Raw genomic sequence first — 116,816 nt, forward strand, 5'->3', positions numbered from 1 at the left:
CTTCCTATACACCGTTGCCATACAGAGACAATGAGTTGAATAAACATGTATCCAACTTTTGGAAATTCAAATCTTCATAGTTCAACGAGACGCCAAAACTTCTACGATCATCAAAACTCCTACAATCACCATTGAAACTAGAGACAGAAAATCTGTATATGAATAGAGCATGAGGGTATCGAATTCCCGAAAATATTATTAAACTCCCAAATCTAAATTAGGAGAAAATAACTCAGAGATCCAAAACTAAATTAGGAGAGTTCAAACTCTCAAATCCGCAACTAGACTGAGGGAAGAGATGTGACGTCCCAGAACGTCACGCGTAACACGTACCAATTAATATTATTAATAAATTGGCCAGCGAAAGTCAAAGTCTGAACAAGTTTTGTCAAAATACTTTTGCTTCTTATTAACAACACTTGTGAGAATTACAAGTCCAGACAATACATCATAAAATCACAAAGAACAAACATCTGGGTAGGTCGAGGTTGCCTATCTTCATGCTACAATTTACTCCAAAGATGGCCCGTACAAAAGTAGACTTTACAACGAGTCGTAGATGTCGTCGCCTTCATATCAACCAAAATCCCGCATCAACCCATATAGTAGATATATATCTAGTACAAACTATATGCGCCCTCGGGACAAGCATATCAATGTACTGGCATTCATGGTATTTAGGGAAAAACCAGCAAGCATTGGTAGCAGATTGTCCATTCCTACATGTCTGAAAAATAATGGGATGAGCCGAGGCCCAGTAAATGAAGTCTCTAGTTTTAAGTTAGGAAAATCAGCTTACCACTTCACTTGGCATAAACACACACGCATGCATAGCAAACGATATGCATAGAACTTGCATGCAAGTTTTACCTTTTCCGTTTGGATGTGCCGCAAATTCTGAGTAATGCAACATATCATAATATTTACACTCAAACGCAAGCATGATGTAAAACATTTATGCTCATACGATTAGGTTCATTACTTCATTCTCCCGAACACTCCCGGGGCATCCCGACCAACGGGGCATCTCAACTCCGAGGCATCCCGACACACACCCGGGACATCCTGACTCCCGAGGCATCCCGACTCCCGAGGCATCCCGAAACACTCCTCGGGGCATCCCGACCTACGGGGCATCCCGACACGCGGGGCATCGTCACACACCACTAAATGGGCTACGGGATTATTATTATTCTCATGCAAGTCATGACCACCAAGTATTTACATGCAAAAGTCCGCTTTGGCCCGTCCCATACTAAGCCATCACAGTTTTGTCCTTTAAAGAAATGAAATGCATCATTTGAGCAAATAAGTACGAAGCAATACGGGTTCAAACTCAAAAGGTTAAAGTCTACTCAAATTTAGAAAATACTCATATCCAAATTTTGAGATAAAACTTCCTTGATTAAGAAAATACTGATTCTGGACAGGCGAGCTAGGAAATCAAACTCAAAAAGCAAGTTCAGACTTAGAAGCGGGTTCAAACTTAGAAGTGAGTTCAGACTCATAAGCGGGTTCAAACTCAGAAGCGAATTCAGACTCAGAAGTGGGTTCAGGCTCAGAAGCACATTCAGATTCAGAAGCAAGTTCAGACTCACAAGCAAGTTCAGACTCACAAGGCTAAAGTCTGAAGGTAAAGTATGAAAGTAAAGTCTGAAGGTAAAGTTTGAACGGAAAAGTCTGAGCAGTAAAGTCTAGGCGGTAAACTCTGAAGTAAAATCTGAGCGGTAAAGTATGAAGGTAAAGTCTGAGCGTAAGGTCTGAAGGTAAAGTCTGAACAGTTTAAAAAATATACAGAACCAGATTTTTGACAGTAAAGTTTGAGCAGTTTCAAAGGTACACAGAACCAGATTTTGACAATAAAGTCTAAGCAGTTTCAAAGATATACAGAACCATCATTCATACTCACATAATATACTCCACTTTCAATAAAACGATTTTCTACCCTTTTTAAACATACATAAACCAATAAGAAGAATTCAACGATTACCACAAGGATAACACTTACACGTTCAAGTTTAATCATTCCACTTGTAGATTTTCACTATAATTTTAAAGAAACAAAAATCACATCCATTTGAACATGCACAGAACTAGCAAAACAGATTCAACCATCATCACAACCTCACTATTGCACATCAAAATAACCTTTCTCAAGTAACCAAGTTAAAAGTACCAAATAGATTTACTTAGCTTAAACCTAGAGTTTTCACTTCTCTTGTGCAGAATCTGAACACCCCAAAGGTTAAAACTCTTTCACAGATTTTTGGATCGGTGGTGGTGAGATTAGAAAATGAAGGAGAGAGTGTCGGTTTGGGTGAAATTGTCTTCGGTAATTACCCAGACGAAGATGAAAATTGAGAAGTATACGAAGGGGTGGGTAAATTCATTGTATTCACACGTGGCACCTTATCTCTTCATCATGGCCAGGTGGAAGAAATCAGTAGCTTAATCGTAGGAGTATTGGCCAAGGAAAATGATTACCCAAGGCTTAGGTGTCTAGCTCAAGGGGACAAATGGCATTCGGTCAACTTCTCCTTCAATAGCCAAGTGAGAGAAGAAGAGTCCAGAAAAGATATTTTGAGAGAATATCTCCTCCCTTTCCTTAACGGCAAATAGAATAAAAGACTAACACTACTTAACCAAAATTAACCAATAATAATAATACCCACTAAATTCCCAAAACAACGGTAAATTAATTAATACCGTACTACGATTATCGCACACAACAACGTTTAAGATTTTAATTACGACGAGCTCAGGGCGATTACGTTTCCGAATCCGCGCTTCGCGATTTACAATCCAACAACGATTTTTACGCGTCCGCACGAATATTAACTTAAATAATACTTAGCTTTATAATCTAAATATCATCTTCGAACATAGAAAATTCTCAACGTCAATTACTTATTGTTACGAAATTTCCGAATGTCACAAGAGAGGTCTGAGATCTAGATCGGGAGAAAAAAAAAAGATTAAGAAAACTCAAACAAAATCAACAAGAAGGGGAGGGGAGGGTGAGATAGCATGACTGAAGCTTGAAGAAGACATGGAGAGAGAATGGAGAATTAACTATCATAGTTATCCTTATCAAATTCTCAAACTGGTGTAGCATTGCCAACCAAATCACTCCCACTTGGCACACTTTATTTTGCAGAAAGTATTTTTTTTCATTTTTCGGTGTTTGAATCACTTAAAAAAATAAGTCAACAAAAAACTTATGTTTAAACTCGGGAAATGATTTTCTTTTGGCTTATTTGTTTTGCGGAATGAATGATTTGAAAAATATTTTCCTAAAAATAATTATTTATGTCGCTTGAAATAATTAGTTAATGAAAAATGTTTACATTATCAAAATAATTTATGTCTAAATATTTTCGCAAACGATGAATCTATTTTCGTTTGTTTATTTTTATAAGCGATACGAGCGATCATTTTTAGGAAAATATTTTCCGAATCAATCCTTTTTCGTGAAAATAAACTGAGTAAAAAATAGAAAATCAATTTCCAATATATGATTCGATATCGACGTTTGGATCAAAAACTCTGTATTTGGGCAATGGAACCCCAACACTTGTTCCCAGGCCCTTGGCATCGAACCCGAGTCCAAAGGCGGGGGTTGTGTTCACCGGGGTCCATCAAGGCCATGCTCAGGTCTAAAGAGGGCGGGCCCATGCTCGCGCCCGGAAGCCGAGGATCTGGGCTCGGGACCTTGGCGTCCGTGCTTTGTTCTCCGATTGTCTATGCACAATTCAATGGCATTTGAACAGTGTATGTTTGTTTAGGAAAATCAAATTTTATTTTATTTATCAGACGACGAAAAAGATTTCCCAATTCGTTTCCAGGTTTTAGCCAATTATCGAAAAAAATTGTCATTTTCTTATAAAACGACTTCAAGAATTATCGCATTTCCTGCAATACAGATTGATCTTTTGTTTGTTTCACGAAAAATATATGATTTGAAAAATATTTTCCAAAAAATGATTATTTGTACCACTTACAAAAATAAGTGAACGAAATATATTTTTTATTGTTTACGATAATATTTAAACATAAATTGTTATCGATAGTGAAAATATTTTTTCTTAACCAGTTATTTCAATCGATATAAGCTATTATTTTTGAGAAAATATTTTTCAAAACCATCTATTTTTCGCGAAACAGAATGGGCCTAAATTCGACTTAAGTTATATTCGAGGCACGAGTGCGAGCTAGAGAAAGTTTTCGCCATCTCTAATTATCTGTAGACGATGGAACTAAGAATATCGTAATTGAATTTGGGATCCGATCTCGAATAACGAGATTTCTCGGTACGAGCATTGGACTCAAAACTATTTATGTTGAGGCTCTTGTCGACTCCGAAGGGCATTTTAGTTCTAGCAAAGCGGATCTCGAGCCGGGTGAACTTGAATTAGAAAATTTGTGCACGTTCACATGTTTGGACTAGAAAAATTATATGTTCCAAAACTCGATTGCACTAGTATAAGGACCAAAAGTAATTGATGATTTTTAGTAAATTTTGTCACAACTTCTTCTCTAAGTTGCGGGAAGTTGGCATGGAAAATAAAATAAGTGTAGCACCGGTTGTGGACACGGAGGACACATGGGCATCTTCTCCCGACGACACCCGAAACGACGAGTCGTAAAAGTCAAGACGCTTCCTCGACGGTCGTGAACACCGCACGGGGGTGGTCGCCTCCTCCTCCTCCTCATGGACGCGCCCTTCGCCGCCCGGCGCCCGCCGCCGTCGGCTTGCACCGCCGCTCCGGAGCCCAGCTGCGTCGTGTTCAGGCTCCTCTGCCCGGCGCCGAGGGCCGGCGGTGTCGCTTCGGGCTCGCGCGACCTCGCCGGCGCGAGAGTCCGCGTCCTCGAGGAGCCTCCTCCGGCTTCCTCGCGCGACGATCGAGTGGTTCTCATATCCTCCGCCGAGTGCGCCACCGCCGGTTCGAACCTGACCGAACCGAGAGGCGGAAGCAATCCGGTTCGGGATTCTGAATGGAGCGGAGGTTTCAGCGCGAGCGCGAATGCGGGCGAGCGCGAGGAGCTGTCCCCAGCTCAGCGGGCTTTGGTTAGGGTTTTCGAGAAGATAGTTTCGGTGGAACGGAACAGGGTGGATGACGGCGCATCGAGTGATCCGAGCCACAATTCGAGCCCTCGCGAGAGTGGAAGCGGCAGGGGTTTCGTGGCGTGTAGGATGTTGGCGCGGAGTGATCAGGTGGATCGCCAAGTTCTTGAGAGAATCGAGAGCATTAGGCACGAGAGTGGGGCTTCCGTCACTGTATTGCCCTTGGATCATCATTCCTTTGCCTCTTCCAGAGACGAATTGATAGAGGTGCTGCTTTTGCTGGCTTGCATGATTGCATTTTACACTTTGATTGTGCTGCTTGCAAGTTCTCAGAGCTCCTTATGCTTATATATCATCTTAATTAGCTGAACTCTTTGCTGTCGTAAGTTATATGTTGCGGACATTTGGTTGATAATGAATTTGCGTTCTAACACATTTGGTAGGTTTTAGGATTGATGGGGTGCGGATGGGGAGTACAGAAAAAGGTGCTCGATTTTGCTCTTACTGTGTAGTTTCAGAGCTGCTTATGCTCACATTCCATCTAAATTTGTAGAACCCTTTGCTGTTGTTGTAAGTCGAATGTCGCGGACATTTGGGTGATAATGAATTTGCATTCTAACACATTTGGTAGGTTTTAGGATTGATGGGGTGCAGATGAGGAGTAAAGAAAAAGGTGCTCGATTTTTCTTTTACAACGTAGTAGTGACTGGAAATGTGCCTGAGGGTTAGGGATAGATGTTTTAGGAAGCGAAAACAAACACCATTTTATAAGTTGAATCTTCTTAAACGCGTCAATTTTGTTGGCTCCCGTAGCTTTGTGTAAAATTGAATGAGTTAGGCGTAATAAGGATTCTGAATTTAAAACCTTGGTAGTTAATAAACTGGCAGTTTTGTTGCTTATATTTGTATTTGCATAATGTGCAGAAAGGTAGTTGAGAAAGGAGTGTCTCAAGTTTTGATTTTGTTACTCTATGATTCGAAATATGGGCAATTCTGGACAAGTATTGGTAATTAACCTTTTCTATGGCTTGGAGATAATGACAAAGTTGTGTTAGCAACAGAAGATGAAAATGCAGCACAAGTTTAATATTCTTCGGTGATATCTTTTCTTGGATCAGCTGTAAAGTTAGGAGCTTTAAATAAAGCACTGGAAATATGTGATATGGATGTGGGAAAATTATGTGAATGTCACTTGGAAGTAATGGGAATGGTCACTTAATCTCGCATTTCTTGTTGGTTAAATAACGAAACTTCATTTTTTCCTGTTTTTATCTCTCAAATTAGTGAGTGCTTCCTTGTGTTTTCTCCCCTTACCGGTCTCAAAATTAACTACTTTGAAAAAAACTTGCATTGGCATTGATACGGATTATATTTTACAGCTAGAGAAAATAATGAGAGAAGAAATGCCATCAAAGATGAACATTAGCATGAAAATTGGAGCATTCCACATTGAAGCATTTTGGTAAGTTTGTTGAAGGGAATCATGGCAAATTAAGTATGTTATGAAAAAAGTCGAGTATTGAGTTGGGTGACCCTTAATAAAGTATACTACATTAACGGCATTAGCCTGAGATGTGGCAGTAGATTATATATATACAATACAAGTAAAAAGGTCTTTTCCTCTTATGGTATGCAGCTGAGCTGCGACCGACTTTTCTCTGCTCTCCGTTTCTCTCGTATAATGTGTGGCTTCTCATCAAATAGTCCTTATATGGTAATTACTGTGTGCGAGCATCTTAATTATGATAATCTGATACAGATTACAGGAAATTTCTCAGCCGTGAAGAGAGCACTCCTATCTGTTTCAAGTTGTTTTCTGGAAAACCCTAGGGCTGATTCAGCCAACTCGGGTGCCGCAGCCGCTAAAGCTTCCGGAGGTTTGCCTTCTTCAACTTCTTCTCATATGGATCCTTTTCCTAAAGAGGGTCATCCATCTGGACGACATGCCTCTGATCATCTATCCATGGGTTACCCTCCCTTTTCCGGGCCTGAGATCATCGGAGCCAACCGTAGGATGGTGGTGGAAGAGGAGGTCATATTTAAGTTGCTATGCCAGCGAGAAAAAGTTGGCAGTGTGATTGGTAAAGGTGGCTCTGTAGTTCGTGCCATGCAAAATGAGACTGGCGCATTTATCAAAGTAGCTGATGGTTCGCCAGATTCAGATGAGAAAGTCATCATAATTTCCGCACGAGAGGCATGTTCATCCTATTCTATAGTTGAAATTTGTTTGCTGTATTTTCCTTTTGAGCCCTTTTTCTTGGATTTTTTTTTTCGGTCATAATTGGTTAGATGTTCTACAGCAACAACTATCACCCCTTATTCAACTAAGTGGAGTCTGCAGATTCTTAGATGCTTTATGATCTAAAATATTTCTCTCATGAATGCTCTCGAATGAGTGTGCATCTATAGCATATCTTCCTTATGAGAAACATATGTGGTGATATAAGGAACGAACGATATGTGGTTAAATAATTGCGTGAATCTTGTGGAGCCGTGGTTTTCGAGAACTATATAAGATGGTCAAATTTATTAACTGATTGTTTTGCTTTGGGTGAAACTATATTGGTGATTGGTGAGGACTTCATCTGGTATGCCAGTGTAAAACCCGCAATTGCAGGCAGTCCTAGATTCGAAACTCTTTTTCTGCAATATATTTGCATCTCTCTGGATTTTAGAGAGGAAGGATTGTGACCAAGTCGGCTGCATCTTTTTTATTCCAAGTCTGTCAAAAGCTTACCTCTTCTTTCTCACCCTTCATTTCAGAACTCAGAGCAAATACGTTCTGCTGCACAGGATGCTGTCATGCGTGTGCATCACAGAATTACTGAGATTGGATTTGAACCTGGAGTTGCAGTTATTGCTAGGCTTCTCGTGCCTTCACAGCAGATAGGTTTCTTGGTGGGTAAAGGAGGCTTTTTTATCAATGAATTGAAGAGGGCTACTGGTGCCGGTATACGAGTTTTTGTGAAAGAACATTCTCCAAAGTTTGATTCGCACTATCACGAGGTTGTGCAGGTAATGTGTGATTCTTGACTTCAGCAGTCTGCTAGTCTTGTTTCCCCTTTATCGCGCAAATGTTAAAGTGTCGTGCTCTTGAATCTAATCCATAGTGTAAATCTGCCTGATTTTGCTAGGTAAGATCATCGACTTTCCATCCATTGGTTGATATTCTGGAGGAGTTGTTCATAGGTATCGAATTAATGCGGCTTATGATGTTGAAAGCTGGGTGGTTTTTGGCAGGTTGTGGGAAACTTGCATTCTGTACAAGATGCTCTGTTTCATATAACTGGCAGAATTCATGAGACCATATTCCCAATGAAATCCCCGCGTTCAAACTTTGTTGCCCCACCACACTTGCCTCCGTTCAACGAAATGCCACCCCCATTTTCCAGGCCGAGGCATAACCCACAGTCTCCAGGCCGTTACCCACATTCTCCAGGCCGTTATCCACACCCTCATGGAATGGACCGTCCTATCCCTCCCCCACCACCCTTTGATTTGCAGCCTCCATTTCCGCATGGATTGGACCGGAGCATTCCGCATCCTTATGGGGGTGACAGACCAGCTTATGGTCCTCCATTTGATAGACCACCTTCACCAAGAATGTGGAATCCACAAGTATGTTATTTGCACCTTTTGAAAAAGCCTATGTGCCCCCGATAAACTTGCAAATGAACAAGATTTATGCATCAAATCTTACATCTGGAATTCATTTCTGTTGGTTGGAGTTATTTTAGGGTTTCAGTGGCAGTCATCCTAGGGGAATGCCTGATTTTGGTTCCGGTAGGGCTCCAGGAAGTTGGCCATTTGGAAGGTAATACTCTTTTTCTTTGTTGCTTACTCAAATACCAACTGCACGTGTCTGGCTGGTACGTTGAACTAGATGGTGAATGAATTAAAGTAATGCAGAAACAACAAAAAGTAGAATACTGTAGTCAAATCTGCAGGGACTTAAATCCCATATTTTTTGAACTTGACTGCAGTTATGGGGCACATGTCTTGGACACTTGATGTTCCTGTGTGATGTTTGGATCACTGTGTCCAGAAAGTTCTCCCTGTTTATGTTTTAGTCTGATCCTCCCGGCTTTCTGTTAATGAATCTGTACAATCAGTGGAAACCCAGGCCCCATGTTGACGAGCACATCGGTTGAGATTGTGATCCCGCAGAATTTGTTAGGGCATGTACATGGAGAGGATGATAGCAATCTGAATCAGATCAGACAGGTAAGCAGATGTTTAAGTCATGGGAATAAGATTAAATTTATTGCAGTCTCATTGACCCTGGGTGATCACAGATTTCAGGCGCGATGGTGGACATTCACGATCAAAAGCATGGGGCTTCTGAAGGCGTTGTAGTGGTGTCTGGAACAGCTGACCAAGTCCGAGCTGCTCAGAGCCTAGTCCATGCTTTCATTTTATGTGGACAGACATCCTGACTCCGTTCAGGTCGAGTTTGGCAGAAGCCAAGGATACATGTTAAATGTCTATGAAATGGACCAGTTGCGAACCTCAAGCAAATTGTAGATACTGTTTAGTTTGGGATTGTTGTCATTGATAGGGTGTTTACTGTTCTTGACGGAGAGGGCTAGTCTGTTTCTCCCTGTAGTTTATCCGAAAACCATAACATAAAAGATTCGGAAGAGGTGCCTTTGTTTGTCGATGTAAATGAAGGGCGGGACGTTTGGTTGTCGAGATCATATTCTGTCTGGTAACCGGCTCCATACTCTTGAGTGTAAACCTTTTTCTCTTCCCCTGCTCTGTGCTTCGTTCCATTTCACTGGCGTGGCGAAACTAAGCGAAGTAAAAGTGCTTAGGAGATCTGAGGTTCGGCATGGGATTGGTCGAAGCGGACAATCATATCGAGCGCTCACACGCCTAAGACACTGACTTCCAAGTCCACACTATTCTCAAGTCCCAGCCGTTCGCTGAGAATTGGATGCGGCAGTGGTTGGATCGCCGTACCGTACGAGGCAAGGAGAATCGGCCCAACCACAACGTGTTTGACGACTAAGGGTCAGAAAGATAATGGTGGACCTTGACTTGGACCTTTTCTTTGCAGAAATTTCATTGCCAAAGTCGTCGTTCTCTTCAGAAAATTATAATCGGTACTTCAAAAAAATAGAAACTCCCTTTAAACGATCATTGCGCTTCGACATTTTCCGGAAAATATGTAATAAATGCCTAAAAAATTCTAGCTTGCTAAATTTATAGCTGCATTAAAAAAAATGCAAGATACAATCGACGGCAAAAGTCGAGAATGATTTTCATTTTCTTTTATTGCTTCTCTCGGCCGTCCCTCCTGCAAATTAAAAAACAAATGGAGCCGGGATTAATTTTCATTTCACAAAAAATAATAAAACGGGAAAGGCAAATTCGTGATTAATGACGTTGCACTGGAACGGGGACCCTCTTCGTTGAGAAGTCTTCCTTCTTCCCTAAACAATCCCAGCCCGACATGTCTCAAGTTGCAACAGGCAGACATGAAAATTAGATAATCAAGAACAGATGATAGTTAATAAGTTTAATAATTATGATTACCATCCGGTGTCTGGCCATTGGTCCAAAGTCATTTTTTTATTCTCTTCTTCTTCTTCTTCTGCTTCTCTCTCTACGACCGCGTCCAAGCTATCCTCCCTCCTAGATCTGGACGCGGACAAAATTTCCGTGTTCTTTCTCGCTCTGGGTTTCGCTTGTTTTCTCCGTCCCCATTGACATCGTTTACCTCCGAATCTAAGCAGAGATCTGTCTAATCTGTGATCATGATCACCATATACTGAAGCGATCACACGCTTTCCTTTCCTTTCCTTTCTTTTTTGTTTCTTTTGTTATTCTTTTTCCCTCTCTCGGATTCTTGGTCTTCGAATTTCTTGTTTCGCGACGCAAATATCCTTCCTTTGCTGGAAATCGCGACGACCCAGAAGCTCTTTCCTCTGGTTTGGCCTTAAAGCTCGTCGCTTTTTGCTTGCCGATGGTTGCTGATACCGGGTCGTGAATCTTCGGAGGTTGTCGAGGGGGGAGTGTGCTTGTGGAGTTCGAGATCTGGTCGGCGATTGAATGGCTAGGACCAGATCGTCGTCGACGTCGTGGTCGAGCGGGTGGAGGTACTGCAACCCCTCGTATTACTTGAAGAGGCCCAAGAGGCTGGCTTTGCTCTTCATTGCCTTTGTTTGCATCTCTTTGGTGGTGTGGGATCGCCAGACTCTTGTCAGTGAACACGAGGTACTTACGACTTGGCTCCTCAATTACTGTCTCTTTGGCTGAATTGTGGAAAAGTCCGACTGCTTCAAGTGCTTAGGCTCATGCTTTCGGTTTCGGCATGGTGCTACATACAATTAACTGCCAGATCTTTCAAATGGGTTTTTGTTCCTTTTACTGGATACTCTTGTTAATCTTGTTAGGGAATTGCGGAAATATTAGGGTTCGAAATTGAGGTTATATTTAGGGTGTTAGATTTCGTGCTTAATGAGGAAAAAATGAGTGAGGTTTGCCTTTGATCAGTGGAGCAGCTGATGATGGACCCATGGGCTAGTAATTACTGTGGTAGACGAAACGGGAACAGATGTCTAAGCTCCTACAAAATGGGAGATGTCCCTGAAGCTTTATTTGAACAAACCAAGGCAATCAATTGTAGTGTGGTGGTTTTGTATCCATTCCTCTATGCAGTCACTGGCAAGTGTTCCTTGATGACCATTGGGTAGGTGGTCTGGGCATGATTGAATATCTCCGGGCAATCGTGCTGACAGATAATTAATAAGAACAGCATGAGAATGACTATATCGCTATTAACGTTTGCAATCTCATGCTAATTGTATTTTCTATCCTTAAAATTCACTAGCCTTCTTTTACGTAAGGCATTTGAAGTAGGAATTAACTACTTCTGTATATGATCTTATGGCCAGTGATTATGCTGGCTGGTGCTTTGTACTCTAAAGGTACAGATGTCCACCATGGCTGGATGGGTGGGTAGACTCAAGTTAGTGTTATTTGCCAAATGGAGAAAGTTACTTTAAGGCATAATTTCTGTAGAGCTAGCTGTTAACACAGGATGAGCTCGCCATGCTTCTAAAGTTTTCAGGTTTCTATTGCAGATAATGGGAGTCAGCAAATTGACAAGTGCCTCCTTCAAGAAAGGCTTATTATGGTCTATATCGCCTAAATACCATTAAAACGGAGAGATTAGTACTAATAAAAGAAAAGCTTGGAGAGATGCCTAGTCGCTTATTACATGATTCACATCCAATATTGCCTCTGTTACATTTAAGTAGATTAGATGACTTTTACTTTACACCTATTGCCTTTCGACTGGAAAGATTGATTGTTCTTTTTTTCCTCTGGGACCTCCATAGCACTTCACAGTGTGATGCATCAGTAATTGAACCTTCATTCTTTTTGAGATGGCTGATAACAAACGATACAATGGAGAACTGTGCCTGAAATTGAACATCGTGTATATCTGCTGATTCCTCTCAATGAAATTTGCAACATCATGTCCTGCTGTGGCTTGAAGCTCATTTTAGAATATTATTGTAGAATGACAGTAATTCTGCTTTGCAGGTAGAAATTTCAAAGTTAGATGAAGAAGTAAAAGAGTTGCGAAATCTGGTAAGATTTTTAACTGCTAAGGTCTCTTATTGTTGGCCCACTTTGGATCCCATTTTTCTAGTCTTTTTCTTGTCTTTACCATTATAGTTATTCTGTTAACTTTGCGGCATGATATACACGCAGTTTGTGGTCATAGTTCTGCAGGTTTTCTATATTGAAATCTTTAAACTTGTCATCCGTTATTTAATGGAGCTTGTGAGTTGGAGAGAAACACTTTTAATTATACCTGATGTTCTCTCTCCTTCTCTATTTAAATCTTCCACCCTTTAATATGCCCCCAAACCTCAAAAAAGAAAAAGAAAAAAAAGACGAAGCTACAGCTGAATCTCCCGGGACATTGCACTTTGCTCTCTGGCCCATTCTTGAATATTGAAAGGACATTACTTTGTGAAATATTTAGGGTAGGGTATGGGTTGCTTGACTTCTAGTTTCTGTATTCAGGTGGAAGAGTATAAATCTAAACATGGAGATGTGTTTGAGAGACGCAAAGATGGTGATTCGTCCAAGAAATCAGCGCTTCCAGTTGAGCCTATTGACGATGAACGAAGGGAGAAAGTGAAAGAGGCTATGCTCCACGCATGGAACTCATATGAGAAATATGCGTGGGGTGACGATGAGCTTCAGGTGTGCAGTGTGTTATGATGGTCAAAAAGAGAATAGATGAATGAGCTGAGTAGATTTTTCCTTTTAATAGTGGCCAACTTTCTATGGAGCAGCAAGTTGCTCTATGTTTCATGAAACATTTGTTGTTGCCTATGCATATTTTTTGGTTATATATTTGCCAGGAATTACTTGTCCACACCCTTTGCCTTGTTGTCTTTTTCTTGGATACTTAGTTTCATTCTTTTTGCTTTTCTTCTTTTGCAGCCACAGACAAGGCAAGGAGTGAACAGTTTTGGTGGCCTTGGCGCAACTCTTGTAGATTCCCTTGATACACTGTATATTATGGGACTGAAAGAGGAGTTTCAAAGGGCAAGACAGTAAGTTTTAACTTCAATCTAGTGCCTTCTGACGGTTACCTTCTATCATGGAGTGCAGTGCACGTGTCCATTTCAAAGTTTATAATTCATGGAAGGAATCCTGCCCTTAAATAGGAAAGATAGCTAATGATTTAGTAGGTGTATTGTGTTTTGGTGATTATCTGTGAATGTTGAGCTAATGACGGGTGTTTGATGCTTCTTTTTTCTTTTTATCAGATTTGTGATTCAACCTTTACATGTCTTTGTTGAAGTTTAATTTTAGTTGCCGCTTGTTGCAGGTGGGTTGCAAATACGTTGGATTTTAACAAGGATTATGAGGCTAGTGTTTTTGAGACAACCATAAGGTTACTTTAGAAGGTTTCTTTTGTGTTCATTTGAGTCAACTTGATTTAATAACCAAAATGCATTTTATTTGTTGGAAGCAAATGGCATATTGATACTGCTTCTGCTTATACATTGCTCCTTTAGGGTTGTAGGCGGACTTCTGAGTGCTTATGACCTTTCAGAGGATAAAGTTTTTCTAGAGAAGGCTAGAGATATTGCTGATAGGCTTCTGCCTGCATGGAATACACCCTCTGGGATTCCATACAATGTTATCAACTTGGCACGTGGGAATGCACATAACCCTGGATGGACTGGGGTAAGCTTATATTTTGTTTTTTCCATTGAATTTGTAGAAGTTTTCAAGTCTTTTCTAAGTACCTTCTATTTGGCCTTTTCTTGTTCCATGAGTTAATGTTTCGAAGAAGAAAAGGATCCCTCATTGCGTAGATACGCATTTCACCTAATCAAATTGTTTGGAACCATAATGTTTTAGCATGCTTTAAAACCAATCATTGTCTGATGAAGTGTTTTGATCTGTGCCTTCCACTGCTTAATTTCTCTGGTTTTGTTCATATTTTTTCTGGTGAAAGTTAATAATCCTCGCTTTTTTAGTCAATTGAGGTGCGATTAATTTTGAGCCTCAGTTTGTTTACTGAAGTTACTAGGTAGGCCCTCCACCAGTTTACCTCCATTGGATGCATCATTATAGTTGGCTTGATTCGCAACCTATGTTTGTTGTGTCCTTTGGAAGTTTAATTATCAAGATATCCATACCTGGGAAGTTGATCTGATTGGTTTGCATTCTGTATGCTTTTAGGGAAACAGTATCCTGGCTGATTCTGGCACAGAACAGGTGGAGTTCATTGCTCTTTCTCAGAGAACAGGAGATCCAAAGTATCAACAGAAGGTATATGCATGATATTTGTAAGACATGTGTTGGTGATAAGTGAAGTACTTCCACATTATGTGCTCATTTAAGATTACAAAGAGCCAGGTGTGTGTGTGTGTGTGTGTATGCTGGCCAGTAGATGGCTTATTATTTCTTCTAAAGCTTCTACCTGTGCTCATCATAAGGATCTTCAAGGATGAAGAAGAGTTTCTTTTTCGAACATCTTATACAGAAACTTCTATTGGCTGATTTACTTACTTGGGATCTGGACTTCCTTCAGAATGGTTTAGTTGGTGTTGTCCATGGTTACTTAAAAGTCTAAAATGGGAAAGATAGAGCATATCTTTCGTTCTTTCCTTTTTTCAGGTTAAACTATAGTTACTTTTCAAATAGATAATGTGTTGATGCATCAGGCGGAGAATGTCATATCTGCTCTTAACCGAAGCTTTCCAGATGATGGTTTGCTGCCCATATACATTAATCCTGAAAGTGGAACATCTTCTTATTCAGCAATAACCTTTGGTGCCATGGGGGATAGGTACTAACATTATGCAATGATTATGATCTCATGTTACCATTTCTTTTCACAAACATGATCCTGTACAATCAACTTCAAGCTTCTACTGAACCTCATTCGGAGAATACTATGTTTTGGCACTGACAATTTGAAAGAGGCATTGTGGTAGCCTAGTGCGAGTCAATGACTTGGTTGAAATTCTTTCTGCAGCTTTTATGAATATTTGCTCAAAGTTTGGGTACAAGGGAATAAAACTGCAGCTGTAAGGCCTTATAGGTGAGAACTTTTAGTTGCTTCATATAGTTTGGTGTATATTTTCATGCTCGCTTATAACCGCAAGGTATTAGTTGGCTTGTATCTTTTACAGTTTTTAATTACTTCACCAAATTTGCTTGCGAAGTTTTACTTTTTCTCACCTGAATGCTTAAAATTGTATGCACCACCTGGTTGGTAAAGAGGAGGAATTCAGTTTTCTATATGTCGACCCTGCTTTGTGAGTAATTTTATCTTAATTTTATTGAGAACTAATCACCTATGTGATAAGATGTTCCTTGAGTATCATCTGACCCTCACCTTTAACTTTTCTCGGTAGATTTCACAATAACAGTGGCGATATAATCGTTTGCCATCCTTATGTTATGTCAACGGTTTTGAGGATTCCTAATTGCCAACTTGACAAGATGTTGCTTGAGCATTATTTACCCTCACCTTTAATTTTTAGCAGTAGATGTTATAGTGACCATGGTGACATAATTTTTTGTCATCCTTTAACAAATGTAACCTTTAACTGCATAAAATCTGTTTTTTATTAAAAAAAATTTTAAAAAATCTGTTTTTAAATCTCTGCAGAAGGTTTTCCTGAAAATTGCGGACTAAATGTGTTGGTAAGCTGTGGAATAGTGGGCACTAGTCATTAAGAGTTGGTTTTTTAGTGGTTTACATGTATCAGAAGTGGCTTACTATTGCCATAGTCTAGAGCACTTAAAATGGTACTTTTGTCTGAGGATAAAAACTTTCAGACTTGCTCACTGCAGAAGTTTCGGTCTCTACTGTTTGATTGTGGGTCAAAAGCCAAGATGTTTGTTTTCTGATTTGGCTAAAAAAGTACTTTACCAATAGCTTGTTTCCTTGTGCTCTACTTGTTTCCTTTTTTGTTTATATTTCAAACATGATTTTTTTTTTTGCCCTGATTGAAGTCCGAGTTGAATTGTATAGCAAGTTTAACAACACATTGACAATTATAATTGCTTTGGCTATTTCTCTCATCAACTCTGTTGGAAAACTGGAAAGCAGGGAAATGTGGGAAAGATCAATGAAAGGTCTTTTGAGCTTGGTTCGGAAAACAACACCATCATCGTTTACCTACATCTGTGAGAAGAACGGGCACTCTTTAACTGACAAGGTGATATATGGTTCTCATCCCTGCAGTGCTGCATCGATTTATGTCCATGTATCTTTGTTGTGGATGATTATTATATTGATCAGTATACTATGACATGCTCAAGATTATTTTCTTTGTTTTCTAAATGGATGCAGATGGATGAACTAGCATGCTTTGCTCCAGGTATGCTGGCTTTAGGATCATTTGGATATGGCCCAGAGGAGTCGCAGAAGTTTCTGTCACTTGCAGAAGAGGTAGCGGCATAAGACTAATTATGTAGATGCGAATATAACAATTCTTTTGTAGACATCTTCCTGGTTAATGTTGCAATTTTTTTTTTTTTTGCAAACTATGTATACATTCATAAATACTCCAGATATCTTGAGGCTTTAGGCCTAGAGCACTAACTGTTACAGAACTAACAGATGAGCCATAGTATAGGATTCTTGTATCAGTGACGAAACTATATGAATCTTATCATCTGCAACCAGGTTTTATGGTGGTACGAAACGCTTTAGGGTCTGTTTATGGAAGGGAAATCAAAGACTTTGCTTTTGTATGGGACACAAATGAAACTCAATGCATTCACTTAGATCATCCACATCCATGCTTGCGTTGCTTTATGGAGTCTGATTAATGCCCTTTTATGCAGCTTGCGTGGACGTGCTATAACTTCTATCAGTCCACTCCAACAAAATTAGCGGGCGAAAACTACTTCTTTCATACTGGGCAGGTAGCTGGCCTTTTTGTGAAATTACTGCTTTCCTAGGATATTCTGGAGCTTTCTTTAACATATGTTGTGACTTACAGGACATGAGTGTGGGTACATCGTGGAACATACTCAGGCCAGAGACAGTTGAGTCGCTCTTTTACCTCTGGCGCTTGACTGGTAACAAGACCTACAAGGAATGGGGTTGGAATATATTCCAAGCCTTCGAAAAGAACTCTCGCATAGAATCAGGATACGTGGGGCTCAAAGATGTAAGGGTTTTCTTAATCAATGATCATCTTTCGTTTTTCTAATGCCCTATTTTCAGATTTCTTTTTTCGGCTAAACTTTTTGATTTGTTCACCCTTCACCTCCAAGACGCCGTGTTCATAGATCACTCACTGTTGTCATCTAATGTCTGTGTTTACCAGGTTAACAGTGGAGTCAAAGACAACAAGATGCAAACCTTCTTTCTTGCGGAGACGCTTAAATATCTCTACCTCCTATTCTCCCCCTCTTCGGTCATCTCCTTGGACGAATGGGTGTTCAACACGGAAGCGCACCCCATTAGAATCGTACCAAGGAATGATGCGATGAATCTTGCGAAACCGGGCGAGCAACAGAAGCCGACTATTAGGTTGCGCAACAGGAAGGCGGGCCGATCACGAGCAGGAGACCACTAAATTACATGTCCCAGGCAGGTAGACCGGTCGAGTCTGCCGGTTTCTAATTTTTGGTTGCCCTATGGTTTGGGGGTCCCAATTAGAAGAAGAGAACATTCGATGCGGTAGTGATGAGTCAAACAGCCTCACGGCGGCGAGGATAGCATAATGTATAGGGTATAGGCTATTTCCAGAGTCATTGTTATTGAGGGACAGGGTATCTCCCTAATTGCTATACGAGTCTTTGTTTTCTTTGGTGAGAGACTCATTTGTAGCTCTGGATGTGATCCGTAAACTCCCTTTCCCTAGCTCATCAGACGGTGAATTTCCTTTCTATACTTACTTTTGACAGATTAGATGTTGTGCTGGCGGTTTGGTCGTTCTCGCGATAAAAATCGCGTCCAGCTGTTGATCTTTCGAGTTAAGACCTCGATCTAAAGGTTATCGAAACGAAAATTTGGGGTCCTTTGGTCCGATCAAAGGCAGAACATTCATATCGGACCGGTTTATCATGAAAATTACCCCCACTTTTTCCTTTTTCTCTCAGTGTCTCTGCCTTAGAACAAGCAAAATTTCCTTATATTCATCCTTGTGACATGGCCATTTGAGTTAAGATCACCCTTCTCCTTTCGTTTTCATTTCATCGTTTTTTCAATGATTGGATGATGCCAAGGAGGAGAAGAGGAAGAAGACACTGAAGATTTCCCTTTTCCCTGCCCTTTTTTGGGGACTGCACCAAGTCGATGGGGGTCAGATTTGGATCTCAACCAAACCTTGGGGCAGAGTTTTGCTTTACCGAAAAACTTGGTGACGATAGGAAATTATTTTTCTAACGAAAATCATTTTCAAGAAAAATGATTAGTTTATATTTGTCAGGCTGATTTAGAGAAAGCGATTTCTTTTCTATTAAAAAGAAGAAGTCGTTTTTTTCCCTTGATCTAAGTTTGTTGCTTTCAGTTTAGAGAAAACGATTTCTCATATCGATTAATTTTGGGATAATGAAATAGATGGTTTCTGAATTTTGATCTAATGTGTAATGTAGTTTCTAAATTTTCATTAATTTAATATGATCAATGAACTTTCGCTTAATGTGCAATATGGTCCATGACAACTTTACTAAACAAATGGTCCCTGAAATTTGACTCAATTGAAAATTTAGAGATTGCGTTGCGCATTAGGCCAAAGTTTAACAACCATTTGTGTCGTTTTCCCATCAATTTTCCGCCTGCCAAACATCAAAAAGTTGGAAAATTAAGGGGGCGAAAATGCCTTTTTTCCATATGAATTAGGCCACAAAATATTATGCAAGCGAGGAAGGAAAAGAATATGCTTTTTTTTGAGTATTTTTTCTCTCTCTCTTCCCTCCTCCCTCCGGGCATGGAGTGGCGCTTCAGGTTGCAGAGAGCAGCGAGAAGGAAGTGAAATCTGCGGCGGCGGCGACGGACGGACGGACGGACGGACGGACCGCGGAGTCTTCTCCGATGAGAACGCCGTTCGGGCTCCTCCTCCTCTCCCGCCTGCGCCTGCGCCACCCCCGCTGCTCCCCTCACCTCTCCCTCTCCCTCCTCGCCGGCGGCGGCGGCGGCGGCGGTGTCGGCCGCCGGAGCTCCGACGACGACGCCTCCCGCATCCCGTCGCCCCCGGGCTCCTTCCCGAGCCCCGATCACTCGTCGGCGCGATCTTCGCTCCCTCTATTCGATCACGGTCTTGGCTCTCGCCCCTCCGGGCGCTTGGGCTTGACCGGTTCGCTCGCGCAGTGCGGTGGCCGCCATCATTATCATCACCTCCACCAGTGCTGGACTTACCGCAGTATGTCCGCTCAACTAGTATAATCTTTGTTATGTTCTTTCTTTTCTGAGTTTTGATCCTGGCTTACTTTACGACGTTGCTCAAATCTGTAGACTTTTTCACGAGAGCCAAGCAAAAGCATTTGAAGCCGATAAGTATTAGCGACGAACACAGGTACCGTACCGCGGTCTCTTCCATCACCGTCCCTCGTTGCCTTATTGTGCGATTGGGTTGGTTTGGTGCTGCATTGCGCGATTTGCCGGTTGTAACAATGGTTAGGTTGGGTGAGTTGGTGCCTGGGCCTAGTATGAACCCTACATAGGGAGAAAGAGAAAGCTATAGTCATAGTGCAGTGTAGTGGTAGTGGTTTAGGGAATAGCAACTTTTTATCTTTTGGAATGATAGAGGATGTGGCATCTCAAGTACATGCTGAATCTGTTTCTAGTGCTTGTTTGGGTTTAACAGGCCGTTAAATCATCTTTGATTGTTCCAGTTGCAGTTCTTTCATGGGATCTGTTATTTTAGGTTGCCGTTACTCTTGAATTAGAGAATTCGATGAATTGAGTTGAAAGATTGACACGTGAGACATGCTTATAGAGGGACTACAAAAAAGAAGCTTTTAATGAAGTCCTTCTAGCTGCAGCATATAAGTGTAACTCGAGTGCTTGGTGTTCGGTTATCCTTGTTCAAATTTAAGAACTTTTGCGATCCTTTGTCTTGTGGGAGAATCCACGGAAGTGATTTTTACAATCATTGGCTTGTCCGAAAAGGAGTTTTGTTGAAAGATGTTTCACTTGCAAAGAGGCAGCAGAATCTTTTGTTAATAAGTTATCCAAATAGAAAGAACTTTTCTGGCACGTCCTTATTTATCTTTCTTAAGATAGGCCCTTTTGCTTTTTAGTCATTTCGTTGCCATGATTAACTTGGTCTCTGCCAGTTCTGTGGCCAAAATACGATTGACTCCGTACCATATATTTTTGTGTGGGAGACGGGAAAAGTCATCATTGTTGATTGTTAGTCCCTTTTGCCGTATGTGGGAAACAAGAAAATGCTGAAACCTTTTATGATTTTGTGATATATGATTCACTTGCTTTTAATGGATCCCATTTCACGATTGAGCATTCCTCTCATTTTGCTGATTCCTGTTCTTACTTCAAATTTTTAAGTAAATGGGTCGGTTCTCCCTGTTGCTTCTCCTGGATACTTCTTATTACTGATTAAGCTTAAGCATACTGGGAATTCCATTGCCTAATGAAATGCAGCACAAATATTACAGCCGTTTGATTGTGATGATCCTTGTGTGTAGATTTGTTATTATCTATTGATGCCTGAGTTACTAAGAGATTAATTGTAGGCATAGTTCTCTTGCCTAGTAACACTTGTTTTCTCTCTGCCCGGCCTAATTTTTTAATCAGTCAACGAGCAGTGACAACTGCATTATGGTGTAACTTCCTTGTCTTCTCACTGAAGTTTGGAGTCTGGTTAGCAACCTCAAGTCATGTTATGATGGCTGAAGTTGTTCATTCAGTTGCAGATTTTGCCAATCAGGTATCTTGTGACACTATTATCTGCAAAGATCTATTATTAATTACTTTTATCATGCAGTTTACACTTGTCTGAATGAACGTTGAGCACAGAGAAGCTAATGCTTGCTAATGTTGTAGGTGCTGCTTGCTTATGGTCTTTCTAGCTCAAGGCGCGCACCCGATGCTTTGCATCCGTGAGTATTTACGTAATAAGTACCTTCACTGTATAGAAGTATTTTTTTCATCCTTCTCTAATATAGTAACTATTGTATTATGAGTTCACCGTGACTTGGGATTTGCATCTGTGCCTTTGCTATGAAAAGATCTTCCTTTGTATTTCCTTGGCTGGTTTTACTAGCTCAAGGTGCGCACCCGATGCTTTGCATCCGTGAGTATTCACGTAATAAGTCCCTTCACTGAATAAAGTATTTTTTGCATCCTTCTCTGATATGGTAACTATTGTAGTATGAGTTCACTGGGACTTGGGATTTGCACCTGTGCCTTTTCTATGAAAAGATCTTCCTTTGTATTTCCTTGGCTGTTACTTGGAAGAATTGTTTTTATATTTCTAATTTTGCTAACTATTGTAGTATGAGTTCACTGTGACTTGGGATTTGCATCTGTGCCTTTTCTATGAAAAGATCTTCCTTTGTATTTCCTTGTCTGTTACTTGGAAGAAATGTTTTTACATTTCTAATTTTGTTAGTTGGGCTATAAGTCCAGCAGGAACCAAATTTGATATTCCTTTGACATGATGTAGTGATTAAGTGGGGGCATAGTTTCGATAGAAATTAGAAAAGGATTGTTAGAGTAGTAAAGTTTTAGTTCTATGTAAGTTATGAACTTATCAAACTTGCTGAGAGCTTGACCCATATGCAGAGATTCATTCTTCTTCTGAGTATTCACTATGTTCTCTCATTTTCTGCAGTTACGGGTATTCCAAAGAAAGATTTGTTTGGGCTCTGATATCTGCTGTTGGCATTTTTTGTCTTGGTTCTGGTGCTACGATTGTTAATGGAATTCAAAACTTGTGGGTTGCACACGTAATCTTCTTTTTTTTCTTATCCTTTACCATTATTCTCAAGTTTTAGCCAGTTCATAAAATGGGCAAAGTTGTTCTTGATATACAAGTTCATTGTCTTCTTTAGCCTCCGGAAAATATCCAATATGCAGCTTTAGTGATCGGAGGCTCATTCATGATTGAAGGTATTACGACTTACCGTTTGTTTTGGGCTGCTACTCATAATGAAATCATTAGTTCTTCATGGATCAAATGCTGTTTATCAATGTCAACCATTTAAATAATCAAACAGTTGCTGTTATATAGGCGCTTCTCTCATTGTTGCCGTACAAGCTGTCAAGAAAGGTGCAGCTGCAGAGGGCATGAAGGTGAGGGATTATATCTGGCGTGGTCATGATCCCACATCTGTGGCAGTTATGACAGAGGTAATAACTGCTCTTCTGCTGCCGTTCTTTTGCTAGAGAAAGAATATGAGGAATGGAGACATTCAAAATGCTTAGCAGGATAGGTTGATAGACGGATTAAGGAAAAAGGAAAAAAGAAGAAGCGACTGATGTGTTAATGTAGCAAAGGATGTAAATGCCAAAAGATTGTATCTAGGGTATTAAATGCCAAAGATGTTTTTGGATCCATGCATCATGCCTGGCATTGTCGCATATTTCAAATGTGGAGATTGTAGTGCTGCTGACAAAGGAAGGTGTCCTTATGCTTTCTTCTTGTGCTTCTAGTTTATTTGGGGTACTCCATGCGAACTTAACCTCATTTTAGAAGATACGCAATGATTGTTGACCTTCTGTTCTCTAGTTATTCGTTTAGATGATAAAAGATACTTGTCATTTGTCAATGACCGATCTTTTCCTTAATAACTGTCAGTTCATTATACTTAGTCGTCCGGGTTGTTCTTGAGCTCTCTTTGGTCAAATAGTTCATTATACTTAACTCTGATTTTGTTGTATTTCCACTCACTGGGGAAAGCTATTTTGTTGTGTTTGAGAGAGAGCTCAATCTCTGAAGTGGGATTTAATGATCAAGAAGCATTTGTTAATAAGTGGTTTTGGAGTATCTAGTATATTAAGCAGAAATACTATGCTTTAATTACTACAATATAAGTGGCCGTCCTTGCCCCCCATTAGGTTACTGGAGAAGTGATATTTAAAACGTTTAACTGTTCTTTTGGTGTGAATCACATTAAAACTTGATATAGTTCATTTCATTTATGATGGACAATTGTAACACTAAATTAAGGTGCGAGTGATGTTATTGTCATTGCTTTGTGTAGCATGGCATCTGCACTTAATGTGGAAGTAATTTGAGGCTTCTTGCTGTAATCTTATTCCTCTGAAGGCCATAAAATTAATTTTTTTACGCGTTTCATCGACAAGACATTTTTACCGTATTGTTAATGAATTACTGGTTTCTTCTATATACATAGGCAATAGGCATCAAGACTTACTGGTATTAGGGATTAGATTTACTGGCAGTAGCTAAGTGAAATTCACATTAGTGAGTGCATATCTCACCACTGCGAAGGACTAACTTTGTGGACACTCTTCGGGTCAATGGGAAGAAAAAATCTTCATGTATAATAGAATAAGTTCCACTGATTGAAGTCAAATTGCTCTAAAATTGGTCGTATGGCTTCAATTTGATCCGCATCTGAAGCTTTATTTGGTTTTTGAGTCCTAGCATCTAGTGTATGATGAATTCCTTAGGAGTATGGTTAACTGCTACCTTTGGAATAGCCATAGCTGTAGGTTAATGCTCGTGTTGCTATATTGTTTGATGAATTTATTAATAACTGTAGTATATCTTCATAAAGCCTACAGTTTGTTCTTTTACTTTCTCCATTAATGTTTTTTAATATACAGGATGGAGCTGCAGTAACAGGACTTCTCATCGCTGGTGCATCATTGGTTGCTGTAAACACCACAGGGAATCCAATCTATGATCCCATCGGATCTATTATAGTTGGCAATCTACTTGGGATGGTACATTGCATCCATCCAATTTTCCGTGCTTAACTGTATCTAATTTGTAGTGAATGGAAGTGCAATTAGTACTTTACAACTATGTGAATTATGTCAAACGATGAACAGTCCATGCTGATAAAGAGGAGAAAAAGTACTGTCGTGCAATCATATTTTCGAGTAAAGAAGTCTATTGTGAATTTAAACTGCATAGAGATTTCTTTTTCATGCTTGGAATCCCCAGTTTCTCTCTGTTGCTGGTAGTAGTCTCAAAATTTGGTTGAAGAGGAGGTGACAAGGTTAAACTTTCTAACTCTTTCATTATATTGGCAGGTGGCAATATTTCTCATCCAGAGAAATCGACATGCCCTAATTGGTAGAGCAATGGACCAACATGATATGGAAAAGGTTCTTCGATTTTTGAAAAATGACCCGGTATAACTATGCTGAAGAGTTGTGATTTCAAACCTTACTTATAGTTGTTTTGCACATTAATAAGGAAGTACCTCACCTAGCACCACTGTTGGATCATTTTGTTTTTACAATTTAAAGCTCTTGTTGTAGGCTGTTGATGCTCTGTATGATTGCAAAAGTGAGGTGATTGGACCTGGGTTCTTCAGATTTAAGGCAGAAATAGGTGACCATTCTGCTGTTTTTCTCTCACTTTATACTCAAATTAAGATTTCTTAAACATTGGAGAAGATGGCCTATTATTGTTTTATCTTTTCGTTTGGAGTTTCACCTATGCATTTTCATTTGCATATTCAATAATGCATTATGGCTTTTACAAAGTCGTTTACTCTTTAATGGATTTTTACTTTTTTGTATTAATTATGCGATGAGCATCATAGTACCTCCTCTTTAGTTTTTATTTCCTTCACAGCTAAGTAAAAAGTTTCTTGTTCTTTTTTCTTTGCTGACGAGGTTCAACTTTTTCTGGGGTTTTAGTGAGATTGACCTTCTGTGTGCATATTTGGTATAACTTCGTAGCTTATCCCACAGTTTCTGACGAAGTTCTTATCAATAGCTGTAGACTAGACTAGTGGACTGAATGGTGCCTGCATAATTCATGATTACTGGTTGTTGTTGGGGTCGTCTGCTTGTTTATGTGTTTTCTTTAAGGTTAATTATGTTCGTCCTACCAATATATGCAAGGAAAAATGATTTGTATGATGGATACACACACCATTGTCTTGATCTAGTGGCTAGTTCCGGACTCAGTGCTGAGGGCCTGAGACATGTTCGCTTAGTTTTTAGATGTTTCAACCCAATGTACTATTTGCAGTGTTTCATTGCGTAGCAAGAATCTGGGTAAGGATGGGACGTTAACATTAACCGAGTTCTTATCAATGAATCTAGGATATCCCTGCAGCAATTTCTTTCCCACTGTTTGCATAGATAAGAGTTGCTAGTCATTAGGATTTGTCCAAATTGACGTGCATAATTACATTTGTCTCGTCAGGTGAACTTTTTCTTGAAATATCTTCTTGAAGTCATACTTCTACTTGTGTAAGTCATTGTTGGTGGATTTAAAGACAAGGCTTTGTGTTTCCTTTAATGTATATATGATGCTCTGTACCCTTGAGCCCTTGAGAATCAAAAGAAGTCGATGACATGTTGGGACCTAAGTGAAAGTGTTGGTTCATGAACTTTGGGCTCTTGTACTTGTGTTATTTGAGTTTGCTTTCTGCCACAGATTTTAACGGGGTAGTGGTGGTACAAAATTATCTGGAGAGGACCGGGCGTGAGGAGTGGGCAAGACAGGTACATGAATTTCATTTTTTTTTCTGGCCACTTGTTATCTATCGTATCAATTATTTGTCTAAACACGATATGTGCTTAATCTGTCGAGTTTTTCTTTTTTGAGAGTTTCGAACTATTTCACTGCAAATTCTGATAATTTTTACACATCTGCAAGCTTATCTTACATGAAGCCTGAACACTTGGCTACATTTTTGCCTGATTTATCTGCTACCATCATGTTGTTCATACCATCTTTAATGGCCCATGGATACTTCCTTCAAGCTTGTTTTCCCCTCTTATTCTGGAGTTATTTTCTTGGGAATTCAAAAAGGAATCGAGCAGTGAGCAATTTAGGTGGGTGAGAGATAGAGTTACCCTGTGACTGATTGTATGATAGCAGCAGGGGTTTGAGGCTGTGATGGGCTAATTAAAGCAATTAAATTTCCTGTGCACAGCCGCAGATACTCAGTTTTGCCCCAATTTGTTTGGTCCTTAATTGGAGCGCTCTCTCTCTCTCTCTCTCTCTCACGTATGTTCCTGGCTTTGATGCATAACTTACTGAGAATTTTTCGTGCACAGTTCCGTGAGACTGCAAAACAGAAGGGTGATAGCGCACTGCTTGAGGTCATGTCACGCTACGGTATGTCTTGGGGAAAATGACTTTTCTCTGAATGTCACTGGTAATGTTTCTGAGATATTATGATTTACCATGTGATGAGCTACTTCTGGTCTTGACGTGCAGGTGAGGAAGTGGTTACAGCTCTGGGGAGTGAAGTAGATAGGTTAGAAAAGGAAATACAAGAGCTTGTTCCGGGTATTCGGCATGTCGATATTGAAGCCCACAACCCAATCGACCAATCTCCATGATCATTCATGTGCATTTAAAGCAGATCTGACCATTTTTCCCCGTGAATGTGGCTCAATTTTTGTCCACAGGAAAGATCGATTTTGGGGCTTAATGCAGGCTCGAGTATTTTTGGCTGGGACTTGTAGGCTCCAGTTTGATCGCAAGGGGTCGACATCTTTCAAAGCACAGGAAGCCTTATTGTATTATAGTCCATGATTATTGATGTATAGTAGGAAGAGTGATTGGATAGGAGAAACGAAATCATTAATAAGATCTCTCTCTCTCTCTCTCTCTCTCTCTCTCTCTCTCTCTCTCGTCTCTCTCTACCGGCTCGTTTGTTACTGAAACTTCTCTTAGCCACTCCGACTTTGGCGAATGTCTTGTTCTATTTGCAGCTGAGGACCTCTTATAATCTCAGCAGTTGTAACTTTAACTCGACCAGTTGGATGAACCGAGCCTTATGTTACTGCCGTCTGAGAGCACAATCTTGTAAGAAAAATAGAAGTAGGATCCATGTACTTGAGCATATGCTAGCTTTTGAACGGCGGATACATCTAAAGTTTGGTAATTTGAGATAACACCGACTTTTTACCCAAGATGGCATGATCCCATCGTCAAAATGAAGGCATGACTGTCGCAAGCGGTTAACGGAGAGGTCGCAAAGACAGCTAGACTCCTTCGTTGGGGTTTGCTTGCGATCAGAATCTGTCGATCAGCCGGAGATCAAACATGTCTACGAGGCAAGTGTATATTACCCTTCGCTGCTGAGAGATGTGAAAGTTACTGGTTTCTGCGATCGGTTGCTTCCCTTCATCTACATAATCAATGAAGACAGCTATTTCTGCTCGAGAAGACACGCAAAGTTAGCAGAATTCTTGAGTGGGACCTCACACGTTGTGCTAAAAGAAAATTGACTTGGTCAAAATTGCAAAGTTAAGTTAACGTCCCTAAATCTGCTCCGTCTAAAATTCCCAGTGGGAACGAAGGAACCTTCCAAGAGCATCAGCCGGGTGTATCACGGAACTTTCATCAATTTTGCACTCCATTTGCTCCTTCAATACCAGCTCGTCTGCTATATATATATGTACACATATTGAAGATCCGGCATCGATCGTACCGGAAGGATGGGGGCGACGCAAGTATTCGACGCGAAAGAGACGGTGATGAAGAGCGAGGGAGCCGGGTCTCTCTGCTGTTACTGCGGAGGCCCCGTGATGGTGGCCACCTGCGCTGTCGAACTCCGGTTCTGTTTCATTCCCATTTCTCACAAAGTCAAGACCAAGTTCTACTGCATCATCTGCTCCACCCGCTTCGTTCCTGCTTGATGCCATCCATGGCTTCCTTCTCCTAGATTCTTTATTCTTACAGTCCCGAAGGAAAGATATTGGAAGTGTGTTTGCAGCTTCGAAGTTGATTGTTGTGTGCCCGAAGATGATACGATTGTCTTTTTTTATTAAATGAGTGGATAATAAATAATTAAAGTCCTCACAGGATTTGAAAAGGTGAGCATATTTCAGCAATTTCCAGTTCGTCTCTCGTTACACCTATGTAGGTTGCGTTCAGTCATACTTTGCCAAAGCCCTTTGGGCTCAAACACCCTCGGACAAAATGCAAATCGCGTTTGACAAATTTTTTGAATTGCTTCTCAGAGGTGCGATTGCATTTTCAAAGCTCTCTAAAATCCCAAGATAGATCCGTAAAAGCTTAGGGCTTCAAAAATTTCCGAAATGCTAATATAAATTTTTCTTTCAATTTTGCCCTCACTGAACTTTCAAAATTTCGTAAATGCCCTTATCTCACTCGACGTCTCTGGCGGCCCAGGTGTGATCGCCGGCGAACCTCGCTTGTGGTTGCGGACCCCGGGGAAAATTACAAAACACCTCTTATACCTACGGATACTAATTTAGTCCCAAACCTTTCATCGAACTTGATCAATTTAGTTTTAAACATTTTGACAATTTGTCAATATAGTTATTTCAGCCAATTTGAGCCGGAAATCAACAAAGTAGTCACCGATCGTACTACATAGTACAGCTAGCATTAGCATAAATTATTTTTTGAAACATTTTAATGACTTTTTTGATTTTTTTTTCTTTTTTTCTTCATAGTGGCCGACGAGGGTCGTGGCCCTCACTTAGCCCCTCACTGGCACAATGAAAAGGAAAGAAAATAACAAAGAATTAATTAAAAATTTTAATTTTTCTTTAAAAATTTGCAAAAATTATCTATGTTAGCTCAGCTTTGCCACGTAGGACGATGACATCCATGTCTATAATTTTTGGCTAAAATTGACTAAAAGAATTATATTTACAAATCGTCAAAAGATTTTAAATTAAATTAATTAAATTAAAATATTTAAAACTGAATCGAAATCTATAATTAAGACTTTCTTTTTTTGGCAATTATCCCACGACTCTAGCAGCCATCGCCTAAGGACGCATGATCTAGCTCAAGCAAGAGCCACCTGTGCTAAGATCTAGCTTGCCATTAGCTTGAACCTTTCATCGGCATCCGACGAAGGTTTGAGGGGATTTTCTAAAATTAGCAAAAGCACTTTTGTCGGTTACAAATAACGTTAAAACCAAAATTGCTTCACATTACACTTCTAAATCACACTTTAACAAACATTCACTTCGAAAAAACTCTTTTAACTAAAAAGTTAAATTACATTTTTCCAAATATTTTCCCCAAAAGCTTAAACCAAATGCGGCCAATCTGTGACTCGAGTAGAATGCACACTGTTTTCTCATCTCAAACGCTTTCAAGGCAACTTCTCAGCGATGACAATTAATACTAAAAAATGCAACCTCAATTTCAACACAGGTGTCCACCGAATCTTGGTTTGGTTGGCTAAATATAGGAACTTTGATTGTAAACAATTGAATAAAGGCAAACACCATCACAAAGATAAGACTTCAGAGCAAAACCTTATCCTGCTTGAAAATGAACCAAGACTAAAAGTCTTTCTGCAAAATGCAAAGCCTCAAAATAGCAAAACTACCAGAACTGCTGCGACAAGCTTAATTCATCCTCCTGATGAGCTCATTGATGTAATTCTCACGGTTTCCAGCATCTCCTCCTTCGACATAGTGGTTCCTCTTCTTCTTCATGCCCCCCAGTGGTGCCTTGAGCTTAAATGGCCACAGGAAGTTATTAGCTTCCCTGAAATGAGGTCCGACGGTCATGATCTCATGGATGAGGTCTTCCATGCAGATGATGCCATACTTGCCCAAAGCCTGTACATAAATCAACTCACGTTACTCACACATTTTAACAAGAGAAACTTCAAAGAGCAAGAGGACAAGCATGAATTGAATCACAGATATAACCAAGAAGTAAATGAAACCTGCTCAATGACTGAATTCTCGGTCAAAGCAATTCTTTGCTTGTTCAACTTTCCAAACCCCCTCTTGTAAATCAGTTCTCTCACACTCTTCAAGTTGGGGTACCTAACAGGCATGCATCAAACAGATCAGTAGAGATGCATCACAAAAACATGAGGCCATAGAGGTAACAAAATCAATGAGAGCATACCCAAAAGTCACGTAAGGCTCAACCCTGTGCAGCATATTCACAGTCGCTTTGTTCACTTTGAGGAAGACCCCATTAAAGATCTGCTCCAACAGAAGCACGATTGGAAAAATGCAGGTATAAATAATTAATAAGCAAGGCCAACTCAAAAGAAGCGTGCAATGTTATTAATTCCTTGCTGATGACACTAACATCACCCATAGAAATTGACTCCATCATTACTACCATAACAAAACACAAGCCCATCCAAAGCATGATAATACTCGTGATGATGATTGGATCTTGCGGTCAATTCTGAATTAAGTAAACCTGTTCCTTTTTCTGAGCATAGGGATCAGCATACAACAGCCGACTTTTAATAAATATACATATTGAGCAATTTCATAGTGACATGTAAGGTGAAACCTTTTACACAAGTTACAATCAACACAAAATACTCCTCCATAATAGCTTCATGGTCACCACTTGCACACACAAACTAAAATCTCTTACCTGTCTCAAACGCAACAGCTGCAAGATCTTCCTTGTTTTCGGGTGCATAGCATTGATACTGAAAGTAACAAAGATCACAAATCAGAAAAAGAGAAGATTGGTCATAATGTTATTTGCCAACTAGCAATAACTTACCCACGGATCCGGATGATGAACAGAAGCTTAGCTTCTGGGTCAACATAGAAGCCTCCTTTCAATTTTGCCTCGCGCTTCAAGCAAATCAGCTCCTTCTCCTGTTAAAATCAGTAGAGAAAAGGCAATGCCATCAGAATAAACTAAGATGAATATTAATAAACTGGTAACACCATAGCGGGGATCATCGAGAAGAGTAATCATAAGTACCTGCTCCGCGTACTCCTTTGAATATTGCTTCGCTCTGACGTAAATCAACTTGCGGTTCTCGGCATTCTTCTTTTTGGTAGCCTCAACCTCTTGCTTTTTCGCCAAAGCCCACTCCTCACTTCTCTTCCTTTTCTTCAACACCGACTCCGGAACCACCGCCTTGACTTCGGCCATTTCTTTCTACAGCATAACCAGCGTAAAGGATCAAAACAGTGCTTCCAAAATAGCACCATACAACTCTCCAGCATGAAAACGGAATCGAAAGATTCATGTCATTGATCTACAGGCACATACGCACAGGCAGACGTATCTCACGCACATCTTAACCACACAACCCATCAAGGCACTTGCACATGTAATTCCCCTTCCATTTCCAACCTATCATCAGTCTAAAGATCATGGGCAAAAAAACAGACACTTTCCGGAGAAACGCTACGTACAAAGTAAAACCCTGAAGTTTTGAACAAATGAAGCTTCAAGTCTGAGTCCGGCAACGACCAACCCCAACACCAAAAGAACAAACACTTGTCTCACGCCTGAACTCCACCATACACGACTCGCGGAAAGAAAACTATTGAACCCAAGAAAATTGCAGGCCAAAGAAACCAACTTGACACCAAACCCAGATCAAGATTAGCTCAAATGAGCTCAATACTCGCATCTAATCAGTAACGAGACAGAACACACGAGCTAATGCAAGTCACCACTGCACCCAGTACTTTTGTAGCAACGGATCAAGAGAAATGAGATCGACCCAGACAAAAAGATACTCAGAACAAGGTTACGCTACCCAAAACGGGAGCCGGGTTCAGGCTTACCGTCGTCTCTCTGGCGGTCTCGGGAGGTCGCGTACTGAGCGGCGCCGAAGAGGGGGTACTTTCTTCTACGCATAGAGGGAGGAGGGAGATTGAAAGCTAGGGTTTTGTAGCGCTTTGAAAAAGCTCGGGGCCTGGGAAATCGACGGTCCCGATTGCTCCGTACACCGAATGGAGAATCCTCGCCGTCGAGTGCATGGGGCTGGTTAAGTTTCTTGGGCCTTGACGTTGATGATTGGAATTGTACTAAGATTCGCAGGCCCACGATTGGAAATATTCTCTTTTTATTTTTTGTCGTGCCCAAGGAGGCCCATGGCCTTGAGATTCAATTTATTCGTTATCTAGAAATAGAACATAAAATTTTGGATCTGAGCATGTCCTTATAAGGCACTGTTTGGACCTCTTGCGGACCCCAATATTACTGGACGTCAAACACCGAGGGGGTCAGAGGCAGCTCCCACGCCTCGAGAAAGATAGCGGATGGGGTATTTCCCCCCATAAGACTTGGACCAGAATAGGTCCTTAAAAGGGTATATCTCGATTTCATCCGAATCTTAAGATCACTCGGGATACTAAACATTTGGAGAGCATTCCCATTTTCTCGGGAAGATAAAGATACGGGAAAAATTGGGGGGTGCGTTGCTATCACTGCAAAGCCAATGGATAGGCTGCGGAGGCCATTATAGGAGTGCAAGCTCTCTTTATTTGGTAAGGTAACTCTTAACCAACACCAAGGATTCAAAGTAAGAGTAAAATACCGAAAAAATGAAACATTAAAATTATCTAGAAAATTGAAAAGAAAAATAACAAATCACCAATACCCATTATGTGTCTTAATTTTTATTTTGATCTTACCATGATTGATCATCTGCCTAGTTGTCTATGTATACTTATCACTATTATTATTACTACAATATATTTTGAAATTCGCTGCTTACTATATAATTGGAAAAGAGGATGAAAACACCATAAGTGTCATAATTTTCGTATGTCGCTCGTTCCAGTGTAAAAACTTTTTGAGTGTTCACTTGAGTGCCGGTTTGATAAAAAAATCTATCACTTTAGTGTCACCGACGATTCAAATGATTGAAAATCCGACGTGGCGTTCTTTTAGAACAATCAAGCAAAGAGTGAAATTTAAAATGTAAACATTAAAAATATTGAAGAAGACACGTAACCTTGCCTCTTTGCAGAGCGTGGGAATCGAAATCCATATCTAAAACTAAACATCTCCACCTTTAACTTCCCGAGCAGGTGGGGAATCGAACTCATCACCCTCTCCTTCCCAAGTAAGAAGGGTGGTCATTGGGGCAAACCCCAATGGTTATATAAATATATTTCAAAATGTCGTATTAAGCTAGGCTGCATCGCTCCTTTACTATTCCCACCTCCATTCATTATAATTCATTATGCTAAACTCACGCTTCAAACAAGCTTTCTTTTTTTCCTAGTGACGATGATTTCGAATATCTTAATTTTACTTATTTAACTTAAAATCGATTAGCATGCCCGACTGTTTGAAACCCGCTCGACTAATCTTGTTTAATGGAGAAAAGTGTAAAAAAAATTCATAAACCTTTTGTATTGGTGCCAATTTAGTCCTAAACCTTTTTTTGGTGCCAATTTAGACCTAAATCTTTTGCATTGGTACCAATTTAGTCCTTAACCTTTTTGCATTGGTGCCAATTTAGTCCTTAACCTTTTTGCATTAGTGCCAATTCAGTCCTTTGAAACGCGAATCGCTATTACCCGGAAGGACTGAATTGGCACCAATACAAAAGGTTTAGGACTGAATTGGCACAAATGCAAAAGGATTAGGACCGAATTGGCACAAATGCAAAAATTTTAGGACTGAATTGGCACAAATGCAAAAGATTTAGGACTGAATTGGTACCAATGCAAAAAGTTTAGGACTTTTTTGATATTTTTCCGCATTTAATGACATCGAGTAAAATCCCAAGTGTTGCTTCGATTAAAGAAGATATGATTTGAATGTGAGATTTATTGCGTCCTAATTGATTGGTGGATCATTTAATCGAGTAATTGGACTTGAGTATCGTATCAGGTAATCAGATATGTTCTTGGCACTTTTCCTCTCATTGTAATATTGTGAAGCCGATCACCATCATCAATCGACGCAAACCAAACACCGATGGCCACCGAAGCTCCGCCGTGTACCCGTCCGTCGGTATCGGTCGATGCAAACCGGTCCATGACTTGTGCCTTGGTAGCCCGCAACCCTTTAGGTTGCTTTTCATCGCCGTGATCCGCCCCTCAGGCGAGTCGCGGTATGACGGACTCTCGGGACCTCCGAAACCGCGACGGAAACTGCCGCCTGGGTCCGCTCACGCGTCGGGTCTGTGAAGATCCGCCTGCTGCCCGTCCGCCCGACCGACCCAGTTCGCGCGCTCCCGAACCCGTACCGATTGGCACTAGCTCCATCGGTGCGAGAAAATATTGGGCCAATTTAACACTCCACGTAGGATTTACAGTAAACCACCCACAAATTGACACGTGGCAATCCGGGGGAGGGGGGCCCACATGTCAGGGAAAAAACTTGTCTCTCTCCTCTCTCTCTCACGCGCTCTGCTCTCCATCTCTCTCTAACACCTTCGCTCATTCCCGATGCACGACTAGCTATGCTCTTTCTAGTCGCCATCGCCTCCCTCCGATCCATCTCCGGCGACAACTTCCCGAGATATTCAACCTCCGGGGACTCCGGGATCGTGGCCAACGCGCCGGACTTGTGGTACCCAACGTAAAACCCGTCGTCCTCGCCGACGACGCGCGAGTACAGACCGCCGACGCCGCCGAACGCCAAGGGGTAGAGCTCGTCTTCGGCTTGAAGACCGAGCGCAGCAGCTTCTGGATCGACCACGAGATTCGGGGGAGCGCTTCTTCGCCGTCGTCGAGGTCGCCGGTTGCGGCCGCGGAGGAAGAGGTGGGGGAAGGCGCGGCGGCCGGGGAGGTGAGGCATGGATAGGGTGCGGGCGGAGATGGCGGGGTCAAGCTTGAAGAACTTGAGCTCGAAGGAGAGATGAATTGAAGAAGGCTCGTCAGAACATGAGCGAAGGTGTGTTAGAGAGAGAGAGACGAGTTTCTTCCCTGACACGTGGACCCCCCGATTGCCACGTGTCAAATTGTGGGTAGTTTACAGTAAATCCTAGGTGGAGTGTTAAGCTCGCCCCAATATTTTCTCCGCCCGTGCCGTGCTGTCAAACTCGAAACGTCCCCGTCCCGTCCGTGGTTATTTTCTCTTGATTGATAGTTTGATAACGTGGGTATCATCATGCAAAAGCCAGCTTCCATGTCCCGTGTCACTATCTGCTACGTCAACGCAGGGTTCACGTTTCTCGCCACATCAGCAGATAACACAGCCTCTCTCGCCTGATTGACCGGACCGGACCGAACTGAACCGAATCGAGAAACGGCCCGTTGTTAGAAGTTTGCTCCCGTCATTGCGGTATCGAGTGCGAATTTTCCTCATATCCCGGGCATAATAATATTCCGAATTAATGCAACAGGCCGATCTGCATGAGCGGGCATCCTTAGGATCGTCCCGACGAGCATAGACTACCAATCGATGGAAAGCCGACCTCGACATCACCTAACCACCGAATCATTGGTTCCGGTGGGCTACCAAACTCCTAGCGTGCGCTTAGTCACGGCGCAATTCTTTTTTCCCGCGCGAAACTTCAGAGAAGCTTCTGCTTTGATCATTTCCACAGATAATGGTTTGTTTTTTCCTCCCTGATCATCTTCTTCATCGCCTGCGACGACAAGTTCTGAACTGTCTCTCACTCATAACATATTTTTACTTCTCTCTCCTAGCTGTTTTCATGCCGGATGTTGCGGAGTCTCCCCTCGTTCTCCGGTCTCTCTCTCTCTCTCTCTCTCGGTCTCTGCTTATGGTTTTGACCCGTGAGTAACAAGACAGAACGCCCAGCAGATAAAAGTTCGTTCGTGCAGACCCTCTTTATGTTTTACACAGACATCTTCTTCTGGAGAAAGAGAAACTGAAAAAATGCCCGACATTCTCGCCCGTACCATCAAACACTAACGGCTTTCGCCTTCATTCTCGCACGCACTATCATTAGCTTCCAACCAACGTACCCGCGCATTGCTCCATTGTTTTTCTGCTGCTCCTCCTCCTCCCTTTTCTTTTTTGTGGGTTGTCTTGCCGTTGCGGGGTGGCACCGGAGACAGCTTAGCTCGAAACGGGGGGCTGTTTCTCATAACGGTCGTGCCATCTCTTGCAGGGTGACGCCGGCGGGTGGCTGTTGTCGACGTATATAATATAAATAGGTCTTGCTGATCTCGTCCTTCACTTTTTTTTGTGTCTATCTGTACCGTCGTCGTTCTTTTCAAGATGTCGGGCCGTGAAAACGACGTGGAAGCCGGTCCAAAGTTGCCCGGGGAAGGGGAGGAGGAGGACAATGTGGACCAGTCGGATCCTTTCGATGTTGCGGACACGAAGAACGCGTCTCTTGAGACTCTAAGGAGATGGAGGGTATTACCACATTCATTGATTCCCTTAATCTTCCCTCTGTTTTTTTACCTCCTTATGCAGTTTCTTTTTCTGCAATTTATGTAAAGCCGTACTTTTATCCATAATGCGAATGGCATCGTGCGAGAACACATCGTGTGTGGGTTCCGTCTCATCGAAAGTGTCCACTTAGGTAGGATTCGGGTATGAGTATCCGCATCTACGTCCGCTCCAGAAGTCAATAATGAATGTGTTCGCTGCGCAGTATATATACCAAGATCCGTTGGACCCATGTGAGGTTCACTTGATCCTAAGGACTCTTGGCGTGTTGCACCACGCAAGGCCGTGTCTTAGCGACCAAATCACTAAATGGTGCATTGTTTGCATTCGAATACGGCAACCGGGAAAAAGCAAAAGGAAGTATTGAGGCACGTGAAGCAATGAAATAGTAGTTGATGTCACTGGAGAAAAGCATTCAGCATCTTAATTTGGTGGAGGTGCTTCCCCATTGAGATCATAATTTTCATATGCATTCTATATACCTTCATATATATTCTTTGATATGTGATAAAAAAATGAGGTTGACATAGAGGGAAAGTCAAGAACTGACCAAGTAACTAACTAGCGTCATACTGCGAGTAAAACTATGATCATGAAATAAAGCTGGCATGAAAGAAAGAATCTGAAATTCACCAATAAACAAACCGCATTAGATTGTAAGTAAAAGTATATTAACTTAATACAGTTGTTTTCAATTTATGTCACTTCATTTGATGTCCTCCATGTCTGGTTCGTGCTTCTCTGACCTCAATGCTTTTCCTCAGGAAAAGTTTGTCGCTCTGTTTATTGCAGTGTCCTGTCCAGAGTTTCCAGTTCTAGCTTATTCTTTTAAACCGTTAGGATTTGATAAAGTCTAGCGGCGCCTTATGTGAGCTTAAGGGTGCTTTCTACTTTCACAGCAAGCAGCTCTTGTCCTCAACGCGACTCGGCGATTCCGTTATACCTTGGACTTAAAAAAGCACGAGGGAAAAATTCAAAGGCTGCGCATGATCAGGGCCCATTCACAAGTGATACGAGTAATTTTCTTCCTTAATCATGTTGGTAGTAAAGTAATTAGGAGATTTTTTCTCTCTAATCTGCTAATTAATTTTATTAGGCAGCTTTGCTTTTCAGATTGGCTGGAGAGCGGCAGATTGGTAAGTGATTTATTGGAATTAATCCATTGAAAAATAAAATTCCTATGCATGAGATTGTTGAAGTTGCACACTTGTCTCCTTTTATCCACAAAAAAGTAAAAACTGCTAGACAGCAAATATGCATAATCCAAAGAACAAATTGATGGCATTGCCACTCGACCAAGTGAAGGACTCTGATCTATTTACACATATGGTGCTTTGCATTCTGTTTATTATAGTCTGTCTGTCCTTATGTCCCTGACTTAATCAGTGTTAGGTAAAAGAGTGGCTCCTCCGAGTTTAACTGGCGATTATGCTGTTGGTCTGGAGCAGCTATCTTCCATGAATAGGGACCATAATACGACTGGTCTTCAGCAATTTGGCGGGGCAAGTTCATCGTTGATATTTATTTTTGTTTGTTTCTATGGTGTGAGTAATTTTGTTATCTGATATCATGCTCTCAGACTGCATGCTTCCTCCTTTAGGTTAAAGGCCTATCAGATTTGCTGAAAACCAATTTGGAGAAAGGGATTGCTGGTGATGATGCTGATTTATCAACGAGGAGGAATGCCTTTGGATCCAACACATATCCTCGGAAAAAAGGACGAACTTTTCTGGTACAACTATTTTTGTTTTTTCTTGAGTTTCTAAAATCAGGCATTTTCTTCGAGGATCTTGTCATGACGATAGTATCAGACTGAGTTGACGTCCCTTGTAGACATTCCTTTGGGAGGCGTGGCAGGACTTGACCCTTATTATATTGATAATAGCTGCAGCGGTGTCACTGGGCCTGGGAATAAAGACTGAGGTGAGCTTTGGCTTAGTTTCCTAATACTATATTGATTTTGTCCAACAGCCAAAGTATTTATCTAGAGAAGCTTTATTCTTCAGATGGACATCCCACCAATAGATAATTTCTACAACTAGGCACAAGTCATAATGATCTCTTTCTTGCTTGCTAACATGTTTGATGGGAGTTTAAAAGCTGTTTGAGTTTCTCTTTACTCTTATTTGGTTCTTCCTTGATTATTTCTCTCAATAAAGTTTCATGCCTCATCAAATCCTGAGCAGTTCCATCCTTTCATATTTCTGCAGGGGATAAAAGAAGGATGGTATGATGGGGGAAGCATAGCTTTGGCTGTTCTTCTTGTCATAATGGTAACAGGTATATTATCTGATCATAAGCCTTTACTTTTCATGGTGAAACTAAATGTCATTCCTTACCCATCTTAATGACCTTCTGATTACTTATCATCAGCCGTCAGCGATTACCGCCAGTCTCTGCAGTTTCAAAACTTGAATGAGGAAAAACAGAATATCCAAATCGGGGTATAACGCTTAAATGATTCGTAATTCGATTATGTTGCTACTTAGTTTCTTCCAAACGAATCACTGAGGATGAGATCTCTGCAGGTGATGAGAAATGGAAGGATGGTAACAGTTTCGATATTTGATATTGTTGTGGGTGATGTCATACCACTCAGAATAGGTGATCAGGTGAGCCAGGTTAATAGGGTTTGTTATTTGTTAATTTGACAGGTGATGACTGTGTAAACTAATAGTTCTACTGCTCCCAATACCAGGTTCCTGCTGATGGAGTATTAATAAGCGGACATTCTCTTGCAATTGATGAATCTAGCATGACAGGAGAAAGCAAGATTGTGTGTTTTCAGATACTTTGGTCGATTTACTTGAATTTGTTGTCGATTTTTTCTCAAGCATGACATCCATGCAGGTTCACAAGGATAAAAAATCACCTTTCCTAATGTCTGGTTGCAAAGTCGCTGATGGCGTTGGCACTATGCTGGTAATATGATCATTTGCTCTTTTACGTTCTGTACTGCAACTGCCCAAAAAAGGTTAAATTCATTTACAATATCAAGTAAGTAAGATAACAATTTTTTGTTTGGTCGGAGTAAGACAACAAATTTCAAAGGGCAAAAGAATGCGTAATAGCAGGACAAGTGCCTATAGTGGCTGCGCCTTTCTCCTCTGACAGAAAAAATTGTGCCTATGGTATTTCCATCCGAAGGGGAGATACAGTTTCTGTCCTTCTATTGTCCTTTTTGATGTGAGGACTAGATCTTGATTTTTTTTTTATCGGAAAATGAATTTGTTTTAACTGAAAAGGACAACTTTTGATCCAAGTTCTTAGTTGATTTAAAGCAGGATATTACTCCACGATAATAGGTTGGGCAATGACACGATTATTTGAACACTTTAACATCCTTTCTCTCTTCTCCTGTGAGAAAAGTTCCTACATTTTTTGAGTTCTAACTTCTTTCAATCATTGCTTACCTTCAGGTGACTGGTGTTGGAATCAACACGGAGTGGGGATTGCTGATGGCAAGTATAGGAGACGATACTGGTGAAGAGACTCCTCTGCAGGTTTAACATCAAATATCCTGATTTGACTTTTCTCAGAATCGTCACCATCCCCTCACATTTTTCTTAAATATTCCTGAACAGGTACGCTTAAACGGGGTGGCCACATTCATAGGCATTGTTGGTCTTGCTGTAGCCGCTGCTGTGCTCACTGTCCTCCTGGTCAGGCAAGTTTTTCCTGCGTGTAGTTAATCCTGTACCGTCATTCGGGTTAGAGCAATCTTACATCCTCATTCTGTTTATTTTTTGTAGGTACTTTACTGGACATACTACAAATTCTGATGGAACAGTCCAGTTTGTGAAGGGCAAGACCAAAGTTGATGATATCTTAGATGGAGTTGTTAAAATTGTGACGATTGCAGTAAGTTAAGCTCCTCTTTGCCGTCTAATCTCTTCAAACCAGGCAGTTGACTGACTAAGAAGTGTACTTAGGTCACCATCGTGGTTGTTGCAGTGCCTGAAGGGCTTCCTTTGGCTGTTACGTTGACGTAAGTGCCACTACTTTATATTGCTGTAACAGTATGATAATCACACATCCAACTTGACTCTCATTTCCTTTTCCCCCCCCATTGTGGCACAGTCTAGCTTACTCGATGCGGAAAATGATGGCGGATAAAGCCTTGGCAAGTCTCATTAGCTTCTTTCCTCTACTTCTTAGATGTAGTAACAACCCATGTTTTATAATACCCTTTAGCAACACAACCGCAGGTTCGGAGGCTTTCAGCCTGTGAAACTATGGGTTCTGCCACAACAATTTGCAGTGACAAGACTGGAACATTAACGTTGAATCAGGTTATTAACCCTTAAATCCCTGTTAGCATTTTCCAAGTATCTCTTTTTGCTGACTTCTGGGACAATTCATTGGAACGTTTTAGCTGTAGTATTGGTTTTCTGATCGATAATATTGAAATTACAGATGACTGTGGTCGAAGCTTATGTTGGGCGAAAGAAGATGGATCCACCAGATGATGCCTCCCAATTGAATCACCTGATTTCTTCTTTGCTTATTGAGGGCATTGCACATAATACCCAGGGCAATGTCTATGTGCCAAAGGTATTACTCTCTTCCAGCCTCCAGCTAACTTTGAGAAATGAAAATGATGAGGGATCCTCAGTGATAATTTCTACTCAGTTTAAGTGCTTGGCATTGTGTGTAATCAATTAGTTTGAGAGGAAGGAATGTATTTCACAGTCAAATTGCATTTGGAAAGCTGGTATTTGGTGAGTTCTTTCCTGTCCATAGAAAACATGTTTAGAAGAAAATTCCGTAAGTCCAAAAAAACTTATTCCGTTACCACTGTTCTTGAAAGGTGCTCATGGTTCTTGGTTCATTTAGTGTAAATTAAATCAAATGGACAATCATTTTGTTTGGCTCTTCACTTGTAGGATGTTGGAGATGTTGAAGTTACTGGATCTCCTACTGAGAAGGCTATTCTTTCATGGGCTGTTAAGGTACTGGTTTTGGTAATAATCTGACAAGAAATCTCAGACAGATGAATTTGGAACTTCTTCAGAACATCTTTGTCTCTCTGGCAGCTGGGGATGAAGTTTGGAGCCATAAGAGCAGAGTCAACAGAACTCCATGTTTTACCATTCAACTCAGAGAAAAAGCGAGGAGGAGTTGCTTTACAAACGGTAGCTATTTTTTTCTATAAATTCCTGTGTCTGTTACTCTACAAGTAATATGCTGGGAACTCCTTACCATACATACTGAAGCTCCCTTCTTCCATTTTTTTGGTCACAGATCAGTTCTGATGTACATATACATTGGAAGGGCGCAGCAGAAATTGTCTTGGCCTCGTGCACGAAGTTTTTTGACTCAGATGGTCACTTGCAATCAATCGATGAAGAAAAGGTTGGAGCTATTCCTCTTGTGGTAGCTGAAATTTCTTTTGGTCGTGGCAGAAAAGTAGGGAATGGAAGCCTAGAGAACTACTTGCAGAAGCTTTTTTGATTATTACTCCGGAAGAGCTGCTGTAAAAATAGCATGGTCTCCTATCCACCAATATACAAAAAGAAATGGGAAATGGGTAAACTTAAGTTATTTAAGCAGACTATCTGCATAATTTTGCTTGGCTATCTAATAGTCTTTGTTTTCCCTTTCTGTGAAGGCCCTAAGTTTCATGTTGGTTTCACTATACTTAAGAGATAGAAGGGACTCTCTGCGCATGTATTGGTGTCATTAATGTAGGTTATTTCATGCAATGCGACTTTGCCACTGTTTATTCAACTTCAAGAATTCAAACAGTGGCAGATCAAATTTATTAGATTGTTATTTGCATTTGACTTCTGAGTAAGCTGATTATACATAATTAAAGATGCATATCCTACTTGTGGTCCTCTGATTCAGTGAGTTCGGTCATGCAGTAACCTAGTTAATTATTACAATTTACTTTCTAGTGGTTAATCTTGTAATTCTTCACCACTTCTTCCAGGTCTCTTCTGAGATCATTCAGAGTAGAAATAATTACCTGGCTTTGTTCCATAATGGGTCGATGTTAATTTCTCTATGATGAAATTTCCTTGAAGGAGCTGTGAGAATAGCTTAGTGCTTGGAAATTTGGATGCCACCTTAATCTTTGAGCTTTCATTGTAGGACTTCTTTAAGCTTGCTATCGATGACATGGCTGCTAGAAGTCTCCGCTGTGTTGCGATCGCGTACAGACCTTTTGATTCAGATAAAGTTCCAGGTGATAATGCAAGTCTGGACAATTGGGTGCTGCCTGACGATGATCTTGTTTTGCTTGCTGTTGTTGGCATCAAGGTATACGAATCAGTTCTTAAGTTTCCTTATCATGGACGAATTCATTTTATGTCATACTGTTCTGGAAAAATTTTTCCACCATAACTTGCACTACTTATGGAGTCCTGGAAGTGTCTTATCAAAGAAATAGCAACAATGTGTGTTCTCAATGTTCCTCAAGTGAAAAAACGAAGCTGCTTCTTTGGAGCAGAAATTAGTTTACAATAAGCACAAGAGTGTTGTGCACTTATAGAGGTATAAAAGTTTATACAGAGGTTACTTGTAAGTCGTAAATACCATTTTTACTTGTATGTTGTAAATTTTGTGCACCGTAATTATTCTCTTTGCTATTCTTTATCAGTTCAAAAACTTTCCTGGAAAGATCTCAGAAGTTTCCCCTTACCTACCTTATTAATTGTCAGAAGCAATTTTGCTTTGCAATTTGCTTTTGGTCTGGTTTTATCGGGAAATTTGGCATGAATTAAATGATCAATCTAACAAAGCTCGCCATTTAAGCATTTTATAACCGTTGTTTGAAACTTGGAGTCCCCACATATTCACCTTTTTTCTTGGATTCTGTATTACATTTTATTACGTCTTTCATTTACCAGTGGAGAAACTAACTACACTTTACTGTACAAGTCAATTTTTGTATGCTATATATTCTGTTTTTTGTAATGCAACAAATGTAATATCGGCATTGTGCTCAGGAAAAATTGAGTTCTTCATACTTCCTTATAAGCGCCTTTTATCAGCTAACAAGTCCATACATCTGCAGGATCCTTGTCGTCCAGGTGTGAAAGATGCTGTCAGAATATGCACAGAAGCAGGGGTTAAGGTAAGTCATTTTGGTACTGTTTGAGTGTCATATCTTGACTGATTTAACACTTACCGGATACCAGAAAAGATGACATCAGGCGAAGAATAGGGGAATATAGAAAGACCTCTTAGGAGCCGGAGGGTCAAAATGAGAGACATCATTGGTTATTAGTGGAACTCAGATAAAGTATCAATTAATCTTGGATATACATTTAAAATTTAAACATCTAAGGGAACCATCCAATCTATTTGAAAAGCATATACTAAGGCAGACGATTGGAGAATGATGTGGGATGTCTGTATTTGTTGTCTCTACTCTCTAGGATGAAATAACTAATAGGAGAGGTATGTGTGATTTGGTCTGACAGGTGCGAATGGTCACTGGAGATAATATCCAAACAGCAAAAGCAATAGCTCTGGAATGTGGGATACTTAGTTCAAATGAAGATGCCACAGAGCCTAACATTATCGAAGGAAGGGTATTCCGTGCATTGTCTGACAAAGAAAGAGAACAGATAGCAAAGAGAATAACGGTATGATGTAGAATATCGAACTTCACATGTACATCCAGAAGTAGACAAACAAATTAAACATGATATGGCTTACAGGTGATGGGAAGGTCTTCACCCAATGACAAGCTACTACTTGTGCAAGCCTTACGCAAAGGTGGGGAAGTCGTTGCTGTGACGGGGGACGGAACGAATGATGCTCCTGCACTTCATGAGGTTGACACTGATTTATATGTGCATGTCTATTTGTTTACTTATGCATGTCAATGTGAAACTTAGATGTCCATATGCTTTTGCTCCTAATGACATATCATCAAACCAATAGATGAAAATGCCCATCGTTATAGTCCAATTCGAACTTGTTTTATATGAAGGAGTCATCTTCCTGTTGCAATAGGCAAAGTGAAGCTCATCTATGTTGAGAAAAGCACGAGACTTTGCTCTGGACCCTAATTTTTACCCTCCCTTGGGTTGAACATTAAAAGCAACTTTTCATTTAATTTATATTCTGCCAGAAAGTCCTTATTCTTATAGATGTTCCTTAAGCAAATCAATAAGGTGCATCCAAATGTCTTGGAATGAAGTTAGATAAAGAAGATAAGTACGTAGGATGCTCATCTAGCGCCCAAGATGTCGAAGGTACTTCTCAAATAAGCCCAGATTATTCACTTCAATCACAATATGGCATATGCACGAGATGGCATATATAAGATGGACAGCATTGGGAAAAGAGTAGGACATGCATGTCAAACACAACCAGTGTTATCTTAATCACTGAGATACTATCCGCAGTTGGAACCTGCTTTTATGGTTATAGTGTTGTGTGATATTATGCTTTAAATTTCCACGTTCCTACCTATTCACATCAGTATGAATATTTGATAATTTAGGCAGATATTGGTCTTGCTATGGGCATCCAAGGGACGGAAGTTGCAAAGGAAAGCTCTGACATCATTATTTTAGATGACAATTTTGCCTCTGTTGTTAAGGTCAGTAAAAAGACTCCGATGATGTAGGAGTTGTCTGATCTTTGCTGTTTCCTTTTGGTTTGTATGAGCAGTTTCCAAAGTAAAATGAAATTTTGTTTCTAGTAGCATGTTTGTGGTTAATGTTATTGCACTTATTTCTGCAAATAGCAGAGAGCAAATAATGAGAACAAACAGAGAGCACCAGTGCTTGCTTAGAAAAAATGTTTTCAAAAGCATTTCATTAAAAGAATAATACGAGAAAAAGTTTTTCAAAGATTATTTTTGTTAATCCCAGAGCAATCTTCAAACACCAGAGAAGCATCCAGTCTTTCTCTCTCACGGCATGACCATATCCCCCATTGGATGCTGTATGGAAAAACACAGCAGTGTCCCATGGTTTACTCGTGCATGTGTAAAGTGTAGTTTGAAGTGAACACTGAGGGCACTTAATGAAAAGTTTATGCATGAGACATAAAAGACCTTCAGGCGAAACATAAGCCTGTTGCTTGTATTTGCTTGGGGTTTTGTCAAACGTCCTTTGACTGATTAAGTTTCTATCTTTTTGAAGTTTATTAGTCATTATACACATGTCAAGTATGTAACAGCAACATTTCTGAATGGTGCATAGGTTGTTCGCTGGGGCCGTTCTGTGTATGCAAATATTCAGAAATTTATCCAGTTCCAACTCACAGTAAATGTCGCCGCTCTGGTAATCAATGTTGTGGCAGCGATATCTTCGGGTGATGTTCCGTTGAATGCAGTACAGGTTAGTGAATCTTTGCTTGCTTGGATGACCATGACACTATTCTAGGGGTAGCCCTACTTACGTGACCCTAGTTCTCCTTGAGAGGATCACAAAGTTCCCTGAAGCATAGGTCAAGGTTCATTTTCTTGTCTAAAATACTTCTCTTTCTGGTGCAGCTTCTGTGGGTCAACCTTATCATGGATACTCTTGGAGCACTTGCATTGGCAACAGAGCCGCCCACGGACCACCTAATGGAGAGAACTCCAGTTGGCCGAAGGTTTGCAAGTCAGCACATCTTGTTATGCTTTAGCATCATAGTAAAGGCACTGTCTAGCTATAATCAAACGCTCTGAAACCACGACAAGCTGAAAGTTTTTTAATTGTCTGGACAGCGGCAAAACAATTATAGATATGGTTTTTGGTTTGCATTTAACTGGACATTGGAAATGGTAATAGAAGAGAAGTGCATAAACTTTGCCTTTCAGAGAAAGATGTAAAGGTCACTGGCCATCGGTCCTTTAGTCCAAGATATTTTGCGTTTTTGTTCTCTTAGCATATAGGGTGTTTGGGTGACAAAGATGCGGACTCCTCCTAATTCTAAACGCTTCCTTTAGAGTACCTAAAATGCAAGTCTCATTTACATTTGCTTCTCCATCTCTTTCTTTGCCTGATGATTTGGTGATTGATTATGATCTTGTGTTTGCTCTGTCAGGGAACCTCTAATAACTAATATCATGTGGAGGAACTTGACAATACAGGTCTTTCTATTCGTTGCTCTTTTTGAGATACCTGTTGGATTGTCTCATAGTCAGTTTGTTGTTTATTCAAGTGAACAACTTTCTTCTGCAGGCTGCTTATCAAGTATGCGTCCTTCTTGTCCTGAACTACCGCGGCGTAAGTGTTCTTCAGTTGAGCAATGAACCAAGGGAACATGCTGTCGACATCAAGAATACGATGGTGTTCAATGCGTTTGTCCTTTGTCAAGTAAGTAGAGATACTAAATTTGCATCCTTCTGCCCACAATTCCTCAAAATTAAGTAAAAGTAAAGGCTGAAGTACAGAATGATCCAAAATAAAAGCTCCTTTTTGAGCTTTTATGGGTTCTTCAGTTTACATGATCCATCTAAGCTTCAATGCTAAGCCTCGTTGTTCAATTTATTGTTCAAATGACAGATCTTCAATGAGTTCAATGCTCGAAAGCCCGACGAACTGAATGTTTTCAGTGGAGTGACGAGAAACTACCTTTTCATTGGTATCATTGGAATTACCATTGTGCTTCAAGTGAGTGCTTTGGAATATTCATGCTTTCATTGTCAAATAAGTGTTTGAATTTTCACGTAGCCTCTCTTGCTTGTGCCCCAGATCATTATTGTCGAGTTCCTCGGAAAGTTTGCTAAGACTGTGAAGCTCAGCTGGAATATGTGGCTTGTTGCTGTAGGGATCGGCATTGTCAGGTTCGTCCATTTTTGGTACCCATACAGTTAATGTGGTGCTTCACCTATAACTTTATGTAATCGCGTTAGTTATCTTGGAGATGTCTTCTGCTTGTAAGTCAATATACATGGAAAAATGTTATCATAGCAGAATAGAAATAGCCTCTCTTCATGAAATGCTCTGCTAGGTGTTGAGAGTTTAATTGGTATTTTCGGGGCGTGAATCTCTGCTCTAAAACCTACACATGATAAGACTCCTTTCAAATATCATCCGAAAGAATCTAATTACGGACTATAAGTAATTGGAACAGCTTCCAGCACCTTTGACATCGTAGCATCTTAAGCAAGGGAAAATGGCTGCTTGAAACTTCTTGGTACTCTAAAAAATTTTCGACCGTACCTCCTGAGGCCTGACTCTAATGTGAGGAGCCCGAGTAAACACTTAATTTGCATGTGAAGCTGTTTGTACTGGGATGCGTTGTACACGAGTATAGAAGGCCTCATATAATTTCATATGGATCCTAATTTCAACTTGTTGCAACCCTCCACTGGTAGTGTATTTTGCGATTTATCAATCATACGCACGCTTCATTAATTTCTCACAAGGTTCGTGCACGGCGTTTGATTTTTGTTGTACAGCTGGCCCCTTGCAGTACTCGGGAAACTCATTCCGGTCCCGAAGACTCCTCTCTCCAAGTTTCTCCGTAAGCCATTCACGAGATGGAGGAATAATGCTAGTGATGCATGAGTACATAATCCCCCTCTGCTTCCACGCTTCCTAATATATATACCCAGTCTGACGGTTGTGTGAAGACAAGACTGTGCTCGTAATAATTGGACGATATCAAACAATTTCAAGCTTAGTGGTTGTATCCAAGTATAGTGTGAAGTGATCATCTTCTAATTTTACAATATTGATGCATATGTCAAGTGTAAATGGTAGTGAATATTGGGCTTGCTAAGCTAAAAGCCTGAATGTTTTCATTGATCTTGAATTATTAGAAGATGGTGAAGCTAGTCTTGGCTAAGTGGACATCCTATAATATAAGTTTGCACTTTGTGGCACGTTCTCTGTGTTAAAATCTTTCAAGTTGCTTCATCGAAGAGACCTGAAAAAATCTCATGCAGACTCCTGTGATGTGAATGGTTCTCTCATGGCTGATTGGACTTGCTACCTGAATGAAGCGGCTAAAGGGATGAACAACAAACCAGAATATTTTGAAAACCAAAACCTACCTGTGAAGTCCTGTAGGAAGACAAATCTCCAGGGATTTTTCCAGCTCAGAATTGGCTCATTACCTCAGCTTCTTTAACCTCAATTCCATATATATTCGCAGGCACCAGTATGGACAGATATCACCTGTACATTCTATTCACCAATGTTTAACCTATGTTTACCGGCAGTTCTACTTTTTCCGTCTGCTGCTTAAACCGACTGATGCATGTGGGATTTGGTTGTAGTAAATTGAACGAATTCACCTGACCACTCCATTTAATTTGTAACCTTACAAAAAAGTAACATGAAAAGGAACTAGAAACTTGACGACAAAGATCGATTAGAGGATGTGCAATTGTGTAAAATATTCTGAATAGATATAGCAACTTCCAAACCAATGTCAGAACATTTTCTGTTCCAGTCTTCCTCTATGGATCAACTTGGAATAGGTCTATCACGTGCACATCTGGATGATTCTTAGTTTTGTTAATACATGTGAACAGATCTGGCACAGTTGTATACTTGAATTTGTCAACACCAGAGTCAAAGTGAATGATGCTTTGCTTCATTTCAACCCGCAATACAACTATCTGACCTGCACATTTGATCACGTCCGAGTTATAGCACCCATCAATCCATCAGAAGCCAACCCAAGACAAAAACCAAAAACAGAGGGAGGAGGAGCAGAATCAGAAAGAACATTGCAGCCACAAACACCCTCTAATCCTCTGTGACCTCCGAGGGGTCGACGAGAAAGTCAACTGCTATGGCTGCAGCAACGCCATTCAAGCCTCGCCCCCCACCACCTACGCCTACAAAGCCTGCAACTCTTACCTCCACGAGTCTTGCTCTGAACTCCCTACTAAGATGAAACACCCTTATCACCCTCCACACACTCTCTACCTTCAGCTTGCATGGAGGCAACACAACTGCGCTTTCTATCACTCTGCCATCCTTGGCTTCAGTTTCTGCTGCGACGTCTGCAAATTCTACCTTGACACTCACTGTGCAATGCGTTACTTGACCGTGAAATTTGAAGACAGGGGTCATCTCTATTTCCTCTAAGAAACTGAATTCAACACCATTTACCACTGTGACATGTGCAATGACATCAGCATGGACACCAATTTGTTTCAGTGTGTGATCCCTTTGTGCTTCCGGTCTTTCCATTTCAACTGCTCTCCATTCCCATGGTCGGAAATGATCAAGTCCAAGTGCCACTTTCGCCCGCTCACGTTTGCCAAAACCTTCCTGGAAGACGATTCGGGTGAGTACTACTGCAATGCGAGCGAGACAGAGAGGAATCCGAAACATCCTGTGTATAGGTGTATGCAGTGTGACTATATTGCTCACGTCAGTTGCACCATATCTGAGGTATGTCCATTTCTGAGGTATGTCCTTGCTGCAAATGGCTTTTCTGGTTGATTTTGCTGTAATTTGCAATTATATTGTGTGGGACTCATCCTTTCATGTTATTTTCCAATTGTATGATACAACTTTTTAGGTTGATTTTGGACATTTATACAAAAATTTCTTGTCATTCCCTCGAATTTCGTAACTTCAAGCACGACTCTCTTTCCTTTTCTGAGGAATAATTATTCACTCTGTTTTCCAAGGCATTTTTTTGAAAGGGGTACTTCTGTGTTGATGCAATCTTGAGGCTCACGGACGTTTACATTGGAGTTTTCTTGAATTTCAGGTACTGCCTTTGATTTTGGCAGAGTACGAGATGGATGCCAAGCTGAGAGAAAACCTTGCAAATGATGCTGGACTCCAGAGAATAGACATGAAGATAAGGGGGCTTCGTGACGAGGAAATGTGCTTAGCCAAGGAATAAAAGAAATTCACAGCAAAGCTGAAGCCTGAGGTCTACCCGCCTTCTTGCTCTGCCTCCACTGAGGCTTCTGCTTGAAGGAAGGTTTGTAAAGTTGGTGGTTGTTATAGACTTAAGAAAGAAGTTCCTGGTTGTTAATGTGTCGTTGTCCAATCTGCTAATTCCTTGGAGTATGCTTGTACATCAATCTCTGTGTCTTGAAATCAAAAGGAGAATGACCTCCCAAAGGTAAGGTCATAGTTGTTGAATAACTGTGCAGGAAACAAAGTGGTCTTTTTATTGGGGTTGCAAGATACGGGGCTAAAGCTAATGTTTTCAAAACCACAAGTTTGAGGAATCTGACCTTTGGATTTTCTTTTCCTTCCTTGTCCCATAAAAGATTCGACAGTTCCAGCATCTTAATACGAGGTCGATTCACATTAGATGGTGCAGCTGCACGATCTGCATTCAGTTACAGGGATAGATGTCAATATAGCATTGAAACTCCATCCCTCTCATATCCCTTTCTGATTGATTGTTCTCACCCCTCCTTGTAATGGCAATCTAAGTCTAACTCAACGATGCTTATGGCATGAAAAAATCAGTCAATGATACGCCTGATTCTCTTCAACACTGACTGACATGGAAACCGCCATGTGATCGCTTCTCAATTGGTAAACAATGTTATACAATTCATTCGAGTGGTCCTAGTTGCTTGAGAAGTTTGACTGGTGGGGCAAGAAGAGTTAAAAAACTGGAAGTTCCTCTTGTTGAGGGAATACCAAATTTTAATCTGAGCTCCAAGTTGTTGGTTGCTAAAAAACTGCTCTTGCCAGCACAGGCTCTGAGATACAATCCAAGAAGATGGAGACCATGGAGATTTGGCATTTTGCTCCCAGACACCCCTTGATTCTACTAACCAACATCACTGGCCCTCAACCTGTTCCGGCCAAAGATGGCAAAAACGATCAAGAAGTCAAGTGCAACAGCTGTAATTCACCGGTTGAAGGTGCAGCCTACAAGTGCAGGGACTGCGAGTTTTTCCTGCACAAGTCATGCTTGGAACTACCAAGAGAGCTGAAGCATCCACAACATCCACATTGCACTCTGATCCTGGACTTCATATGGAGAAAGTCCAGCTTCGTCTCCTGATCCTGCTGCTGTTCGATCATCTTCGGCTTCAACTTCCGCTGTGAAGACTGTCAATTCAACCTTGATGCCAGGTGCGCTGCACGGTACTTAAACATCAAGTACGAGGACAGAGGCCTTTTTTTCCTGGTGGAGACCGATCCGCTGGTGCATTACTGCTGCAACGTGTGCAGCGACTTTGGTTGTGACACGCACCTTGTTCAGTGCATGGTCCTGGCCTGCCCTCGCCGCTTCCACTTCCATTGTGCCCCCTTCGCCTTTCCAGAGAAGATTAAGTCCAAGTGCCACTTCCACTCCCTCACCTTTGCTGAGACTTGGATCCAGGACAACTTCGGCGAGTACTACTGTAATGTGTGCTAGCAGATGAAGAAACCGAAGCATCCTGCTTATCACTGCACTGAGTACAAGTTCATTGCTCATGACAGCAGCACTGTCTAGGAGGTAATCAATCCGATGCTCTCATTTGATCGGCTTCTTTACAGAATTAATGATTTTTTGCAATGAGATGCTCATTTGATGGATTTTGTTTTCAGGTCTTAGCAACCATAAATAGTGGAGTACGAGAATGATGCAAAGATCCGGAGGGATCACACAAATGATGCCGCCCTCCAAAAGCTCAATAGAAGAATTCACGACGTGCGTGCTGAGGAAGAAAAATTAGCAAAGATCATGGCAAAATTGAAGGTGGTGAGAGATATTTGTGCTCAGTATGTTGCATCTAGGAACCATACACCATGACCAGAAATGAGAGTCGTGCAGAACTCTAGCTGAATTATGCAAACACAGTGAATAGCATTGTAGCTTAGGCATCAGAAACCTGTCTCTGTTGGTCACTGAGATTATCAAATCCTATGGGTTGGTCATTGTAACGCGCAATCCGCACCTAAGACGCTAACCCAGGATCTAGTTTTTCATATTTACATTTGTTGCACATCACTCGGCTTTGCATGAACTTTCCGTAAGCTCGAAACACGGGAAATCCCGCTCGTGTTACTGTGAACACGGCAGGCTGCTGATCTTTGTTTGTGACTGAGATGACGAGCTTCAGGTATAGAATACGGAAACATCATTTGGAACTCTTAACTGCAGCAAAGATCATATCACTTCCTGCAGCTGTTGTGGGAGAATTGCTTGCTTCATCTTCCGCGAAATCGAGCAGTTCGAACGAGGGGCAGTAGTTTCAACTGCGCAAAGCAAGATTACAGAATTTGTCATTGCGATCTTGAGTTCTTCCCTGGGAAAGTACAGTAGAGCATTGATCTACAGATTGGAATGCAGCTGGACAATATCATGAAGATGAACTCACATATTGGCTTGGCATATGAACTTACATGATGACCTTTCAGTGTAGTTGTGGTAAAAGTATGGGACTTATCGAAAATTGTTACATCCTTGATGTGGCTGGATTAACTTGATATATCGAAAGGGTAATTATCAAGCAATAAGGAATTAAATTAGGGGTAGTGAAGGCGCAAGTGTTTGAACTTTTGTTCGCTTTATAATCGAGTACCTATATTTATTTTTTCCGGTTCAATCAAGTATCTGAACTTCTCAAATTTGGCTTGATGTGAGGGCTCTGCAAAACAAATGGTCACTTCATGTGATTTTGTTAGCGTGGCTCGCCCAATTAGCGAAAGTTCAATCACAATTAGTAACGCGTCTCGCTTACTCAACAAAAATTGTGTCGTCTCCATTTAGGTGTCAGATGACGAGGAGAGTGCGCGTGCGTATGGGCTTGAACGATATTAGCCATCCAATATGTTACTGCCGACGTGACACATCGCAAGATACAATATTAGACAGCAATGTGAACGGTCATTGGCTAATTAACGATGCCAATGTCTATGTTGGCATTTTCTCGTCCGTGATTTTAATGTTAGGTATTGTATTGATCAACTTTCAAAAAGCCGAAATTCTAATGATCAGGTACTCGATTGTAAATTAGGCAAAAATTTCAGTATTTACTAGGGTTGTGCAAAAAACCTAGGACCGCCCGGGACCGAACCAGAACCGGTGGTTCCCAAGGGGACCGGTCCGGTTCCCGGTTCCAATTTGTTGGAACCGGTGGGTATCGGTCCGGTTCCCGGTTCCTAGTGTGGAACCGCCCACCCGCCCATCCGGACCGGACCGGTAATATAATAATAATATATTTTATTTTTTAAAATTTTAATTAAAAAAATCTGACCAAAAAAAATTTTAAAAAAAAAAAGAAAAACGTAACTAGACACTCATAACTCTCAGCTCTCTTATCTCTGGACACTCATTTGATGGGTACCCACTTGATTTATGAATGATGTGGTTAATAGAACCAATCGTAGTATAGGAATTGTATGGAAAGTTATGTTCTTTTCTTTTTGTTCCGTTGATCCGATGTTGGTTCACATATTTTTTTTTATTTGTCCAGGAAAACTTGGTGGGACCAGTTCCATGGACCCGCCCTAGAACCGGACCGGACCGGCGGTCCGGTTCCCGGGCGGGTCCATGGAACCGACGGGCGGTCCTCGGTCCCAAAATTGAAGACCCTGTGCGGGTTGATCCTAGGGTTAGGGGGTGAACCGGCCCAATCCGGACCATGCTCACCCCTAGTATTTACAGTGTCATCGTCCCTAAACTAACTAATAGTGACCCGTAAATCTCAATGCGCTTAATCAATTTGACAGTTACTGCTATACACTAAATTGCATGTTCCTTAGATAACACGATTTTAGCACCTAAAAATAGAGGGGAAAAAACCACCAAAAACCCCAAACTTTGCCATCTGTGACACATTTACCCCAAACTTTTTTTTGTGACACCAAAAACCCCGAACTTTGCTTTTTGTGACACATTTACCCCAATGTATTTACTCCATGGGCAATTTCGTCTTTTTTGCTTTTTTTTTCCTTTCCGGCGAGGGGGGCCCTCGCCGGCGTCGAGCGAGGGCGGCCCTCGCCGGCGTTGGGCAAGGTTCGCCCTCGCCGGGTGAGCGAGGGCGGCCCTCGCCGGCGTCGGGCGAGGTGCGCCCTCGCTCGCCCAGCGAGGCGACCCTCGCCGGCGTTGGGCGAGGGTCGACCTCACGAGTCGGGCGAGGGCCGCCCTCGCTCGCCCGGGCGAGGCGGCCCTTGCGGCGTCGGGCGAGGTTTGCCCTCGCCTAGGCGAGCGAGGGCGGCCTCGCCCAGGCTCGAGCGAGGTCGACCCTCGCCCGACGCCAGCGAGGGTCGACCTCGCCTGAGTCGGGCGAGGGCCACCCTCGCTTGCCTGACGCCGGCAAGGCCCCCCCTCGCCGGAAAGGAAAAAAAAGAAAAAAAAAGAAAAAGCAAAAAAGACGAAAATACCCATGGACTAAATACATTGGGGTAAATGTGTTACAAAAAGCAAAATTCGGGGTTTTTGGTGTCACAAAAAAAAGTTCGGGGTAAATGTGTCACATATGGCAAAGTTTGGGGTTTTTGGTGGTTTTTTCCCAAAATAGAGTCATCTATCGCCCTTTTGTTTTGAAGAAAGTTGAGCTGCTTCGGGACCAAATCGAAAACCGGGGGCAAAGTGGAGGGACCTAATCTGTCACCGTCTCTGCCCGGAAGGAAGGACCAAATTGGAACAATAAACTCGTCTCGGGTCTCGAATCGCGATAAGCCAATTCTTCAGGGGCCGACGAACGTTTTACAATCTCCTCCCCGACCCAAATCTCAGATCTAGCAAATCACTCCCCTCTCTCTCTCTCTCTCTCTCTCGTTTTGAAGAAGAGAGTGAACACGAAGAAGAAGAAGAAGCGACGACGGCGACGGCGACCCTCTCTGTCTAAATTCGATCAGATCTCGCGGCGGAGCCACCATTTCCTTCGGGTTCCGGCGACCGATCCGGCGATCGCTCCGGCGAGGACGACGGCGACGACGACGATGCAGAAGCAGATGGAGAAATCGTGCACCCTCCTCGTCCACTTCGACAAGGGGGCGCCGTCGCTGGCGAACGAGATCAAGGAGGCGCTGGAGGGCAACGACGTCCCCCTCAAGATCGACGCCCTCAAGAAGGCGGTCATGCTCCTCCTCAACGGCGAGACCATCCCCCAGCTCTTCATCACCATCATCCGCTACGTCCTCCCCAGCGAGGACCACACCATCCAGAAGCTCCTCCTCCTCTACCTCGAGATCATCGAAAAGACCGACGCCCGCGGCAAGGTCCTCCCCGAGATGATCCTCATCTGCCAGAACCTCCGCAACAACCTCCAGCACCCCAACGAGTACATCCGCGGCGTCACGCTCCGGTTCCTCTGCCGCCTCAACGAGGTCGAGATCATCGAGCCGCTGATCCCGTCGATCGTCGAGAATCTGGAGCACCGCCACCCCTTCGTCCGCCGCAACGCGATCCTCGCGGTCATGTCCCTGTATAAGCTCCCCGATGGGCAGAACTTGCTGGATCAGGCGCCGGAGATCATCGAGAAGGTGCTCTCCACCGAGCAGGACCATTCGAGTAAGCGCAATGCGTTCCTCATGCTGTTTAATTGTTCTCAGGAGAGGGCTGTGAATTATCTGTTCACGCACATCGATAGGATTAATGATTGGGGGGAGCAGCTGCAGATGGTTGTTTTGGAGTTGATTAGGAAAGTGTGTAGATCCAATAAGGCTGAGAAAGGGAAGTACATTAAGATTATCATATCGTTGCTTAATGCCCCATCGACTGCGGTGATTTACGAGTGTGCCAGCACGCTCGTGTCGCTATCCTCTGCGCCAACGGCGATAAGGGCCGCAGCAAGCACGTATAGCCAGCTGCTGTTGTCGCAGAGTGATAACAATGTGAAGCTGATCGTGCTTGATAGGTTGAACGAGCTTAAGAGCTCACACAGGGAAATTATGGTTGAGCTGGTGATGGATGTACTTAGGGCCCTTTCAAGTCCGAATCTTGATATTCGGAGAAAAACGCTTGACATTGCTCTCGAGTTGATTACTCCTAGAAATGTGGACGAGGTCGTTTTGATGTTGAAGAAGGAGGTTGTGAAGACTCAAAGCGGTGAGCTTGAGAAGAATGGAGAGTACAGGCAAATGCTTGTGCAAGCTATTCATACTTGTGCAATTAAGTTCCCTGAGGTGGCAAGCACAGTCGTGCATCTTCTAATGGATTTCTTGGGTGATGCCAACGTGGCTTCTGCTTTGGATGTTGTAGTCTTTGTGCGTGAGATTATTGAGACGAATCCCAAATTACGGGTCTCTATCATAACCAGGCTGTTGGACACTTTCTACCAGATTCGTGCTGCAAGAGTTTGTTCTTGCGCCCTTTGGATTATTGGTGAATACTGTCTCTCCCTCTCGGAAGTTGAGAGTGGCATCGCTACTATTAAACAGTGTCTTGGAGACCTCCCATTCTACACAGCAGCTGCTGAAGAGGGTGAGGCACAAGATGCATCAAAGAGTTCTCAGCCGGTGAATGTGGCGGCTGCATCTTCTAGGAGACCTGCAATACTTGCTGATGGGACCTATGCTACCCAGAGTGCAGCTCTGGAAACTGCCATGTCTCCTCCAACCCTTGTTCAAGGCTCATTGACATCTGTAGGAAACTTAAGATCACTGATCCTTTCAGGTGATTTTTTCCTTGGGGCGGTTGTGGCGTGTACCCTGACAAAGCTTATATTGAGGTTGGAGGAGGTCCAACCATCAAGGGTGGAAGTTAACAAAGCGACCACACAGGCCTTGTTGATTATGGTATCTATGCTACAGCTGGGTCAGTCGCCAGTTCTTCCACACCCAATTGACAGTGACTCTCATGACAGAGTCATCCTTTGCATTAGGCTGTTGTCCAACACTGGTGATGAAATAAGGAAGATATGGTTGCAGTCTTGCAGAGAAAGTTTTGTGAAGATGCTTGCAGAAAAGCAGCTCCAAGAGACGGAGGAAATCAAAGCAAAAGCTCAGATATCTCATGCTCAACCAGATGATCTGATTGACTTCTACCACTTGAAGAGCAGGAAGGTAAGCAACATTGCTTTTCTTGTCTCTCTGGTTTGAGTTGAATCTTGTGCTAGTAGAGCTAACTAATGGTCGATATTAAGTGATCGATACTCATGCTTTAGAGCTCTCTTGGTTTCTAGTCATTAGAATTCTACTTCCTGATCTTTCTCCCATGTCTTTTTTCACATCTGGTAATCATGAGGTTTGGCTGTACTTGTGCATTCGCTTGCGTCTTTTCACCTTCTCATTTCGTTCTCTTTGGTTACCGAGTCAGAGTAGTTCATAACAATAACGTGTCATGAGCCTATAAGAGCTGGTCAATATCTGTCAATCAAGTTTGTGCAATTTTCTTTCCTTCCTCTCCCTTTCTCTTCTGCTTGTTTTTGGTTAATACTTATGGTATGTTTTGTTTCTGGCTTTTGCACTGTACATCAAATAACTATGCACTGTGAAGGTTTGGGCACTTAGTCTTTGTTAGCATACTTTTTCAGGGTATGAGCCAGCTTGAATTGGAAGATGAGGTCCAGGATGATCTTAAACGTGCTACTGGAGAGTTCACAAAGGATGGAGATGATGCAAATAAACTCAACCGCATTCTTCAGCTCACTGGATTCAGTGATCCTGTCTATGCTGAAGCATATGTGACGGTTCATCATTATGACATTGTGCTAGATGTCACTGTCATTAATCGCACTAAGGATACTCTTCAGAATTTGTGCCTAGAGCTTGCAACAATGGGTGATCTTAAACTTGTGGAGCGCCCTCAGAATTACACACTTGCTCCAGAGTCAAGCAAGCAGATAAAGGCAAATATAAAAGTCTCTTCCACAGAAACTGGAGTAATTTTTGGTAACATTGTATATGAGACTTCATCAAATGTGCTTGAAAGGACAGTAGTTGTGCTGAATGATATTCATATCGACATAATGGACTACATTTCTCCTGCATCCTGCGCTGATGCTGCTTTCAGAACCATGTGGGCTGAGTTTGAGTGGGAAAATAAGGTATGTCTGTGAATATATGTCCTTGATGTTTTGCTTTATCAGTTCCATTATTGTTTGGCTAGAACCTTCCGTTGGTTGTATTACTAAATTAGTTATTCTTGGGGAGAGGGCAATCCTTCATATTTTAGAGGGTCTTACTGTGTCTTTCTGCTCATTAGCTAAATGTTTTGCCATCTGATTTGTCTCCATTTTCTTCTACTTACCTTTTTATGTGTTCTGTTCCGCTAACATCTTATATTTTGTGTAGGTTGCTATTAATACTGTTATCCAGGATGAGAAGGAGTTTTTGAACCACATCATCAAGTCAACTAACATGAAGTGCCTCACTCCTCCGTAAGTCGCTATTTTGTCGTGTGCTGTTCCACAGTGTTCCTTGTGCATGGATTTGTTTTTTGATGTGATTTTGTATGTGCATTCTCTTGTTTCCATGTTTTTAAAAGTTATGGTGGTAGCTGACATTAATTTAGACAGATAGAGATAGCAAAAATTAAAGTTCTTGGATGAATGAGGTGATAGGTCAATTGGTTGAAGTATAAATCTGTGATGTGGCAGAAGTCAATATTTAGCGATCCATTTGAGTTCCATCCTGGAAAAGTGCTGTCTTTACTGCCTTATAATTCCACTGAGATGCCAGGTTTTGCAGAGCAAGAAATTTGTGGTCTTTGGTAGTTCAACTTATTTAATACTTCTGATTGGAGTTTGTGGCATTGAAGATCTGTGGAGGGCTTAATATGAAGTTTTTGAAATTTGCTTGATTCGAATTTTGTTGCAGTATATAATTCATTTTTTTGTAATCTTTATGTCTTTGTTTATCGATCACAAATTTTTCTTTTGATGTCTTTATTTCTGGACCTCCGCCTTTTTTGGATAAAGATAATTTGCTTGCCCTGATTATTTTCGCTTATTGAACAATAGGTCGGCACTAGAAGGTGAATGTGGTTTCCTCGCTGCTAATTTGTATGCAAAGAGTGTTTTCGGTGAGGATGCTCTGGTGAATGTGAGCATTGAAAAGCAAGTCGATGGAAAGCTTAGTGGATATATCCGGATACGGAGTAAAACTCAAGGGATTGCTCTGAGTCTTGGTGATAAGATTACTCTGAAGCAGAAGGGAGCGGCTTGATGGAACCAAAACTGTTGAGTTGAGAGTTATAGTATTCCTTATTCAATTTCATGCATGTGCTTTTGTAGTTGGCATAGCATTCTTCTCTCTTGATTATCACTATGTCATTTTGGTTAGAGAGACTCAGATTTTGTTTAAAATTAATTTTCTTTTGCAACCCTTCAGAGTCGATTTCATTCTGATGTGCATCTTGAATTTGTGCAAATAGGTATAGATACGGTATTGGTGCGCTGCCAGTAATCAAATGAACAGATCATTTCTCGAGCTAATATTTTAATGGATCGACTTCTGATCCCATCATTTCTCCTTATTTTATTTTCTTACTTTCCTTCAGCTATTGGTATTATGACCTGTCCTGCTGAAGTTTTTCCTGGTTCCTGTGTTGTGAGATTATTTTTTAATTCTTATAGATGATCACTGTCGGCAGGGATTTTGATAAATCAATGTATTATCCATTACTAATGAGTTTGAGGTGCGAGAGAATTTGCAGATTGTTTTAATGCTAGAAGATTTGTTGCGTCTGGCTGCTGGCCAGTGATGTTGGTTTAGCCTCCTATAGCAAGTTCACTGCCGTTGATTCGAAAGTGCATTACGAGGTCACCGATCCATTTAGCATGCTATTTTTTGCCCTGTTCTGTTTCTTTTAAGAGAGAACAATGGGCAACTCCCGTGCCGATATGTTTGTAGGTTTCGGGGGGTTGCCAAACTTGTGTTACACTTAACCATGTGGATGAGGGAGGGAGGGAGGGAGGGAGGGAGGGAGAGAGGGGTGGATGTCTCTTGCGTTAAGAGTGGTTGAACCGAGTCTTGAAAGTTTCTGCCAGATGTTTGCTGACCTCAGATCTTCTCAAAGTACATCCTCTTGAGTTGGTGTCCGTTTGGCTACTCCTTTCGGTTATGCCTTTCAAGATATCATTTCGTTGGTGGTTAGGGAATTGTTTCAGTCCATTCAAGGCCAAGGATTCAGATTTGGTAGGCTCCAAATTGCAGCACTCTTGGCCATGAATTCACTTTATCTCGCACTTTAAATTCCCTTCTTTACGCCTGCCGTGCATTCCATGTTGCTTTCAGTGAAAATCAAGTTTTTAACGTAGTGTCTCACGGTAATTGATCCGCGGCTTTTGAAGACCCCTGCAACTCTTACAACTGCAACTTGCAAGTGAAGTAGATGAGCTGTAACTTCATTGATAAATTGAGGGATAAGTGCACCGAAAGTCCTTAAACTTGTCAGAAAATTGCAATTAAATTGTAAAATTTTCAAAAAGTGCAATCAAGTCATAAAAACTTGTTAAGTTAGTGCGATCAAGTCCTAAAACTTGTTAATATTTTTCGTTTGTCAAGTTAGACGGAATTAATGAAAGGACTTGATTGCACTCATTTGATAAGCTTTCGAATTTGATTGCACTTTTTGAAAATTTTAGGGCTCAATTGCAATTTCGTAACAATTTTTAGTACTTCTAGCACACTTTCCCATTATTAAAGAGAAAGTCCAAATGACAGAACAAGAAGATCATGTCTTTTGACAAATTGCAGTTTGATTAACCATCTGGGGAAATCCTTGTCTCTTGGAAGTGTCGACTTTAGATGGTCAAGATTCGACCTGGATAATCGGAGAGGACTTGTAGTCACCGGGAGGATGACTTGTAGAGTGCAGGTTAAGATCACGTAATTGACTAGACTTGGGGACCACCTCGTTTGGGTTTGCAGACTTCAATTCTTTCACACAACCTTTCGCTTCCACAGTACAAGAAAATTGTGTGCCCCCAAAGGTTTTCCCTGCTGGAGGGAGGGGTGTGCAATTAATCCAAGCAAGACGATGGTTGCATGTTGGTTGAAGTTATATCGGTCTAATAGATATGTTTGTTTTGCAAGTGAAGTTTGGTTTGAATTCAGGGGTCTTCTTTTCACTTACATTTGGTGAGTTGGTGAGAAAGTAGATGTGCAGTGTAAAGGAAACTAGCAAGAGGGGTGCTTGTTTTTTACATGCAATGCGCAGAGGCCATTTAAAAGGCCGAATAAGAAGTCTTATCGGCTAGGAATCCTGAGCCGGGACTTGTTCTCAGTCATGGCCGAGGGAAAGAGCATCGAGAGCCTTGTGGCGGCTAGAGACTTGTTGAAGACTGGCCTCGACAAGTCGAGGGCTCTTGGCCTTGAGTTAGATGAAACGAGTCTAAGATTGGAAACGGTGGGCCAGAGATTGCTGTCTCTGGAGTCTGCATTTAGACCCATCTCTCGGAAAAAGTGCACATTCCTCGCAATTGGAGACCACATAGAATGCGCTATACGACCGGCAGACGCTGTCCTGAAAGTTTTTGAGTCAGTTCGTGAGCTCGAGAACTCGCTGTTGGCAAGCCCTTGCTCTAACCTACCGTGTTATCTTTCGACCGTGAGAAAGCTTGAGCAGGCACTGAGATTTCTCTCTGACAACTGTTTGCTAGCAATTCAGTGGTTGCAGGGCGTGATCGAGCTTTTGGAAGACAATGGGATGACCAATGAACGCTATGTTTCAAACTTGAAGAGTTCATTGAGCATTCTCCAAGATTTGCAATTTTGTGAAATGAAGTCGCGTCATGACGGAGGAGCTCTCAGTATCGCATTCGACAAACTAGTATGTGAGTTTAAGCAGCTTCTGACAGAAAATAGTGTTCCTTCTGCATTTGACTCACTGACAGAATGTTCTGGGACAAAGGATGCCTGTGTCCCTTCATCACCTTTTCCAGCATCTGCCACACAGAAGTTGCAAGCCATCCTCGAGAGATTGAATATGAGCAACCAGCTCGAAAGCTGCATACATGCTTATGTCGATGTCCGGACCCTGAATGCTAGAGCAAGTTTACAAGCTCTCCACTTGGAGTATCTCGAGAGTCCAACCTCGCAATCTGATGATGAGCAGATAGTAGGGAGTGACATGGAAAGGTGGAGCAAGCATTTGCAATATGCTGTGAAGCATGTCTTTGAGCATGAGTATAGACTGTGCATGCAGGTCTTTGAGAAACTGGGGCAGGAAATTTGGACAAGGTGCTTCGCAATGATCGCTTCCCACGCTGGACTTGCAGCGTTTCTCCAATTTGGAAATAAGTTCACGGAGAGCAAGAAGAGCCCTGACAAGCTGTTAAATCTGTTGAAAGTTTTTGCAGTCCTGGACGATCTAAGATCAGATTTTACTCAGCTCTTTGGTACGAAAGCATGCACTGAAATCCAAACCCTGACAAGAGCTCTCATCAGAAACGTCGTTCATGGTGCTTGGGAGATATTCTGGGAGCTCTCCTATCAAGTGGAACTGCAAAGGCAGAGCCCTCCGCCATCAGATGGCAGCGTTCCTCTTCTTGTGAGCTTCGTTACGGAGTACTGCAATCAGCTGCTGGGCGACATGTACAGGCCCACCATGATCCAGGTCCTGGTGATCCACAAGAGCTGGAAGCATGAAAAGTATCAAGAGGGGCTATTCACCAATCAGATTTACAACGTCGTGAAGGAAATTGGGCTGAACTTAGATGCATGGTCAAAGGCCTACCACGACCGCACACTCTCCTTCCTCTTCATGATGAACAACCACCACCACTTCTGCAATCTCAAAGGTACGAAGCTTGGCGACATGATGGGCGAGTCTTGGCTAAGAGCACACGAGCAGTACAAGGATTCCTTTTCCACGCTCTATTTGAAGGAGAGCTGGGGAAAGCTTCTAGCTCCTATTACACAAGCTGCTACCAATCTAACAGCTGAAGAGGAACTGATTGATAGAGACCTTCTCAAGAAGAGGCTGAAGGCATTCAACGAAGCCTTTGATGACATGTACAAGAAGCAATACAATTGGATCATCTCTGATGAAGATTTGAGGGAAAAGATGAGCCAGCGTGTCGTGCAGGCTATCGTGCCTATTTACGGGAGTTACATAAAAAAATACAGAACTTCTTTCACTCCAGACGACAGTGCCAACCGCTATATTAAGCATTCTGTGCAGAGCTTGGAAAATATGCTCGGCTCTCTCTTTCAACCAAAGCACAGAAAGCTCGGGAATAGTCAAAGTGTCGCGACGAATTTCCCCATTGACAACATAAAAAATGCAATGACCAGTCAGCTCTACCTTACTCTAACTGCTGCTTAGTTTTATCTTCGGTATGCTCTTCCTATGTACAGATGGTGGAAGGAAAGCATACATCAAGTGGATACTTGTCCTTTCCTAACTTTGCGCAGAGTATTTAAGGCTCTTTCAAATGATCATGTAATTATAGTCAATGCAGTACTTTCTCTCTTTCTTGTGAAAATATGGAGGGGTTAACAGGTCTGTTCTAGCGTCTCCCAAGGATGCCACGGTTCCAACTAAGAATTGTGGATAGATAGTCATGCTGATCTTTTTGGCTTTTGCAACGACATATATTGCAAGCTTCTATCTTATGAGTTCAGCTTTTCTGCAAAAAGTATGGAATCGTGATGGCATGATACATAAATGTGCATGCAAATATGCATCGTATTTGCAAATTGCAATGAAACAGGGAGATGCATTAATAATGTCTAGCCTTATCTATTAGAAGGAAGCTGAAAGATAGTGCCAGTGCAGCGATTACTACTTTAAGAACAGACTATCTTGAGGTTCAAGAGAGAGAGGGATTCTTTATCAGTGCCATGAGGACGAGAACTGAGAAAACTCACATGGTTCGCTGCAATGCTATGAATAGGCGGATGAGTTACGTCCTCCGCTAATCCAGAAGGCATATAAAGATGAGATCAGTGGCTATGGTACTCTAATTAGTGAAAATTACTATGATTCTACCTTACTGTAATTCCAATAAATAGTGAAATCCATATGGACAGTTCATCAAATTTGACATGGGATCTGTGTACTGTGAGTGTGTACACTCCTGCTATTGTTCTTATTTGAGCAAATTGAGTTCACCTTTAGTTGACAATCGCATTTCGCCTTTCACTTTGGCATAATCTCCTCAGTCACAAGCATATCATTCTAGGGTTATTTAAACATTACTTCTTAAGTCTAATTTTCTGAGATGTCATCTAAATAAATGAAAGAGTCACCATCATCTTTATTTATCTGAACCATTTTTGACATAAAATACTTTGTCAACACAAATTTTCTAGTGGGAACCCAATGTAATTAATTAATGGAAAATATAACTCAATCTCCTTATTTAGACATCCCGTCCAATTTGGGACCACCTCATCTATTGAATTGATGGTAATCCGTGGTAGCTTTTCCGGAGTAAAGCGCTACCTTAGTGGACACCTCCCTCATTCTTTAGTCCGGTATTTCCGTCTTTCCCTTTTATGATGCTTATTCTGTTCCAAAAGGAAAAACCAGAACACGTTAAATGGTAGACCCGTCAAACGAGTGAATTGGATGAAATCGAAAATGGTCCGATCCAAATAGATCAATTTAACCTGTTTTGATCCATTTTCATGTAATGTAAATCTAGTAGCTCATGCCCAACACATACTCGATCTGATTCATACTGATAGAACACTTCTATATCTAACCAAATCTTAAGAAAATTCATTCTTAAACTGAGGTAAGAGTACGGAGTGAGTAAGTGCCAGATCAATTAAGAAAGAGTAGTAGAGACTTGTTGAATCTAAATAAATTGTAAATTCATTTATGACCCGTTTACGACTCATTTATAAATCATTTACAAAATATACCTAACTCATATAGTAATTCAGGTCTATTCACATGAGAAAAGTAAATCATGGGTATCATCAAAAGGCCACACGTGTCCCTCTCCTCCCCATTTCCTGGTCTTGTCCTCTAGGAGTACTTGCCAAACTCGAAGATTAAAAAGTCTCTGAAGAAAAGAGCAGGAAGTTTGAATCTTCGATGTACAAATCACCAAGTGGCAAGAGACCACCTACAGTTCTTGGCTTTAGATTAATGCCCCCCAATGGAAATGTTAGGAAGTGATGAATATAATAACAGGGATCTCCGTATTCTAGTTCCTTCGCCCTTAAAACAATAGCCAGAAAAAGCAGAGTCTACTCTCGAGCACTTTCCATCCTGACCCAGGATCATTTCTTTCCCAGGCATCATCCGCCATGGCCTCGCCGCCGTCGAACGTGATCTCGGTCCTCAGGGAAGCCACCCGGATACCAGCCAGGAACCAGAAGCTCGCGATCCAGGTCGTGCTTCTCATCTCATGCCCATCTTTCCTCCTTGTGCTGCTCCATTACTCTCTGGCGGGGCCTTTGCTGGGGAAAGTCGAGGATGGTTATGAACAGTCGAGGTTTGATCCCGGAGACGCGAGAGCACTTGCCCTTCTTGAATCAGTCTTCGTCCTGGCCTTTTCCCTCGTTTCTTTCTCCGGGATGATGTTGGTCGTCAACGGGTCAACCTTCCCTCACGCCGCGACACCCCTGAGCCTCAGGGATCTGGTGTCCCGGATCCGGTCCCACTGGAAGAGACCCTTCCTCACATGGCTGTGTGTCTCTGTTTGGACCGCTGCGTACGCCGTTTTGCTCTTTTGCTTCATCCAGTTCGCCAGCTCCACGCGGGCCTTTGACGGCAATCTTGCGTGGGTGATTGGTGTCGTCGCAACTGTGGCTGCAATGCTTCTGCTGTACTTTTACCTTGCGCCTAAATGGGCTCTTGGGCTTGTCATTTCTGTCGTGGAGGATGATTGGCAAGGCATGAAGGCGCTGGGGGTGAGAGCTGAAGAGCTGATCCGAGGGAAGAAAATGGAAGGTTTTATTCTTATGTTGGTGTTAGCTCTGTTGAGTGTCCCCATCTACGTGCTGTTCTATGTCACGGTCACGGACGACGAAGATCACCTCGCCCTGACGGTCAAGGCTGGTTTTGGCTTCTGCATAACGATCCTTTTGTGCCTGGTGAGCTCCTTCAGCTATGCAGTGTTCACCGTGTTCTACTACGTCTGTGGTCAGAGGCCAGGGGAGAAATTGGAGGTGGAACTAGGACACGGGTATGATTCAGTCCCTTCTAATGTTGAGGTTGACCTTTCTGGTCCCTGATAGAGTTCTGCATTTCACATGTGATTGTTCTTGAGCTTCCTAATGTAATTTCTATCATCATTGATGGGTATCATGTCTGCTCTGTAGTACATGGACTAGAAGAATGTATTATATTGCTCAGTGACCAGAGTAGAGAATCCAGAATGAGTACGAGCGATGAGTATCTTCTAGTTAGTAGTAAAGATCATAATGAGTATCGAAAGACATTTATCGTCTGTTGAGTTTAATTAAATAAACCTGAGCTCATTCTTGCTGATCACTTCGAGTTGCTTGTGGAGTCTTATTGCATAGTAAACAAACCCCATCACTGATATCTAGACTGAAGGGAAAAAGATCATAGTGAAAGTTTTGCACTGCACACCCCCTCCTCCCACAGAGTCTAATGAGGCATTTATATAGCTTCTTCCTAATTGCAGATAAGCATCCAAAAATTACCTCAGAGTTTCACCGGACTTAACTCAGAATGAAATACCATCTTTATTGCCCTTTGCTTATGGTATAAAGCAATATGCATGAACAATTACATGATTCTGTGGTGCAAATGAATCTAAATGGAGGAGGCCTTTCTGCCAAAACTTTTGCAATATTGCATAAGGTAACATTTTAGCACAACCACCGCTCGCCACAATTATCCAAATGACCAGCCTAGATTTCCAATTTTGACCAACTAAGACACAATACAATCTTCCTCAAAATTGAATACACAAAATGGTACAATCAAGCACCAAATAATCGCCCGAAACTTCTCTTTCTTTTTTCCGTCAACACCCAAAACTTCTCTGAGATTGGACAAAACTCCAGGAATGAACAAACAAAAGACCTGAATCCCAGCATTGCCTTCAACCAGGAGGGGAGAGGATACAAACTATTTATCATCTAAGCTATCTGCTTTAATTGTTCCACCTTCTTAAAATCGGGGATATGGAAATTCTTTTCTACCTCCCACGCAATTTGAGACATACAATTGAAAGATGATTTTGCACCCTTCTCATCCGTAACTTCTCTTGGAAAAGGAATGCGGACATCGAATATACTACTCGGAGGGGAATGGATGCGCACATCAAAGCCTAACCGGTCAACCCATATCATTTTCGCCTCAGACACCTGCAAACATGTACGAATCCCTTGAGACAACACCATGAAGAAAGATGCACATGTAATGCAATGACACCAAGAAGTAAGATCGTTACAGGCTGAATGCATAGCATCACTCAGTCATGCAGACATTAAGGCCAAATGCATCAGGCTCAAAGTGCTTAATGCCATCTTATTCTTCTTCCTCATACGATTGTCAGTAATAACAGTTGAGATCCATTTTCTCTAAATGGCCAATCGAGCCAGATAGGACTGCCATTATTCTTCAAAATAAATCAAACAATTATTCATTTGTCAAAGGCCTCTGCATAGTATGAGAACTTAAAGAGCCACTTATCTTTTCACTAGCCTTTAGTTTTGAATAAGACTTGAAATATTCAATGTATGCAATTCCAATTGAACAGTTCTGATATAAAGTTCAAGATAGCAAAGTGAAAATAATGCGTACCTGGAAGTCCAAATCAACATACACATTGCAAAAGCGATAAACATCTTCCATGTTATTGGTGTTTATCTCAGTGACAATCTTTTCAGCAAAGTCTCGAAGTGGATCAGGGGCTGCACTTTTATAATCAGATAAGGTGACCCATATGCCATCCTGACATAGTGCCCCACATCAGACAAGTGCACAATACGTTTTAATATCAGAAAGGTTGCCATTGCTCTACTGCAGATTAAAAAGACTGACAAAAAAGGAAACCAGGACAGAATATGCAGAAAGACAAATTTAGCATACCTCCTTAAAGTCTTCAATCTGAAGTACCTTTTCCACATCTATGTAATACAATTGGTCTTCCTCAGCTTCCGATCCAAATCTCTTTGTCCACGCTGAAAGAAGCCGCTGAAGGAAAGTGTTCATTGTCACCCATACGAGAATGCACGTAGTAAACTCAGATTATTACTCATGTGCTCCCATATAGTGAAAAATATTTAAACTTTAACGACGACAAATGAGTCTCTATAGCCCCTATTGTCAGGTGATAGTATCAATTATCAAGCGTGAAAGCTAGACTAACCTAATGTAGATATTCAAATCCAAAGCACTCTCCGAAATGTTAAAACGTCACAAGGGTATCCATGTCAGCTACAACAGCTACAGAAAACAATTGCAAGCACTTCAAGACTCCTCCATACTGATAATTTTAACTCTTCCAATCAGTGGAGAATGTCTGTTTCCCAGATAACAGAAGGCTATCCAAGGACAATGTTTTACTTTTTCATTTTCCACATTCGAAAAGTAAAGAAAAATTCACTATGAGGCACCGAGGGCTGCCAACCCATTTACTGAAGGAACTAAAATCCATGAGAGCAGCTATACCAGATAAATACCTTTTCAATGCTCATGGATACTTAAATTTCGATTCTACCCAGTATCCATGAAAAATTAGAAGACTAGAAGCACTAATCATGCCTTTCTCTGTAATCTACATGCTTGCAGATTTAATTGCCATAATATGATCACGTGTCAGTTTGAACTCAACAATCCAGGTCACAAACACAACTAGTTTGTAAACGAGAAAATTCGTCTCAAATGAGAGGATGGTGGGAGAATCATCTAAATATTTGAATGGATTTGGATCCTACCCATAATCAAAGCTCTAGGTTACCCATTATGAGCATGGAATCTGTGGATAGCCAAAATATCGGCAAATTATACAGCAACTGGCAAAAGAGCCTCACTTCTGCTACCTTGCTGTTGTAGGTCTCTTGATCAGCTCTTCTTACATCTCATAAAAGTAGAACTGGGCTTTGAGCGTTATGATGCATGAATGTTCTTAAAGTAATTTTATTCAATGACTTATGTACTCTATCATGCCCACCAAACAGAAAAGAAGAATAAAGATTCAGTCTTGGACTCTAGAACTGTTAGAAACATCTTTTGTTTGAAGGTTCTGAAAAATGAAAAAGGAAAAAAGAATCTGTCAAGAGATATGGTTTTATGAAATGAGGTTTCTTATTAAGCATGGCTCCACATGATTAAATTTGATTTCAAGACAATGAATTGCTAAATTATTTGTGCTCTGCCCTGTGTCAGAAATTATTTTCTCCCAAGCCACTGCTAATATTTATTGGAAAAATAAACAGACATAACTTGCCCAACACTCTGATACAAAATTCAGTGGGTAGAAAACATATATGCATCTCTCTATTGATGGGCATAGCTGTTTCATCTCCATATCTTTTTTTTCCAAGGTCAGCATAGATGAGCCTTGAGGATGTCGGAGTGGTCTTAAGGGAGGAGTATAAACAGAATCATACTGGAACGAGAGTTATATAAAGCTTGATCTGTATGTTATTCGCCCAAATGATTGTTAAGCTTCTCCTAGCTTCACCTTAAACACAATCTTTGCAGGTTTTTCTCAGATACTTTTCTTTATGTTGAGATTTTTTTAAATGAAAACGCTAAATAAAAGATTTTTATGCCGAGTTAGGAAACAAAAACACCATCACTCGTTCTCTCGAGAGGAAAGAAAGATAAAAGACATGATGAAGAGGAAGGCCCTACACCAACCGCCATTGCATCTTTTAAGACAATGTATAACCGAGAAATGGAATGTGTTAGTTTCATGTTGCTAGGCAAGGGCCAACATGAGAGGCTTCATATTTTTGAAACAGAATTTTATGGAGAAGCAAAGGATTCACAAAGCCGATCCTGAAAAAGTTTCAAAACTTCCACAACTAAGTGCTAAACCATTCATTTTTCAGGAATTGAACGTGTAACTACTAACTATCTCACACTCATTGTTTGAGGAGTTTCAATAAATAGGGAAAGAGGACCAGGCAAGCCTATAGATAACCCAAAGATGAGGGAAGCCATTATAAGCAAAAGACGAGGGATACCATTCAAGTATGGCTTCTGCAAACAAAAGGGTAGCAAGAGTAGCAAATTAAATCCAAGAAAATAGAAATAATAAAAACCACGATTACATCATCGCAGTAATGTACATCTACCTCACTCAAAAGCACAATTCATGAACTAAATGCAAAGGTTAGCTGAGAGCTCTAGGCAGCTCCTGTGCTCATAACAATGCGACACTTTTTCCATGTTACGAGAGCATGTAAGAAAATTAACTCCGCTGACAACAAAAGGGCATTACCTTTGAAAACATTCTATCTCCAGGTTTAGCAAGACTGCCCTGAATTGTGCACTGCGGAGTCCGTAACCCACACTGCTTCAACTGATTCAATAATCACCAAAAAAACCAAATTTCTCCCGATCAGATAACAAAAACATAAAGAGGAAATACCAACAGCTTCATTATTTCAAGCGCACGTAAACAAGATAATCTTGAAGTGGGAAAAAAATTTCAAAACTAAAAAAAGCAACCTGAACATGAAGACTAGACCTCTTGTCAACAGGGAACAGCCTGTCGGCCTCATTCAAGCACAAGATTGGAGTGCCATCAGGCGCAACCGCGAATCGAACGCTGATGCCCAGAGGCCAACCGTCGTGGGTCAACGTCGAGAGCGTTCCCTCGGAGGACAGCTCCACGATGGTCCTCGAAACTTCGGCCGGAAACGGCTTCGCACTGGAGGACAATCCCAACCGAGTGGCTTCGGAGACGGCGGAAAGCGAGCATTTCAGGGTCTTGAAGCAGGATAACTTCGGGAACGAGCACGATTTTCGTGGGAAAGATTGGGCCTTGAGGTCGGGTCTGAAAAGGGTCGGTGAAGGAGTGAAATGGGTCGTCAGAGATTGAGCTTGAAGCAGCATTTTTGAGAGAGAGAGAGAGAGAGAGAGAGAGAGAGAGAGTTTAGCTATAGAGCTGAAAGATTCAGGAGAAGCAATTCAGGTAAAGAGTCGATTGATGGTGATCATGCAAGAAAGGAGGAACCAAACTATCACAAAGATCGGATAGAGAGAGGAGGAGGAGGATTGTGTCTTCAGTTTTGATTATTTGTGGTCAGCGCCAAGTCCCTGAGGAACTGTACAACGACGCCGCTCAGAGAGTCTGGTATGCAACTATGAATATTTTAGACCGTCTGGTCTTTTTGATGATCCATCCACTCGTCTCCCTTCATATGACAAACAAGACCATGAGATAACGGCACAAACATTCTCTTAACTTTGATTCAATGTACAATTTGATTCCTGAACTTTTAATTTTTTTAATGTAGTCTCCGAACTTTAACCCAATATGTAACGTGGTCCCTGAATTTTTAATTTGTTCAATATCATCCCTGAATTTTTGATACATGTTCAATTCGGTCCCTAAATTATATTAAAAGTTCAGGGACTACATTGCACATTGAGCTAAAATTCGGGGACTACGTTGAATAAATTAAAAGTTCATTGACCAAATTGCATATTGGATCAAAATTTATGGACTGTTTGTGTCATTATCTATTGATTTAAATTGATCGATCGCACCACGTCATAATCATTAAGCGACAAACCTACATGAGATTGATTTCTTAAGTCCTCAACAATGTGTCACAGAATTGGTGTTCATTATATATTTGTTTGTGATTTGATCCTTTTTTCTCTTTTTTTTGGCGCTGACGCAAATTTACCAACAAAAGTTAGCTTAATCATTGTCGATGTGAGTTATGGATATTATGTAGACTCGACTATAGCTTTTCTTTAATTGATTAACTAGGCATATAGTATAGTGAATCAGTGCGAAGATTCACGGCTAAGGTGAAAAAGTATATAGAGAGCATAATACGACTGTAACTCAATATCTCTAGGAGGTGTGATTCCATTTAAATCTCTGAACTCAATCCATGCTAGAATCTCTCAACAACAGTGGGTTCACCGCATTTTCTTTATGTTGTGCACAGGCGCCTACATGGCTTCAAAGCCACAATGCTTACGGTCAAATCAAGCTCCTCTTAGTTTGCTTCTTCACCCAGTATCCTCACATGATCAGAACAATGAGAAAAGCTCATCTTGACTCCGTTGCCGGTATCGCGCGTACAGATGATTCCCAAGGGCAGAGCATAATTGGTTGAACTAAACTAGAAGCAGTGGTCATAAACGGCTTCAGAAGAGCAGTGCAGAGAGCGGGAAGTAATTCGATGCCAAGAGGTCCTCATCCTCAGCATGCTGCATAATCCTTCACCATCAGAATTTCGTCGCACAACTTTTGAGGCACTTGCTGCAAATTCTTTCCTTCTTGCCATGCTTGTCCTACCAAGACTCCAGGCCCAATGTAACGAAGGTACACGACAACTTCATCGTTGAAAGGATAAGGGTGCTTCCCTACAAAAGAAGAGGATTATGAAAGTGAATTAAGTTCTTGACTTGAACTATAGCAAAACTAAGAGTCTTTAAGTCAGTTTCAGAGTCTTTGTTATCTGATATATCATGACAAGTGCAGAAACATGACAAATGATTTTGGTCATTAGTCAATTGAGGATTTAAGGTTTTCATTCAGTCAATCGAGAATGTAAGATTTTAAAAGAACCCCAATTGGGTCTCGAGTTCACCGTGGATGGAATTTAGGCATCGAAAAGGACACGTGACAAATAACCAAATACTACACATGGCATGTCGGATTTCCAATGCCTAAATTCGACCCACATGAGCTCAAGACAATTGGGGCTTTTTCAAAAGCTTAAATCTCCAATTGATCAAAATAAAACCTTAACTCTTCTATTGACCAAAGGGCAAAACCTGAAATCCTGTTCTTGCACTTAACCTACATATATTATATTTACAAGAACTCACATCGACCTCTTTGCATCTAGTTGAATGACTGAACCAACCTGGTTTAGGGAAGCTCTCTGGGTAGTCACAGAGATCCAGTAATCCATCGCCGAATTCGTACGCTAGATCACAAGGCTGTTCTGTGGACATTACTTCCTTGACTTGTGTCACCACAAAGTACAGTGGATAAAAGGAACTAGCTAATTGACCTGGTAGCGATTCGCCTGAGAAAGAGGAAGTTCTTAGACCACAGTATCCAGCAAATTACCAACCAACCTTAAATCTGAATTTGGAGTTTAACAACTCGCAAGCAGCAATAAATGAAACAAGAGAAAAGGCCAAAATTCATTGCTTTGGCATAAATGATGAGTAGTTCACCATAATTGTGCTATTCTCTATGAAGTAACCTCAATGGTATATGAATGCTTCAAATTCATGAACCTGTCACTGCAACTGCTATCAAGCAATGTCCTTAACTTTTTGCGAGAGAAAAAAGGGTTTACCAATAAAACGGCCATACTTCTTCTCATCCTTGGAACAGAATATAGCCTGTGTAAGAAACGGCGATTAGTTACATGCACACCTGAGAAGTATCGCAAGAAGTGACTTAAAAACAGGAAGTATGATATACTCAGAACTGTCAAGGAGTCAAGATTTCACCTTTTTGAAGAAATTTATCCAAGCAACAGAGGGAGGACCTGTTTTACAAGGGTTTTAAAAAGAAAATCAACCTCAAGAGGGTCTGAAACTACATAATCTCATATTCAATATTTTCTATAATGCCAAAGGAGCCGTCATCTGTGTTACTAGCAAAAATCTCAGTGTGTTACCTCCACTGGTTCGACAATAGTAATACTCAAGCGATGTCTCTTTAGCTTCGCCAGAGAGAAAACTGGACGCTTTTTTCTTTGCTAACTTAGGATCCTCATAGCGCGTGCCAGCTACCTCCCAGGCTCTTGATATAAGCCTGCACCATATTTCCAGGCCTTTCAGAAACGAAATTTAACACAAAACCACCAGTTCATTTGCCAATAAGCATGCTACATATCACTTTTCATAACTGAAAAAGTTGCAGGCAAACTCAAAGGACAAAAAATCAGCCCTCTCAGCAGCACCCAAACAAACATACTAACATGCTCAAGGGAGAGAAAACCTCGGTTTTAGCAAGTGCAGTAATCGATGGCGCCTTTCCTCCGGAATGTCATCAATTTTCTTCCTGAAAATTTACAAGACCCAAAACTATAGATGACTCCCTTCCCTTGTCAACTTCAACAGAACCCAAGAGTAAAAGAAGTACCCAAATGGGTAAATAATGTCGAATCAAAGAAGTCATGCAATACAAAGTTATCTATTGATCATACATTCATGATGCATACGAAATTTTTCTTTACCATAAGTAAGCAGCTGGGTTGTAAGAACTGGGGTCAAGAGGAATCAACTCCTTGGGAGGGTCAAGAAATGCGACCACATCTTGCTCATCCAAGTAAGCTATTCTACCATTTGGCAATGTTTCGTAAGGTTTATCATCCCACGGCGACAAATATTCCGTCTCGCTTCCATTCACAGCTCTTATTGTGCCTCCAGAGGATGACACCAATCCATAGCTCCACAAATTCAAACCTAAGAAACAAGGTTGAACCATGAAGTCAAATGCCCAGTTATAAAAAATGCACAAAAAGGAACCATTATTGAGCTGAATTCAGGTTCTTCCAGAGTCGAGAGAGAGCAAGAGAAGCACAGAAATTGCTAACTGGTAATTAGGAAAATTAAAAATTCAGGAAATTGATGAAAGACCCACCTTAATTTTGCTCAAAACATGACAAAACAAAGCGAGTATGAGCAGAAAGAATCAAGAGTGCGGGAAAGTTGCAGTCTTTGAATGGGATAAGAGAGAGAGAGAGACAGAGAGAGTCATGAGCTCTCACCTGACGCGAGACGTGGCCACCGTCGGACGGGATGGTGAATTTGGAGCGAAGAAGGAAAGAAGGGAGATCGTGACGGACGGCGGTGGTGATGGGAGGTTCGGCGAGTGAACCAGGAGTTGCCGCAGCTGCAGGCGAGCGCCTCCATTGTTACTCTGCTGTGAGGCGTTCTTTGTTTAGGAGGGCCTTCCTTTTGAGGGTCTTATTTAATATCCTTAGTTTAGCTCAGCAAAAGTCCCCCAAAAAAAAAAAGTTTCCATTGACCCCATAGAGCCCACTTTTCTTCTGTTTTTTTCCCCTTAATTTTGCGATCGAGCACCAGAAACTATCATCATCATTGAATCCGACCTCTTTTGCTTAATGCACTTGATCAATAAGCGGACGATGTTTGGTCTGAGGTAGTAGTAGCCAAGGGTTCTCAGGAGCCGGTGCTTACCCTGACAGGACATGGCATGATTAAATGACAATGAATGATCAACCCAAGCTGACATCTCGAAGCGCGGTGGCTCGGACGGGCATGTACCGTGCTTAGTGCAAAGTTTTTCTATAGGATAGGAATCGATGCAAGTTTCTCTGACCGATCAGGAGCAACTTTTTCGAATGTCCAGGATTAAAATGTTGTCGCCAGTACTTATACAAACGTTTCCTGGTTCATTCTGGATGGCTCTGCTGGAAAAGAGTCTGAAATCTTAAGTTCTGCAGCTTCCTGATACTCCCTTTCACAGGAAGCAAAACGTTATCTAGAGATAGACACTTTGTGTAGTTTGTTAAATGGTGAACAATGCTTGAAATCAAGAAACCGCACCGAAAGATCGCAGCTTCGCCCCATAAGGGCACAAAGTAACTATAATTAGTTGGACTGAGGGAGGTCCATGTTTTTCACTGGAGAACTTGTTGTCGAATAGTCCTCAAAACCTCTAAGAACATGCACCAAATCGTTCTGGAAGACGGACAAAAGCAAGCTCGCAATAACATTGTGCAATGGATGCTTAGGAAAAGACACCTTTTTCAACATAGCATGTGGTTAGCAATTGCTAACATTGAATAAGCAATAAAAATGACAATTTGCACTGGCTTTACAGAAGCTAACCATAGTCTGATACCGCCCCCTATCATTGATTCTAGATAAGTTTTGTCAACCAAGAGGAGCTCATTGCTCCCCAATTAGACCGAGACCGACAATAACGAATGTGAAGCCTTGAAGTAAGAGGAAACAGAAATGCAGTTTTCTGGCCAATACGAGACTCCGAACTGCAGCAGTCAGTAGTAAGAAAGCCACTGCAAGCTCTTTCTTATACATCTTGCTTGCTTTCTTCCGAGTTTTGGCAAGTTCGACAGGACATTCCTTCTGTTTGTTGAGCTTAGTGAGCTCCTCATCGGAAGCTCCTTTGCAGGTTTTACCGGTTTTGTTCATTTCAGCAGAATCCGCCAAGCGGCCTGTTTTTTTGGTGACAATCCACTCGTGTGAACTACTCAGCTGTAGCAACCCCGAAATTGCAGCACTGAATTTGGTCAAGGACATTGTGTTCTCAAAAAGAATGTAAGGGACTACGAAAGGGGTGGATTTTGGGTCGAGGAAAATGTTCAGTATCAACATTATTAGGGGCCAATAATAAATTACCCACGCTGGTAGATTGGCTTCAGGGATGAACGTGGCCAGAGGAAGAATCACGCACAAGAATGTGAGCGAATAGAATGGAAGTATAAGTTTCCTTAGAATGAAGAATAGAAATATCAGGTTTGCTTTCTTCCAGAAAGTGATCTGCAATATAAAGGCGAATTCATTTACTTGCTTTGGTTTTCCATTTGAGATTCAGAAATTAAATAAAGTAAGAGTGAAAGAGCAAGAGTTAATTACCTGGGAAGTTATGATCGACGGAAGGCACAAGCGAAAGAGATTGCACGGACCCGAATGCCATCGGTGTTGCTGCTTTCTATAAGCTTCATAAGATTCAGGAAGCTCACAGAGTACCTAAATTTGAAATTTGATTTAGTGAGAAATACTCTGAAATTATGGAACAAAGTTGTTCACTGCCGACATTTCTTCAATTGTATCAACCAAAAAATTCAGCAGATGGCATTATGTACATTGCATGCAACTTCTTCCTAACATTTTCATGGAATCCCTTATTCTTGTCTGAGTCTTTTTTCTTCAAGGACCACTGCTGATATCTTGAATTTCGAATGAAGTCGCGAGAAGAAGAATGAAACCAAAGAAGAAATCAAGCATCTAGATTAAATATACCTTCACATCGTTAAGGAAGATGAACTTCCAACCTTTGAGATGGGCACGGATCGCTATATCCATATCCTCTACAGTCGTCCTCTCCAGCCAGTCTCCAGAATCTCGAAGTGCTTCAATCCTCCATACACCAGCGGTACCATTGAAACCGAAGAAATTAAGGATCGCCCCATTAACCTGCTGCTCCACTTCAAAGTGGAAGCACCTATCGACATTCTGCATTTGTGTCAGCAAGTTCTCATCCTTATTTACAAAAATCCACTTGGCTTGAACCAACCCCAGCTTAGGATTATCCTGCGACACAGGATGAGAATAGTCATTGAGATGAGCACCGATCGGGAGCTAGAAGAAGATTAAAAGTTTGAGAAACCTTAAAATGAGGGACTGTCTGCTGGAGAAAGTTTGGTTTTGGCATAAAATCAGCATCGAAGACCGCAACGAACTCATACTTTTTCACGTACTCACAGTGCATGGCAGATTTGAGGTTCCCAGCCTTATATCCAGTTCTAACCTGTCTATGCCTATATATAATGTTCACACCTTTTTCGTTCCACTCTGAAACCTCTTTCTTGACTAGCCTCTGTATGCTCTCATCATCAGAGTCATCCAGAACTTGAATAAGCAGCCGATCTTGAGGCCAATTAAGTTGGCAGGCTGCTGTGATGGAATGCTGGTATACCTAAAGGAAGTTTACAGCAGAGTCTGTCATACAAGATGAGGACAGTACACGGCACATAATGCAGCAACACCTTCTCATATTACTATCTTGTATCTTAAGATTGATGTGAAGATCACCCAATATTGAGGGAAAGTACCAGGTATATGAATCCTTTGACGGTGGTAAAGTTTTTGCAAATTGAAAGCACTAAGTTCAGTTCCAGATTGTGAAGTCCAAAGATTAACACAAATCAGCGGTCTTTTCTGTACTCCTTTATAGTATCATTATCCACAGCCAAATCCTGATTCATCACTATCGACTAGCAAGATGCGTACAGTACAAGGATGCAATATTAAAGAGCCTTAATTTAATCATCCTGTCGAAATTAATTACTCATGATGAGTCAAAAGTTGAACACAAACCAGCTTTACGAAACAATACAGTAATGTTCACATGATTTAATATAGCATACTATTTACAGCTTTATTGGTCATATGAATGATTGTTTGTCAGCCTTCATCTTTCTGTGCTGCAATGTTCGTAAATGCTCATCTGATCAAATTCCACCAGATCACAATATGCTTGCAAATTGCAAAGCAGAGAGAAAGATAAAAACAAATGCAAATAGACAGCAGTAGGTATGCAATGCCTACCTCTCTCTCATTGTACATAGGAATTTGAACGAGAACCATCGGGTACTCATACTCAGGACCTTCCATATAGTCTGACCTGAATGGATCTCCTCTGACATTTGGCTTGATCCCTTTGTACTTAATCCATAAGCAACCAAGACACAGCGCTGTGCGGTCCACCGACAGTATAAAAAAGAGTGCTATATAGAATCTACAGAGAGTTTGAGCTAAAGGCACTATAGATTCAGCACGCAACTCCAACCACGAAGCATGGACCCTGTGAAACCACGCTCTGATCTCCGAAGTTTGATTTGTGCGCAAACCAGCACTTGAGAAGTTATTCCACCCTCGGGCAACTGGTTCAATTGCTGGAGCAATCAAAGCCATCACCAGGAATGCTAGAATAAGTCTGAAGAGAAACTTACTTCTGTCCAATTTCGCAGTCTCATCGCTCTCTCTTTGACCAAATAGCAATCTCTTCTTGATACTACTCAACACCCTGTAAAGAACATTTCCAGCAAAGGCCACTGAACAGATGGCCTTATTCGCCTCCATGAGCAAAACCCATTTAAGCTGTTTGGCTCTTTTGTTCCGGTCCTTAACGACTGGTTTCAATGCAGGATCCCGATCACCTGTCACAAACCTAGAGTTGCTGTATCTTTCCATGATCACCCTCACTGGGTCACTCACTCTATCCTTGGAGGCTTTTGACACTTTATCTAAGTGAACCAGGGATTGTCACTATGATCCCAATGCAAACGTTCCAAACTTGCAATAATTTTTTTTTTGATACACTAGAGCCTTTTTCACTAGTAATAATTACCAAAAAAACGACAACTTGCACTGAAGAATCAAACAATATTGCCGAAAGATAACACACCCGAATGACAGTACCAAGAAAATGGCATTACCTCTCAATATTCTCACCTAACACAGTTCAAGGCCAAAACCAATAAAGGGCAAATGATTGGGGTACTTCTTAATAGTAGTGGCAATAAAGGGTTCTGTAGTGTGAGCTACCCCACATAAGAGCCACCATTGCAACATTTTCTGCATCTTTAAGTTTGAATAAATGGCTATCCTCTGGTCGGATTCAGACTACCATTTCTAGCCTTGGAATAAGAACAGACTAGCATGATGTTTGTGTCTTTGCGCTCTCTCATCATATTGCCAATGAATAATTGTGTAGACAAGAATAGATGGGACAAACCTTGAACAGATTGAAAGGAAAGTTAAAAATAAGGTGAACCATTTTACAACAGCAGAAAAATTATGTTGGTATGCACGCACACTGCGAGAGAATTTGGCAACATGTGAATTTCATAAGCACAAATAATGGACTCTTTCCTGACAAATTTATTGGCGGGAATCCTTCAAAGTGAAAGGATTGCTTTGATTGGCTAAATCTGTGCAGCCTAAGGGGCATGATAATATTGCTCCATCAATCACTATGCATGAAAATAGCTTTAATGGTGGTCCATAAACTTTCTGACATACTTGGTGAATTTTGCAGAAGTTCACATGCCAACTTCAGAGTCGCAAAGCTTTAAAAAATGAAAGTTGATGGAGGAAACATAGGTTTCATGCTGTGAGTGCATCTATATGTAGCCTCAAAGACATAGGAGTCACATCAATTCCATCATGGATCTCAGCTTAGCATTAGGATATTCTTCACGAAAGATACCTTTTAAGAGGAGGACCAGTCACTTTAGTTGCTTGCCTCGTATAGAAATATATGGTACCTATATCTATTATCATGATAAAATATTCTATGATTACTTTCATATTTGTGAGCATCTCTAGATCATATTGTACTATTTAGATTAATTATTTCCAAAGTGAAATGGCTAATTTATATGTACCATATTTATGTTTCTTTTCTCTTTTCAACATTTTCCATGCTCCTATATAAGGGATAATAGCTCAAATGGTACATGAACTTTAATCTAATATTAAATGTCGTTCCTAAACTTTTAATTTATTTAATGTGGTCCTCGAACTATTGATAAATGTTCAACGTAATCCCTAAACTATATAAAAATGTTTAAGAGACTAAGGACCATAGTGAACATTGACCAAAGTTCATGAACAATTAACAAATCAAAAGTTCGGAGACGATATTGCATATTGGATTAAAATTCACGGACCATTTATATTATTTTTTCCTTACATAAATATGCTTTTCAGTTAAATGAAAAGTGTGGATGTTTTTAGCTATTTATTTTATACATACAGGACAGGACTGATGAAATTGTTGCAATAACTATAAGTTTTGAGTGCTTTCATTTGCGGGCCTTATGGATTAGGTCAAAATGACAGTTTGTACAAGGAATATTCTATTGCTAAGCATCTTTAAGTTCAGTCATGATTAGCTAATGAAGTATAGCACGCTTGAATTATTAGGGGGTTGGTACCTTTTGTTTGGCTAAAATCTCTATCCTTGGATCTGGAACGTTAATAAAGTCGGATAATAGATACAGAGAAGTTTTCATGTATTTGGGTACTTACCTTGATTAGGGTCTTAATGATGCAAGGTATTTGAGAGTTGCTCCAACGAATTCGGCTACCATTCGGAGTATCTTCTCAAGTAATTCAAGTATCAGACCAACTCGACGCGTTTCGAGTTCGTAAACACGGTGGATTTCTAATTAGGTAATTGCCACTCTTGTAAATATTAAAAAAAGAGGGTGCGATATTGATTTTGAATGTACTTCAATAAGACGAGTTCAACCCATTCTCGACCGAGTAGTTTACTCGTCGAATCTTAATCGAGCAAACGAGTCTCGAATATTTCCAAATCAAGTCGAGTTTATCATTCGGACCAGCTTGACGACTATTCTTATCTTTGACTGTCATGTTATGGTCCGAACGCATGTTGAAGTTGCACTACGGTCCCATTAGTGAACTTCTAGGTCTATTGTTTTTATGTCGCGTGGGAAAGTGACCAATAGAATCAATAACATCATGTTCTCATGCAGTTTATAATTTAAAAAAAAAAACCCAGAAAAGAAAATGCATGGTCTATATTATGATGCCGCCAATCATTACGCTACCCAGGCAAAGCACCTACGAATGATAGCAGAAATGAAAAAGAGATGATGATCATTAGTATTTGACAGATTTTGCATGGCCATTTGGACTCCTTTTCTTGCACATATCTTTGCTTTTGCTAGTTTCAGATCAAGACGCCAGCATATGTCTACAGCCCTTTCGCTGGCACCCCTCAGTTTTCTTGGGTAAAGAGATTGATCTAAGTGACAAGACAGGGACATATGGAAAAGACTAGGAGGGTCAACTGAAAAAAGGGTTGAAAAGCCACTAAATGGGACCATCAAACTTTAAATCGGTCCTCCACTCACATTTGACTATTGGTAACTCCCGCGAAATCCTCATTGCTCAACGTGGAGGTTCCACAATCCTCGAGAATTCAATCATCAGGAGAGATCGGTCATTATAGAATTATAAATAAATAAATCTGATATATTTGTTGGAAACTTTTCAGTTATACAAGTGTCGCGACACTTTCTGTGTAAATTACGATAGATTAAACTCGGCTATAGTGCATTGTGACAAAGTTGACATAAGATTGGCAACTTGGTGCATCATCTTCTTTTTAACTTAGCCTTTGGCTCCTCCACGCATGCTTCACTTCGACTCGAGGGTCAAGCGGGAAAGGAGAAGAACAGCAAAGGAAGGGCAGGTAGGGAGGGAGGTTGTCATCATTGCTAGTGTGCAATAACACTAGGCATGCGTTCTCCCTCACTGCCACAAAGCCTGGACTCATTCTTCTTTTCGCAAGCTTTTTACAAGCATGATCACTTCTCAAGAACAAGGTTTTCAGCATGGGATTAGGCAACCCAACGTGTCAAACATGAAGTAGTAAGACTATTGTGAATCCTCACAGGGTTGCACCTAGCTCGAGGATTCAGCTTGTACTGGTTGTTCTGGGCTATGACGATTATACACCTAACTGGGAGGAAGATCAAAAATGGAAGTAACAAGGAGATGATGACACATTGTGGAAAACGAAATCTGAATCCACACCATCTTCTAAGAAAGAGGTTGTATTCGGTATCTCTTGTAAAAGCCCAAAGGACATTACAAATCTGGTGACCAAGGCAAGCACTGCCGCATCAAAACAGAAGGATGGCCTGTTTAATAATGCTAGAAATGAAAAGGAAATGATAATCATAAGCGTTGGTGCTCATCATTATGATTACTCCATTTGCTTGCTGCACATATCTTTGCCCGCTAGTTTCAGATTAAGACGCCAGTACGTATCTATATATCCCTTTCGCTGGCGTTTCTTAGTTTCTTCAGTAGAGAGATTGATCTTTCTCGACCCTCCTTCCTACCCCCACCCACCTCCCTTTCTCACCCAATTCCATTAAAAAAGAGATGAAAAAGAAAAAAAATGGATTTCATTTCTTTGCTGCTAATAAAATTCTTTATGCTTTCTTAAAGTAAAGAAGACAGGGGAGCACCTTCCTCTCGCATCTCAGCTCGAGGGTAGATGCTCGTTCCGTTCTCTATATTCTCTTTTGCCTTTTATAGACTTCGTGTAGTCCTGGCATCATGCCACCATATTGCTTGTAAGAAGATCTTTTTGCGCATTTAATTCGTGCTTTCTCACCCCCGAAACATTCGGGATCAAAAATAAAAGTAGACGGGCAAAAATTCTAGGGGATGGCTAGTTCGGATCTCTATATTTCATCGTTTGTCTCGCCCTTCCGGCATTAATCACGATTGAAACCACCAATTCACCCATGTGACACTGTTGATGTGGCTAAATTTGGACACGGGGAGAAAATGAATCATCACATCAAAAAATTTACCCTCACCTACCACAAATGGGAGGTCTAGCAATCCCGACCATACTCAAGCACAGGTCATAGAACCAAGATCTAGAGACAGAGAGAGAGAGCGAGCTAGGAGAGTTGTCGTCCCCTTAACCACCGGCGAGGGTAGCTTGGCACTCGCAGGTGGCAGGCAACGGGGACGCCTCCCGACCTCCCCTTCTCTCTCTAGGTTTGGGGCTTTGCTCGAGCATAGTGAGGGCTGCAGACTCTCACCGCGCAGGTAAGTAACTTGATGGAAAAGTTAGATGACCAAATCAAAGTCATCTCGAGACATGACTCGAACCTATAATCTCGTAGAAGACAGCGTGACCTTTTTTTTATCATCAGGCTCCTACGCTCCGGGTGCACACAAATATACAACACACTTTTTTGGGCCATGGATTAGAAATGTACTTGACCCTGGACAGCCCATGGACATGGCGTGGAACTTGGGCCCAGTATCGGTAAGCCCCGGCCCATTTATCCGGCCCACATGATTCACCAGACGGCCTTAGGTCAGAGAGGGAGAGCGAGAGAGAGAGAGAGAGAGACGATCGTTTCCACTTCTTCTTCTTCGCCTGTCCATTGCGCTCCTTCCTTCCGAACGCAGAGACTCCTCCGAGGGTAGAGAGAGAAAGTAGGTAGGGAGAGAGAGAGAGAGAGAGCGGGGGAGGTCAAGATGAGCGCGCCGATGCCGTTCTGGAGGGCCGCCGGGATGACCTACATAACGTACTCCAACATCTGCGCCAGCCTTGTGCGGAACTGCCTCAAGGAGCCCCACAAGTCCGAAGCCCTCAGCCGCGAGAAGGTCCACTTCGCCATCTCCACCTGGAACCAGGGCAAGGCCGAGAAGCCCGGTACTTCCCTCGCTTTCAGACCTCTCTCTTTTCGTCATCATAGCTTTCCCTCGAATCGCCGTAGCCGTTCGCCGTCTTTTGATGATTCCGGTTTTGGAGATTAGGGTTTCGATTGATCTGAGCTCGTAGCCTGTCGTGCTCTTGATGCATGACTAGGTAGCACGTGTAATTGGATTGTTTAGAAATTTTGGGCTGCTGAGATTTTTTCGACTGCTGGTGACAGGTCGTTGGGGGTAATGCTTGCGTAGATCTTGTTTGTCCATTATGGATGCTTAGCTTTTATAGTTTTGTTTAAACCGGTTCAAATCTCACATTTGTGGTATGGCATCGATTGAAATCCTTGATGCTTCGCCTTGTGAGTGAGCTAAATTTTACTTCTTTGAGATCCTTTTGCGGTGCCTTGTGGTGCATTTCCCTTTGCCTATATAGAAGAAGATCCTGGGATGAGAAAATGACGCATTTTCTTGTTTTTCACATCAATTGAAGCGCAAAAAAAAAAAAAAAAACTGTCATAAAGAGCCGGATCGATCTGCTTCATTTTGTAGAGTAAATAAGCTTTTGATCCCCTTCAATCGACATTACTAGGAGCCTATGCGTGCTCAATACACTCTCACTTTGTGTGTGATCTATCCTTTAAGTTGTCCTGAGAAATTCCCTTATGTTTAATTTCGCTAGTGGGCAATAGTTTCCTGTTCATTCTCTGTAGTGTCGCTATCTGTTTGTGCAACGATTGGAATATTCTATCATCTTTCAATGCCTAGATAATGGTGGTAGGTTCGTAGAGCTTGTGAATCACTTCATGTATGGGATATCGAATTGTTCCTAGTTTTGTGTTCTGCCATCAGCATCTGGACATGTGAGTTTCCCCCTTCTTGTCCACTTTCCCCAGGAGTTGCTTCTGCGTCTCTTTGGTGGTCAGCCTTGCTCTCTCTAGGTTTAGGTGATATAATCCAAGAGTTAATTCTTGTTGACAAAGGCCCTAAGATTATCTGCATTGTGTTGCACTTGCTCCCTGACATAGGTTCCTCAGGGAAGGATTGGTTCTGCATTTAGATTTTTAGCATTGTAACCAAAAACTGCCTAACTAGGGAAATTGGACGCCTGATATTTTCTGACAAATCTATATATTTTTTAATAGATTCTTTTCTTTCTGCTGCTTGCCCTTTGCATTGTGTGACCAATCATCATCAATTCATCACGTCATTCTGTTTTTAAATATTGTTGTGTGGGAAGTGTAAATAACATCCACTCTCCACTCATATTTGCTTGTTCATGTTACTCGATGTTTTTACCTGCTTTATGCTTAACTTTCTGAAAGAATAGAGGATAATTATTAGTCACTCGCACCTGCGACCCACAGAACTATACAAAATGAAAAAGGCTTGTTTTGGATGGACAAATTAGTAGGGCTGCTAATCTTCTGTTGTCCCAATGATGCTACGCATAAATTGTGTATATCAGATGAATGACGACAGTGCAAAAAGAATATATTCATTTTTTTTAATTTACACAAGTGTTCGTCAGTAAATAGGGCTTTGTTAGTTGACAATACATTTTCATTCTCAGGTTTAATGCATGCATGCATGTGATTTAGGTGTCTTGCATGCTTTGTGTTATGATCTGGTTTGTGACTGGGTACTTTTTATAGTGTGCGAAGGTGTGGGATGGGTAGAAATTAGAACATCTGTATCTATGGTGAAGTTTGGAAAATTTGTTCCCATAAATTATCAACCGTTAGTTTTTGGTGATATCCATCAGGCTTTTGGATCTACCTTAATGTCGCTTGAAGAATTGAGTACCATGGTCACCTCTTTTTAATTTCTGTGCATGGGAATTCTGTTTGTCATTTCAATTCCTATGCATGAAAACTTCAACCATAGTATGGTAGATAACTTCATCTGTTGACATTTTAATTTAGTTAATTCTATGAACACTGTATTATGAATTGCCTTTTGTTCATCATAAGGCAGATGTATAAATATATTTTGTGGTCTTTAGAGTTGAGAAGCTGCACCAATTGTTCCCGCTGACTTTGTGAGTTTTAAGTGCATGCCTTTTACCTGTTGAATTATATATATTTATGGCAGGTTTTTGATCGCCTAGCTATGTCAGAGATGTGTGGATTGGAAATGCTAGTGCAGCAGTGCCATATAGCGGTGCTGACTGAACCTTTTTCAGTGTAACTTAGCGTGTCTATTGATTCTTTGCATATTCTCACATGGCTTGGTCGACATATTCCGTAATTTGTATCATTTTGCTATTGCGCTGGAAATCTGGGATTATTGCTGCCCTTTATGAGTCAATTTGTCATCTCTCATTTGAAAATGATGTTTTTAGTATTTCTTACTTGGGTTGACCTTTCCTAGTTAGGCTTGGGTTGACCTTTCCTAATTATGCTTGGATAATGATGGAGGTTTCTTTGGCTTATTCTTGGACAGCTTAGATTCTACAAACTTCATCACCTATACTTCTGGTGCTGCTTTGCTGTGTTTGTCTAGATGTATAATGGATGAACTGCTTGATGGGATAGTTGTTGCACTTTTACTTATTTAATACTGGGCATGTGTGCATGTCTGAGCTAAGATACAACAGAATTGATCAAGTTTGAGTTGTTCTTGGTAACCGACCTGATGACGTACTTCTTCTGTTTCTGCCAGTAATTCGTTCGGATTTGCCGGAAGAGTGACAGCAATGACATGGGATCAATAAACGCTGAGAAGGGGATGTGAATGTCTGCTGAAGCTGAGGTTCTTTCAGTCGAGTGGGCATTTTGTTGTTGATCTGTGATGACTACACCTTATGAGACTGATTCTTGATTTTCTCATCTACCCATCGATGTTTGAGTCGAAATAATGGTGCTCTTGCCCTTTGCAGAATGTACTGCTCAACTTATGCGATGAAACTCTTGTTGACCTACTTTTTGGTTGGGTTATGCTTATTGCTTCTCGCGCGGCGTTAATTGAAGCTTATGCTTTAGGCTTACTGGCAACAATAGGATGAACATTTTTTGTTTATACACCAATATGTCAATCACCAGTCAGCCTCCATCTCCATCCTTTGCATAAACTACCATTCACCTTTTAGGTTGACGCTGCCGGATGCGGTTCCAACCACTGCAAATGTAGGTTGGACTAAGTACAAAACCAAAGATCGACACAAATGACAACAAGGTATGACCAAAAGTATGACGCCTAAGTTCCACCGGCTCCATCTTATCTACGTGCATTGTCAAGCCTGGACACTGTCACGTAGCTCGTGTCCACTTATGTCGATTCAAATCATCCAGCAAGGACCTACATCCAACGTATCCTGATTAATCAAAAAGCCTGTTGCTTTCTCCGTTATTCCGTGTTGTCTGAACAGCAAAGATGGTCTCCAACGAATGTCCGGCCTTTCTCGTCCCTATTACTTCATGGCACGCACGACGCATTTACGCCTACATGAGGTCAATGACATCATTTTCAGATAATTACGTCGTAAATAAATAAGAACGAGAAGGGATTGGCGTGTGATTAACAAAACTACAGAATTAACACTCGCGATTAATCTTAGAAGAAAAACGAAGGAAAGACCACGTTCGTACCAACAGCGATGCTTAAGTTGAAGTCGAAAGTCAAACCAGAAACGGAGGAGAAAAGAAGGTCAGAAGAGTTGGGTTTCACTGCGAAAGAAACGTAAAGAGACGGGCTCAACTCCGATTCTTCGCTTTCACTGCTCGAACAGACACACGCTTTCTTCTTCGATCGTCTCCCTTCTTCCTCACCAACTCTCTCTTCTGCTCTTGCTCTGTCACCACCAGCTGCTCGCTCGATCGCTACTTCCTTTTAGATCTACCCCGATTCTTGCTCTTTCGGTCGCGAACCCTGCTGTTGATTAGTTTGATCTGATCTGGTGGGCCTTGCCCTGCGATCCCATCGAGAATGGCGACGGCGAAGGCGGCCCGATCCCGGGGGGCGGCGCCGGCGAAGGAGAACGGCGAGAAGCTGGAGGAAGGGCTCACCGTCTTCAAGTCCGACAAGTTCGACGCCGATGCTTACGTCCAGTCCAAGTGCATCCTCAACGAGAAGGTGCACCCCCCCCCCCTACTCTTTTGTCTTTATGGCTCTCTCTGTGTTTTGTGTTTTGATTTGGGCGTTGGCTGCGGATGCTTCGATGGGTCCCTGTTGGGTCGTGTCTGCTTGATTGTGCGTCGAATTGGTGCGTCTGTTTGTGGAAATCTGTGAGACTTTTGACGCGCGTTGCTGTAGCTGGGTGTTCATGGTTTCTACTTCGTCGTCAGTGGGCTCTGCTTGCTTAGGAAATTGAAGTTCGAGCACCAAGTTCTCCTTTTTTGGCTTCTTCAGTCCTTGAAATCGTGAAGAGGAGTTGAAAGTTCCTGCTTTTCTTAGCTTTGTGACCTCCATTCCTTGCGCACTTGAAATGGGGTTCCAACCCGAGATATTCCTGTTGAGATTTCACACCAATAGCACCAGTCAGCCTGTAATTGAGCAACCAGAACTCTTGGGGGACAGTTGAGAATAGTACATCTGGGGCGCTGATTGGTGGTTTGCATTTGCACGAAAGTCAGCACACTTGTTCCTTTGGCTAAATCATGTTTGGAGCTCTCTTTCGTCGCCTGTTTGGTAAAAAGTCTCTAATCGGATGCATATTTTGGATGCAACTGGTATCATTTCCTCGAATGGTGGGACAGTGTGTGATTTACACGGTGCTATATTCTGCAATGCACGAGAGATCCATGTAACCAATCCGCTTCATGCGAAAGGGCCCTTGTTTTGGGTTGCAGGCGGCGGTGGCTATATTTATGGTATTGATGAACCACAGTCTTCCAGACTAAACCTCTTAATTTGAAAATGATCATTTCCCAGAATGGAAGTCCTATATTCAAACGCATTCATAAATTTTGAACAGCGTAATCATGTGTACGTATCACACTGCATCATGAGTCACTTTGTGCTTTCTTTCGAGTAAAACCTGGGTTGGGTAAGAGCTTCTTTTCCTCCTTTGATCAAAGAAAAGAGTCATGGATAGGCTACCGAGTGGGTTGTAACCCTTTTATACTATCATTGAGAAGAGTATGCCAGAAGGTAAACATTGTTTAATTGTTTACGAAAAGACTTTGAAGTACGAAAGTGCAAACTCTGAATCCACCTATGAAAAGAAATAAAAGATTAAAAAGACAATACATCATTTTTGTCAAAGGCTCTTCTCGTATTGCCCTAACCGATGCAACTCTGGAGAACTTCCGCTTCCTGGGTTTGTTGCCATTCCATCCAAGCCTTACAACTTTTTTTTTGTGGCCTGAAAGCCTACAACTCCTGAGCTACTATTCTTGTTGACACCTTCCTACTTTTGATAAATTGGTTGTGATAAAGATGCAACTCGTTTTTACCGTCCTACCATTATCAGATTAGTGTTAATCTTGTTGTTCATTCTGTTATCAAAGTCTTTCCTCAATCTAAATATTTTGGGAATCTTAAGAACTCTTTTGGCTCTAACTAGACACATGGCATACGTACAGCACTTGTTCGTGAGTTGAATTATCGCCAAATTATGTGCTTTCTGTTTTGTCCATGTTGTTTAGAGCCTCTGATGTGTTTCGTGCCTTTCAAGCAACAGTTTTTTAAGCTCTCCTTTTTTCTCTTTAACCATGATCCCATAGTTGAATTTATTATGAAATGCAAGTGCTTTTTACTACAGCAATCCACTAGATACTCATTTAAAAATGTGGCTCTTCAGGAAAGATGTTATAATTTGTTTGTGCTACAGAAACTTCTGCAGCTTTTCATTCTATCGAGCGGCCCTCAACTCGCTCTTTTTCTTTGCTTCTGGGAAGTTCGTCTCATCTTTCCCCTGATTCCGAGAAATTGGTGGAACCTTTCAGAGCATTGAGACACTCAAAACAAGTTTTTGTCACTTTCTTGCAGGAAATAAGACAGCTATGCTCCTATCTCTTGGACCTCAAGAAAGCTTCTGCTGAGGAAATGCGGAGAAGTGTTTATGCTAATTATACAGCATTTATAAAGTGAGTTCACAAGTTCATCATGCACTGGATTAGCGGTGACCAACAGTGCATGTTAGCCTATTGTTTTCTAAGCCTATCATGGTACCAGAAGATAGTTAAGGAAAAGAAATCTGATGATAGGCAGTTGATTACCTTGGGGATTCACTAATTATTTCTGTTTATTATTCCTCTTGCAGAACATCCAAAGAGATATCAGATTTAGAGGGGGAGCTTCTGTCCATTAGGAACTTGTTGTCGACTCAAGCTACCTTAATCCATGGATTAGCTGATGGAGTTCATATCGAATCCTCATCTACCAACATGCCGGAAGGCTCAACTGAAAATGTTCCATCAGATTTTGAGGACAGAGAGCCTTCAAATTTGGAGAGGTGGTCAGTAGAATTTCCTGATCTCCTTGATGTTTTATTAGCTGAGAGGAGAATTGATGAAGCTCTGGCAGCCCTTGATGAGGGAGAACGTGTAGTTGCTGAATCAAAAGAAACAAAAGCTCTGAGCACAACTTTACTTGCTTCACTACAGACAGCTATAACTGAACGTAGAAACAAATTAGCAGATCAGCTTGCTGAATCTGCTTGCCAACCTTCAACACGCGGTAGCGAACTTCGCGCCGCAATATCTGCTCTCAAGAACCTTGGGGATGGACCTCGAGCTCACACTTTGCTTCTTAATGCACATTTTCAAAGGTATCATTATAACATGCAAACCCTTCGTCCATCAAGCACCTCTTATGGAGGGGCATATACAGCTGCCCTTTCCCAGCTGGTATTTTCTGCTATTGCACTAGCTGCCAGTGATTCTTTAGCTATTTTTGGCAAGGAGCCAGCTTATACTTCTGAGCTTGTGATGTGGGCAACAAAGCAAGTAGAAGCTTTTGCTCTTCTTGTTAAAAGACATGCACTGTCTTCATCAGCAGCTGCTGGAGGTCTACGAGCTGCTGCGGAATGTGTTCAGATTGCTTTAGGACATTGTTCATTGCTGGAAGCTCGTGGCCTTGCCCTTTGCCCAACCCTCCTAAAGCTGTTCAGGCCTAGTGTTGAGCAGGCATTAGAGGCTAACTTGAAAAGAATTGAGGAGAGCACCGCTGCTCTGGCCGCTGCTGATGATTGGGTTCTCACTTACCCTCCTACTGCCACGCGCCAATCTGGCAGGCTATTGAGTGCTTCTGTCGGGAACACTACTGCATTTCAACATAGACTCACCAGTAGCGCGCATCGTTTCAATTTAATGGTCCAGGTGAAGGGTTTTTCCCCGTGAACTCTTACCTTGTAAATGTTTTATTGAATTGGTCCTAATAACTTTCTACTAGCTTGATGTTACATTTGTTTCCTTGCAATTTAAAATGTTGTTGTCAACAATCAAATGAATCGAGATAGTCACCTGAGTGTATTGCTTTCCTGAAATATTGATCCTGAATAGTAGTGACAAGTGTGACCTTATCACACAATTCTTCTTGTGCCAGTGGGTGGTCAATGGAGGTGGTTTTTTCATTGACTTTAGAACTATTATTGGTCAATTGGAAGTGCCAATTTCGTCCCAACACATCCATCCGGCTAATGCCTCTTTGTCAATTTTATCTCCTCTAAGTTCCCATTCCTCTCTTTTTCCTTTCTTATTATCTTTTTGGATGGGTAGGGTGTAGGAGGTTGGTTGCTATAAGTCTGGCGCATAGCTTTGATAGTTAAAAGCACATTCTGTGGATATGTCCGCACGAACAGATATTCTGATTCCTTATTCTCCTTATGGAGCAACGTAGCACTAGGTGCTAGAGATCTCTGCCGCTCACATCTTCTTGCAAATTCTCATCCTGCGTGAGCTTTTTTCCTTATCATTGTTGATCTTTGTTATTCCTAGCTGGTGTTCATTTTTCTCTTTAGAATTCTGTCGGACTTCTTTTAATTACCAATGGTTGACTCCTCTATCTCAACAGGATTTCTTTGAGGATGTAGGGCCATTACTAAGTATGCAATTGGGAGGTCAAACACTGGAAGGTCTATTTCAGGTATTTAACGCCTATGTGAACATGCTCATAAAAGCTTTACCTGGTTCAATGGAGGATGAAGCCAATTTTGAAGGCTCTGGGAATAAGATTGTGCGGCTGGCTGAGACTGAAGATCAGCAGATTGCTTTGCTGGCAAATGCATCATTATTGGCAGATGAGCTACTCCCCCGAGCAGCTATGAAGCTTTCTCCACTGAATCAGTCTCATTATAAGGATGATTTCCATAGAAGACCAGCAGATAGACAAAATCGTCATCCTGAACAAAGAGAATGGAGGAGACGGCTTGTGAGCTCAGTTGATAGACTAAAGGACACCTTCTGTCGGCAACATGCTCTGGATCTTATATTCCCTGAGGAAGGTGACAGCCATCTTACTGCAGATATGTACATAAATATGGATGGAAATGCAGATGAAATCGACTGGTTCCCTTCTCTACTTTTCCAGGTATTGTTTGAATGATAGGTACCTTCTTTGTCATTTTTCAAGTCAAATTTAGAAAAATTATGGTTGTGCTCTCTTTCCACTTGTTTCTAAAAATGACATTATACTTCTTTTTTTCCCATGAGTTTTGAATAATAAATCATGGATTGGAATTGCAACTGAGTCAAGCAAACTGAGCTGGTCTTTGAATCACACCTTCTGTAATTTGCGTCCCTTAGTTCATCACTTCATTTGGAGTGTGACCAGATGATGCTACTTGGATAGCATCTCAATGCATACAAGTGTGCACGTTTACTCAAGAGCTATGTTTGTTTTTAGTGAAAATTCACTATGAGACAAAGAACAATCCGTTTTGTGGGCATTTATCCCGTGCAAGGCTTGACGAGAAGTATTCTAGGTGCTGTGGTCTACAGGTGCATCATGCCATTGTTTGAATTACAGCTGCATTTGTCAGTATCATTAAAAATTTTGGTCTCTCACTGCAATATTTGCCTGATGTATTTTCTGCTTGTCGACATCTCTGTCGCTTGTTTCTCATGAGGTTCATGTTCAAAATCCGGGCTCTTAGTTTAAGATAAAAGGATAGTTGTTTAATGGTGACCTTCAATGTGGAATCATTTTTGAAATTTGTGAAATTTTACTTTTGGTTGTCTAATGAAAGAGGTCAACAGCAGGCAAGGGGCACTTATCCTGCAAGATTCCTGCAGCTCTGCTCTGCTGTTTGAAAAACAATAGGACAAGGAAAACCCCATTAAAAGAGTTATTACTTTCTACTGATTGGTTGATCCTGGGTTGAGCAGTTCCTGATTCCTAAACACTCAAAGACCAAATTCACAATTTATTTATTTATTGAGCTGGTTTTCTTATCTGATGAAATGGGATTTATGGTCCAAAAACACTCGGTCAAAGGCTGAATTTCCCACTTAATTTTTTTTTCGGGGTTTTGTTTAATTATTCATGTGCTTTGTTCTTATGATATGTGATTGCTGCAATACAGGAGCTGTTTGCAAAATTGACGAGGATGGCCATTATGGCTGCAGAAATGTTCGAGGGCAGGGAACGGTTTGCCACATTGTTATTGATGAGACTAACAGAAACCGTCATCCTATGGCTCTCTGAAGACCAGAGCTTTTGGGACGACATTGAAGAAGGGCCAAGACCTTTAGGTGCTGTTGGTCTGCAGCAGGTACTTGAGGGTGACTTTCATGCAAGTAATTCTCCTTTTATGGGCAAAATAATTGGTTTGACTTTTTCCTTTTAATTTCCACAAATGCAGTTTTATTTGGATATGAAATTTGTCATATGCTTTGCCTCCCAAGGCCGATATTTGTCACGGAATTTGCATAGAGTTGTCAATGAGATCATATCAAAAGCCATTGCAGCATTTTCTGCTACAGGAATGGATCCATACAGGTACAACATTGAATATTCTTCGTTTGTGTTAGTTTTCCATTGCTTGATCATATAATTCTATGTGAGCTATCGACTTTGAAGAGGGAAGGATCTTGGTGTTTATTAAACCATCTCCTTTACAAGTTAAAATTTTAGAAAAACAATAAATTTGTTATGCTGGCAGAGGACGTCGATTGTTTTTTGTCTCAAGATCGGTACTTTTCAGTCGATAGCAAATTTTCTAATGCAAATGCCATGGATTTGAGCAAAGCAAGCCTTGCTTCCTGAGGCTAAAATCTTATTATGTTTGCAGCGTGCTACCTGAAGATGACTGGTTCAATGACGTTTGTCAAGATGCAATGGATAGACTGAGTGGAAAACCTAGAGCCATCAATGGAGACAGAGAACTTAACAGCCCAACCGCCTCTGTTTCAGCACAGTCAATCTCATCAGTTAGGTCTCATGGAAGTTCTTGAACGGACTTGTCTCAGATCTGTATATTACCAAAGGAAAGGGAAAATTAGGTTTGTGTGATGCAATTCTTGTATCAATAGTCAGCAAATTTTTGCCTCGCCGTTTTTCTTTCGACTTCGTTGCAGTAGCGTTCTCTTTAGTTGTAGAGCATGACGTATGATACTATGGTTAGGGATTCTTTCCTCTGGGTCAATGAGAACCTGACATTGTAAATGTTTTATTTGCGTGGTTACCACAATTTTATTATTCTTTGAATGCTGGAGCTCATCGATGGATTAAGCAATCCTTGGAGCCTTGTGTGTTTGTTGTCGAACGAAGTGAATCTTCTTGTTAACAGGAAGCTTGATTTGCGCATCTGGATCGATAATCAAGCAAGAACCTCCAACTCATCTGCTAATTATCACAGTTCCAAGGTACCCAGACTCTTTCAACGTTTGCAGGGTATGACGTGGTACCACTTTTTGTTGACTATAAAAGTTAACTGTTTGGGATTGGGAGCAACTCTTTCAATCTTGAACTCATCTGCTGAGTACCTTGGACCTATAAAGACGCCAACGGATGCATAGTTCTTCAATATGTCCAAACTAAAATATTGTTTTGATTTCGATGGCAAAGGTCGATGAATAATTCAAAAGAGAAGCAGCAGGCTGACTTACACCCCTTTGAGATGCTAAGATAGTTTCATGCTTCTTGATGCTAATACATTAAAATGTTAAATTGATTTTATGAGTTTAATATCGACTGATGAACAAAATAAAAGTATCGCTCGTCAACAGATTCCATTATTCGATCATTATTTTGAATATCGCCTTGAATTTTCTGAGGGATAAAATGAGAGATGTGGATAAAAGGGAGAGGATCGATGAGAATCTGTTTTGCTAAATTTTATTTCCTCGACAACGTGCCGACGTCCATCATTTGTTGCATCGTCTTACCGGCTTCTATCAAAACGCAAGATTACATGAATCTGAAAAACCAAAATCTACCACATTAAACTGAGCTACCTTTGTTTCTCTTGGGTACATTTGCTTTCAATAGTTGGTTAACAACATCCATCATGTTAGGTCTCCTGCTCGGCTCCTTTTCGATACACCTCAAAGCAACCAAAAGCACCTCAGCAACTTGTTCCATGATATTGGTATCCAGAAATTCTTCTGCGAGGCTCGGATCGATGATCTGATTGATATCCTGTGTGCTATTATTCCAAACCGACCTCACCCAACCTACAAGGTCTGAGTCGGTAAATGAGGGATCCACCGCTTTTTGCCTCGTTAGCAGCTCGAGCAGAACCACCCCGTAACTGTACACATCAGATTCCCTGCTCATTTTCGTCATGAACGCGTTTTCTGACATGAAAATTAGAGACATCCAAAATTAGTGCACCGTAAAAAGAACAATACAAATGAAGACCAGAAGGAAGAAAGAAACAGAAGATACCGGGTGCCATGTACCCAACCGTTCCCGCAACGGCCATGGAAGGTGTAGCAGAAGCAGAATGATCGAGAAGCTTGGCGATACCAAAATCCGATATGTGGGGCTCCATATCTGAATCAAGGAGTATGTTTTGTGGCTTGATGTCCCGATGAATCACGGCAGGATTGCAATCAAAGTGGAGATACGCCAGCCCATGAGCAGTTCCAACTGCTATCTTGTACCGGACATTCCATTCTAGGGACAGTCGGGGACATTTCTCATGTAAAACATCATGCAGGCTTCCATTCTCCATGTAGCGATACAAAAGGAAGCCATAATCCTTTCGCAGCCAAAAATCTTCCAATTTGACCAAGTTCCGGTGCCTCAAGGTTCTCATCGTTTGGATTTCTCTAATTATGCTTGATTTCCCTCCTTTATATGCTCCAAATGCAAGCTTCTTCAGTGCGTAAACTTTGTCTGGACTTAAAGAAGCTTTGAAAACGACTCCATGGGCTCCTCTGCCAATAATATACCTCTGGTTGAGCTTTTCAGTAGCTTCCATCACTTTATTTAGCAGAGAAGTCGAGCCATCTTGAACAGAGATCTCATTTTCCTGGTGTCTCCTTCTGCGCGAAGTAACCAGGAAAACTAATCCAACAATCACAAAAACAGAAAATAGAGAAGAAGCCAGAGCTATCAAGACAGTTGCACCTGTTGTTAGGTTTTTCCGGTCTCTTGGACTGTCACAAGGACTGAGACCACCACTCCCGGAGCAAGTAACTGAACCAGATGGACGACATCTGACACATAGACCAGAGTTTCCCAAAAAAGAAGACACAGTTGAGTTCAAATGGATCAGGTTTGGTATCGGACCTGTGAAGAGATTATATGAGACATTTAGCTCAATTAACGAATCAAGTTCTTCGAGGACTGCTAAACTTCCAGAAAGATTATTGTTTGATATATCCAGCCTCTGGAGCACGATCAAGTTCCCAATTTCTGAAGGAAGTTTCCCCATTAATCTGTTATCGCTTAGATCCAAAGCATACGTTAGACTCTTCAGTGATCCAATCGAAGAGGGAATTTCACCTCCTAACAAATTCCCGCCCATTTGTAGCTCTAACAACTTTCCGAGGTCCATCAAAAAAAGTGGAATGCCTCCGTCGAAACGGTTTTTCGTCAAAATGAGTGTTGACAAACTTGTCCAATTCCTCAAACTTGACGGAAGTGAACCATTCAATAGATTGAACCCAACGTCAAAAGTTTCCAATCTTTTACAGCGTGACAGCTCAGATGGCAAAGGACCTTCCAGATTGTTGTGAGAGAGATTTAGCATGACAAGGTTTGTAAGGTACCCTAGCTCCGGAGGTAGAAATCCTGTGAGTTTGTTCGTGGACAAGTTGATGGTGGTAAGATTGCTACAGTTAGCCAAGCTAGAGGGGATGCTCCCACTGATGCTGTTTTTGCTGATATCCATCAGCAAAAGGTTAGGTATCCTTGAAAATTCTGTCAAGACCCCGGTAAAGTTATTTTCTTTTAGGATCAACCTCCTCAGACTCGAACAGCTTCCTACATCAGAGGGTATGCTACCTTGAAGTTGATTCACACCGAGATTCATCACTTCCAATTTCCTTCCCCAGCACAGATGGGGCGGCATCGGGCCAGTGAACTTGTTATTAATGAAATCCAACGCCAGTAAACTACTATTAATACCCAAACTCTGAGGGATGACTCCAGAGAAATGGTTATTGAACAAAGAAACGTTCTTCAAGTTCTTGAGCTCGGTTATCTCCAGTGGTAGCTCTCCTGAGAGAGAATTGTTATAGATCAAAAGGTTCTTCAGGGATGGAATCTTCCAGATGCTAAGTGGAATCTCACCGCTCAAGCGATTCTCAAACAACTGGAGATCTTCTAGCTCACTGATGTCGCCGATTTCCTGAGGGATATCCCCTTCAAGTTGGTTCGAGTACACTTGCAAGCTTTTCAAGGACTTGCACTTGCCAAGTTCAGGAGGCAATTCTCCGGACAATTGATTCTCAGAGAGATAGAGAAAAGAGAGTCTCTCTAGCTGGCCTAACGTAGACGGTATGTTTCCGGTCAAGTTGGCACTTACGGCGGCTAAAGTAGTTAGATTGCTGCAATTGCCCAATTCCAGTGGAAGACCCCCGTTGAAATTGTTGAATGACAAGACCAGAGTGTCCAAATTCTCGCAACGGCCTGAACCCAAAGGGATCTTCCCTTCAAAGTTATTCCCACTAACATCTAAATAAACGAGGTTATCCAGAGCACCAAGGGTTCGCGGCAAAACTCCTACGAGCTCATTCCCAGTCAAAATGAGTTCTTGTAATTTACTACAATTTCCAATAGAATCGGGAATGGCACCTGACAAATGATTATCATACAACCAAAGAGCCGAGACCTCTCTCATATCGCCAACGGTCTTAGGAATGGAACCACTCAAATTGTTCGAGTACAGGTACAAATACTCTAGACTTGGAATTCGAAACAATGACTCAGGTATCTCGCCGGCCAGCGAGTTCGAGTACAAGCGCAAGGAGCTCAAATTCCGAAGCCTGCTCAAGTCGTCCTTAATTTCCCCAGTGAACCCATTTTGGGACATGTCCAAGTATTGAAGATGGGTACAATTTCCCAACTGAGACGGAATCTCACCGGTGAAATTGTTGTCACTAAAATCGAGGACATTCAAGTGGGTCAAGTACCCGATTTCAGGTCCTACACGACCCGAAAGCCCATAGCTCGAGAGGTTCAGAGAGACCACATTGTGAGCAGAGTCACACTCTACACCGACCCACTTACAGGGGGTGGGATCAGAGGAGTTCCAGCTAGAGCTTATAGCGAAGGGCACGTTAGTCCAGTGAGCCATGAGCGAGCGTAGTGGAGGGAGGCCATCGGGGCTCAAAGAAGAGACGGTGAGTGCCGGAACAGAGAAGCAAAGTAAAAGGAAGAAACGGGCGAGAACGAGCTCCATCATTCGAGAAGAGATGAGAGTCTTGTAGAGGAACTTTGAGGAACTCACCCGGATGCTAGCCGCAGCTTTCTGAGAAGACCCAGCTCCTGAATTCTCGCTTGGAATAGCTTTACCCTGTCCTCCTCCCCCTACTTAAAGAAAGTTTCTAGCAATGCAGGGTTGAGAGAGGACAGAGAGAGAGAGAGAGAGAGAGACGGTATATCGGTAGGGGGGGAGGCAATAGATATAGGAGAAACAACTGCAAAGTTCGGATTTTAATGCTGGTAGCGAAGAGGCACAAAAGTCGCTGCTGGTCCCATTTCTCTCAGCTTCTGCATCTGTACCGTAGTCCGTGAAAAATTGACTTTTTCGAACCATTCTCATTCGAAGGTAGTTAGTTAGTTACTCAGCACTCCCACGAAATGACGCTTGGTTTTCAACATGCAGAAGAACACTTCTTTCTTTTGCGCACTCGCAGTTCAACTTCCATTATCTCTGCAGAAAAAGCGAATCGAGAAATTTCTTCGCGTCTTCGTTTTATGCATATAATATTTCAAGATCTTGGCGCAACGCCATCGAACCATAGTGCCCGATAACCCAAGCCCAAAAAGTGGCAATTAGGTAAGGCCCGCGTTTCTGCCATTGAAATAAAATAAGCTAGCTCTCTCTCTCTCTCTCTCTCTCTCTCTCTCTCTCTCTCTCTCTGCAACTTCAATGGCGGTTCTGGGAAACAAAAGTTCTCCCTGTCGCTGTCGGATTTCAGTTTACCTTTCCTCGAAAGTGTTCTGCTTTTGGACATGGCCTTTCAGTTCAACCTTCTTTGTCGTTTCCCAAAGGCGAAGCTCGCGCACCCTCGTCCACTACAAAAAGACTGCAAATTTGACGCCGTACTTGACCATAATCCAAAGGTAACAGAGGTTCACACTGACCAAGGAGGATGCAGAGGGGTGCTACCCTCCACTCGCTTGGACACACCCTCTTGGACACTGCCTATCTGGTTGGGCCGCGTGGCCAAGAGGGTCACACAGAATATGGGCAAGCTCTCTCCGGTCCTACGGGCCGGTCCGGTTCGGTTCCTGTCTTTTTGACACCACGTGAAATTAGGCTACCTCATTGTGCTAGACGCACATATGTGAATTTGCTGATGCAGCACGGATGTGAATTTCGGCTATCTCTTTTGTACCCTCAAATGGTAAAATGCGAAAAATGGGTGTAACCAACTTTAACCGCGCATACGATTTGTATCATTTTTTTCGGATCATGTTGATAAAATGTTTCTAAAGTACTACTTAAGTTAATTAACGGGAAATGATCTTAATAGTTCTTAAATTTTTGACTCAATGTGCAATGCCATTTTTAAACTTATAATTCGTTCAATGTGGTCGTTAAACTCTTTCTAGATGTTTAATTTAGTTCATAAACTTTCAATTTGTTCAATACAATTCTTCAAATTCCAAAATAAAGTTAAATCGGTTCTTCGGCACTATTCACGAGTTTATATAATTGCGCTACTGCACGAATTTTAGAACACTATTCAATTTTAGTCCTATTTGGTCTTCATAAGTGTAATAATAGTTCCATTGAAGTATATTGTAGCTTATGATCTCTATAATAGTAAGTAGAACCTCATTTAGAGTTGTATCGGATTGATATTCTTGCTATTTTAATTTCCTATACACAAAAACGAGGAGATTTTATTTATTTAAGAAATTAGGAACAAGATTTAGATTAATACGAATACGAATATCTATAGGTAGATTAATATTGTTTTTAGATTTCCTTATGGAAAGATTTACTCTTAAACTAAAAGGACTCGATACAACTCCAAATGACGTTCTACTTTCTATAATAGACGTCATAAGCTAATATATACTTAAATAAATGGAACAATGACAATATTTATAAAGACCGAAATGGTAATAAAATGATAGCTCATATTTCAAAAATTTAGAAATAGGATCAAAATGAAAAGATATTCTAGAATCCGGGCAATAGTGTGGTTATAAAAAATGTGCATAGTATCGAAGGATTGATTTGATTTTGTGGGAGCTGATGGACTAAATTGAATATGTAGGAATAGTTTAAGGATCACATTGAACGAATTAGAAGTTCGATAACAATATTGCACATCGGTTAAAAGTTTATGGACATTTAGTGTCATTTTTCCTTAACTAAATGTAAATCGCATTTTTCAAAAAATTTTTTTATAAATTCAGGAATTACACATTTTTAAAAAAAATTTCACATACAAAATCTTACATTTTGAAGGGTAAAAAAAAAAACCCCAAGAAAGACTACACAGCAGCAACAGGAATCTATCAATAAAAAGTTACCAGAGAAACCGGCGGCTGTAAGTTCCCGGTGAAGTTAGATCCCGACAATGGCCACGCGGCGCGTTAAAAAGTAGCGAGTGTACCTGCGCGAGTATACACCTGCGAGTGGCCCTAGCATTCCACCGAGGAATCCATCTACCCAATGTGTCCCCCGCTGTCGGAATCCGCTGCACGAATCCCTCGCGGTAATTTACTGTGGGCTGACGCTGAGGATGACGTCGTCCCAGCAAAAAAGAGCCGAAAATTGCAACCGACCATATTTAATCAATTTGCGGAAATGCGAATCACGAGTTGCGTGTTTAAAAATATGCAATCAAGAGTCCTACACGCCTTTCTATCGGGTGCAATTTGACTGTTCCGGCAAACTGACGCAGCACGCAAAAGTCCGACCTGACTTTTTTTCTTTAGATGGGTGCACTGAAAATCTTAAAATTTATCAGAAAATTATAATTAAGTCCTAAGACTTAAAAAAAAATACAATCAAGTCCTAAAATTTAGTACAGTCGAGTCCTAGAACTTTCAAAAAGTGCAATCAACGGAATGACCTAATTGGACCAATTGTACATATTTCAAGGACCTGATTGCACTTTTTGAAAACTTTAGACCTCAATTGCACTTTCGTGATAAGTTTTTTGATTCCATTGCACTTTTTGAAAGTTTTAGGATTAAATTACACTTTCACGATAAGTTTTAAGATTTTCGATCCACTCATCCTTCTTTTTTATAATACTTTTTTAAATTAGGCCATGTCGGAAAGTGAAAATTAATTGAGGTTCAAAAGTCTAACACGGATTAATTTTTTTTGGTGGGGGCATAACAACAAGGATGGGGTTGTTAAAAAGGATCAATTAAAATTGTCCCAACTTTGGTTTGACTAACAACTGACAAAGGGGTTAGTTTTGCACTAATCAAATGGCTATAAAGCAGCTTCACCCCTAGACAAGGTAATCCAGACGTATTTTGAAATTAATTGTGCACCATGACCCTACTATTAGTCAGCACGCGTGCTTGTATAGAAAAATCACGCTCAATTAGGTATTTTACTAACATTAGGAGAAGATGAATTTAATATTTTGTTAGACATATTAATATCTTTTTGCTGAAAATTGCATATCATCGATCAAAACCAAAGAACTTAAGACGATGAAAGAGAAATTACGTTGTCGAAAAGGGATAAACAAGAACACCAAAAAGAGTTATCAAATAGGTATTTTACCAACAATAAGAGAAGAGAAATATACAATTAAATAAATGAGGTTGATCCCTTTCGATTTGCTACTATTTCGCCAGACTTTCTCCCGCGATGAAATATTTTTCATTGAAATGGTTCTTTCATTTTTATTAAAGGGGATTGGGGTTCTTCGGTTTTTACCTTACTGATTCGCATTGCACTTGTTTTTCTTGCTTAAATAACCTTTACGTACGTAATAAATTCTTTTGTTCATAAATAATTTGCGCAAATGCAAATCAAGAATTGCTTGTTTAAAAATATGCAAGCAAGTCCTGCACGCCTTTCTATCGAGTGCAATTTGATATGCCAAGTGCAATTTGATAGTTCCGGCAAATTGAGGAAGCGACGTGACCTTTTTTTTTTTTTAAAATAAGTACACTGAAAATCTTAAAACTTATCAGAAAAACATAATTGAGTCCTAAGACTTCAAAAGGTACAATCCAATCCTCAAACTTAATGCAATCGAGTAAAAAAATGCTATCCAATCTTAAAACTTATCACGAAAAAGCAATCGAGCCCTAAAACTATCATAAAATGCAATCAATGAAATGGCCTAATTGGACCAATCATACATATTTTAGAACTTGATTGCACTTTTTGAAATTTTTAAGCCTCGATTGCACTTTCATGACAAATTTTAGAATTTCATTGTACTTTTTGAAAATCTTACGATTAAATTGCACTTTTATGATAAGTTTTAGGGTTTCCGATACACTCATCCTTTTTTTTTTATAATACTTCCTAATTTAGGCCATGTTGGCAAGTGAAAATCAATTGAGGTTAAAAAGTCTAACACGGATTAATTTTTTTGGTGGGGGCATAACAAGTATGGGGTTGTTAAAAAGGATCAATCAAAATGTCCCCACTTTGGTTTGACTAACAACTGAAAAAGGGTTAGTTTCGCACTAATCAAATGGCTATAAAGCAGCTTCACCCCACAGACAAGATTATCCAGACGCATTTAGAAATTAATTGGGCACCATGACCCTATTAGTCAGCACGCGTGCTTGTAAAGAAAAATCACCCTCAATAGGAGAAGATAAACTTAATATTTTCTTAGATATATTAACATTATTTTTGTGAAAGATTGCATATTATCAATCAGAATTTTTATCGTAATTTCGTTATTTTCCAGCTACATAGCCGTGGTAATTTTCTGCATTTTTATCGTAATTTTGTAAAATGTCCAAGTGAGACGGTATATAACAACTTTTTGATGATAAAAATCTTTGCCTGCTTTGTTGCCAATGAAAGTCTTGACGAATAAATTAAGACAAAAATAAACTAAAAGGACTCCCCCTAATAATCATCCAATATGTCTACAGAGTAGAGATGTAAGCTTCACTACTCTCTGTTTTCTTCTTCTTTTTCCTCTTTTTTTGGCTGCAGAATACAATCCAAAATTTACGATACCGCAAAACGAAGCTTATACCATGGCGTCGTGAGCGGCACGCTCGACTCTATTAATCAGAAAGGTGGATGCATTACTAGCTTCAAAGGCTCCACTTTCTCTCATCGTAAAAGAAATTACAGGACTAGCTAATCTATAAAGATGAGGGTGAGATACCTAGCAGCAAGTAATGGGAGTGTCAATCGCAACCACCGGCGATCGGGCAGCGCATCTGCATATAATAGAGAACCGCCCCGCATTCTCTGTACATTGAGTGTAAAAGGAAGACCCTACTGGCACGTAGGAAAAGAGTCGTGAGCAAAACAGATAAAAAAATTTGGATTAATTACTTTAAGGAATGCAACCTATTAGCTAACTAACAAATGCAGAATCATAGCAGGTACTCATAAAGTCCATTTCTAGTTTTCATGTGCCAAGCCACAGCACAAGGTCACCATGTTACGAAGGAAGATTTCCGCGAAGGAACAAGAAATTACCTTACGAGACCTGAATTATTGAGACATAACATCAATGAACTCTTGGGGTTCTTTGCGACGGCATGGAGCAATCAACTCTCGTCCTGAAATATCAAGAGAAATCAATTCAACATTCAGTGAAGTAAATCAACACTGGCAGAAAACCTTAACAACTTTTCAAAATTAGCCATGAACAAGACCCTCGCACCACTTCCAAGTATTACCCCTCCATCTCCGATGCGCCAAGAAAACAAATAAGGAAAAGATACCAATGAAGATAGGCAATAAAGACCTCCAACACCAGAACATGGGCAGAATTGAGGTTGCTCTGCATGGACCAAATCGCAAGTTCCATTAATATTAGGATTTTCTGCATCATTAACACCTGCAGCAGATTGCAGTCCAGCAGAAGCAATTTCACATGAAGAGAAAGATACTTCAGATCTCTCCACAACATCAGGCTGGCACAAAACGAGTTGATATTTTCTGAAGTATCTTCCTACAAGTATCAATTGCTGCTAAAAGGATCTTGATGGAAGTCGAATCAGGTGTAGATTGCAAATATCATTGTCACATGACTCGCACCGACCATTTCAACAGAAACTCAAGTACCTGGAGCCAAGGAGGAAGTTACAACTGCTGTGGAAGAGGATCCATGACAAACAAGTTTTGAGTAAAAAAATAACAACTAGCTTGTCATGCTTCGGTCAACAAGTTGCACAACAACATGCCAGTCCAAAATTTACACCAACTCTTAATCACTGAAAATTACGAAAAAATAAAAGAATCTCCATAAATTTTATAACTAACCTTCATGGCAACAGATTACTTCGTCCAACCCTTTCACCTTAATTTATGCAAGGAAATCTTCTATCGATTGATCAAGACACCATTTCAACCACTCCAGTGTACACAACCCTGTCAAGTCTCCCTTCTCAGATAGCACCATCACATTGTAGATGTTTTTATCTGCTACGGAAATGCCAATATGCAAAACTAAACAGCATTAACCAAGTTTTCTAAGTTCATCACCAAAACACGTAGAAAATAGGAGAGACTGATGTGATCCTGGACTAGTGAAAAACCACAAAGAAGAAAGGTACCTCAATATCATCCCCCAAGATATATACCATTGACAAGCAGATTTTCCTCGGTACTAATAATCACAGGTTGCTGTCGCTTTAGCTCTGTACTTCGTCCACTAATCATTCCTCAACCCACTGAAACAGCCATGTCTGACATGTCCTCAGAGGATGATGCGTCTAAAGACAAATTACTTTCTGAAAGGCTTAAGGGAACCAAAGAATGTATATCTCCTCCTATACATGCATCCTGCACAAGTCCATGACTACATAATGAAATTTCCTCAGCAGGAAACAATCCCAAATCTCTCATCTCAATTAACAGACCAAAAGCCAAACGTGAACCACGTGATCTGGAAAGAAAACTACATATCCTATTAATATTGTTACTGCTTAACAATATCCTCCCATCAACCATTTCGCGCAGTACCTGGGTCACCATTTTGGCATCTTTATCTTTGCAAAAACCAGAGACCATCATATTATACACTTGCATATCAGGAGATATGCCAACCCCCTTCATCTCATCATACAAGGCAGTAACTTCATGACCTCTACCACCCCTAAAAAGCCCACGAATGGCCACTGTGTAGGATACAACATCCACCTCATATTTCTCCTCTACGGCTTTTCTGAAAAATCTAATTGCTTGATGGCATTTACCAACTTTAATTAGACCATTGATGATGGTTGTATGTACATGAGCATCAAGATCAGAACCACTCCTTACAATACCATTATACACATTTAGTGCTTCATCAATTCTTCTTGCTCCACAAAGTCCGCTCAACAATCCAACAAAACTGTACTTGTCTGGTGTGAAACCACTATCGATCATAACGTCATACAAATCTACAGCCAGGGATGGTAAACCAGCCTCGCAAAAGTAACTCAAAAGAGAGTTATAAAGCACTAGGTCTGCCTCAATGTCAAGTCCATTCACTAACTCGGGCATAAGAGAGAACCTCCTCGAACGACAAAGGGTCGTCAACAATGAGCAGATAGTGTAAGAATCAGGTACCAGATTTCGTTCGGACAGACTAATGAAAATACAAAGCGCATCATCAAACCGCCCATTCTTACAGAAACAATCTATGAGTACATTACAAAGAACCAAGTCAGGAGCATTCCCTTTTGACTCCATGACACTTAATATCTTTACTGCACGATTAACCATCTGGGATTCCATGAATCCTTTTATTAGAGTAGTGTAAGTAACAACATTAGGGGTACAGCCACTTTCACCCATCTTCTCCAACAAATATCCCGCCATATCAAATCGCTGAAGCCGACAAAACCCATTTATTAAGATGCTCCACGCATTTACAGATACAGCACCGCCCATCGTTATCATGAGTGTCAACACTTGAGTTGCCTCTACTAACCTACACTTCTTTACAAAAGCATTTAAAACCATCTCAAGCGTCGCGATATTGGGATAAAAACCACTCTTCAACATACTTCTGACAACATCCCTTATTTTACCGGGCTCATCTACTTTACACAAATTACACAACGCAATATTAAAAGATAAAAAGTTCGGAACCTGGGTCTGCTTCAAGACCTCGAGAGCAACATCAACCCGTCCAATCTTGAACAGCACGTCCATCAATACGTTGCGCGCGAACGTGTTGGGAGTGAAACCGAACCTCCCCATTTGCTCGAAAGCCTCGAGGACCGACTCATACAATCCTCCACGCCAGTAAATCCTCAACAGAAGGAGCAAAGTCTGCGCCTTTATCGCGCACCCGATACTCTCCAGCTCCCCAACGATGCAGCTCACGGACCCGTGGCGATCCCCGAGGCGCGCTACCACGCCAACCATGCGATCAAACGAACGCCGATCGTGAAAATAACCGGGCTGCTCTGCGCACCACAGGAAGAATCTCAGAGCAATCAAATCGGAGGGGCAGCTCGATAGGGCGGAGCACACGACGTCGGGCGTCAGAAGGGGCCTGTTCTTCTCGGAAACTTGGCGAATTCGACGGCGATTTTCTCGGGAAGAAGAGGCGCGAGCTCCGCGAACGGAGGATTGAGCCGGCGACGGAAGAGGGAGATCGACGAGGGACGCGGAGGGGAGGCTCCGAAGGGCGTGGATTCGAGCACAGCGACGCGATGTCCATCGGAATCGCCATAACATTGCTCGCCCGAATTCATACCATGAGAGCTCGCGCAGGGGAGGGGGACAACTGTGGATTGCTACGAAAAAGAGGGAGAGAGAGAGAGAGAGAGAGAGAGAGAGAGAGAGAGGTTCAGGGTTTTTGCATCTGTTAAACCCTAGTAGACAGAGCAAGGATTTTGCATTTTTTTTTGTTCCCCCGCTTTGGATAGGTATACCAAAAGTCCTAAAATTAAAGGCGAAAATGCAAGTCTTAAAATTTTCGAATAATGCAATCGAGTTCTAAAACTTGTAATTTCGGTATAATTAAATTTATGTGTTAATTCCGTCTAAATTGATGGATGGAAAATTATGACGTGGCTTTATATATGGATTTTTCTATCTTTTGTGGCCGTTTACTTGACTGAATCGTTTAATGCGGATAAAAACAACACCGTTTCTTCCCCTTTTTAACCCTTCAAAATGGCATCCGCTGTGTAAATACTAAGCTCCAGATCGTATTGCAATCCCCGATTTTAGTGTGACTTGTGCTAAAGCCAAATCGAAGAATGGCAACCAAAAGAATGAGGGTATTAATGTCTAAATCGAGTGGAGTAACTCGGAGCTAACCTGCTATCATGGTCTTCAATCACCAATCACCACGACAAAGATAAGGGAAAAGGTAGAAAGAAGGGTTCCGTGATTGTGTTTAGTTCGATGATTCGGGTTTCTACCATCTTTTCATTTGGGTTAATCAGAAGATATTAAATTGAGTAAGGGAAATGATACTCGACCTCCTTGAAAGGAATTAAGCACTGTGCGAATCAAGCCAGTTGAGGCACAACAAGGTCAATGTGAGCTCATCGTTTGCTGAAATCAAGACTCAAAAGGTAAATTATAGACAGTTTAAAGGAGGAGCTTGCACCAATCACTCATACAATTCACTTACCGTGCAACATGCTTTCGTGGAGAAGTTCTAGCATGAGATAAGTGAGGTTGTGCACTGGCCTGAGGGCTTTGGATTTGATGGTTGTTGTTGCTGTGATTGGTACCTTTGTCTTTGTCTTTGAAGCTCTTTAAACTACTCGTTTGTTTGGCACCCTCAACAATCCTGCACCAGTTGTCCAGGCTACGGAAAAATGAACACGATTTTAGCTCGAAGAGACAATGAGATGCACTTACAAAATGTTAAATATCAACTCCATTTAGAATCAGAAGGTTCGTCTTAAGGTTTGTATAAACACACATCCCGACCATTTTGTTCTTTGGTTATGATTGTCCTTGCAGCTTTTCTTTTAAGCGGTAGCTGTCTTTAACGGAAAAATCATCAGACATGAGAATCAAATGACAACCCGTGATTGCATGGGGATCGAGGTATTAGTTCTGGGATATTCTGAGGTCTCCCCCGAGCGTTTGCACTGGCTTGACCATACTAACTTACTTGATTAGCAGTAGCCCAAGAAAAGGCATTGCCTGGCTACTAGATCCTCTTATATCTGCACTAGCCTAAGCAGAAGCATTGACCATGAAAAGCAAATTGAAACGAGTGCGCGCACGATCCCCTTCGATCATGCTCATAAGCGAGCTTCTTGTGAGTTAACAATGTGAAACAAGTGCGTGCACATGAGGTGCAACTGGTGTAACTACTCACGAATTTCATACAAAGAACACCAGTTTCCGTAACCGATCAAGGTTATACTTGAGAAACTAGGTCATATACTCAAATTAGCTTCACGCAGAGACGATCATGCACAAGAGAATCACCTGTTTATCTATTCTCAGGCTCCGTATACAGTTCGAATGCAGGAATAGGGTTTAACATCGCCTAGGCTTTCACAGGAGTATTGCAAGTAGTCCAACTTAGCAGTAAAAGAAGCCATCTAACTGCCTCGTTAGGTTATGCTGCTCTCTATTTTATCACTCACAACTACCTCCGGGCTTATGTGAGGCAAGCATGCATGAGTAGAAGCAAATTCTGTATCTAATCCAGCTTTTCTGGCACGATGCGAATGCAACAATGATTTTGATCTCGAAGGTCAAGATACTGAAGCTAGAAATGATTATCATATTACAAGTTTTGTAGCAAACACGACCATACAGTTCCAAAGTCCCTTAATTCGTCCAATATCCAGCCTCAATGTCGAAACCTGAACAACTTTTTGTTCTTCAGACATGATTATTGCTAACCGTCCCATTACTGCAATGATTTCTTTAACTAAGAAACCATAATAAGTATTATAGTGCTTAGTGGGAAGGCTCCCATGTTTTGTATCAGCCATATCCCAAATTATAGAATTTGCAACAGACAAATTAAACAAATTGGAGGATTGAGTGAGCGCATCATGTCAGCACCTGACTTTGAAATTTCAAGTTCATACATCAGAAAGCTCTTATGACTACGATTATCCGAAAATTGAAGATATGCCTCGAAAGAACTTTCTGTACAGTTCTAAATTCAAGATAAGATCTGCCCCGTGAATCTGTCAACTTAAGGGAGGGACGCTAATCTAAGAGCACTCCTGCCTAAAAGCAAAATCACCTGTTAGAAAAAGCAGCTGCAGCGCTTGGACCTCCTCAGAAGTACGGCGCTTTCTCATTTGTTAATTACCGAGCCTGTACCAAAGTCACAGCAACTTGTAATCTCGATTCTCTGAATAATTCTGCCAAAACAGTGTAATGACTTCCTCGCTTGGGACACAAGGATATTCAACTCGCTATATGTCTATGACTGATGTTGTTATAATGGCAAGAGTAATAATGCTATGAGACAGTTAAAGATGATAGAGGGTGTTTTTCCAATGTCCGAATATCGTTATCTCCATGTCCATGATATGTTTAGGCTTTCAATAGCCCACTACATCTGCATGACATGTCATCTACTGATGGACTTTGTGATTGCTTATGTCAATGAACTGAATGGCAACTGAGGTGCTAAAGCAAATAAACCAAATATAGTGCAGACTGATGCACCAGACAAACGTACAGATAAATATGTCAACCTCTATAAACTAATCCAGGCAAAAGTATGTCCTGCTTAACAAATGCATGACTTCAGTAACTATAACATGGCCAGATGACATGTTAATGATACAACTATCTAGGTGTTCTCATCCACATGAAGAGAGAGATGCCAATGTTCATGACTTGATGGTGAATGGATGCATGGAACAGCTGCAAGATGCATCCTATGATCAGGCAGTTCGATTTTGTTGAGCATGAGAAACAGAGTACGTCCCCTTCAAGCTACTGATAAGTCATAGTCTGTGGAGCTCCATTGGCACCTGGAGCTGCAACAAGCTGGCTGGCATCCTTTCTTTTCCCAAATGGGTTCTTTGAGTATGTAATCGTGTGTCAAAGAAATGACAAGACAAGTCACAAAAAGCCATGATGATATAAAGAATAAATGTAAAACAACAGACATTATGTGTTCAATATGTGTTATCAGTAAAAGAGCACATAAAATGGAAGTTCAAAAATCACGATCTCGGTAACTGCTAAATTCAAAGCTAGACAGGAAATCAAGATGTCATTTAAGGTATACTGATGGATAAGCCTGCCAACTGCTCAAAACAGTCGAATTAACAATGACAGTAAACAGCCACACGAACACAACTCCAAACTAGAGTGTTGACTTAAAGGCTTGATATAATTGTTCAATCCATATGCTGCAAACTTTGGAGATAACACCCAATTCTAAAGACAGTTCCTAGGAGATAGTTCATCTGCATCAGTGTCTTTCTACATCCTCAGAATAAATTGAGCTAACAAAGTTCTATTAGTGCAACGAAGGTGAAAAAAAGAGAGGATGGCAAGAATAAACAACCCATTCACAATAGTAAGATCGCAAAAGGATATTGAATTCGCATGCCAACAGAACCAGAGCTCGAGATAACAGCACCCTGCAAACTGTGATGTACATTTGTGGCGCTATTAACATCCTGCCCAAACAAATGAATGAATTTGTTGCATGAGACATGATAAACAATGTTCTTAGCATCCAATGACGTGAAACTAGCATGGTAGCAGAATTCTTACTTCAAACTCAATGAAGCAAACCGTATGTCTTTCCTGCCTAAGGATCTTCATCTGCTTAAAACCAGGTTGCCTGTGTAACCAGATTCCAAATTGGTGAAAAATGAAGTTCCTCCAGCAGCCATGTCCTAAATAGGCAAGGGGAAGCATGAAAAGGTAAAACTTCTTACACAGAGAAAAGACCCCTGAGCTCTTCCTCGTTCACATTCTCCCCAAGATTCCCAATAAACAAGGTATTGCATGGGGGATTGTCTTTCATGTTCTGCAAAACCATCATAAGGAATATGTAGGCTTTCCAACAATTTACCAAACATGACAAAAGCCACACTTTAGATTGGTTGTAAAAAAAAACAAAAAGGAAACAAAAGAAATGCTTGATAAAAAAATACTGAGGCACATATAATGTTTTCCTACTCGTATTTTTTTCTTTTTCCACCACTTTGTTCTAGCATAAAAACCGAGATAATTAATCATCAGAAATACAGAAGTGCCCCTGCCCAATTCTATTAGTGACGGATTAGACTCAGAGAAAGAGAGAGAGATAAACAGACAAACAAGACTCATTGGTCGAGAGACAGGATGAGCACCATTAACCAGAATAATTAGTAATTTCCCAAGCTTCACAGGTAAAGCGAATAAGAATTGCTAATGACCCAAATGGCAAGGGGACATAAGCAAGGAATTATTTGTGCATGTTTTGTCAAAGTGGCAACTTGAAAAGGACCTTATAATATTTTTAAAAGGTCTACGAGCATACGTCTAGCTCAATATCCTTACAAAAAAAAGATGAGAGTAGAGACTCAAAAAGGTGTTGACAAAGTTTGCAAGGAGAACATCCTCATATCACGTCAACAGGATGGTCTGTGTACTAAACTAATGCATGCTCTATATTTACAATCAAGAAAATAATATCTGGCACAAGAAACCTATTAAACAAGGAAAAGTATCTAGCAAGTTGACATCATTTGAAGTGTAGTTAACTTATACAAGTGGAGCGAAAAAAATTCAATGACAACATACATAATGCAACTATTCAATTTCATGATCGGATCAACTTCAGCAGTACAGAAAAGAGGAAACCATTTCAACTTTGCAATTCATCAAAACCACTTCAATTATGTTGATAACAATACGATGCAAGCAAGCTTGATTAAGTTCTCATAAAAAATCATAATTTGAGGAAAAAAACCGAGTTGACATCTATATGAAAGATTAGCCATAGCAAACATTCACAAATGTCACAACTAAAGTAGAGTAATTCATCTCTACCTGTACAGGCACATAGTTGGTAGGTGCTGGAACAGGAGCAGGAGCAGGCATTGGCACCGCAGATACAGGATAAGCTGCATATGGATCATAAGGTGGAGGAGGAGGGGGAGCCATATACCTAAGATACATAAACAGCATCTGGTGAGAACACTGCTGCAGAAGGTGCTTCCTTATAGACAGCAGCGCAAGCCTCTTATAAACCATCCATTTAGTTCACTCTTTTTCCGTCCATGCAATTCCTTCCCATTATAAAACATAAGCACTGGCAAAAAGTATCTATTACCCATGTGGTCCCCAAACAGGTGCTGGAGGGGGGTGAAATGGAGAGGGACTGGCATAGCCAGCGTGGGTATAGTCACCACCAGTTCGCATGCGTTTACTTTGGTCGTAAACTCCAGAATCTGCCACAATTCCTGCATATAAATGGATATCAGAATCAAGAATTTCAGTTGCAGTTGTTGATCACACAACAATAATCAGCAGGGAGGGGAGGTAAGTAAGATATATTATTTAGAGGGCCAAATGTCTGACCCTTTTAATTTTTTTTCCATTCATTTAACCTTAAATACGCTTACCTACAGCCTTTGAATCAACTACAATAAATTCAATGTTTTAGGTAGAAAACAAGCTTGTTCGCATAGATGTTCATGCTTGGTGCTAATAGTCAAAAAACTACAAAGAGAATCAATTAATTAATTCTGTGGCTACCAATGACCAAGGTTTTTCGATGTTTGGCTTGGATTAATCTCTATTTAGAGTAAAACAGCCAGGTTGGAAAGGACTAGAAAACAACGAAGAGTTAATAATTAGTAAATGGCCCCCCTTTGGATGTTTCATATCCTTCAGCTCCATCGAAAGAATAATAAGGTCAACTAACATAAATCTAACCTTAAATAGGCTTACCTACAGCCTTTGATTCAACTACCACAAATTCGGTCTTTTAAATAGAAAACAAGCTTATTTGCATAGATGGTCATGCTTGGTGTTAATAGTCAAAAACTACAAAGAGAATCAATTAATTAATTCTTTTCGGCTACCAATGACCGAGGTTTTTTGACGTTTGGCTTGGATTAATCTCTATCTAGAGTAAAACAGACAGTAATCTGGCTTGGAAAGAATGAGAGAACAACGAAGAGTTAATAATTACTAAATGCCCCCCCTTTGGATGTTTCATATCCTTCAGCTCCATCGAAAGAATAATAACGTCAACTAAAGCCACAAAGGTGTTATCGGTACAAAAGAAGTTATCTCGCACAGAACCCAAACATAACGGCGAACATCTTTCCCTTCAAGTTCAACTAATGAGTGTCTCCTCTGACTAAATTGTTGACAGGGTTATCTATTTACTTATAAAATTTCTGAGCATCACTTGCCCCTTATAGGTTTTGTTTTAGCAAAAATTGGATCTCGAATTTAATGTCTGAGTGAGAAAGCTGGACAAAATAAAAATAACGATAGAGAAATACTTGAGTAATCATTAATTAAGACCGTCTCAGACAGCAATCTGAGACAGCATATATCAGCTCGAGATAGTAATCATAATATGGCATGCTAGAGCTCACCTCTCTTGACAAACAGATTCTTCTTGGCCATCTCGGTGTGTAAGACGGATTTTGACTCCGCATCGAAAACCATATCCTAACCACCCCGTGGACAAAATCAGTCCACGCACCCATAAAGGGAAAGAATGCCAAAATAACACACACAAAGAGGACACCCGGCAAATTATAATCAATCAGCACAATGCGCGATTCCACTTCCCACCTGCAGCGTGTCCTTAGCGGCAAGCGCGAGCTGAGCCGTCGAGAACAGCGCAAAACCCATAGGCTTTTCGCCTTTGAAGTTCACTTGCGACGCCTCGTAGCCGGGCAACCACCTGAGCAGATTCTGGAGCTCCCTCTCTTTGACATCGTCCGGGAGGCCGGTGATGAAGATCGTCCGGACCTAAACACATAGCATACACACACACCCAATCACTTCGCCAGCTCTTCTAGCAAAGGAGAAGCAGAGCTCGTAGATCAAAGGCCGTCAACAGAATTAAAGAGTCAATGCTGTCATATTGAGCTTTCAGATTTCACTGAGATCACCCCACAGCACAAGATCATAATCCTTAACAGCTGCTAACGTCGGACAAAAAGGATTCCGACTTCAAATTAGGGTTCGACTGCTTCCACTCAATCTCGAGCACCTCGATACACACGCATGGGCAAAAAGCTAAAGCACGCAGCGGCGAAAACGCGAAAACCGCAAAATCGCCAAGGAGAGAGAGAGAGAGAGAGAAGACCTCGTCGTGAGAAGCGATGGGAGAGGGGTGGGCGTGGGGCGGGGGAGGGGGAGCGGCGACGGCGGGCGCTGGGGCTGGGGGCGGAGCGGCGGCGGTGGCGGGGGCCCATTGCTGGTGGTAGGGGTGCATTCCAGCACCTGCCATATCCTCCCTCCCTCTCTCTCTCTCTCCGGCGAATTCCTTCCGATTTGCCGGCGAGATCGATGAGCTCCGCCGCTTTCCGATTCGGATTTGCACTCCAAGAAGCTCTGGAATTGGGGGAGGACGACGAATCTGTGCGCGTAGGGTACCATCGCCACCCCCATCGTCGCTCCTTTTTGCTCATAACCTTGTTTTTCCCGTGTTGCCCCTGGCGAACCGGACCGGTCTCCGACCAAGAAAAACCGGACCGGTCTCCGACCAAGAAAAACCGGACCGGTCCGGTCTGGGTGGCTTCCGAGGAATGAGAAGCTTTTCTTTTTTTCCACAATGGCAAACAAAATAGTGAAAGTAAGGAAAAGAATAGAGATCGTAGAGGTAGAGGGTATGTCCGTTTGGACTTATAAGCAAAATGTTTTTTTTTCATTCTTACCCTTCAAAATAAAATAAAAAATTATTCAAATTTCAAAATATTTATAAAAAAAAAAAGCGCTGTGAACCTTCCAAGAGTTTCAAATTTAAAAAAAATATATATGTGTGTTACTAGATTTTATTCATATAAAATATAAAAATCAGTACAGGCGTACTCACCTCAATTCAGTACAAAGAAAATCCACCACCCACCTCTCCCTCCCTAGAAAGACGGCCATAGTGATTCTCTGTCTACGGGATTTTATAGTTAATAACATACTTTCTTTTTTGAAATCTTAAATTATCGCGTACGTTCGAAAGTTATATTTCAGTTCATATATAAAAAGAAATATAAATATCGTGAGACCCCAAACGCACATCAATAAGTTCTCGTGCTTTAGCGCGCTATCTCTCTCTCTCTAAAATCCTATGTGATTCTCCTTCATTAAAATTTCCCAGGTTCATGTTTTTCCCGGGGAGTATGAATGGACAATTTGGCAGCATTGGACCTGTTCTGTCTTGAACCCTTAGGCTGCGTTTGGTTGTCCGGATTTCTAAATAGGATAGGACTGGATAGGATAGGATAAGAAATCCTGGGATTTCTTCATATCCTATCCACTGTTTGGTGGACTACGGATTTAAAGTCGGATAGGATAAAATTTTTTTTTTTTTTGCTATTCACGGATCCGGAGGAGTCGGTGAAGGAAAAAAAGCCGAGAAATTTTTTTGGTGAAAGCGCACAAGATGTGGGGATGAAGATGACGGCAAGTGGAGCGTAGGGTTTCTAGAAAAATAGGCATTAGAAATCCT

The 116,816-nt window shown here is 41.3% G+C and overlaps 17 protein-coding genes and 1 long non-coding RNA gene across 26 annotated transcripts; 10 read left to right on the forward strand and 8 right to left on the reverse strand.

Annotated features, from left to right (window-relative positions):
* Positions 1-4,565: 4,565 nt before the first annotated feature.
* Positions 4,566-9,757, forward strand: LOC115681700 (KH domain-containing protein HEN4). Of its 3 annotated transcripts, XM_030605729.2 has the most exons (7): positions 4,568-5,332; positions 6,825-7,259; positions 7,829-8,080; positions 8,306-8,683; positions 8,803-8,879; positions 9,178-9,289; positions 9,361-9,757. In XM_030605729.2, exons 1-7 carry the CDS (start codon positions 4,712-4,714, stop codon positions 9,499-9,501), a joined length of 2,016 nt encoding a protein of 671 aa, XP_030461589.1. In that variant the 5' UTR covers positions 4,568-4,711; the 3' UTR covers positions 9,502-9,757. The 3 variants fall into 3 exon arrangements, 2 of the variants coding, with proteins under 2 accessions (XP_056167728.1, XP_030461589.1); XR_004005812.2 differs by lacking the exon at positions 9,361-9,757 and having other exon boundaries at positions 4,566-5,332; positions 8,794-8,879; positions 9,178-9,282; XM_056311753.1 differs by lacking the exons at positions 9,178-9,289; positions 9,361-9,757 and adding an exon at positions 9,049-9,172 and having other exon boundaries at positions 4,566-5,332.
* An 869-nt stretch (positions 9,758-10,626) lies between these two features.
* Positions 10,627-18,483, forward strand: LOC115681701 (mannosyl-oligosaccharide 1,2-alpha-mannosidase MNS1-like). The gene is made up of 14 exons (XM_030605731.2): positions 10,627-11,284; positions 12,620-12,667; positions 13,109-13,291; positions 13,535-13,647; positions 13,926-13,991; positions 14,116-14,287; positions 14,789-14,878; positions 15,274-15,398; positions 15,588-15,653; positions 16,671-16,779; positions 16,914-17,012; positions 17,411-17,491; positions 17,569-17,739; positions 17,899-18,483. Exons 1-14 carry the CDS (start codon positions 11,120-11,122, stop codon positions 18,148-18,150), a joined length of 1,740 nt encoding a protein of 579 aa, XP_030461591.1. The 5' UTR covers positions 10,627-11,119; the 3' UTR covers positions 18,151-18,483.
* A 990-nt stretch (positions 18,484-19,473) lies between these two features.
* LOC115681704 (metal tolerance protein C4) lies at positions 19,474-27,292 on the forward strand. The gene is made up of 13 exons (XM_030605737.2): positions 19,474-19,938; positions 20,031-20,091; positions 21,333-21,465; positions 21,582-21,637; positions 22,372-22,486; positions 22,592-22,649; positions 22,771-22,889; positions 24,333-24,452; positions 24,765-24,866; positions 24,996-25,068; positions 26,128-26,195; positions 26,754-26,814; positions 26,917-27,292. The coding sequence occupies exons 1-13, from the start codon at positions 19,611-19,613 to the stop codon at positions 27,039-27,041; spliced, it is 1,419 nt and encodes a 472-aa protein (XP_030461597.1). The 5' UTR covers positions 19,474-19,610; the 3' UTR covers positions 27,042-27,292.
* A 2,570-nt stretch (positions 27,293-29,862) lies between these two features.
* LOC115681740 (60S ribosomal protein L7-2) lies at positions 29,863-32,332 on the reverse strand. The gene is made up of 7 exons (XM_030605790.2): positions 32,205-32,332; positions 31,387-31,566; positions 31,180-31,277; positions 31,045-31,102; positions 30,556-30,635; positions 30,368-30,470; positions 29,863-30,257 (listed from the first exon to the last, which is right to left on the reverse strand). The coding sequence occupies exons 2-7, from the start codon at positions 31,558-31,560 to the stop codon at positions 30,042-30,044; spliced, it is 729 nt and encodes a 242-aa protein (XP_030461650.1). The 5' UTR covers positions 31,561-31,566; positions 32,205-32,332; the 3' UTR covers positions 29,863-30,041.
* A 514-nt stretch (positions 32,333-32,846) lies between these two features.
* On the reverse strand, positions 32,847-35,283 carry LOC115681636 (uncharacterized). The gene is made up of 2 exons (XM_030605632.2): positions 34,785-35,283; positions 32,847-32,920 (listed from the first exon to the last, which is right to left on the reverse strand). The coding sequence occupies exons 1-2, from the start codon at positions 35,176-35,178 to the stop codon at positions 32,847-32,849; spliced, it is 468 nt and encodes a 155-aa protein (XP_030461492.2). The 5' UTR covers positions 35,179-35,283.
* Positions 35,284-35,721: 438 nt separating this feature from the next.
* On the forward strand, positions 35,722-48,529 carry LOC115681726 (calcium-transporting ATPase 9, plasma membrane-type). Its single transcript, XM_030605765.2, has 33 exons — positions 35,722-36,711; positions 37,647-37,763; positions 37,844-37,883; positions 38,134-38,249; positions 38,348-38,479; positions 38,581-38,670; positions 38,958-39,027; positions 39,121-39,191; positions 39,276-39,359; positions 39,446-39,523; positions 39,598-39,669; positions 40,167-40,250; positions 40,332-40,414; positions 40,500-40,608; positions 40,680-40,735; positions 40,828-40,870; positions 40,956-41,039; positions 41,164-41,301; positions 41,634-41,699; positions 41,784-41,882; positions 41,992-42,102; positions 42,844-43,011; positions 43,769-43,828; positions 44,178-44,342; positions 44,418-44,534; positions 45,209-45,307; positions 45,915-46,052; positions 46,208-46,308; positions 46,744-46,789; positions 46,881-47,015; positions 47,205-47,312; positions 47,394-47,485; positions 48,104-48,529. Exons 1-33 carry the CDS (start codon positions 36,571-36,573, stop codon positions 48,210-48,212), a joined length of 3,222 nt encoding a protein of 1,073 aa, XP_030461625.1. The 5' UTR covers positions 35,722-36,570; the 3' UTR covers positions 48,213-48,529.
* Positions 48,530-49,751: 1,222 nt separating this feature from the next.
* On the forward strand, positions 49,752-50,652 carry LOC130138280 (uncharacterized). The gene is made up of 2 exons (XM_056311905.1): positions 49,752-50,054; positions 50,380-50,652. The coding sequence occupies exons 1-2, from the start codon at positions 49,779-49,781 to the stop codon at positions 50,515-50,517; spliced, it is 414 nt and encodes a 137-aa protein (XP_056167880.1). The 5' UTR covers positions 49,752-49,778; the 3' UTR covers positions 50,518-50,652.
* Positions 50,653-51,643: 991 nt separating this feature from the next.
* LOC130138281 (uncharacterized) lies at positions 51,644-53,176 on the forward strand. Its single transcript, XR_008816680.1, has 2 exons — positions 51,644-52,083; positions 52,176-53,176. It is a non-coding gene; the product is annotated as an uncharacterized LOC130138281 (long non-coding RNA).
* A 2,144-nt stretch (positions 53,177-55,320) lies between these two features.
* On the forward strand, positions 55,321-59,994 carry LOC115681641 (coatomer subunit beta-1-like). Its single transcript, XM_030605636.2, has 4 exons — positions 55,321-57,581; positions 58,052-58,564; positions 58,812-58,897; positions 59,480-59,994. Exons 1-4 carry the CDS (start codon positions 55,518-55,520, stop codon positions 59,682-59,684), a joined length of 2,868 nt encoding a protein of 955 aa, XP_030461496.1. The 5' UTR covers positions 55,321-55,517; the 3' UTR covers positions 59,685-59,994.
* A 1,081-nt stretch (positions 59,995-61,075) lies between these two features.
* On the forward strand, positions 61,076-63,949 carry LOC115681771 (exocyst complex component EXO70A1). 2 transcript variants are annotated; one of them, XM_056311192.1, is made up of 2 exons: positions 61,076-62,292; positions 62,374-63,949. In XM_056311192.1, the coding sequence occupies exons 1-2, from the start codon at positions 61,750-61,752 to the stop codon at positions 63,787-63,789; spliced, it is 1,959 nt and encodes a 652-aa protein (XP_056167167.1). In that variant the 5' UTR covers positions 61,076-61,749; the 3' UTR covers positions 63,790-63,949. The 2 variants fall into 2 exon arrangements, with proteins under 2 accessions (XP_056167167.1, XP_030461698.1); XM_030605838.2 differs by having other exon boundaries at positions 61,084-63,949.
* Positions 63,950-67,109: 3,160 nt separating this feature from the next.
* LOC115681728 (glutamyl-tRNA reductase-binding protein, chloroplastic) lies at positions 67,110-71,650 on the reverse strand. The gene is made up of 5 exons (XM_030605768.2): positions 71,080-71,650; positions 70,850-70,930; positions 68,488-68,592; positions 68,200-68,349; positions 67,110-67,760 (listed from the first exon to the last, which is right to left on the reverse strand). Exons 1-5 carry the CDS (start codon positions 71,464-71,466, stop codon positions 67,533-67,535), a joined length of 951 nt encoding a protein of 316 aa, XP_030461628.1. The 5' UTR covers positions 71,467-71,650; the 3' UTR covers positions 67,110-67,532.
* Positions 71,651-72,426: 776 nt separating this feature from the next.
* Positions 72,427-75,530, reverse strand: LOC115681594 (uncharacterized). Its single transcript, XM_030605580.2, has 8 exons — positions 75,330-75,530; positions 74,796-75,024; positions 74,558-74,620; positions 74,235-74,371; positions 74,065-74,102; positions 73,908-73,953; positions 73,464-73,628; positions 72,427-72,957 (listed from the first exon to the last, which is right to left on the reverse strand). Exons 1-8 carry the CDS (start codon positions 75,472-75,474, stop codon positions 72,794-72,796), a joined length of 987 nt encoding a protein of 328 aa, XP_030461440.1. The 5' UTR covers positions 75,475-75,530; the 3' UTR covers positions 72,427-72,793.
* An 871-nt stretch (positions 75,531-76,401) lies between these two features.
* LOC115681606 (probable xyloglucan glycosyltransferase 5) lies at positions 76,402-80,156 on the reverse strand. The gene is made up of 5 exons (XM_030605599.2): positions 78,880-80,156; positions 77,939-78,247; positions 77,572-77,862; positions 77,185-77,298; positions 76,402-77,088 (listed from the first exon to the last, which is right to left on the reverse strand). The coding sequence occupies exons 1-5, from the start codon at positions 79,522-79,524 to the stop codon at positions 76,477-76,479; spliced, it is 1,971 nt and encodes a 656-aa protein (XP_030461459.1). The 5' UTR covers positions 79,525-80,156; the 3' UTR covers positions 76,402-76,476.
* A 3,977-nt stretch (positions 80,157-84,133) lies between these two features.
* LOC115681637 (ATP synthase subunit epsilon, mitochondrial) lies at positions 84,134-87,469 on the forward strand. The gene is made up of 3 exons (XM_030605633.2): positions 84,134-84,160; positions 84,325-84,553; positions 87,211-87,469. Exons 1-3 carry the CDS (start codon positions 84,134-84,136, stop codon positions 87,237-87,239), a joined length of 285 nt encoding a protein of 94 aa, XP_030461493.1. The 3' UTR covers positions 87,240-87,469.
* A 716-nt stretch (positions 87,470-88,185) lies between these two features.
* Positions 88,186-95,136, forward strand: LOC115681694 (exocyst complex component EXO84B). The gene is made up of 7 exons (XM_030605720.2): positions 88,186-88,620; positions 90,478-90,575; positions 90,752-91,808; positions 92,503-93,018; positions 94,013-94,201; positions 94,292-94,428; positions 94,721-95,136. The coding sequence occupies exons 1-7, from the start codon at positions 88,474-88,476 to the stop codon at positions 94,881-94,883; spliced, it is 2,307 nt and encodes a 768-aa protein (XP_030461580.1). The 5' UTR covers positions 88,186-88,473; the 3' UTR covers positions 94,884-95,136.
* Positions 95,137-95,742: 606 nt separating this feature from the next.
* Positions 95,743-99,445, reverse strand: LOC115681611 (receptor-like protein kinase). Its single transcript, XM_030605606.2, has 2 exons — positions 96,319-99,445; positions 95,743-96,227 (listed from the first exon to the last, which is right to left on the reverse strand). The coding sequence occupies exons 1-2, from the start codon at positions 99,284-99,286 to the stop codon at positions 95,872-95,874; spliced, it is 3,324 nt and encodes a 1,107-aa protein (XP_030461466.1). The 5' UTR covers positions 99,287-99,445; the 3' UTR covers positions 95,743-95,871.
* A 4,661-nt stretch (positions 99,446-104,106) lies between these two features.
* On the reverse strand, positions 104,107-108,005 carry LOC115681754 (putative pentatricopeptide repeat-containing protein At1g16830). Of its 6 annotated transcripts, none has more exons than XM_056311872.1 (5): positions 105,796-108,005; positions 105,503-105,661; positions 104,901-105,304; positions 104,714-104,796; positions 104,107-104,509 (listed from the first exon to the last, which is right to left on the reverse strand). In XM_056311872.1, the coding sequence occupies exon 1, from the start codon at positions 107,912-107,914 to the stop codon at positions 105,905-105,907; it is 2,010 nt and encodes a 669-aa protein (XP_056167847.1). In that variant the 5' UTR covers positions 107,915-108,005; the 3' UTR covers positions 104,107-104,509; positions 104,714-104,796; positions 104,901-105,304; positions 105,503-105,661; positions 105,796-105,904. The 6 variants fall into 6 exon arrangements, with proteins under 6 accessions (XP_056167847.1, XP_056167849.1, XP_056167848.1 ...); XM_056311874.1 differs by having other exon boundaries at positions 104,985-105,304; positions 105,503-105,664; XM_056311873.1 differs by having other exon boundaries at positions 104,917-105,304; positions 105,503-105,664.
* Positions 108,006-110,182: 2,177 nt separating this feature from the next.
* On the reverse strand, positions 110,183-115,760 carry LOC115681727 (uncharacterized). The gene is made up of 9 exons (XM_056311741.1): positions 115,458-115,760; positions 114,938-115,117; positions 114,736-114,811; positions 113,457-113,586; positions 113,174-113,291; positions 112,075-112,166; positions 111,908-111,977; positions 111,725-111,810; positions 110,183-111,209 (listed from the first exon to the last, which is right to left on the reverse strand). Exons 1-9 carry the CDS (start codon positions 115,599-115,601, stop codon positions 111,116-111,118), a joined length of 990 nt encoding a protein of 329 aa, XP_056167716.1. The 5' UTR covers positions 115,602-115,760; the 3' UTR covers positions 110,183-111,115.
* Positions 115,761-116,816: the final 1,056 nt, after the last annotated feature.

This window comes from Syzygium oleosum, unplaced genomic scaffold, assembly GCF_021117445.2.
Source record: "Syzygium oleosum isolate NSW1041296 unplaced genomic scaffold, Sole_v2.1 Sole_v2.05, whole genome shotgun sequence".
In the NCBI taxonomy this organism is placed as follows: Eukaryota; Viridiplantae; Streptophyta; class Magnoliopsida; order Myrtales; family Myrtaceae; genus Syzygium; species Syzygium oleosum.

What these genes read in the sequence shown, in the direction of transcription:
- LOC115681700 (XM_030605729.2), top strand. Translation starts at nt 4,712, where the DNA reads ATGGACGCGCCCTTCGCCGCCCGGCGCCCGCCGCCGTCGGCTTGCACC. An exon ending in GGAAGTTGGCCATTTGGAAG is followed by an intron (nt 8,880 to 9,177) that starts GTAATACTCTTT and finishes CTGTACAATCAG; the next exon opens with TGGAAACCCAGGCCCCATGT. An exon ending in ATCTGAATCAGATCAGACAG is followed by an intron (nt 9,290 to 9,360) that starts GTAAGCAGATGT and finishes GGGTGATCACAG; the next exon opens with ATTTCAGGCGCGATGGTGGA.
- LOC115681701 (XM_030605731.2), top strand. Translation starts at nt 11,120, where the DNA reads ATGGCTAGGACCAGATCGTCGTCGACGTCGTGGTCGAGCGGGTGGAGG. An exon ending in TAAAAGAGTTGCGAAATCTG is followed by an intron (nt 12,668 to 13,108) that starts GTAAGATTTTTA and finishes TTCTGTATTCAG; the next exon opens with GTGGAAGAGTATAAATCTAA. An exon ending in GGGGTGACGATGAGCTTCAG is followed by an intron (nt 13,292 to 13,534) that starts GTGTGCAGTGTG and finishes CTTCTTTTGCAG; the next exon opens with CCACAGACAAGGCAAGGAGT.
- LOC115681704 (XM_030605737.2), top strand. Translation starts at nt 19,611, where the DNA reads ATGAGAACGCCGTTCGGGCTCCTCCTCCTCTCCCGCCTGCGCCTGCGC. An exon ending in GCACCCGATGCTTTGCATCC is followed by an intron (nt 21,638 to 22,371) that starts GTGAGTATTTAC and finishes CATTTTCTGCAG; the next exon opens with TTACGGGTATTCCAAAGAAA. An exon ending in GATTTTTGAAAAATGACCCG is followed by an intron (nt 24,867 to 24,995) that starts GTATAACTATGC and finishes CTCTTGTTGTAG; the next exon opens with GCTGTTGATGCTCTGTATGA.
- LOC115681740 (XM_030605790.2), bottom strand. Translation starts at nt 31,560, where the DNA reads ATGGCCGAAGTCAAGGCGGTGGTTCCGGAGTCGGTGTTGAAGAAAAGG. An exon ending in CAAAGGAGTACGCGGAGCAG is followed by an intron (nt 31,278 to 31,386) that starts GTACTTATGATT and finishes TGATTTTAACAG; the next exon opens with GAGAAGGAGCTGATTTGCTT. An exon ending in GAGCCTTACGTGACTTTTGG is followed by an intron (nt 30,471 to 30,555) that starts GTATGCTCTCAT and finishes CATGCCTGTTAG; the next exon opens with GTACCCCAACTTGAAGAGTG.
- LOC115681636 (XM_030605632.2), bottom strand. Translation starts at nt 35,178, where the DNA reads ATGCCTCACCTCCCCGGCCGCCGCGCCTTCCCCCACCTCTTCCTCCGC. An exon ending in AGAGAGATGGAGAGCAGAGC is followed by an intron (nt 32,921 to 34,784) that starts GCGTGAGAGAGA and finishes GTGTTGGTTAAG; the next exon opens with AGTTACCTTACCAAATAAAG.
- LOC115681726 (XM_030605765.2), top strand. Translation starts at nt 36,571, where the DNA reads ATGTCGGGCCGTGAAAACGACGTGGAAGCCGGTCCAAAGTTGCCCGGG. An exon ending in CTCACTGTCCTCCTGGTCAG is followed by an intron (nt 40,415 to 40,499) that starts GCAAGTTTTTCC and finishes TATTTTTTGTAG; the next exon opens with GTACTTTACTGGACATACTA. An exon ending in TTGCTGTTGTTGGCATCAAG is followed by an intron (nt 43,012 to 43,768) that starts GTATACGAATCA and finishes ATACATCTGCAG; the next exon opens with GATCCTTGTCGTCCAGGTGT.
- LOC130138280 (XM_056311905.1), top strand. Translation starts at nt 49,779, where the DNA reads ATGTGCAATGACATCAGCATGGACACCAATTTGTTTCAGTGTGTGATC. An exon ending in TCAGTTGCACCATATCTGAG is followed by an intron (nt 50,055 to 50,379) that starts GTATGTCCATTT and finishes CTTGAATTTCAG; the next exon opens with GTACTGCCTTTGATTTTGGC.
- LOC115681641 (XM_030605636.2), top strand. Translation starts at nt 55,518, where the DNA reads ATGCAGAAGCAGATGGAGAAATCGTGCACCCTCCTCGTCCACTTCGAC. An exon ending in AGTTTGAGTGGGAAAATAAG is followed by an intron (nt 58,565 to 58,811) that starts GTATGTCTGTGA and finishes TATTTTGTGTAG; the next exon opens with GTTGCTATTAATACTGTTAT. An exon ending in ATGAAGTGCCTCACTCCTCC is followed by an intron (nt 58,898 to 59,479) that starts GTAAGTCGCTAT and finishes ATTGAACAATAG; the next exon opens with GTCGGCACTAGAAGGTGAAT.
- LOC115681771 (XM_030605838.2), top strand. Translation starts at nt 61,750, where the DNA reads ATGGCCGAGGGAAAGAGCATCGAGAGCCTTGTGGCGGCTAGAGACTTG.
- LOC115681728 (XM_030605768.2), bottom strand. Translation starts at nt 71,466, where the DNA reads ATGCTGCTTCAAGCTCAATCTCTGACGACCCATTTCACTCCTTCACCG. An exon ending in GGTCTAGTCTTCATGTTCAG is followed by an intron (nt 70,931 to 71,079) that starts GTTGCTTTTTTT and finishes TTATTGAATCAG; the next exon opens with TTGAAGCAGTGTGGGTTACG. An exon ending in ATGTTGATTTGGACTTCCAG is followed by an intron (nt 67,761 to 68,199) that starts GTACGCATTATT and finishes ACATGTTTGCAG; the next exon opens with GTGTCTGAGGCGAAAATGAT.
- LOC115681594 (XM_030605580.2), bottom strand. Translation starts at nt 75,474, where the DNA reads ATGGAGGCGCTCGCCTGCAGCTGCGGCAACTCCTGGTTCACTCGCCGA. An exon ending in AACCCAGCTGCTTACTTATG is followed by an intron (nt 74,621 to 74,795) that starts GTAAAGAAAAAT and finishes GTAAATTTTCAG; the next exon opens with GAAGAAAATTGATGACATTC. An exon ending in GAAGTATGGCCGTTTTATTG is followed by an intron (nt 73,629 to 73,907) that starts GTAAACCCTTTT and finishes CCTCTTTCTCAG; the next exon opens with GCGAATCGCTACCAGGTCAA.
- LOC115681606 (XM_030605599.2), bottom strand. Translation starts at nt 79,524, where the DNA reads ATGGAAAGATACAGCAACTCTAGGTTTGTGACAGGTGATCGGGATCCT. An exon ending in CTATGTACAATGAGAGAGAG is followed by an intron (nt 78,248 to 78,879) that starts GTAGGCATTGCA and finishes AACTTCCTTTAG; the next exon opens with GTATACCAGCATTCCATCAC. An exon ending in CGTCGATCATAACTTCCCAG is followed by an intron (nt 77,089 to 77,184) that starts GTAATTAACTCT and finishes TTTATATTGCAG; the next exon opens with ATCACTTTCTGGAAGAAAGC.
- LOC115681637 (XM_030605633.2), top strand. Translation starts at nt 84,134, where the DNA reads ATGGCGTGGAACTTGGGCCCAGTATCG. An exon ending in GGAACTTGGGCCCAGTATCG is followed by an intron (nt 84,161 to 84,324) that starts GTAAGCCCCGGC and finishes CTCCGAGGGTAG; the next exon opens with AGAGAGAAAGTAGGTAGGGA. An exon ending in GGGCAAGGCCGAGAAGCCCG is followed by an intron (nt 84,554 to 87,210) that starts GTACTTCCCTCG and finishes TGTTTCTGCCAG; the next exon opens with TAATTCGTTCGGATTTGCCG.
- LOC115681694 (XM_030605720.2), top strand. Translation starts at nt 88,474, where the DNA reads ATGGCGACGGCGAAGGCGGCCCGATCCCGGGGGGCGGCGCCGGCGAAG. An exon ending in GTTTCAATTTAATGGTCCAG is followed by an intron (nt 91,809 to 92,502) that starts GTGAAGGGTTTT and finishes CTATCTCAACAG; the next exon opens with GATTTCTTTGAGGATGTAGG. An exon ending in TCCCTTCTCTACTTTTCCAG is followed by an intron (nt 93,019 to 94,012) that starts GTATTGTTTGAA and finishes GCTGCAATACAG; the next exon opens with GAGCTGTTTGCAAAATTGAC.
- LOC115681611 (XM_030605606.2), bottom strand. Translation starts at nt 99,286, where the DNA reads ATGATGGAGCTCGTTCTCGCCCGTTTCTTCCTTTTACTTTGCTTCTCT. An exon ending in GGTTGGGTACATGGCACCCG is followed by an intron (nt 96,228 to 96,318) that starts GTATCTTCTGTT and finishes TTTTCATGTCAG; the next exon opens with AAAACGCGTTCATGACGAAA.
- LOC115681754 (XM_056311876.1), bottom strand. Translation starts at nt 107,914, where the DNA reads ATGTTATGGCGATTCCGATGGACATCGCGTCGCTGTGCTCGAATCCAC.
- LOC115681727 (XM_056311741.1), bottom strand. Translation starts at nt 115,601, where the DNA reads ATGGCAGGTGCTGGAATGCACCCCTACCACCAGCAATGGGCCCCCGCC. An exon ending in CCATCGCTTCTCACGACGAG is followed by an intron (nt 115,118 to 115,457) that starts GTCTTCTCTCTC and finishes CTATGTGTTTAG; the next exon opens with GTCCGGACGATCTTCATCAC. An exon ending in GTTGGCATGCGAATTCAATA is followed by an intron (nt 111,210 to 111,724) that starts TCCTTTTGCGAT and finishes CACGATTACATA; the next exon opens with CTCAAAGAACCCATTTGGGA.